Source organism: Phoxinus phoxinus (genome assembly GCF_949152265.1).
Source record: "Phoxinus phoxinus genome assembly, chromosome: 19".
Lineage (NCBI taxonomy): Eukaryota > Metazoa > Chordata > Actinopteri > Cypriniformes > Leuciscidae > Phoxinus > Phoxinus phoxinus.
In genome coordinates this window covers 29,333,655-29,475,866 of record NC_136894.1, presented here as the reverse complement: position 1 = coordinate 29,475,866, position 142,212 = coordinate 29,333,655, and the positions used below count along the sequence as shown (strand labels likewise).

Sequence of the window (142,212 nt, the reverse complement as noted above, 5' to 3'; positions counted from 1 at the left end):
CAGTCCGTCGTTTTTCTTCTTTGTCGCCATCTCTGTTCGAAATCTGCAATTGCAGTTATTCGCGGAATTATTAACTGTGCGTGGGTAGTAAATCGGCATGAAGCAGCGCGGATGAACACAATGTATTGAGGAGAACCTGTCGCGTCGCTGTGGATACTGTACTGTCATCAGCAATCTCAGAGTATACTTTTTCAAAGTGTATAACCAACATTAAAATTTTCATCGGAAAATGTCATGTGAACAAGTAAGTAACATTCACTTTTGTTCTGACCAAATTCGGGGGGTGGGGGGAAGCATTGCAGTAGGCTATATCATGCTGATTAAATCTAACGATTGCTTATATCACGTCAAAATGTGAAAAATATATTTTTTTCTGTAGCCACTCTGAAGTCCGAAGTCTTTGGGTTTTACAACTGGTGAATCTCCAGTTGTCACTGGTGATTGTCGCTTTAAACTTTCGGGATCCGCCATACCAAGTGCTAAGCTAAATCTCCACCTCCATCATCCACACAGGCTAGCCGGGACTCCTTCTCTATGTGTACAGAAGTGATGTAATGACGCAAAGACATGCTCGAAATTCCCGCGGAAATCCACCAGTACCACAGGAATTAAATTTATTATTACAAGCTTACCGTTTTGAATCAAGGTAAGGCAAGCAGATCGTTTTGAACACTGGCTGGTTACGTTTTTTTCACCCAAAAAAGTGCCGGACTGCAGCTTTAAGAATAAATTTTTTTTTATTGGCATGAAGACCCTTTAACATCCAGGGAATCTTTCCATTTCACAAAAGGTTCTTTATAGGGGAAAGATTATTTAGATATTAAAAATGTTCTTCACACTAAGAAGGGTTCTGATCACTGAAAGCTTCTTTAGGAAACAAAAAATGGTTATTCTATGGCATTGCTGTGAAAAAAACCCTTAATTTTTAAGAGTGATATTATGCTTGTTTTAACACTGTAAAAAGAAAGTTGCTCCCTCACATTTTTAAGTTCAATCAACTTGGAAGTTTAAGTAATTTCAACTTAAATTACATTAAACTGGCTTAAAAATTAGCTGAATCTTGTATAACCTATAATTTTTTTTTATAAATTGCTTATCTTATTTTGATGAGTTAAAGCAACGTAAAAACATATGTTGTCATAACTAAAATCATATAATCTTTTATATGGCAAGTCTGTCGCCTTATAGACTGGCTAAATTAGTATAGTTTATATTCTTTATCAATAATACACAAAATGGGTTACACTTTATTTCAGTGTTACAGTGTAATTATATATTTAAGTACTGTGTAATAATAATTAACTTTAATATGGGTTAGGGTGGGTTTGGTTGAGGGTTAGTTGCATGTAATTATGCATAAACATTACTATGGTAAATACATGTAACATATGTAACAAGGACACTGTAAAATAAAGTGTTACCACAAAATGCATACAAACGAAACATTCCGCAACATCACAGCATGTGAAGAATACACCTTTTTGCAAAGTTCCCACTTTTCCCTGGATATCATGGAAGTGCATTAAAGTACCTGGCTGTTGTGGCGGCGGTGGGCAGGTTGAGGTCATGTTGGGGCTTTTAGCACCTCTGCAGTTCTCTGGATCCGTTAAGCAAGGAGCTGCAGGAAAAATCCCAAACAGATGTCGTTCATAAAACATGCATTTTCAATTACTCGCCCCCCTCTGGAGCGCGCCGCATGCACACGGCTCTGAACGCAACCCAACACGGCCCTGCTAATGCTCAGGAAATATTACATCACTGAAAACTAAACTGGTGGGTGTAAATATATTTTTGTGAGCAGTTAACAAACTTAAGACTCCAAAATCCTCTCAGAATTCCCCGATTGACTAATGTCCACTCCGGTTCCCTTCCTGTTGGCCGGAAAAACAGCGGGAAATACCCAATATTACAAACAAAATACCTCACATCACATTAAATGTAATCTAATTCAGAGGTGACAAGCATGCAGGGTTATTATCGTTGACTAAAAATATTAAAAACATTTCTTTTAACTGAAATAGAGCTGCAATGAAATGCATGAAAGCTGTGAAAACCTTTTAAACGTCCCTCCAAACACTGAGGCCTGTTCACAGACCGGGCTTAGTTCAATCGACCCTTCGCAGGGAGTTTGATTGACAGACGATCTGACCAATCATAATCCGCCATTTTGTCCGACAAAGCAGTCAGGAGAGTTAGTAGATTAACATGGGAGGATTTGAGCTTGAGAAGCGGAGTGTACTGACGCCTTTCCGCGGTTAAAACAACATTCCTTCTGATGTTCATTCATGTTTATTTGATGCTATAAATGAACTAGAAGGAAGAGATGATCGGTTCACTGCGTGAGAAGATGGTGTGTGTGAGAGCGGTGTAGCTTGTCAGACATAGCAACAGTAACTAAAGGGGGCGGGTCTTTGCGAACGGTCAATTGACCCTTCGCTAAGCCACGCCCGAAAACCGCCACTGGCCAATCGTGGCTTAGCAACCGTAACTAGGTGCGGGAGGTCTGGCAAGCTTTCGAGCGAGGGAAACATGCCGAAGCGTTGTGCGTATGGATTGTGCAAATCTGATACCCGGCATCCTAAAAGTTTGGACGGGGGGTGGAATTTCTTCCCTTCCCGAAACCTAAAAGCCGAGGGGAGAAATGCTGGCGTGGATCCAGCAGTGTGGGACGCCCCATTCACAACTAAATGTCGACAGGATTAACAAGAACAACTATTGTTTGGAGATAATGACGGTTCTTTGTTCATAATGCATATATTTGAACATAAAATAAGACGATTAAAAGGCAAGACGGAGGCTCACTGACATACTTTAAAATATATTTCAGCATTTTGTTAATCGACGGCCTAACGTTACCCCTGGGTAACTTTACCCCAATCCGATCGCGGCTCTCCCGGTGTTAGTGTTACTCCACAAGATTTATGGATAAGCGGTTTGATTTATAAGCTGTTCCTCAATTTGTCTGTTTCCCATTTGAATGGTCAGCGTGTGAGGCGGCTGCTGCTTGCGCTGGGACTATAGGCTTTAGCTTTAATTTTTATGAAATTATTCTCTAATCGGTTTCATATCATGTCGTGGATATAGCCCTCGAATGCATGTTCGCCAAAAATGACTAATTATCCCATTGGGAATGTCTGACACTGTTGCATACACACTGTAATAGACGTGCCAGGCGCGAAAGCTTGTCAGGCGTAGCAACAGTAACTAAGGAGGGCGGGGCTTAGCGAAGGGTCAATTAGGACTTTTAAGTATCTTTTTTAAACATTATACATTCATTAATGGCAGCAACTCAAAAGTAGTTGTGCATGCTGATGAAATAACTTGAAATATAAGCTAGAAACTTATATTTCATAAACACCCTAACAACACCCAGGCAACCAGCCGCACCTTTTTACAAAACTCTCCGCCAAGCATGACTCATTTCTTAAAAAAAAAAAAAAAAAAGGAGAAAAAACTGTTTATTTACTACAAATGTTAGTGAAACATAAATCTTAAAGACTCTTATGGGAAAGACTTACAAAAATGCACCTGGACAACTTTTTTTCTCCAAATTAACACTCAAACGTCTTTGGCTTTCAATACACAACCGTAATGTAAAAGAGAAGGGAAAAAAGACACACAAACAAGTGCAGGACATCAACACCGCCTCTGGAGGACCTGGAGCTCAATGCTGAGATATTTACAAGGAGTTCATAACAAATCAAAGCGCTCTTCGTTTTATGTGTCGTTTTAAGTCTTTTGGCAAATCGACACACAGTTTGTTGAATCTCTCCCCAGATATCGTGCTGTTGGTTTGAGGCCCTGAGAGTTTGGCACGCCGCACGAACTGAGACGTCAAAGCGCTCTCCATCATCTCTGGAAAACCTCCGGGACTTTATTTAGAGGCCGAGAGCCCAGTTCCTTCTGAATGAGAGATGGCTGAGCCAGTCTTTGTTTTGTGAAGAGCAGAGAAAGAGCAGCAGAACATGACGAGGGAAACCAGGGACTCATATTTTGTAAAGATCTAAGAAAGACAACAATGCTGGATTTCCACTTTTCCCAGCTATTTAGCTTCACATCAGAGTCCATGTTGGCCGGATCCGTGCCAGTTTTGTCAGGCACTGGTGGCCGACAAGAACTGTTGTCTTTGGATTGATGCCTCGCCCTTCGAATACTCAACCTACGCCACACGTCTGCCAACATAAACCCCCAAAGCCACAGCCCTCACACTGCTGACGGGCAGAAATTAATCGTGGAGGCCGTACATGGGACTATTTATCAATGGCCGCTCTAAAGCGTGGGCTGTGGCGAGGAAGGCAGGGTGCATCATGGGAGCCGTGCCACTGGGAAAAGTGTGTTAGATATGAGAGAGAGAGAGAGAGAGAGAGAGAGAGAGAGAGAGAGAGAGAGAGAGAGAGAGAGAGAGAGAGAGAGAGAGAGACAGAGTAATTAGCTTTGGTTCTGGGTAAAAACACACTCATAAGCGAGGCATGGGAAACGCTACAAAAGATCGGTCTAGCAAACTCATAAATACCAGTAACTGATCTCACTGGCCATGTAAACTGCTGCCCGGAGCAATGTCCCAAGGAATAATCGCGTACAAAGATCAGTAAACAAACTAGGTTCTCAAGAATACGAAACACTACGTCCCTGCGGACTGAACACACACTGTCATGAAATGCTACAGCAGAAAGGCTCTCAGGAGGCGGACCAACTCCGCCCACTCAAATATGACTCCGCCCCTTCTGACATTCTCACCAGGGTTATTAGAGTATTAAATACAACTAAACCAATAAAAAACATTTTGTTATTTGAAATAAAATAACCGTTATTAAAATAAAAGAATAATATTTTTTTTAGTTATTTAGTTAAGTTAATAATTAATTAGTTAGTAATAATAAAATAAAATATTTTATTCCAGCTGACAAAGCAACATTTTTATTTAGTTTAACTTGATGTAGCCTACTTAAATAATTAAAACGAACCGTTTACATATGAAAAAAAATATATATATAAATACATAATTATATATTTTTAATTATAAATATATATAAAAAGATTCAATCATTTGTAAGATTTAAAACATTAAATTTGTTGTTAATTTGTAAAACAGCATTTTTTTTTAGGCATCACAATAAACTTGTGTTATATTCAACAACCTAATAACCGAACAAACTAAATATTGTCGCCATGGGTGCATTAAGCTGGGATATGGGGTAAAAACTAAAACATGTCACTGTTAACACTTAATTTCTGACTGATGTTCATGTTAAAAAAATAATAATGCACACTAGAGGTGCACCGGCCACAACGCGGTGCGATCAGCTACAGCAGAATAACACAAAAGCACGATGATCCTGTTGATACCTACATGCTATACCTATAGAAACTGTACCCAAAAGTCCTCCAAACAGACCGAGTCACAGTTCCCCACCACACGTCCGCCAGGAAACCAGCTCGGCTCTCCCACTCACCCACCACAACTTATTGAAATATTAAAATAAAATGTTGTGGTTTGAGGTGAGCTAGTGTGAGCGAGCGGCAGCCGACCGCAGACTGAGCCCAGAGATCTGCACAGCCAAACGGGCCGAGACCAACTCAAGCACCAGCATTTCCTCCAGTAAACTCAGGTGCTCACAAACTGGCCCTTTCCCAAGCTTTAAAAATGGGCCTCGTTAAATCAATTGTGGCCTGTATTAAATGCTTGGATATTTATAGGCATTTATTTTGTAGAGGCAAAACTCACTCTCTGCCATAATAGCACGATAGGAGTGACTTGTTTACCTTTTGGCTCTCCGGGTGGAAGTTTGGGTGTCACCTCATTAAAAACTTTATCACCTTACATTCTCGTGTTTTTATACGATACAAGCAAATGCTCTCATTAAAACTTTTTTTTTTCTTTCACTTGCGCATATAAATAAAAGCAGAAAAACGCCACGCTGTCTCTCCGTCTGGCACCTGAGGTGTGTTTCTGGCCCGTTTATTTGCTTGTAGTCGTGTTTGAAGTGAAACTCTCCGTCCCTTTTTTCGAAGCGTCCACTTTCTGTGCTGGAAATGGAAAACTGGGCGACTGGATTTTAACCGCCACGACTTCCTACACAGGTGTACGAAACCTGCCCGTGACCCTCATTTCTTCTGCTTTGAAAACACATAAAATGTCGGGCGTTTCAACGCCGCCAGAAACAGCCTTTGGAAAAAGGTCAAAAAAAGAAAAGAAAAAGGTATTAGAACTGCAGAGGAAAGTTTTTCCGTTGTAAATTTGAAGGGGGGCTGAGGCACGGCTCGGGCCAGAGCGTTTGACGACTGAGAGCGGTGGAGAAAGACTTCAGCTGTGTTTGGCTCAGGAACCTCAGAGGCCGACAGAGACAACCGTTAAAAGATGAAAGACAATTCAGGACTCCGAACCTATGAAAGGGATTTGTTGCTGTCTGTAGCTTCAGTGTTGGGCACAATGCTAAATATTTCTGCTGATAGCTAGCTCTACTAGCGAATAAATCCCCCAAAAACATGAAATAAAGAATCTGTGCACTTTTTTCAGCTTGTCTGTGATTTTTTTTCTGTGTAATTCTGTAGAATGGCTTTAAACATATATTAAATGTGTTAAACATTCGTATTGGTAGCTGAACATTCAAAAACACGCGAGGAATGGGGGTGTGTAGAACTTGTGTGATGTGTATTAATGACAGGCGATCAATTATTATGAAACACTTTTATAATGCGACATTTTTCAAGTGAATCAGGATTTTCATCAATTAAAAGATGTAGGTTGGGACCTCATTTTATACATTGTGAATTGATTTACAATTTTTTAGCTAATGGAAATGCTGCTCTTTCAAATATAACTATTGGAAAAGATTTTAAATGCTGCATCTACACAGTAGTCTAAGGGTGTGTTCACACTTGTAGTTCGGTTTGTTTGGTCTGGACCTAAAAAAAAAAAAAAAAAACTTTAGTCTTGGTCCGCTTAGCTTTCACATTGCATTTTTAACACCGAACCTAAAGATGCCGAACCTAAAGTCATAGGGATATGTTCACAACCTGATTGGTCGGCTTTTATTATGTATATTTTGTGAGTGAACTTGTCGAACATCCAAAGCAATGCTGTGTTCTGGGATAAATGCGCTCGTTGTATGTGCGTAGCCTACAGATGATGGTATTCTGACCAGCTGAGAACTCGTGAAGAGATTATAAAATGTGTAAAAGAATAAAAAAAGTGGCATAAATCTCTCCGTCTCTCACTCTCTCTCTCACACACACACACACACACACACACACACACACACACACACACACACACACACACACACACACACACACACACACACACACACACGCTTCAGCATTCTGTCCCTTTTAGGGTCCCATCTTGTGACATCATGTCCTGTTATTGGTTCGTTTACATGTCTCTGGTCCGTGTTGCGTTCATATATTTCGGTCGATCCGCACCAGAGTTTGTTTGGAAGCAGACCGAGACCCATCCCTCATCTTGTTTGGTGGCACCAGGGTTCAGACGGCAGCGTTCACACTTATTCAAATGAACCGCACTAACAGAGCAATCGCACCAGGGTTCGTTTTATGTGTGAACACATATCCTAAAAGTAGCCCTAGAATGTTCCGGGCATTATTTAGCATGATTCATTTGTGCCATGTAAAATAAAAAACGAAATAAAATAAAATATCAAACAAAACTAAATAATTTAAAAATAGATATATAAAAAAAGAATAAATAGATAACTCTCAATGTATGCCAATGGTAATGCTGTTTTTGTGTGTGTGTTTTTATCAAATTAGTTAAGTACAGGAAAAAAAAAACATTAAGATGCTGCATAACCTACAACAAGAATCTTCCTGGTCTTATTTTGCATGATTTGTGCATGTAAAATAAAAACATTTTTTATTTTATTTTAAAATAAAATAAAATAAAAACTATTATTTTAATAAATAAATGAATACAATTAATAAAAATAAAACAATATTTTACTAAAAAATGTAATCCCAGTTCTGATGAATAAAAACCACATCCTGCCCATGACTCTGAGATATGCCACATTACTGAAGTAAAATGGGTTGTGAATGCAGTTTATTTTGGCTAGAGAACATTCAGATTGGAAAGGCAGCATCACGGCACTAACAGACACACACTGTGATCGCTGGTGTGTGTGTGTGTGTGTGTGTGTGTGTGTGGTGATAATGCGGTAGATGGATGCGTTTGGGGTTACAGGGCGAGAGACGAGATGAAAATCAGGGTGGAGGGACTAATTTAACAGAGGCACAGGGCAAAGTCTGGAGAGGCTATTACCACACACTCACACACACACACACACACAGGACGGCAGACATCTGCACCTGCGGCTCTGACCCGTCTCTGAGCGTCTGCTTCTGTCATTATGGGTCCTGTGAGGTCAGGGAGTGTCTCGCTGCCAGCGTGCCAACCGTCAAATAATCACAGCCCATGTGCTCCGTCTCACTCGTCATGTGATATAATTATTCATAGAAAAACAACCGCAGCAGTATAAACAAGAAAAACCTGCAATATCTGACGGCACCACAAGAATCCAGAAAATCCTGTGCAATGCCACACGCAACCACAGCTAGAGAAACACAAATATTCAACACTTACGAACACAAAACACACCCCATACTGATCGCAACACTGACAAATCACACTTCTCAAGAAATACATCATAACATTACAGCTTTGTTTCTGTTTAAATGCATTGCAGAACAATGACATATTCTGACAGCTAACATGTGTTCCTCAGGCCAGCTGGGCGAATGTCGAGCCACCGGCACTGAACACGGCTTCACTCGGACTAACCGCCTGAGAGACGAGCAACTACAGTCTCAGCGTGAGGTCACGACCCCGCACAGGGCAGAGGAATTTTTGAATTTGAATCTCATTTCACATACACATTTCACATTCTACATACATTTTAGGGTTGCTATATGGTTTTCATATATCTTTTTTTTTTTTTTTGCATGTTGCTAGGTGGTTACTGGCCCAAGTCAAAGGAGTCCACCCTCAAGTCTCTGATATTCTGGTCTTGTAAACATACATCCAGTCAAACCTTAGTTAATTTATGTTGGTAGCACAAACAGTGCAGGGCAAAACAACACAACACACACACACACACACACACACACACACACACACACACAAAACAACAATTAAAGTAAAGTAAAGAAAAGAAAAGTAAAGACAAAACAAGCCAAAGATGGTTTGCTGGTCTATTTAAAGTAAAGTAAAGTAGAGTAAAGTAAAGTAAAGTAAAGTAAAGTAGAGTAGAGTAGAGTAGAGTAAAGTAGAGTAAAGTAGAGTAGAGTAGAGTAAAGTAAAGTAGAGTAAAGTAGAGTAAAGTAGAGTAAAGTAAAGTAGAGTAAAGTAGAGTAAAGTAGAGTAAAGTAAAGTAAAGTAAAGTAAAGTGAAGTAGAGTAGAGTAAAGTAAAGTAGAGTAAAGTAGAGTAGAGTAGAGTAAAGTAAAGTAGAGTAAAGTAGAGTAGAGTAAAGTGAAGTAGAGTAGAGTAGAGTAGAGTAAAGTAAAGTAGAGTAGAGTAAAGTAAAGTAGAGTAGAGTAGAGTAAAGTAAAGTAGAGTAAAGTAGAGTAGAGTAGAGTAAAGTGAAGTAGAGTAGAGTAGAGTAAAGTAAAGTAGAGTAGAGTAAAGTAAAGTAGAGTAAAGTAAAGTAAAGTAGAGTAGAGTAAAGTAAAGCAAAGTAGAGTAAAGTAAAGTAGAGTAAAGTAGAGTAAAGTAAAGTAGAGTAAAGTAAAGTAGAGTAGAGTAAAGTAAAGTAGAGTAAAGTAGAGTAAAGTAAAGTAGAGTAAAGTAAAGTAGAGTAAAGTAGAGTAAAGTAAAGTAGAGTAAAGTAGAGTAAAGTAAAGTAGAGTAAAGTAAAGTAGAGTAAAGTAGAGTAAAGTAAAGTAGAGTAAAGTAAAGTAGAGTAAAGTAGAGTAAAGTAAAGTAGAGTAAAGTAGAGTAAAGTAAAGTAGAGTAAAGTAGAGTAAAGTAAAGTAAAGTAGAGTAAAGTAAAGTAGAGTAAAGTAAAGTAGAGTAAAGTAGAGTAAAGTAAAGTAGAGTAAAGTAGAGTAAAGTAAAGTAAAGTAGAGTAAAGTAAAGTAGAGTAAAGTAAAGTAGAGTAAAGTAGAGTAAAGTAAAGACACAACAAGCCAAAGATGGGTTGCTGGTCTTTTTAAAATAAAAAAGTAAATTAAAGTAAAGTAAAGTAAAGTAAAGACACAACAAGCCAAAGATGGTTTGCTGGTCTTTTTAAAATAAAAAAGTAAGTAAAGTAAAAAAATAAATAAGCTTGCCTACACTCTTAGAAAAAAAAGGTACAACAGTTGTCTCTGTGGCAATACACCTTTGTGCCAAAAGAAAACAGTGCCTAAGTACCTCAAAGTACCAACGGGACTGATTATTCGTACTTAAATCAGATAAATGGTACATATTATAACCTTTTTAAAGGGTAGCTTCCTAGTGACAGCATTTTGTACCTTTTTTTCTGAGAGTGTAAGATGGTTTGCTGGTCTATTATTAAACAGTCCATTAAAAAAGTCTATTTAAAAAAAATATAAAAATCTAACAAAAGCTAAAACGGGTCTAGGATTGTTTGCTGGTCTGGATCTTCCTGCATGACCATCTGAAAAGTGTCCGAACCCCTTTTAAATCCAGTCAACATACCAGCCTTTATTTTTCTTTCTTTCTTTTTTAATTTATTTAATATTTCAGGTTAGGAGATTCAAATCTCTCTCCTCAATAAACAAATTGAGTTCATTTGAAACCTGAAGGTTGGTGATGGTAATAGTCGAATGGCTGCCGCTCTAAATCATTAGCGGAGGCTGAACCTCTGGTTTATTGGGCACCAGCGCGGGGCCGGTTCTCCCAGGAGCCTCGTTCTCAGTGTGACGTCTCCGTCTAGGGGCCCGTGGTGCAGGGCTGAGAGAGAAATGAAGAAAACAGAGGTGTGTTTGCAAAGCCTGTCAACCAAACAACTGACACACACATACCGGTACACATTGTGTTTATGCCATTTAACTCTCAAATGACTCAATAATGTTAAAGTTATGCTTCATGCAAGCATCAACCTTTTCTCAGATGTTGCTTCTTCTAAGGTCAAAAAAAAAGAAAAAAAAAAGAGTCATACAGTATGAGTCAAGTCAAGTCACCTTCATTTATATAGCGCTTTTAACAATATAGATTGTTTCAAAGCAGCTTTACAGCGATAATAGGAAATTAAAGTAACAGAGATTATTTTGGCTTTATAGCAGCTCTAGAATAAAGTTATTGTCCAGCTAAAGTTAGTTTGATTGATTCACTTCCTCGCAACGATCATTAGATATTAACTTCTAACTAGTCTCAGCCTCAGACTTCACGCCCACGGAACGTTGGCTAAACGTCTGATGCATATGGTACACTTAACTGGAAACACTTCAGGAATGTCGAAGTTGTCATCTGATTGGTTGAATTTTATCGGATTTCCGGGGGGCGCGAGTGTCGCGTTTATTTTCGGTCCGCCGGGAAACAAAGCGCAGACGTGTGATTGCGGAAGAAAAACTGTTGTGTTTACATGAGTGACAATGAGCATTTATCAAGATCAGCTAAACGTAGGATTCTCAAAAGTATGCGAGGTTCACGGCATAGACTCTTTAAGAGATGTCCAGGAGTTTTGTTTGAGGCACTTAGTGGAGACTTGTTGCACGCCGGTCTGTTGTTGTGGGGACATTTCCACGCCCCGAAACGTGACGCTGAACGAAACGAACTGTAATTGGTTGTTTGACATGTCGGTCAAACGGCCTTTTGGGCGGGCCTTGGCCAAAGAAAGCTGCTATGAATTCCAGAGCTTCAGCCGTCAGTCTGAAGGTCTGGCTACGCGAGACTAACTTCTAACAGAAAACCCTTAATGCAATCCGGCCGCACATTTGCACAAAACAGTGCCTGGTGTCTCGAGAACGCAAATCATGAAATAGGTTCCAATGTACAAGCCTTGAAAAATGTATAATACTGAATTTTTTTATTGCTTTCGCATAGCCATGTGAACTGGAATTATCCCGACAACGTTTTATCTGTACAGAGGTAAAGGGAAGGGAGGGAGGCGTTCACAGGGGAGAAACTAGTGACACTTCAGGATTGCGTTGTCGTCATGTCCAGGCGCAGGTCCATCATCAGATCCGGATACGGCCTGGATCCGGCGGACTGCGGTAAACCCCGGGATAAACAGAGAGACTAATATTAGCGGAGACGCCATCCTTCTTATGATGTAACAAGTACATCAGGGTTTATGGGAAGAGTATAAAGCTATAAAATGAATGAGGAGAGCATCTCAGATATTATTTATCGGTAAATCTGTGTACACTTTGATGCTTTGTAAAGACCTACTGTCTTTTTCTCAGGAGAAACATCTGAGAAGCAGCAAGTGTACATTTGCTCTCGATTTAATCTCATGGCAGGGAAACAAGCGAGTCAGATTTTCAAACACTGTGAATCCGTGTTTAAAATCTTAACATGAATCTACAAACTCACATTTGCATATGAATCGCATGTTAACATATGCTACACATGAAGCCCAGTGCGCTGCTCCTCCACGCCGGGTAACACAGAAGGAAACTTCCCAAGTGATTTGCACTGCCACAGTAAATCATCTCTAATGAATGAAAGGTTGAAGAACGGCGTATATCTCCACGAGAGGAGTGCCGTAGATCCCAGAGCCCCAGAAAGCTGAGGAATTCATATGTTCTCCTCCAGAGATAGCAGACAGCCTTCCCGAGCAGAACGGATAAATCATACACTCTTCCAGATCTGCTCGCGTTTTCGGTTCACCTCCAGAGAAAAACACACACAGATGCGGACAAGAGTGGAAAGAATGAGGGAAATGCTGTACATTCTCTAAATAGACTAATGCTGGCCATGCATATTTAAATAGGAGCAGTTTTACTGCATTTTTAATGCTAAAGGCAATAATCACTTTTATACTGTTCGTTTGATAAGTGTTTGGTTAGTTGCAAAAAAAATAATTTATATATATATATATATATGCATAGCAACACCTTGGCAACCGCCCTTGCATCATAGCTACCATATCACAGACACCTGAGACAACTTGAACATCTCAAGATTGATTGGAATCACTCAGTACCCCTTAATATCAACCATATAGCAACAACCTGGCAATCACTCTAGCATCATGGCAACCATATCATGGAGACTTTGCACCACTGGAACACATCACAATTTCTTGGAATCACTCAGAACATCTTAGCAACTGCATAGCAACACCCTGGCAACCACCCTTGCATTATAGCTACAATATCACAGACACATGGGGCAACTAAAACATATCAAGATTTCTTGGAATCACTCAGAACACCTTATCAACTGCATAGCAACACCCTGGCAACCACACTTGCATCATAGCTACCATATCACAGACAACTGGAACATCTCAAGATTATATTGCAATCATTCAGAATACCTTAGCAACTGCATAACAACACCATGGTGACCACACTAGCATCATAACAACAAGTTTTTCAAGGGAAAATCACTCATTATCTTTATAAATATGTAAAAATCTAGCTACCGCACTGTGCATCAGCGCTATATAGAGCTCTTGACACAATTAAGCTTTGTCTAGACGTCTTTAAAACCGTTGAATTCCTGCAGATTAGAAGGTCCAATTAATCTAGTAGAGTTGGCAGAGGTACAGGAGACCGAGACAGGCCGCTAAAACTGTGGTCGGGCTCTTTTGTGGAGAAAAAAAAAACATGCATTAAAACTACATTGGAAAAGGAGGGAAATGTCAACAAATGCAATACGGAAAAAAAAAGCCACCTTAAAACAAAACGTACCCCAGTCACGGCTCTCTCGGCTGTTTATTTGTGTCATCACTCAAGAGTGACTGTGGTAGGTACAGCGCAGGATGATATTGCTGTAACGTTATATGCAGGATTATTTTGAAATGACACACAGTGGTTTTCACACCAGTGGGACGTGTGTGAGAAGACTATGACACACACACACCGGGGTGGGCTGATGGCAGGAGAGTCAGACGCAGGTATTGTCCCGCATCACTGCGGCAGAAACCCCAGGAGGCGAGAGCTGGGCAGCGTCATGGAAACCAAACAAAACCATGGCAAACCTGAGAGTAGAAGAGCAGCGACGAGGCAGATAAAATGAGCACAGCAATCTCACTCTCATGTTGTTCCAAACCCACATGACTTTCTGTTCGGGACACACAAGGAGAAACTTTAAAGAATCTTTATGCTGCTCTTTTCTCTAGAAAAATAAAATAAAAATTAATTAGTCCAATTGACTCGTGTGGAACATATCAAATCTGCAAAAAAAAAATTTCAATATGCAGAAGTATGAAATAAATAAATAAACAAACAAATAAATAAATAGTTAGTTATTCTAATAAAAAAAGTCCAACTGATTCATGCAGTACCAGTCTCAATATGCAGAGGTGTGAATAAAATAAAATAATACAATAAAAATATATTCCACTTGACTCATGCAGTATATTTTCCAAGTCTTCTTGAAACCATGACATGCAAGTTTCAATATGCATAAGTGTAAATCAAATTAAATATATTGTAAATGGTCCAATAATAATTGTATGATTGATCCATGTCATATATTCCAAGTCTTCTTGAAACCATGACATGCCAGTTTCAATATGCAGAAATGTAAATAACATGAGAAGAACCATGTCAGAATCAGAACCCCCCCACCCCCTTAAATAAGTCATATTTACGAAATTTGCTTCTAAAAATAAAACTTTTGTGTATGTAACTATAGGACAGAGATGATAGAATAATCTTGTGCTCTGGCAATTGAACCTGAAAGTGCTAAAGACACTCAAGAATGAGTCTCTTAGACGTTCACATGTGTGTGTTACAGCACATTTACGCCCTCTTGTGAACTGCCATCAACACACACATTTCCTTTAGCAATGATTTCAGAGTTCAAATAGTGAAACTGCCCCAGTGAGGAACCAGATAAGATCTCCATGACTTACAGTGAGCTAAATGTCACTGTTAACTACTGTACATGAACATCTACAAGTGCTGACAGCAAACTTTTCTGAATAAAATAAGTGAGAAAAACAGCTGAAGAACACAAGTTTGACGGCACACCTCTCCTTAACAAGACACGAATTGAGGGAATTATTCATGATGGTTTCAACAAAAATATGAAGCAGCATAACTGTTTTCAACATTGATAATAATCATACATGTTTCTTGAGCAGCAAATCATCATGTTAGAATGATTTCTGAAGGATCATGTGATCAAAACTGGAGTAATAATGCTAAAAATTCAGCTTTGATCAAATGAATAAATTACATTTTAGAATATATTCACATAGAAAACAGTTTTTCTAAATTGTAATTACTGTTACTGTACTTTTGATCAAATAAACGTAGCCTTGGTGAGCATGAGAGACTTCTTTCAAAAACATTATAAATCGTAATTATTTTAAGCGGTAGTGTAAGTGAGGGTTACCTCAGCAAACCCCACTTACAAACAGCAGTTTTGAAATTATAGCCTGCATAAATGAGATGTTTGGTAAACAAAAGCATTTTGGACTCGTCTGGGGAAATCTAAGTGTCAAAGTATGCAAGTAAAAAAACAGAGGTGCCAACAGGCCAGTAAATTTCCCAGAAATGCCTTTGAAAAAGCCGTAAAAAGATTTCATGGATGTCAGTGACCCTTTGATATGATTCAATCCCACTATTTTAGCCAAGATACGGGCCCGTGTTGTGTGAGCGGGTCAGGCTGTTAGAACGCTTAACTGTTTTTTTTTCTTCTTCTGTCTTTTACTTTTACGACTTTCCAGTGCTGGGAGCTTGGAAAGCCGAAGCAGAACTGCTTACAAATCAGTAATTAGCGCGGGAGGCATGAGGTGTGGGTCCTGGGGGCCCGTGAGGGGTGTGGACCCGCACGTCAGAACCCACCACCAGTTCCCATAAATCCCTGCTGCTTTCATGTGTGTGGTTCAAAGCCTGTCCGCCTGGAAAGTTTGACACAGGATACGTAGGGAGAGCCAGAGCCAATCGGCGCGTTCATCCCCGCGGCATGGGTGCGGGACGCTCCACTAGAACCCGTCCGGGACGCCAACAACACAGCGGTCCAAACCAACAAATCCTCTCCGCCCATCTCAGCTCATCTCTGTCCTCGGCAGACGCACATAAATCTCAGGCCACTGTCTTATGTCACTGGTGTTGGCAGCCGTCTGTCTCTGAGATCCACCAGCCATAAAACTGAAGAACATCAAACGCTGAGGAGAATTCTCCAGATAAATGACGTGAGGCCAAGTGTTTCCGTGATTTTACCATGCTTAAAGGGAAACTTCAGGATTTAGCATTACGCTTTGTATCAGTAGAAAACCTGTAGTATTTTAAAATTACCGTGCTTCCCTCCCTCATATCCCCCTGAGACGAGAGATTTATGTTTTTTTGTCTGTAAAAAATCCTCTGATGACGCAAAAATCGTCATTTTGCGTCATCAGAGGCTTTTTTGGCCAGAGGCTCGAGACTACAGCCAGTAGGAGGCGCTAGATCCGCATGTTTTCGACCCGCCCATAGAGGGAGGATCTCACTCACAGAATGTACAAATAGTGTCTGCCATCTTTTATTTGGAAGCTAAGCTAACAGGCTCTTGTTCTGTGGAGAAAGCTGAGTAGTAGCGGTTACCATCCTCTTTTTCCCGGACATGTCCGGCCGTCGAGATCGTCCAAAATGTCCGGGATTCGGCTTTTGCTTTCTGCAGTCGCCATTCATTGTTTACATGCACACCTTTTGTTTCAATCTAACTGAATTCATTCCGATCGGTGAATCTGAATGTAGTGTTTACATGAACACTAAACAAGTGATGGGTTGATGTGCGTTTTAACATTGCTAAGAAAATTCCCGCTCCTCCGTGAGAGATACGAGACCGGTGCGTCTCACAGGCGCCGCTCATCAGTAATCACGCCACCGGCCTCGCGGATGGATGGATGGATGGATGGATGGATGGATGAGTGTATGGATGGATGAGTGTATGGATGGATGGATGGATGGATGGATGGATGGATGGATGGATGGATGGATGGATGGATGGATGGATGGATGGATGGAATCAATATCACTGCGTATAGATCTGTGTGTAGATCTACTGCAGCTGACAACAAATCGCTGAAACACCCAAATCTGGCACCAGAGTGTATTATGAGAGAATATGGAAAATCCCTCAGGCTCTTCACTCATTCACACACAGCTCAAACTGTTAGTAAGACTTTAAAATGTCCAAAGTAAACCAGACAAACATGCTCATAGTAGACTGGGTGGTGCGGGAGGGATTCTAACAAATGCGGTTCAGTCGAAACAAACAACCAATCAGCCGCTCGCGCCACAAATCAACAATCAAGCGGATTCTACCGTAACTCACTTCCTGTTCTCTCTCTGAGGACGGCCTCTATAAACCAACATCAGACGAGCGTACGGCATCCGAGTAAACCAAGAACTCTGTAGCCATTCGCTGATTGTTTTTGTTAGCATGTCTTTGAATTAAAAACCACACTCAAGTGGCACTAAACATGAGCCCATCCAAAACAGTGCCGTCTCCATGAGGACACAAGGGGGATGAGTGTCATCCCTGGGGAATTTGGCTAGTTAAATGCTGAAACCTCAGGCGTTTGGGAATACTCAGCGGGTTAGTTTAGTCTGAGCGCACTGCGATGAGTCAAGCCTTCCCGACAGGTACAGAATGACCTGGAGAGCCTGAACACTGAGCCTGATCTGGCAGACGGGAACGGGATGGGTTATTCCGGGACATTATCAGCTATACGGAGCGTTCAGGTGACGAGGCCGCACAGATTTATGACGGCTCGGCCTTTTTGCATCAATTAATTAAGAAAGCGAAGACGCGGGAAATGAGGATATCTGCCAGGAAATTAAAAACTGGAGACGATAGAAAGTAAAGAAGAATATCATGCACGTTTTGGCCGCACTACAGAAAGAGTCTGTGGGTTTATTTATGGTGCAAACGCAATCGCTGTAAAAATAAACACGGCTTAAAAATACACTCTTAAAAATAAAGGGGGTTTTCCACAGTTACGCCATAAAGAACCATTTTGGTTCCTCAAAGAACCTTTCAGTGATCAGTTCTTAAAAGAACTATTAGAGTGAAGAACATTTTTCAACTGTAAAGAACCTTTTGTGGAATGGAATGTTTCCATTGATGTTAAAGGTTCTTTACGGAACCATCAATGCAAATAAAGAACCTTTATTTTAAGGAGTTTGTGGTTTGGTTCCAAAACCTAGTGAGCTGCCTTGCGGTCTACTGTCTACATAGAGTCTTATTTCTATAGAAGTAAAACATTCTAACTGAAATTTAACCCTGATAAGTGTTAAGCACAACATGCACATGAAACGATTTCAAGAGTTCTTGAATTGATATTCAGTAATATTATCAGTTTAACTGCATTGGCACCATCAGACTGAGTTGAGCTGAATAATGATAGTTTTCTATAGAGCTGCTTTATCACTGAATTGAACTCATACCATAATTGATGAACTTTGCAACATCGACACAGTTATTGAACTGAATTGACACAACATTAAACTTAAAATCCCCCTGTGATGAAAATCAAGCTTATAATGTTGTTTATATGCCTGTGGTGTTTTTAATATGCTTTAAGACAAACCATGTGCAAATTCATAAGTATTTTCCAAACCAAAGACAGTCTCTGTTTCTCACGTCACAAACTACCTTGTAACCAATCAGATCAACGTGTGATTATCAACCAGTGGATCTCTGAGCTGCTGTGAGTGAGTGGAGGCGGGGCTTGTTTGCATATTAATAGAGCCGCGTATACTAAATGAGGCAAGGGTGTCGAGTTACACTTAAGCTATTTTAAGGCATGAAGAATTTTTTTCATGGAAAAAATGCTTAAATATGTCATTTGGGTGATGATCAAAGATGAGTTTTAGTGGATAAAATTATTGACTACAGGGGGACTTTAAGCTGAATAATGACACTCTTTCAATTTGAACAAATAGGGTCAGCTTAGGGTTAGGTCCTACCCTCGGTTTCTCATTGGTAGGACAAACACTGTATAATTTAAAAGAGTAAAAAGTGAAGCATGTTCTTTTCTTGCTTTCAGAGACACCGAATAGAAGACTCCGAATGAGCTTTGGTTTGTCTCACACCCCGTATAACCTCAAAAAGATATAATTCAGCGCATGAACGCGAGGGCCACTTATCAGAAGTGAAGGCCTAATAAAACCGACAAAATGTCACGTTCTCACCCCCACACCGAATCGCAGCACTCCCAGCCATGGAAAAACTAAGTGAGAACAATTCGAACTATGAGCCAGTCTGGCCCTGATCTGAGCCGACACCTCCCACAGAGCTCCCTGGATCCTTCAGGATGAGGGATCCTAACTCCCCTGAAGCCGTGAAATAGACTCACTTTGTCTAGTCAAACAAAAGGGGCAAAAGAAAAGCTAAATGTATCAGTCTGGACATAATCCCAACTGACTTGAAACTGAAACGTTTCCAGGTTCAGATCTTTCCCTCACACCCAGACGTGCCGCCGGACTCTGGCGTGATAAAAGAAGGGCCGCTCTGGCTGAAGATCTCAGAAACCTTCAGCTAAGGTCTCTGATTTACTGTACCGATGCTCATATGTTTTTCCCATGACACACACTTACTCACAGAGGAGAAGTTTCCCACAAACACCTTCACGGATTGGGAATGCAGGATCGAGCAGTCCAAAACATTACAGGAATCGAGCGGGAATCAAGCGTCTGAACCAGACATTCGTCAACTATTCAGCAATACCTGAGAATAAAAATGGGTCAAAGGGTCAGTGACAAATAAGCACGTCCGAGAAATCATCAAAAAATCTTTTTTTTTAAATGGCTATGGTTTGGAAAAAACAACATTTGCATCATTTTCAGGAAATGTTTCCATTCAGTCATGGAAATATCAAGTGGTGTAATCAGGTTAAAAAGTCATCTACTTTCTTTGCATCATGAATAAGCCAGTTTACACATCTTACACATCCAGTTTACACTATCGTTATTTTTAATACAGCTTCAAAAGCAAAACTTTGTACAGTTATATATTTTGACAAATATGAACTTGTTTTGATATCTGACAACTTAAATTAGTGTTTGCATTTCGTTAAATATTAAAGTATGTGCTATTTTTAATTGTACACTATGGCCCTCTAGTGTTTAAAAAACAAAACCTCATTCATTTTGCGGAAGGACATTGTTTTGGTTGTGCTTCGGCTCTGCGTGACTGTGCGGATGAATATGAGCCTTCGCAAAGATCATGCTTTAACTCTATTAGAAAGCTACATATGGGAATTTTTATGTTCAATAAAATACCTTAATCACCTGTTGAGCAATAAAAACACCATATTTGCATCGCTTTTATAACATTTCTAGGTTCTCACCATCTCCAAAAAGCCAAGTCAATATTGATCCTTGTTTTATAACGAGCTCTGTCTCGTTCTCTTTTTGCCAGCATACTCTCCTGTTCGGTGTTTGTTTAAAACGGGCGATTCCCCGAAGTTTGGAGATTTAGCTGCCCCATATCAACCTTTCTTGCTCGTTGTGACGAAAAACCTCTGCCGCTCCCACAGACACGTCATGAGCTGGAGCAACTTTTCTATTACGGATATGACGAGACAGCAGTGACTGACTGACGCAATTTCCCGCGAAAACCGTCCCCACAGGTCTAAAATAGAAACATTTATAATAGATGGACCGTGAATCTGGGTAAGACATAAACACGTTTTGGAAGAAGAATTGATGATGTATTGACTAATTATTTTTTTGTTTTTGTTTTGTTTCATGATTTGTCATGACAACAAAATGTCTTCCAGCAACTTTATTAAACAGTTTTAAACACACCCACAATGATTCCAATAAGAATACTGTACATTGAAAGAAGGAAAAAACACGATAAATACATTTTTCATATATTTTTTAATTAAATTAAAGGGGGTTATTCACTGTTTATTGCAATTAATTTAGAGCATTTTAAGGCACTCTATTTTCCAGTTGCTTTAAGGCTTAATATCAAATCCAAATCATTTATAAATGTCACAGAACTTCAACAAATCTAAACTACATTTTTTAAGAATAATAGAAGCCAAACCACTTTTCAAGCTTTCAATTATATTATGATCACAGATGCTATACAATTTTAGAAAGTTCTGACATAAGGATCCTCAAAATATATCAAAATTCATTTGAATTCTAAGGTTTAAGGCATGTAGAAGAGGTGTATTCATGTCATTAACATGTGTGAAATTTAAAACATGTGAGAAAATTAGCATGTCATTGTATAAATAAAACTCCTGCACAGATGACCTGGGGAAGAAAGTCAGAAAGTAACCAAATTGTATGTGGTCAAAAAAAAGTTCCTGAGTTTTGGATCAGCTTGTAGATCAGTCTTAGAAGAAAAGGTTTTATATAAGAGTTCCCATAATGGGATCATTTTATGGATTTATTTTTAAGATTAATTTGTAATATTAATTTTATGAATTAAGCAGCTCGTACACATACTTAATCACACACACAAAAAAATGTAATAAGCCCATTAAACATGAAAGTATTACGCAATAATGCAAGACATTTCTCCTTATAAAACCTTTTTGGCATTTAGAGGGTTCTTTAAAATGGAGTCAAAAACCCTAAAGTTCTCTACAGAACCCAATTGATCCTTTCTTTCTCTAAGAGTGATGCTGCCCTCTTCAGGTGGAAATGTAAAAATGCAAATACTCCAGAGGAAAAAGCATTTATTATATTCTGTAATTATAAATCTCACAAAGTTTTCGAGTTCATTAAATGCCCTGTGACAGAAATCACTTGTTCTTCTTCTTCATTTTAGCAGCAGGCATTAATCCAGAGGCGTCTTCTCTCTCCGCCGCTCTCTTTCTGCTGGTTCTATCGCTCAAATACCCGCTGGAGTCGCTCGCCGGGAGCTCAGAGGGCGAGACCTCATCCGACTCCTGTCGTTTGTCTTTTTTCTTCTTCTTTTTCTCTCTGTGATGTCCGTTTGAATTGGAGTCCACCTCCATTGTGTCCACAGTGGTTTGTGACGTTTGCTGCAGGCTGCTGACGTTCACAGGCTCCTTCTCACGCTTGTCTTTCTTCTTCTTCTTCTTGGGTTTGGGACTGACGGTCGTATCTTCCGTGGGTTCTGGTTCTGTAGAGGACTCTACAGTCGAGTCCTGTTGTTCGGTTTGGGCCGTGAGCTCTTGCACTCTAAAAGTCAACAACAAATTGTTGTTAGTAAATGAAACAAGCATCTATTAGCATAAAGTCTGGTCAAAATGTCACATTTTCAAGGAAGAAATGGACATTTGAAACGGTTAATATCATCTGACTGACATTTAATGTAGTGATGCACTGAATTTTTCGGTTTTCTTTTGACTGTGTCAGCGTCTAAACTACAAAGGTTAAACAGCGGTGTTGACAATTTCTCAATTTTAATTAAAGGGATAGTTAAGCCAAAATTTTTAATTCTGGCATCATTTACTCACCCTCAAGTTGACGATATTTTGAAGAATATGGGTAGCCAAACAGTTGTTGGACCTCATTGACTTCCATTGTATGAAAAAAAATAATACTATGTAGTCCAACAACTGTTTGATTAGCAACATTCTTCAAAATATCTTCTTGTGTTCAGCAGAAGAAAGAAAATCATACAGGTTTGCAGTAAATGACAGAATTTTCATTTTTGGGTGAACTCTCCCATTAAGCTCATTTTTTTATGAACCGAGATCATTTACTCTATGATGTTTTCAGTTGATGCGTCAACAAATTTTCACTAAGCATTATTTGTAGCGTCTCCCATCCAATAAATCACAATAAGCTTTGTGCTTTGATACTTCAGATATCAAACAAAGTCTCAGCTTTCAAATTCTGTAAATCTTATGAAAATCAATCAATAAATGCTGTTTTGGCTCTAGGGGTGTGCGATATATATCGTATACAATAATTGTAGTTTTAATGATATGCGATCTTACATTGAGTTTACCCCTCACTTTACAAAAACAAGAGAGCATAAGTGCATTTATAGTGCATGCTTTCACTGTGTGATTTAGTCTATTAAAATGCATTTATAATGCCCTAAATATTCAAGATAAGGGGAAAATACCCCAGTATATCTTTTGTATTTATATAATTTAATATAGTTAATATCACACAGTGACATTTTTCTTCAAATATCAGCACGATAACAAATGTGATATTGATTTTATACAATGGTTCAATAAACAAGAAGTTAATATTAACTGATTTTAGACACAATGTTGCCCGTTTTTGCACCATTTCGCCGACTCAAGAGTTCGTAACAAGCCACAGCACTGTTTTTGCGTCTCTGAGCCACACATTGCTGAATGAATCAACTTTTTGAATTAATGATTCAATGACTCACTCATTAATACAGTAAATGGCTTCGTTCCTGAATGAATCAGCTGTTCGAATTAATCGATTGAATCTCACTGACTCACTCTTTAACAGTGACTTGCTGCTACCTTCTGGTGGTTTTCATTTCATATTTAAAGCATCTTTTCATTTTTAAAATCAGTTTAAATATCAATTTTCAACATTTTATGTTTAAAACATCAGAACATAATTTATGCAAATGTGGTTTAAATACAGTCAAAAGCATTGGCAGTCAACAGCAGTCCTAAACCTGCCAACACACTCAGCAAAATATTGTCTAATTATAGTCATCGATAAAATTCCAGAAAATATCGAGATATCATTTGTCAACATCGTAGACCCCAATTCTCCGCTCTTTAATGTTGCGTGACAGATCACTGTAGTGCCTCACTTCAAGTGGCATGTGAATCAATCAACTCTTCTTTACAACTAACAAAGACTTTAGATATAAAAAGACGGTGCACGCATATTAATATGAATGGGAGAAAGTGCAACATGGCCTTCTAAATAAGAGCCTATCAGTAAAGTCATTGCAGCCACCCTTAAAGGATTATGATTTCACTTTTCTAACTTTAGTTGGTGTGTTATGTTGCTGTTTGAGCAGAAACAGCATCTGCAAAGTTACAACGCTCAAAGTTCAAAGCAAAGGGAGAAATTAGCTTTTAAAGAAATTGCTTTTTAAGGACTACAACAAACGGCTGGTAGGAACTACACAACATTCCTCCCGGCTTAGTGACATCATCAACCCTAGAATTTACATAAACCCCGCCCCCGGGAATGTGATTTAGAGATTATCATGACAGAATATGCTAATCAATGACTAGAAGATAACTACACATAAGCTACTATGTCTTGTTGCTTCTACATGTTGTCACTTCTTCTTGAGTCTCTACATCATTGTCTGACTCCGATTTGAACATAAAAGGCTAAAAGTTGTTGAAATTTTCAGTGTGTGTGAGTGTGTGAGGTAAAAGGAGTTATTGAAGCTCCGCCCCCTGTGCAGGGAAGCAGCAGCTCATTTGAATTTAAAGGGACAGACACAAAAACGGTGCATTTTTGCTCACCCTCAAAAAGTGACAATTTTAACATGCTATATAAAAATATCTGTGGGGTATTTTGAGCTAAAACTTCCCACACACACTCAGCATCAAATACTTATTTTACATCTTGTGAAAAGGGCATTATACCACCCCTTTAACAGTCTTGATCATCGTACCTGGATTTGTCCAGCCGTCCTTTGATCAGAAGAACACCAGCAGCTTCAGCGTCCAGCTTGAAGACCTCGAACTCCAGGCTCTGTCCAACACTCAGGCCAGAGTCCCTCCACCGCTCTGCGCTCATCAGATTGGGCTTCAGCACTGACGCGTTAAAGCAGCCGTGGACCAGACAGCCCACGTGACCCACTCCCATTTTATTAATCACACCCTGAGGGACATCAAACACACACCATTGAACATCTTCAGCCAGAGCAAATACAAGAACGCATTCACATACATGCACAGAACTCGATCTCTAGCTCATGAAGATCTTGTGAAACATACCACGAGCTTCGACCCGATCTGCGGTTTGAAGATCACGAACGACGCCTCGATGTTGAAGTGAATGAATCCTTGATCATCATAAATGTCTCCATGCTGTCCTACGATTTTAATGTTGTCATACGCCATAGGAACCCCATCCAAACTGCAAAACCAGAGAACAAATGCCTTAGTCTGATCCTATATTAATAAATGTTGTTCATATAGACATTTTGGCTGGGTGCAAGAGTTTTTACCAGCATTTCAAACTGAGGTTCGGGGACAAGGGAGTGCTACTAAGATTAAGCTAAGTAAATAAATTATTAAAATAAATAAAACATTTGATTAAAATAATAAATAAATTAGGGCTGTCAAAAGATTAATCGCATCCAAAATAAAAGTTTGTGTTTACATAATATAAATTATTTATATATATATAAAAATACACACAATCTTGTATATATTTAAGAAAAATTGGTTATATTTATATATAATATAAATTATATAAATGTATATACAGTATATAAATGCAATTATTCCTTAAATATATACATGAATGTGTGTGTATTTATACATAATCATTCTACACAGTATACACCAGTGGCGATTTCTTTAAGACTGCAAGGGAAGCTCGGCTTCCCCTATAATGTCAACAATTAATGGTCAAATATATGTACTATTTTGTTAACATTTTATTAACTAAAAATGCTTTAGAACACGTTCATCTCGAAGACGAGTTCGTTCAGAATCAGCAGCTGGTCAGCTGACTATTTCCTTCTCATTCATTCCCGTAGCGTCACAGTGCATTTTTCTGTTGAAGCCGAGCGTCCATTGACTTCAATGGGGCTGCTTTGAACAGTTTTTTTCAGTGCTCCGAAACTAGACGGTCATTGGATAAATGCTGCGATTATGTCCCGCCCACGGACGCTCAGCGTCTCTGGGGGGAATGGAGGAGTGGGCGGGCCCGGACTCCGGGCGTCTGCGTGGTGATTGGAGGGTCTGTCATCTCCTTTTGATTGACAGAATTTCTGTCCATAGCTGAAGCTATTCGAGCTCAGTGAAAAGTAAACCGAAAAACGCTTTTCTCACGCAAGGAAAAATCGCGAAGCAAAGAGGACACTGACAGACAACAAAGAGAAGGTTACTTTTGATAAGCAAATTCTCAGCTCTCCGATTCTGTAAATTGTATTACGAAATTCAAACAATAAATATCGCTTTAGCACTTGTAAATGTGACGTGACAGATCATCTCTCACTCTTTACAACTAACGTTAGTAAATAATAAATAAACACGAATCAGCATGTTGAAAGATCCAGTAAGTTACAACTTACCAAAATGTATATGCCTCATACTTAATATCGAGCAATCAGTGTTTTTCAACGCGAAAAGAGGTCAATAAAACAGCTGGAGAAAAATGTCACAACGTTTAGGTTTAACATACGTTACCTCAGGATCAAGAAAGCCATTTAATAACCATTGCACGTTAGTTGGCTAGAAAAAATAGCTACAGAGAGGAGTATTTTGCTAAATATGTGCACTGTATGACATATTTATATTATATTTAATTTGAGTTGTTATTTAACCTTTAATAATAATACCAACTGGCAGGGCTCTCTGTATGTTTACAGCATTACATGAGTTTTTTTTTTCTTGAAAAAAAAAAAAATGAATGTAAGTTAGGCTACCTAATATTTATCCAAATGAATCGATATTGAATCAAATCAAAAGAATAAAATTGAATTGAAATGAAATGCAATAATAAAATCAGTAGCCTACAGTCATTGTACCATGTAAACATTGTAACATGTTTTTACTAAACTTAATAAAATTCTGTTTAATTACCTAATGTTTTGACAATCACGATACACATATTTTGATGGAAGTTTTGGATAATTTTTATGATGTAGGCCGAAAATGAGCTTCCCCTCTTTGAAAGACCAGCAGTCGCCACTGGTATACACACATATATTATGTAAACACAAACTTTTATTTTGGATGTGATTAATCACGATTAATCTTTTGACAGCCCTAAAATAAATCTTACAGTCCAATACTACAGTGAGTAGAAAAAATAAATGTACAGCTAACTTGCTATTGCTAGCCGCTCAGAAATTGCCTACCCTACCTTTAATTGACAACTTTACAACAAAACAGTACCATGCTATTATGAAATCAAAAGTGGCAATGGATTTGGAGTAGCATATTAATATGAGTGACTTCCATCTATCAGCAGCACTGACACACTTACAAAAGAGTACTAGAGTGTTTTTAAAGGTATCTCGACAATAATATGGTTTTACTGACTCAACATTTGCAGTGAAAGCACTACAATCTTAAAGCACAATGATAATGTATAAATAGTGCTGTCACTCTGCCATGATGTATTAATACACCGCGGCATTGCCACCATTTTATATGACGTTTTCTTTCAAGCCTTTAGTTTTACCTGCCGGAGTATTTGAGCAGTTCTGCGTTGAGTTCCTCCTGAATGCCGAGCCTCTTCTTTCGCAGGTACACGGGCGGCAGCGCGATGTGTCTGCGGTGCGTGTCGAGCACCAGGCACGAGTAATGCGCGTTCAGCAGCTTCACCGCGCCCGCGAACGACGGAATGAGACACCGAACCACCGCAGAATGTCCCCCGGGTCTGGCCGTGACATCTCCGCTAGATATCTGCGCTATCGCTGACACATCCGAGGGCTTTGTGACGGGTTTCGCAGCACCGTCCTCCTGAGTCCAGTTCGCCATGCTGAATACATGTGGAGGAGCACGTGGTGCGTTTGCTCGTGTGTGTTTACTGTTTAGCGGCGAAATGCTCAGAGTGATGTGTGACCCCCAGCGGAGAGGAGAAGAACTACACACAAAAATAAATTATTATATAAATAAACTCTTGTGACTTTCTGTCGCTAATAGTAACTATTTAAAAATAAAAAAATAAAAGATAATTAGAATTAAATTTAAAATATAAGTAATTAATTGAAAAATTAAGAATATTACAGCACTTGGGTTAGTCTGCTGTATATAAACACACACGCACTCACACGCTGTCAAATCGATTCATCGTAATTAATCACATCTAATATAAAAGTGTGTGTGAAAAAAAACACATACTGTATATATATATATATATATAAACACACACACACGCTGTCAAATCAATTCATCGTAATTAATCACATCTAATATAAAATATAAATGTGTATATAATTATATAAACACACGACACACACACACACACACACACACATATATATATATATATAATATATATATATATATATATATATATATACACACATATGCATATATTATATAAACAAACTTTTATGTAATTAAATCTACATACAGTAGTCAACATTTGAAGTGGATCAAAAAGTGAATCAAAGTCGTCCTAAGACAAGAACAGGTATTGCTCAAAATTCATGTATAACTTTGATGAAAGGTTTTGATCCACTTCAAACATTGACTACTGTATTATATATTAAAGATTTCTTTAAAACAACAGAAATTGTGGTGTGTAAAGTAAAAGTGTTTTTGTGTGTTAATGTTTTAATCATCAGTCATTGTACCACAAATTACATTAGACCTCTTTATTTCATTTTCATATGAAGCCCCTATATAAAAATACTGTAAATTAATAAATATCTTTACAGGCATTTTACAGTGTGCATTTGATACGGTCAGGATAAAAGCATTCGGTATACCATACAATATCGGGATTACAATTTCAGATTCAACATTCCCTTTATCTAGATACAGGAAGAGAGAACGAGTTACAGAAAGAGAGAGAAGATCGTTTGCATGCTTGTTTCGTACTCAAATATCTGTTTTCTGTACGCTGGTTGTCAAGGTCTCCTGAGGTCATCAGGTAACTGGACACTGATTGGCTGTCTGTCTGCTCAATGCTGTTATCTGACGCTGCGTCTACAGTCTCTGCTTCTCCTGTCTGCTCGACTCAGCCAATCAGAGTGAAGAGCTGTCAGCCTGACTCAGCCAATCAGAGTGAAGAGCTGTCAGCCTGACTCAGCCAATCAGAGTGAAGAACTGTGCAGTCAAGAGTGTGTGGGCAGCGAGCCGTCATGGAGAAGCGCTCCGCCCGTTGAAGGAGATTTGAGAGATGGCATTGCTGGTGTTATCCAAAACCTCCTGCCAACAGACAAACACACGGCCGAGTTTCAGTACGAGACGCACACTCAAACAGACAACTTACATTTTTAGCTACTGTAGCCTATGTTTTTTACCAGTCCTGTGTGCCTGTGGAACAAATAGTGCAGGATAAGAAACACTGAAGTTTAATGCTTAGGGTTTGTTCAGATAACTAACCCTAAATACCAGCAATAGTAATTTGATGCAAGTGTGATACACGTATAGCCTGGGAAAACCCAGACCACTTCCGGCAAATTTAGATTTGCTCTGCAAGTGGGTCTGGCAAAGAGCCCATTGAAACCCATTTCCAATACGTCGAAATCGCGGCACCAATCAGAAACGTTGGGGCGGGCTTTACAAGATGACGACAGAACAGAGACGGTGACGCAGATTTTGTACATTACAAAGATGGATGCCGCCGTGGAACATCACAACATCACTCGTTCGAATCAGCTATCGCGTCTGTTTCAAGCGATTTAAAATGGTCATTTTCGTTACAGAGAATTGCTGAGAGTCTCGAGATGCTTCTCCGTCGCTCTGCATACGTCATGTCATTCATCGCTCTGATTGGTTTTAGATCTATCCGACGTCCGTTGGTGACGCCCCTGTGGAAATGAATTGTCTATGGAGCTTTGCCAGACCCTTACTCAGTTACAACTGAGAGTGGTCTGGGTTTTCCCAGGCTAATACACGTACACAAGACAGTACAAACTTGACACATTTAAGACTAGAATTACATATTTTAACTCGAACAAAATGTTTTACAGCCTATTGTCATAGAATAACATTTTTAAGTTCCATAAAGAACTACTATAAAATAAATCAATTATAAATTATGTGGCACTTTAAGGCAAAATGCATTTTTTTTCTCCAATTTTGATTCCATAATGTCTTCTTTCTATATAGAAAGAAAACTCCCGAAATACATAAATAAATTATGTACTGGCGCTTTAAGGCAAACCGCTGGTTTTTTTTTTTGCTTCCATAATGTCTTCTTATATAGACTATTGAAAAAAAAAATTGTTAATGTTTATTTATTTATTTTTACATTATCTATTTGTGTCTGTAGCGGACATATTATGTCTTTTTGCAGTCTTATTTTTTTTGGGGGGGGGACTGTATGAGAAGTTATTTTCATGCTTGAATCTTCATAAACACATTATTTTTCCCAAATTCTCCATTGTTGCAGCTCCTCTCTTCCCAGTCTGTCAGTAACGCTCTGTTTACTTCCTGTCTCTATGAAGCCCCTCCTTCTGAAAAGCACAATGTGCTCTGATTGGTCGGCTGGAGCAGTGTGTTGTGACTGATTGGTCAACGCCCCTTACCATAACCGCCAGTTTCAACACACTACTAACTAACTCAACCAGGCCACGCCCCTTTATTCTGTGTATAATTATTTAAATGAGGAATATTTTGACAAGTTCATTCCCGGAAGAAAACTCAAGACTACAATGGAGGTGTTTCAGGAGTTCAGAAACACTGACACTGATATAGAGAAGAACTCCCGCTGGAGGGACTTTGCAGAGCTTTTTCATGCTCAAACAGCAACATTACACATAAAGATGAACATGTTAAAAGCATAATAGGTCCTCTTTAAAGTTTACTCCTATTTTAGAGGTTTTGCCAGACCTTTTTGTACCTGACTTTATCCAATGTTGAGATTTCTGTTCTGGAAATATATGCAAATTAGTGCATATTTAATTAGATTAAATATGTGTCTGCATCTTTAAACATAACAATTCCAGAAAGCTTGTAATACAAAGTAAGGTTATGTCTATTAATTACATTTCAACCCTTTTCACCTGATCTGAAGCATCTTGACACATCAAGTCTCCACAAAGTCATATAGGAATTCAAAACCATGATAATAAAGTTGCCTATGTGGCCTACATGACATCAGCTGAAAAGGAAAATTGTTTTATATGTGGAACAAATGATTAAATTTTACTGGCATTTTTCATTTCTTTGGAATCATTCGCAATAAGAACTGGAACGTTTAGAAAGGCATTAGAAGTGAATGTTGCCTGTGAGCCGGTACACACAGACTGCACAAACATACCAGCTCCCGTCGTACCTTCTCTGCCATTTCGTGCGAGTGATGAAGTGAATGTTCTCTCTCCAGAAACATGCGCTGCTGTTCGCTGCTGGCCAGTCTGCAGGTCAACCACGTGGACAGCGTGCAGCTGCTGATGCCCAGACACGCGAGAGACATGACGGCCAGGTGCAGAGAGCGCATGGTGTCCGGACGCTTGACCAGTGCGCGGACAAACTGGAAGTTCAGGATTCCACCAATTAACCCACAAATGCAGCAGGAGGAAAATAGGATCATCTGAGAGAGAAACAGAAACATGCATTACGTTAGCTCAGCTGTTTGTGTCTATTGCATGCATTCACCATTAAAATAACGCATATTGCAGTACATTATTCAAATAATAACATATTGCATGCTCACAATATTAAAATAATAATTAACTACATTAGAGTAATGCATATTGCATACATGCATATATTATTAAAATAAAAACACATATTTCATGCATGCATCATTAAAAAGCATATTGCATGCACACATAATTAAAATAACAACAGATATTGCATGCATAATTAAAATAATAATGGATGTTGCATGCATACAATAGTAAAATAATAACACAGCATATTCACAATGTTAAAATAATAATGCATATTGCATGCTCACAATGTAAGAATAACACATATTGCATGCACACATAATTAAAATAACAACGCATATTGCATGCATTCAATAGTAAAATAATAACACATATTGCATTCATACAAATTAAAATAATAACATATATTTAATGCTCACAATATTAAAATAATAAGGCACATTGCATGCTCACAATATTAGAATAATAATAATGCATATTGCATGCATAAAATATAAAAATAAAAAACGCATATTTCAGGCATAAAATATAAAAATGCATGTTTTATGCATACATCGTTAAAATAATAACGCATATTGCATGCTCACAATATAAAAATAAATACACATATTGCATGCATACATCATTATGAATATTGCATACTCACAATATTAAAATAATAATGCATATTGAAAGCTCACAATATAAGAATATCACATAGTGCATGAACACTTATGAACACTATAATTGACTATAATTATTATATCAACACTATAATTATTATAACAATACATATTGCATGCATTCAATAGTAAAATAATAAGACATTTTGCATCCATACAATAAAATAATAATAATAGAAATTGCATGAATGCATTATTAAAATAATATTGCATATTACATGCATACTGTCACGGGTATGGTGCGGATGAAGACAGGCAGAGGCCCAAAGTTCCAATTCAAACTTTTACTATAATAAAACTTAAACAAAACTGGTACAGGCAAGGGTAACACTCTCCATACAACGTAACATAAACAAACACATTAACAATGTGACAGAACCCCCCCCTCCCCCCAGGCGCGTCCTCGCGCCGTAAAACATCCAAAGGGGTGGGAGGGTGGGCGCCCTGGAGGCTGATGAACAGGTGGCCGATCTGGAGCAGGAAGCCTCCAGGGCGGAGCAGGACGTGCAGGTGGCCAGGGCGGAGCAGGATGAGGGCGTGGCCATGGCGGAGCAGACGGACCCTCAGGCGTCCATGGTGGTGAGGACCCTTCGAGTGGCCACGGCGGAGACGACCCCTCGGGCGGCCATGGCGGTGAGGACCCTTCGGGCGGCCATGGCGGTGAGGACCCTTCGGGCGGCCATGGCGGTGAGGACCCTTCGGGCGACCATGGCGGTGAGGACCCTTCGGGCGGCCATGGCGGTGAGGACCCTTCGGGCGGCCATGGCGGTGAGGACCCTTCGGGCGGCCATGGCGGTGAGGACCCTTCGGGCGGCCATGGCGGTGAGGACCCTTCGGGCGGCCATGGCGGTGAGGACCCTTCGGGCGGCCATGGCGGTGAGGACCCTTCGGGCGGCCATGGCGGTGAGGACCCTTCGGGCGGCCATGGCGACCGTGTCGGAAGGGCCTCCACGATCCCCTCAGAGGACTTATTGCCCCCCCCCCAAAATTTTCTTGGGGAGGTCAGCACTGGACTGGACCAGCGGCGAAGAGGGCTCTGAGCTGACCGGGGCCAGCGGCGAAGGCGGTCCTGGGCTGGACGGGACCAGCGGCGAAGGCTCTGGGCTGGACGGGACCAGCGGCGAAGGCTCTGGGCTGGACGGGACCAGCGGCGAAGGCTCTGGGCTGGACGGGACCAGCGGTGCAGGAAGCTCTGGGCTGGACGGGACCAGCGGTGCAGGAAGCTCTGGGCTGGACGGGACCAGCGGTGCAGGAAGCTCTGGGCTGGACGGGACCAGCGGTGCAGGAAGCTCTGGGCTGGACGGGACCAGCGGTGCAGGAAGCTCTGGGCTGGACGGGACCAGCGGTGCAGGAAGCTCTGGGCTGGACGGGACCAGCGGTGCAGGAAGCTCTGGGCTGGACGGGACCAGCGGTGCAGGAAGCTCTGGGCTGGACGGGACCAGCGGTGCAGGAAGCTCTGGGCTGGACGGGACCAGCGGTGCAGGAAGCTCTGGGCTGGACGGGACCAGCGGTGCAGGAAGCTCTGGGCTGGACGGGACCAGCGGTGCAGGAAGCTCTGGGCTGGACGGGACCAGCGGTGCAGGAAGCTCTGGGCTGGACGGGACCAGCGGTGCAGGAAGCTCTGTGCTGGGCAGCGATAAGGGCTCTGTGCTGGGCAGCGATGAGGGCTCTGTGCTGGGCAGCGATGAGGGCTCAGTGCTGGGCAGCGATGAGGGCTCTGTGCTGGGCAGCGATGAGGGCTCTGTGCTGGGCAGCGATGAGGGCTCTGGCGCAGGGTCAGCGGGCTCAAGATCTGGCTGGACGCGAAGATCTGGCTGGACGCGAAGATCTGACTGGATGTCTCCCACAGTGAGTGAGGAACCACACACCCAAAGAGCTCTGTCCATAAACTCAATAAAAGGTCTATCTAAGTCCCTGAGCAGCAATATCTGGGCTAGTGGATCATCAAGTCCTCTCCAGAACCGTTGCTTCAAAAACTCCTCCTCCCAGTAAACATCCTGATGAAGATGAAGGTAAACTTCCACAAACTCCTCCAATGAACTCCCATTCTGATTAAACAGAAATGCCTCCATAGCGTTTTTGGTCGGTCAATCTGTCACGGGTATGGTGCGGATGAAGACAGGCAGAGGCCCAAAGTTCCAATTCAAACTTTTACTATAATAAAACTTAAACAAAACTGGTACAGGCAAGGGTAACACTCTCCATACAACGTAACATAAACAAACACATTAACAATGTGACACATACATTATATTGCAAACATACATTCTAAAAAAAATTATACATCATTACAAATGCGTTAAAAGCGTTTCTCCTTGACAAATTAAAATACCAATTTCATTTAATATTCCATTTAATTACTTTTGTAGTACTTAATTTAAGTATACTTTTGTTTAGTTACTTTTGTGGTGTTTGCCCATGCCACAGTAACAACCATAATGCCAGGTTTCCGGGGTGTTGCTATGCGGTGGCTAAGGTGTTGTTCAGAGTGATTTGGAAGCTCATAAAGGTCAAAGTACATTAACCTGCAGAGTACAGCACAGCAGAAATACTGTAAACGGAGGGTGAAGACGAAACCTGTGTACAGGGAGAATGGATTGTGCTGCTCAGTGTTTTTGTGATCGCTCAGACCACGTTCAGACAGTGACATTATCTGCCAGCTCAACACTTCAGGACAGATCTGACCTCAAATTACACGAGAAACTTCTGACGACAGCACATGGACACGTTGGATAACACACCCCCTTTTAGTGTGCTAGAAACCTCTGGTATTGTATTGTATACTCCTATTTTTGTCAACATGATTAAACTGCGTATACTTGTAGCATGTATGCAGTATGCAGTGCACTGAGTATGTCTATAAAAAGCTATTTATCAGCATTTCCATTCGTTTAAAAGGTTGCTCAGCTCATTCATGCCATCCTGGACGTTTGCAACCTGCATATCTTTGCTCATAAGCCAACGACGCTGAAAGAATACACCACTACTTTTAAATTGCCATCAGTGAAAAAGTGTGTATTGTTTAATGCATTGTTTAGGCGACATTTTTTTAAATACAAAATGCACTGTAACTATACTTCTAACTTTCACTGATTTAAAAATGCAATGTTTTGAGGTCATGTGACAGCAAATGTAGCATACTACAATTTGAAACATTTGTATCACACATATCATTTTAAATTATAGAAGGGAATAAGCATTTGATTTCAAAAGCAGCCATTCTGTCATTTCCCTAACTTATTGCATTATTGATTCTGCTAAAAGTGCGAACCGTCTCTAATATTATTTTACTGTAACAAAAATAGTACGCAAAACATACTCGTCAGCAAACTAGTATTCCATTCATACTGTAGCGCAGCTTATATCACATTACACACCGAAGAGAAACAGCCAAAACACACAGTATGTTCTGTTTAAGTGTCTAAACCCTGCTGAGATGAGGCTAAAAGTCTACATGATTTAGAGACACAATGCTTAAGTGTTCTTGAGTAGCTCCTGACGTTACTGTGAGGATTTCTGAATCATTACCGGCAGACGGGGAGGGTTTGCGTTCAGCCGTACAGTAGCATTACAGTCCCAGAGAAACTACATCAATCCGCAGGAGAGGAGAGAGATCAAATGAAAGAAGCGTGTTTGAGGACAAACCTGAAAGTGTGTACACAAGAAATCAGAGGAAAACAAGTAATGCTATGAAAAGAGACATGTGGAGAGTAGCATCAGAGAGACACGGAAGCTCTCAGACTGAGGTTTCACTTCACTATCGATTTGTGATTAACACTCTCCTCTGGGGCGGCTCACTCCACTCCAAGGTGGCTAATTCAATCTCGTCTCTCAGTGAAGTATCCTGGGATATTTACACACACACACACACACACACACACACACACACACACACACACACACACACTAGTCTCTGATGTGCATGTTTAGATTGACGTCCACAACAAACTCTTTCTATTCTAGATTTAGTTAGCATTGCTAAATTAAGAACACACAAATAATAGGGATGTGTGTGGTGAGACACGGTCTGTATTATGCTATTATTAGGGCCAACCTTTCATGTTTGTGAATGTAAAAAGTCTGCAAAGTTTCCAAGATCATGACAAATAAAGAAAAAAGAACCGATTCTGAACGAGTCTAGGGATGGGCAACGATTAATCGCGATTAATCGCATCAAAAATAAAAGTTTGTGTTTAAATAATATATGTATGTGTACTGTGTATAATTATTTTGTATATATAAATACACACATATGCATATATATATATATATATATATATTTAAGAACTATTTGCATGTATATATTTTTACATAATTTATATTATATATAAATATAAATGTTTTATACATAAATAACACATTTTTATTTTATTTTATTTCAAAACACAAACTTTTATTTTGGATTCGATTCATCGCGATTAATCGCTGCCCATCCCTAGTAGGTTTGTAGCAAATTTGCATAATGGCCCTCTATAGTTTTCATTGGCTGCTGGCGAACAATGTCTACTTTGCTCCGCCCTCAAACACTGTGGTTGTGTCTGAGACTGGAAGAGTTTGGTTTGAGAAGACGCTGTTTTCTGCTGCCAAAGCAAATCCACTTTGTTGCACTTCCGAAGGATGAGATTTGATAAAAAGAAAAACCGACGCCATTGTTCGTATCACTGTGTATCGAGTGCCGAGGAAGAGCTGAAATTCAGATATGGTAATGGTCGTTTGGTTTCTGACAGGCACTGTAAGCGGTTGACCAATCACAGCAGACTGGGCCATCTGACCAATCAGAGCAGAGCAGGCTCTCGGAAAGGCGGGGTTTAGAGAGACTGATTCCCTGATTGAACTGTTTCAGACACTGTGAGAAAATAATGTGTTTTTCGCTTGGATGCATGTAAACCGGAGACCTCAAAACAAAATTAGGAACCTTAAAAAAAAAAAATAGAATAGAATAGAATTCTACTGTTTATTTGTGTTCTACACGCTTAAAATGGTTCCAATTAGAACCCAAAACCATTTAAAGTTTAATTTAGAACCTTTTATTCTCTACAGCAACAATATATACTGGTGCTTTAAAGAACCCAGAAACCTAAATACTGATCTGAAGAACCTATAATAAAACTCCATCAACAATGTAGCCGGTGAGGTGGCAATTAATAGAGGGCGTGGCTAGGTAGGTAGAGGGTTTTTAAGCAGGCACCTGTAGGGAGGCCTAGAGAGGAGGTCCAATCTTTTGTGTGGAATTGTGCTGTTTGGTAGCCTTTCCTTGTGTGTTGGTGCACAGACGCGGTCTGGGTGAGCAGGTAGGCCAAGTGAATATTTACTTTTATTTTATATATTTACAAAGCCTGTTTCACTGAATTAGATGTTTTTAATGCAGACAGAAACATTGTGCTGTCCGGTGACATGTCCGTGTTGGTTTGTGCATGAGCGGTCTGGTGAGCAGGTAGGCTAAATAAATAGTGATTTGTTTTGTGTCATATTTATGAAGCCTTGTTTTACTACATTAGGTAATTGTTTTTAATGCAGACGCAAACATTGTGGATGTGTAGGCCGTTGGTCACGCCCGTTCCTATCTTGGAAGTTAGTCCAGGATTGGTGGCTGTGTGGCAGGTAGGCCTCATTTGAAGCTTTGGTATTTGTCATTGCTTTGATTTTAGTTTTATAATGAGAATAAAGTAACAAGTAAGCTTTGTGGTCGTTGTTAACTGTGTTTTTGTTTTTGTATTAGGTTTAGTTGATCGCTGTTCCTCTTGTGTTTATTTTGTTTTGATTTCCCCATCTAGCCAGTACCTGCATGTGCGCGCTGTATGCCTCCAGCGCAATGAGTGCATCGAGGTTGTGAATCGTACTGGCTAGTGGGGTATTTTCTTTTTTTTTGTATTTTTTGTTTGTTTGTATATCACTTCCCAGCCTCATGTTGTCAGCCAACCCTTGTACTCTCTGTACTAGTTTGAAGCTTTAAAACGCATGAACGATTTACTTAAGTTTGCAGTGGAATTGATTTCTTTGGTTGGGTTTGAGCGTGCTATAGTTTTATTTGATATGATTTTGGGGTTGTTTGTGTAATTTACTTTGTTTTATTTTGAATTGTTCTGTGTGACAAAGTCGGGATTGTACTGGGGTTTATAATGGGGTTGGCTGTTTATTAATATCTTTTGAGGGGAAATGAATTTTTGCTCTACAATGTATTTTCTTTTCTTTTCTTTGATAGATGTATTGTCCTATTGGTTTATTTGTCAATAAATCTGTTTTTTTGTATGAGTACGTTGTAGTTAAGTTTTTTTGACCTCACCCCCCCTTGCTTGAAGGAACAGTTACCTTGGTAACATGAAGAACCTATAATAAAACTCCATCAACAGCGCAATAAAGCAGTGTTTAACATTGAAGAATAAAAAAAAGTGTATGTGTTCTTGTATATGCTGGAAAGAAATGGTGTAGGATTTACTTTTTTCACTAAGGAATTTTACAAATGGCAAGCAACAGTGAATTTACCGTGAAAAGTATAAAGACTGGAATAGTATTTTGCTTGTAATACTCCAATAATCTTGGAGTAAAGCACGAAAAGCATGATCTGGGAGACTAATGTGAACTGGCTTGTTTACAGTGCGTGTTCAACAGTAGTGTACAGTAGAGGTCTAGTACAGTTGGATGTGTGCAGGAGAATACTAAAGTGCGTACTCACTATCAGTCCTGTCCTTTTCCGAGCACACAGCATGCCACACAGTCCGCAGATGAGGAACTAGCAGAGACAACACAGGATCGGTCATATTTGATCAGCTTAAATGAACCAAATGAAACTCATGACAAAATGATATTACTGGATTCAGATGACAGTAGTGTCCGTGCATATACTGGACACAAATGAAGTTATACGAGTTAATGATCTCACAACCTCACAAAACACCAGACTACGAGTCTATCTGACATTTCTAGAGCAAACCGAAACCGTATTTATCTGTGTTGTTTAAGAAAACAACTACCCAAGACAACTTTATGATGAATCGTTAAGTTATGACATCAGAAATTGTTCTCTATAGGTCAGATTACCATACTGTACCATGGCACATCACTGTATACTATACGATATTGTGGTACTATGGATGCCCAAAACATGTTACCTTTTGACTGACAACAAACAGCTCATTTATTGAAGCTGAATAAGACTAAAAAAAGTGAGACGTACACACACTCCGCTCCATACCGGAGAAGCGTCGCCCTGCTGGGTCTTGTGCTCGGCTTTCGCCCGGATGATGCCCACCGCGCCCAGGGCGATGCTGGACACCCCGAGCCCTATCTCCAGCGTCGACAGAACCAACAAACTCCAGATGATCTTCCGGCTGCTGCACATCTTCGCTCGGGCATCCTTCCTGACCGGTGCGCAAAACGCTTCACTCCATGTCTTCACAGATAAACACACATTAAATCCAGAAAAGTCTGCAGATGACATCAATTTAAGTGATTTCTCCCAAGCAGATCAGTGCGCAAAGGCGCTCTCCATGGTGCGTAACCGCCACCAGTTTAACTTTACCCTCCTCCTCACTCTGTTTACCATGCTTCTGGTCCTGCCCCATGTGATTTCCCTCAGTTTAGAGACGGAGTAAATGCTCCGCCCACAATCACCCCCGAAATTCTTTTACAGAGATGCAGCGGAGCGCTTCTAAAATAGTTGTATAATCGCTATTTAATTCCATATGTAACGAAGAAGAATTGTTACTAACGTTCTAAATCGATTCTGGCGGGAGAAGTTGCGAAGAGTGCAACACTGTCAAACAGCGAAGCAGGTGTCCAGACGTGCGCGCGCACAAACACACGGTTATGCGCAATGGTTCGTAAAAGCGCTGATTGTGGTAAATGTGCCCCGGCAGGACATTTTATTGCATAAAACACCCGAATTGAACACCTAACGGCACGTGTCACCACAGCATATTAAAACATTCAATTACATTTCATTAGAAAGGTTTTGAGTGGAGCGAATCCATATAGGCTAGTCCTCTTGGAGAGCTTCATATAGGAGACTAAAAAAATACGCGTGCTGTTTATGGGCACTTTTGTAGCCTTTTGATGCTCTGTGATTATATTTATGGAAGTTCCCACACATTACCAACGCGCAAGTGATGCCTAAAACATTTCTAGGGACTTTACAGAAGAAGAAAAAAGCAAAATGGACATTGATGTCTTACAATACTTCGTCATTACTTTGAAATTGTTGCTTATTGGCCAGGCAGGCGGTGATATGGATTCCTATAAAGCAGATTTATGCTCATTATAGAGTGATCTACTGCATTACTGTGCATTACCACAAGCATTTTGTTATCTCAGGTCACACTCACGTCACAATAAATGTTTGGTCATTTTTTGCATAATCCCTTACTCACTGGTTGGCCAGAAAGGAAAATTGCTGTCTTGAAACCAAATAATTTTATTTATCCAACTAAATGGCCTCTCTAAATAATTCATAACCAGGTTTCATATAGAGAATTAAACAAAACACTGCACACAGTTGCTCTGTGAATGTCTGTGACAGACTGTGACACTTCATCCGCTCATTAAAAGAACATCATAACAACACAACTGTAGAAGTCTGTCCTCATCTACAGTGTGTTTCTGCAGCATCCCAAACCCAAAGCAGCAACTTTCTGTTCCCGTTACCGTAACAACAGCAGTTATTGAACAGTTTCACAGTCATATTTTAGGTAGCCTATATTTTTTATCGATTTACATTATATTTGCATTTGACGTTCTTCACCAGTAAGTATTTCAACAAACAAACCAGGTCAGCAAAAAAGAAAAAAAAAGAAACCAATTAAACTAACAATGGAAAGGTTTGCCCATTTGATTTCCAATAAACAATCAATCAGAATTTTTTTAACATCCATCATTATTGAAAATAGTGGTTAATTGGGGGATTTTCTTTACTAACAGAATAATAATCAATGTACTTGAACTTATAAATACATTTGAAGATTAAATTACTTTAATAGTGATAGAACATTATGTACAGAATTCGGACAAAAATAAAATATAAAGGCAAAAATAAGTTAATTTGTCTTTTATAAGCAGCATTAATGCAGGTGCGCGCACACACACACACACACACACACACACACACACACACACACACACACACACACACACACACACACACACACACACACACACACACACACACACACACACACACACACACACACACACACACACAGTAAAAATTATATGACCAATACGCTGACAACATACATTTTTACATTGATTTAAACGCATCAAAATGAGTTATGCCATTTTTTACTTTTTTATAAAAGTTATACAAGATTCAACACATTTTTAAGTTAGTTTACAAGTTGATTGTACGTAAAAATGTAAGGCAGAATGTTTTTTACAGTGATATCAAAATTGTTCACAATGATTACCAAGTCACATCAAAATGTGTGTGTGTGTGTGTGTGTGTCAGGATTTCTGGATTCCTGTATAATGTGTCTGTTACTCTGCTTGGGAACATCAGCTGTCTGTAATCTCCCCATTGATTGGATAACAACACCCCCGTCTGCTGAGTCATCACTCCAGCGCTTCTCCACCTTCACCAGCGTGTCCTCCTCCCTCTCCCCCTCTTCTGCAGGGTTTGTGGGAATGTGAAATGATTGTCAGTTTCCAGACCCAGTTGTGACCGGTGATCTAGAAATAGCAGGATGGAAAGGCTGGAGATATTTTTAGATCCTGCGACCACGAGTAAAGAATAAGGGTGTATTGTTTGCTCTTCAGGTTCTGCTGTAATAACACATTTCTGAAAGATTGTTTGTGCTGCATATTCCTGCGAGGCCCAACAGTTTATCACTTGTTAGCGCCTTTTTAACCACAAAATGATGTAGTTACAACACCGACCAGCTAAACCAGACAAATTCATTCATATTCATACTTTCTGAAAAAGACAGCAGCTGCACCTAAACAAGGATGCACATTAATTCATAAAGAGATATTGACCCCTTACTTCTTCTGAACATAAAAGCATTATTTCTTGTAGGCTATTTATCATTCAGCTATGAATGATGGGAAATGTAGTTTTGCAATGCATGCCTCTTGCCTCATGGCTATATGAGTGATGTTTTCTGGAAAGTTTAATTATAGTTTATTTCATTAAAAATGCAAAAAATGTGTACAAAGTAAATACAGTCAACTAATTATTATGTGATTGATTTGCCACTTGACATAAAGGCTGGACTTGACGTTTCTCACTGGTAAACAGCATTGTGGTGGTGTTTACATGCAATCTCATAAATATGATCATTCCAGCACGATTGATCTTGAAAAGAACAGACGATTCCCTTAAAATGCTGAAGATGGGAATATTTGATGCGAGCGAGTAATTCCCGACCCGTGGCGGCTCTGTCCTGTCGTTTGTCTTCCTGTGTCTCAGTATTACCTTGCATTAGCATCACTGCAGCAGGACAGAAGAGCTGCTTACACGCTCTCACATCCTCCGTCTATTTATAACCACCGCAGTCTGTTTGTGTCTGTTCATCCTCCTCCTTTCTCTTCCTCTTTCTCCATGTAAATCACCATGTTCCTGTCCACTTGTAATCTCGGCTCTTTTCCAAAGCGGTGATCTGCAGTTTACTGCCTACATAGACGGCTACTAGGGATGCTTGACATTTTTAACCAATACCAGACATTTGGACACTCATGGGGGAATAGAAAATGGCTGTTCCCAAACTGTTCCAAACTGTTCCAAGTCCAAAGTCTCGGTATGCTGAAGCATTAATATTTCCTTCACTGGAAGTAAGGGGCCAAGCCCTGAAAAACAACCCCACGCCATCATCCCCCCTCCACCAAACTCTACAGGTAACGTTCTCCCGGCATCCGCCAAACCAAGACTCGTTCATCAGACTGCCGAACCAAACCAGAGATCATATCACTCCTACCCTCATTGGGCTGGTTACCATACAATCTAGGGTTCATTACAAGATTTTACTATATATTTTTAAAGCAGTTTATTGTATGGTACTCTACAGATGAAGCGTTGTGGGAAAATTCGGTTTGCGTACCTACCCTGAAGTGATAAAATAAAATAAAATTCTGTATCAAAATTTATAAGCAAGACAAGTAGTTTGTTAAGGCTTGGTTTGTAGGGAATTACAAACCTGCGCACATATATTCAAATGCACATAACTATAGAATCAATTCTTTCTTCATTTCGACGGAAGTGAATTAATCAAAACTAACTTTAGCGGGAAAAAATATCTTTATTCAAGAACCGCTATAAAGCCAAAACAATCTGTTACCTTAAATTATACGTTTATCTCTGTAAAGCAGCTTTGAAACAATCTACATTGTTAAAAGCGCTATATAAACGAAGATGACTTGACTTGAATATGGCTCCAGAATACTTGGTGGAGCTCATTATGCCTTATAAGCCAAATATATCACTAAGATCCTCAAATAAGTTCCTGTTAAAAGAACACTCCACTTTTTTTGGAAATAGGCTCATTGTCCAACTCCTCTAGAGTTAAACAGTTTTACCGTTTTCGAATCCCTTCAGTCGATCTCCGGGTCTGGCGGTAGCACTTTTAGCATAGCTTAGCATAGATCATTGAATCTGATTAGACCGTTAGCATCTCTCTCAAAAAAATTACCAAAGAGTTTCAATATTTTTCCTACTCTTTTTTGTTAGATCTTCCCCAACATTACATATTTTCAGGTTTCGTCTAAAGTCTCACTTATTCTCTCTTGCATTTTAAGTCACTCTTTTAATGTGTTGTACCTTTTTATTGTTTATCTTGTTGTTTTGTTCTTGATCACTTGTCATGAGCTGTTTTGATTTATATCAATGTACAGAACTTTGGAGCTACAGTGTAGCCTGGAAGGTGCTTTATAAATAAATACAATACAATACAATACAATACAAAAAGAAAAGCGTGATTCGTCACTCCACAAAACAGGTGGTCCCACTTTATATTAAGTGGCTTTAAGTACTATGTACTTACATCGAAGAATAAGTACAATGTACTTATTGTGTTCATGTTGTATTGTAAAACACTTTTGCTGCTATTGCGGTGTGATACGGGTAAGGTTAGGGACAGGTGTGCTGGTATGGGTAAGTTTAAGGGTGGGTAAAAGTATAAGGAAAGGGTCAACAATGTAATTACATACATTAATTACAGCTGTAATTACATGCAGGTATTTAAAAAATATAAGTACAATGTAAAAACATGTATGTACACAATAAGTCCATTGTATCAAATTATTAATTTCAAGGTAAGTACATAGTACTTAAAGCCACTTAATATAATATTAATGGCAGTGGAAGTTTTGCATTGGCGACTTATACACACCATGCGCCTCAGCACTCGGTCATCCCGCTCATCGACTTTTCGTGTAATCCTGTTCTAAATGCTTCCACTTTTCAATAACGCCACTTAGTTGACCGTGACAAGGATGACATTTTTACAAACTGATTTATTGCAAAGGTGGTGTTTGTAAATGCAGACTGCATTGAGATGCTGGGTTTTTTACACCTGTGGTTGGGAAAAAACTGGGGCTGCACGATTAATCGCAATTTATATGTAATCGCACTTAAATCGAGATGGCTTATCACGATTTTGAAATCGCAAAGGCAGCGATTATCTTTTATGCGCAGCTCGTCATCGATGTACGGCTCTGCAAACGCTGCTCACTCTGAAAGCACTGTGAGTTTGAGTCTCTTAAACATCTTTCCAAACATGAGAAGCATTTATGAACCTCTTGTCCAACAAAAGACAACACTTAATAACATGCATTTACTCCAAACTCACTTCATAACGACAGAGGAGCATAATTTGTGAGATGATGTGGCAGAATAAAGCAGTTGTGTATTTATAAGTCATGTTTAATCAATCAAAGCATTTCAATCTTCTGTTTATTCAGCTCTATGATTCAGCAACAGCCATAGATATACATAATAAAGACTAGATGTCTCATCCGCGCTGCTGGCCAAATGGAGGTCGACGTCCGCACCTGGCGGCCATCTTGCCACAGTCAGCTCGCTAACTCGTAACATTGTGTTTTAATGGTGCATGTACTTTTTAAATAACCATAACTTGCTCTATTTTCGATTTTCAAACGGTTTGGTTTGTTAAACCCTCAGAGATGTAGTTATGACACTGCATACTTATGAATAATTATAACCATACACGACAACTGTGTCTTTGGTGCCTGAAATGCAAACTTCTGAAAACGTGCTTCCATATTTAGTAGTTTTCACGGATTCGTGTGAATGGGGATCGTTTCGACAATGGTGTCGTACGCACAAAACTCAAAGGACAAACTTCTCCCTTTTAAGCATATCGTTGTCGTATAAACGTACCCTTAAACCCGTTTTCAAAAGTTTACGTTTTCAGGCACCCAAAACGCCGTTGTCGTGTAAATGAACGGCCAAAACGCATAAAAAGTTGTACGTTTTTTATTTGAAAACGGTGTCGTGTAAACAGCCCCTCAATTGATCATCAATCATTTGTTTGCATGTGTCACATTGATTTTATGTTGTATCATCTAGTAGTGCAATGACATCCAATATATATTTGAATGTGGTTTAAGTGTCGGGATACTTTCGTGGGGCCCCCGTCACATTATTCGACTTTAACCCCATGATGTTTTGACGGCATCATTATACAAGAGCTCATTTTCCCTGCGATAACTATGTCAGTTTTGTCACACTGTAAATGTGCCCATGTCACGGATCGCCCTGGAGGCTTGTTTAATGGTCCACAAGGGAGTGCTTGAATCTGAAGGGGTCCTGCCAGCATGCTGGTTTATTGGCACATAGCGAGAACATCACCGCCTGTGAACGCGTGGGACCCGGTTATAATGACACGGCCGCTGCTAACAACCAGGCTCAGTTAAGTTTAGAGTTTCAGTGTTTTTGTGTGTTCCTCTTGTAATCCATTATTGTCAGAGCCTTGTTATTACGTGATGCTATTTGCTAAGTCAGTGACCAACCCCGTACTTGAGTTAAAGTGCAGATATATCACTCCAGTAATATATTTAAAATGTCTGCTTCCCTTCTTTCTGCTGCTAGAAAGAAATGAGACAATTGCCTTAAAATGCTAAACATCATATGAGATAATCTGACAGCCAAACTTGACTTTTGCACAGATTAAACCAGATAATGCGAATGTTTGGAAAAATCATTCTGAACATATTTGTATAGTGCAACAATGATGCAAACAAGCTTGGGAGAGCAGTGTTTTTATAATGAAAAAATATTGAGTGCAGCTATTAATCTCTGTGCCAGCTGTACATGGTTAGTTCAGGTTTGGCTCAACTTTATTGTCAGCATTAGCAAAATAAGCTAAAACTTCTTACATTTGCGGATTCTGACAGAAAATCCCTGTTGGCCATTGACAGTTCCCACATTTAATGCAGTGTGTGTGGGGGGGGGGGGGGGGGACTCTTCAACACACACAGCCTGAGCCATCATGACAAAAAGTAGAAAAGGATGAAAAGCATAAATGCAGTAACGGTCCTGGAAAAAAACCTGTGTGTGTGTGAAAAAGTAGAAAAGCATAAAAGTATGAACATATGTAGTATATGCATATATTATACAATATTATATTGTATAATATATTATACAAATGAATCAGTTTGCATATAGGCCTATAATGTAATGGCAATGAAAAATATTTGCAAATTTACACATATATTTGACACACACACACACACACACACACACACACACACACACACACACACACACACACACACACACACACACACACACACACACACACACACACACACACACACTGCAACAATTTTGATGTGACTTGGTAATTGTGAACAATTTTGATATCACTGTAAAAAAAAAAAAATTTAAACTTGGTTGTGATGTTTATTATAAATTAAATTAAACCGACTTAAAAATGTGTTGAATCTTGTATAACTTTTATAAAAAGTTGAAAATGGCAATGTAAAAATGTATGTTGTCAACTTATTGGTTGACTTATTTTTTACAGTATATATAAATATGTGTGTGTGTGTGTGTGTGTGTGTGTGTGTGTGTGTGTGTGTGTGTGTGTGTGTGTGTGTGTGTGTGTGTGTGTGTGTGTGTGTGTGTGTGTGTGTGTGTGTGTGTGTGTGTGTGTGTAAATTCACCAAAACATGTTTTTTGCATGTATCTCAACATGGAAATTCACAACTTTCACTTTTTAAAGAAACTTTTAGTTGTAAAAAATCATCATGGTTAAAATGCCCAAGGACGTTCTGCAATGGTCAGGAAACAAGGACTCGGGGGTCGTTCTTGTATCCCTGAAGAAGATAAAGAGAAAAACAGCCAGTGGCGACTCTGCTTGAGAGAGCAGTGTTTTAACCGCGGGAAGATCGCTGCATTGTATGCTAATTGTTTGAAAGCACCATTTTTCTTCACACTAGCCGGCATTGGACACTTCAATATGCTGATGTTGTAGGTTTCGTGCAGGAAATTAATGCACACAGCCGAAATACTGCAAAAGATGTTGCACACAGTAGTAAAAAAGTGTGAATATGCACGCTGACAGAATCAAGCCTGTTCAAATAACTACATCATTCTTTCATAATAATGATTTCTGAACACTCTAAAAAATGCTGGGTTGTTTCAACCCAATCTTGGGTAAAATATGGACAAACCCAAACGTTGGGTTAAAAATGTAATGTAAAAATTTAACCCAACGGCTGGGTTTGTCCATATTTGACCCAAAATTGGGTTGAAACAACCCAGCATTTTTCAGAGTGAAGGATCATGTGACACTGAAGACTGGAGTAATGATGCTGAAAATTCATTCAGGGAATAAATGACACTTTAACTGTATATTTACTGTATAATTTAATCAAATAAATGTAGCCCCAGCTAATACAAATATGTTTTAGAAACATATACGCGTTTATCCAAGTTCTGGAAATGTTATTGCTGAAGGTTTTCTGAACATTCAAACCGTCCGTTTTTAAATGTTTTATTTTTTGTTGCACTGTATAAAATGATATGATCAATAATGTGATTTAACATTACTTTAACTCATCGAAACAACTTTTTTAGTTGTTTTATACAAGATTCAACTCATTTTAAGTCGGTTTTATATAATTATGTTGAAATGACTTACAGCCAATTTGATTGTGCTTAACAATTTAAGGCAGCAACTGTTTTCTCAATGCGTGTCACATAATTCACGTTAGTTTTTGCACTCGTTATGTTTTGTATTCACCGCCTTCATCACTCATCTGTTGTCATGGACACTAATTACATTCAGCTGTGCACTCCTCATCACCATCATTAACACCTGTACATGTTCAGTTCTGTTCAGTTCAGTGCCCGTTATTGTCTATGTTAAGTGTGTGTTGCTCTCTGTTCGCCTTTCTGTTGGATCTTTGAAGAATAAACCTTCGAATCGTATACTTTTTCCTCATCTGTCTGCCAGCAACCACCCGTGACAGTGTGGTTATTAGGAAAACATTCCATTTGATAATTTTGCAAACATTTTGACTCGAGAATATTACTTATGAATATTCTCTGAACATTCTGAGACAAGCAGTAACATTTAAAAAGCGATGAACGTCCAGCTTCAAATGTTTCAGCGAAATACATTTCAGGAATGATGTATAAAAAATGTGTGCACAACGGTCAAGCTGTGATAAAAATATAAACCTTAAAGCTACACTGTGTCATTTTTTAAGTTGATTCTTAGCAAAAAACACTTTGTTCTTTCAAAATTATATGTGCTCATTCATGTCTAATTACTTCTACTAACTAATCAAGTATTCTCGTAAGCGTAGAATATGCCATTTATAACATACGGGTGAGCTGCTCATAACCTACATGTTAACTGACTAAATAACTAAATGCAATTTGTTATAGTTTTCTAAAGTAACCTCATCACTTGAAGGAACACTCATGGACGAAGTCGAACTGGAAGCCGTGTTAATCTTGGAATAATACGTTCACCGTAGGAGTTAAAACGCCCTCGGAATGGGAGGGGCTAAAGTAATATTCATAGTTTTATAGTCATATGCAATTTCACCGCTAGATGGGAGAAAATCTTACACAGTGTAGCTTTAAGAGAACATTCCCACTGATCATTATGGGAATGTTACTTTTGAATGTTTTCTGAACATTCTAAAGCAAGTAACATTTAAAAAAAAACAATAAAAAAAACATGAAATTGACCGTTCGCAAAGACCCACCCCCTTAGTTACTGTCGCTATGTCTGACAAGCTACGCCGCTCTCACACACACCATGTTCTTATGCAGTGAAAAACACATCGTGGAGCAGAGAGGAGACTGACAACACACTGACAGACACAGACCAGGTTACTTTTCGGTTACTTTTGATATTAAACAAAGTCTCACCTTTCACATTTGGTCATTTTTTAAAAGAAATGTAAACAATAAATACCGTTTTGTGGCTCTTTAATGTGTCTGTCAGATCGCTGTAGAGCCTCAGTTAAAGCTGCTCGTGAACCGATCATCTCTTCCTTCTAGTTCATTTATAGCATCAAATAAACATGAATGAACATCAGAAGGAATGTTGTTTTAACCGCGGAAAGACGTCAGTACACTCCGCTTCTCAAGCTCAAATTCACCCATGTTAATCTACTAACTCTCCTGACTGCTTTGTCGGACAAAATGGCGGATGGCGAAGTATGATTGGTCAGATCACCTGTCAATCAAGCTCCATGCGAAGGGTCAATTACAACTAAAATGTTTCAGGAAAATGTTCCATGAACAATGAATAAATAGCATTTATGTGTTTTCAGAACATTATTAAACACAGGGCAACTTTGAGTGTACGTTCTATTAACGTTTGTTCATAACTTTGAGAGAACCTTGCCAGAATGTTCTGAGAATGTTTCCAGTTAGCTGGTGCCCTGGTGAGCATTAGATAATTATTTTCAAAAACATTAAAAAAACTTAAAATGTTGACTGCTAGTGAATTAAAGTAAGAAGGATCACTTTTGGGAATGTTTTGGAGAACCTTATGGCGTTTCCATCTGATGTAACACAATTGATCGGCTTCTTCCTGAACCGCACACAAAAATCCCAGAAGGATTGACTTCAGCGAGTCAGATGGACTGAAGGGGAGGAAGAGGAGGAAGAGGAGAAGTGTCGAGTTGCAGAAGCCTCAGTGTTTGATGACTTGGAGAAAGTCACTTAACCTGAGAAGAGCCGCTGCAGCTGCAAAGACACCGAGATCAATGAGTCAGGTCCTCTGTGGAGATCAAACCCCAGCTCGAGTTTAAACACACTCCGACTGCTTCAACACCCGCGCTGTCTCGCATGTTTCTCCTGAAAGTCCTTTGGAGGCAGAAATGTGTCAATAGTTGTCATACAGTGCGAGTATAGAGCTATAAAATGAACGTGGAGAAGCTCAGATCCTCTGATTAGAAACATTTTAACTGCTGACTTCAGTATCTTGGCAAATCTGAGCACAACTTCTGAAACTCCAGATAAGACACATTTGAGATTACTGGAATCTTTTTCTCACACTGTAAAAATTATTATTATTTTATTTTATAAGATTATTGGCTGATTTGGGCCCTTACGTAAACCACCTTTTGCTCCTCTAGCGACGGCCCTGATTGTATTCATAATGTACATTATATTGTCTTTTCATAAATAATTGTTTTTATAATATTTGCAGATTCCTTGCAACATCTGAAATCGATTGTTTGTCACGTGTTTTTAATGAATTATGCTTTCTAAAGGTGTGACAATGAAGTATTATAATGTATTTGATTACAATTATTCATGATATCATACAACACATTATAAGATGTATTACAAGGCATAATTAATGCATTAAAACACGTTTATAATGCGTTATGTATAAAAGCGTTACCGGAAATACTATTTCAGTCTTCCTACTTAAAATGTCCACATTTAATTTCATAGTTGCCGATTCTTTGGAATTATTTGTGTTATTTAATTGCAATTTCTCAAAGTAAATCCTAAGCCTTTTATTTCAGTGCAGAGAACAATTGTTATATTTAAAAGATCTCATTGGTGTTTTTTCTTCACTGTCTGACCTCGGTTTTTACACTTTTCAAAAATCTGTTGGCAGTGAAATAGCAGTCTAAGAAAGAGACCTGACAGCCTGTCAACCGACGTCCAGACGTGTCCGATCCTCTCAGCGGGACGGCGCTCAGACTCTGACAGCGCAGTGAGAGTGATGCCATGTGAAGGACTGAATTAGGAGAGCGCTTTACCGATCTACACAACAGGGCCCAAAGCTCTTCATGAACGGTGGAACTTCTCTCAGATGCTCAACAACATGCAGTATATGGTGAATAATCAACATATTAGTTTCACAACTCAAGCATGCAACATATTTTCACATGTTCATATAATACTTGAGTGAGAATGTTGAAAATGAAAGTTTGAGAGAAACATGTTCTTCCTGTCAATCACCCCAGCGAACAGGGAACATTCTCAGAACTTTTGCTAACGTTCTCTCAAAGTTACAAACGGTCTTCCAGTAACGTTAATAGAACGTTAGTTCAAAGTTATCTGGTCTTTAATAGTGTTATCAAACATGATACATCATTCATGAAACGTTTTTCTGAAACATTTTAGTTGGATATAGTCTAATGTTTTTTTTAAAGGGATGGTTGATTTATGATTTCACTTTTCTAACTTTAGTTAGTGTGTAATGTTGCTGTTTGAACAGAAACAACATCTGTAAAGTTACAATACTCAAAATTCAAAGCAAAGGGAGATATTTGCTTTTAAAGAAATTGCTTTTAAAGGACTACAACAAACGGCTGATTCCTCCCGGGTTAGTGACATCACAAACCCTAGAATTTGCATAAACCCCGCCCCCTGAACGCGATTTAGAGATTATCATGACAGAATATGCTAATCAATGACTAGAAGATAACTACACATAAGCTTCATAAATTCATGAACTAACCATTCAGAAATGTCCTGTTCTTCTACATGTTGTCACTTCTTCTTGAGTCTCTCCATCATTGTCTGACTCCGGTTTGAACATAAAAGGCTAAAAGTTTTTGAAATGTTCAGTGCATGTGTGTGTGTGTGTGAGGTAAAAGGCCACAAGCTGTTGAAGCTCCGCCCCCTGTGCCGGGAGCAGCAGCTCATTTGCATTTAAAGGGACAGACACAAAACGGTGCGTTTTTGCTCACCCTCAAAAAGTGACAACTTTAACAAAAATATCTGTGGGGTATTTTGAGCTAAAACTTCCCACACACTCTGGGGACATCAGAGACTTATTTTACATCGTGTGAAAAGGGCATTATACCACCCCTTTAAACATTACTACTTTCTGCTTCGTTCAGATGGTTCAGAGAACATTCAAAGTAATGTTCCCATAATACTTGCATAATCATAAAACATTCCCTTAAAAAAATGACATTTTGTATATTCTCAGAAATAAACTTAATAGCAACGATAGCAAAACGTAGAACTTTTTTTTTTTTTTTGCGGGAACGGCAAGCTTATTTTCCTTATACATTCACATATATTTTATAGTAAAATCTTGAGCAAATCATCATATTATACCGATTTCTGGAGGATCCTGTGACACTGAAGACTGGAGTAATGATGCTGAAAATGCAGCTTTGATCACAGGAATAAATTACATTTTACAACATATTCATAAGTAAACAGTTATTTTAAATTTGACTGTTTTTACTACATTTCTGATCAAACAAATGCATCATTGGTGAGCATTAGAGACTTAAAAAAAATGTTTTTTTAAACATCATACCATCCCCAAACCTGTAAAATATGATACAAATAACACATGTGGCCAAACATTTTGCTGTTCAGGATTTACTTGCCCATGCACAGATTGACTGTACACTTTAGAATGACCTTGTTTTTCTTTCTGATATTGTCCATCTTATATAACTGTGGGAAGCATTAAACACAACCTGACATGGTGAGAACATGATCCGTGTCACGTAGCGAGCAGAAGTGCTGAGGCAAACGTGCAGCTCGCTCAAGACTTGCTCTGTGAAGGACAACACGATGCCATGCCTGTGCCGCTGGGCTGTTAGCATGAGACACTCTGTCTCCAGAAGAGCATGACATCCTCGGCCTCGCTTCCTTTCAAAGCTGCCTTGGAAAGTCAATGAGAAAAACACTAACAGGAACGTTCTGCCAAGGTTCTCTCAAAGTTATGAACAAACCCTCTTCCAGTAAACTTTCGTTCAAAGTTATCTGGTCTTTAATGTTCTGAAAACACATAAATGTTATTTATACGTTGTTCATGGAACTTTTACCTGAAGCATTTTATTTGGAATTTCATCGAATGTTTTTTTTTTTTAAACGTTACTTGCTTTAGAATGTTCAGAAAACATTCTAAAGTAACATTCCCATAATGATCAGTTGGAATGTTCTCTTAACATTTATATTTTTATCACAGCAAGGACTTTTTTAATGGAAGGTTTTGTTAGTGGACATTTGGGCTTGGAGATATTCAATGAGACAGATGCATTATGGGAACACACTGTATGCTTTATTTAGGTCAGCTTTATTTAGTGTGGGATCTCGATTCTGACAAACGTTTAAAAATAAAATAGGCATAAATTATTATCCAGAACATCACAGTTTGATGAGAGCATGTTTAAAATGGCCTTCCTCTGTGAAAAACAATGACCAGAGAGTATGAAAGCTGGTCTAAGAGGAAACTATTAATCTCTCATGCATTATTGAAGTATACTAGCTTTGTCTCTGATGTTTCTCCTTAAGGAGTTATAATTTAAAAAGACACAAAATAATCAATAATTGACCTACAGGAAATGTATAGTGAAAATTAATGTGGACAACATTTTGTCCTGGAGAATTTTTATGAGAAATATTAGAGTTTAGACTATGATCTGATAATTTTGATAAAACTGTAAATTTACTGCCAAGAAAATACATACATGCATATATAAGCATTTATATTTGATTATATATATTTAAATTAATGAAAAAGTACATAAATGCGTAAATGCAAAAATAAATGCGTAAGTGCCAAAAATGATTGAAAAAATAAATGCATAAAAAAAAAACATAAATGTAAGCAATAAATGCATGATTGCAAGAAATGAGTGCAAAATAAATGCCTAAACAATAAGTGTACAAAATAAATCCATCAATGCAAAAATAATTAGATAAGTGCACAAAATTTTAGCAAAAATAAATGCATAAGTGCAAACATTTTTGAAAAAATGAATGCATACGTGCAAAAAATGTGCCAAATAAATGCATAAACAAGTGCAAATTTAAATGCATAAATGCTAAAAATAAGTGCAAAAATGAATGCATAAATAAATATTTCCATCCATCCATAAAGAGTATATCCACCTCAAAATGAACACGAACAAAACTCTATTATTACTCCAATTAAGTAACATGCAATGTTTGGCTTCTAGAAGGTTTAGGAGTTTGAATCAATAGCATCTGTTCTGATAGCTTCCTTATTGATTTGTGCAAAATGTTGGTGGCCTTTTGGAGAAAATGATGTCCTAATTTGCTCAGTGGGAGTCGGGAGAGATGGAGGTTGTGACTTGAGCTGTCGGATGTGGTTGTTGTTGGCGTCTGTGAGGCCCTTAGTGGATGTTTGATTCACTGCGGCCCTTTACGAAACTGTGACTGTTACCCAGATGCGAGATAAGATTTAGACTTGATTAGGTCTCTGGTGCCTATACAAAGATTTTAGGTCATGGATGAGAGATGACAGTATGTGTTCTCACAAACATTTCAGATTAAACAATGAGACGTGACAAAGGATTTCACTGCATGCAGTGTGGAAAATGTTCCATCAATTTGTGTTGTAATGTTACATAAAATAAAATAAAATACTTTTTAAAACATATTATACTCCAAACAGTAAAACTATGAAAACCTCATGAACGGTCTCTCGTGAGACTGTAAAAACTGATATGAACAAAGAAATTCAGCTTGAAAGCTCAGAGACAATTATTTTTAAGTCGTTGTTACAATTCCTGTCTCGTTTTCCCTGTTTTGTGTTTAAGGACTCTTATTTTGAAATGCATTTTCTGTTCCTATTGTTTTACTGTTTCACTTCCTGTTTACCTTGTTTCCATAGCTGCCTTGTTTGTTAACATAGTTACCCTTGTTAGTCTCCATAGTGATTGATTATGCTCACCTCATTATGGCTGCTTTGCAGCTTTATTTGTATTTTGATATTACTTTTAATAAACTGCATTTGGATCAATCTCTCCATTGTCTCTGAGTCTCCAAGGTTACAGAAGTTGCCTTTTTAATAATTTAAATATTTAATAATGGCTTCATTATGCACATCCATTTCTGAATTGCTCTTCTTGCAAGCCACGTGACTGAGGCATCAGTAGAAAACGTAGCATGCCATTCATTTAAAAAAGGGTTTCAATAACCAAACCCAAAGTATGAGCAACAGTGATGCTGGCTTTCTGTGACTTTTGAGAATGCTTAAAAACATCCACCGATGAATAAAACGCATCTCAGATATTCCCTCAGCCGTTACGGGACTGCTGACATGCCAACTCTAAATGCTACAGATTTGTGCTGGCATCACACTTTCACACAATCCCAGACTAAGCAAAGCGCCGCTCTCACGCTGAGGCGCTCACACTGTGTCCGTGAAGGTGGAGTGGCACCGCTCAGCGGGAGATGAACTGTAATTGCGAGGCTCAAGCTGGTCCGTTGGGCTTGTGCACCTGCCGGGCGTCTCTACGGGACTGCTTTAGCCCCACTGAGACTCACTAATAGCCCTAAAGCTGCCTGCAACACTTCAAATGATCCCTTTATAGCGGTGATTCATTAGGAGACAGGTAGTTAAATGCGTGGATTGAAGGTGATCCTCCAGAGATTAACGACTAATGACTTCAGCATTTCCTTACGCTGCCCTCAGGTCAGCGTATAATGCTAACATACTGCCTACTTTTTCTAAACCGTATTGATAAACATTTCAAACTGCAGACAGTATACATGGTTGTCACATGCATGTAAAAATCTGCAAGTGGCTTGTAGTTCATTTTCTAAATTAAAGGCAGGGTAGGTGATTTGTTCCAGAAATAGTTTTTGTTATGCTGGTTGAAAGGCTCTTCACATCCTGATTGAAAGGTTAAGCGGCGCCCCCTTTTTTTTAATAGACATGAACATGCACATTCCGAACTTAAATGGTTGTAATTCAAGAATGCTTTGGAATATAGATGTAACTAGATTGGTCTTGTTTTAAAGAAGACATTTGGCAGATTTTTGTAGAAGTTAAATAAATTAATAAAGTTAAACAGAAAAAAAGTTATAGAAGTTTGAGTTTATGAAAATGTACAATGTTAAAAATGTAATTATTCATATTTTATATAAAATATATATTTTCAAAACCTGGAGGACTCTAAAAAAAATAAAAAATATAATTAAAGCCAAAAATCTGAAAAAGTTGTGTTTCAAATTTTAGGTTTATATCTCAAAAAATAAGCTTCCAGTGAGATTTAGTTTGGGCGCAGTACCACACTTCTCCACTAGTGGACATTACTGCACAAATAAGGGCGCCTCCATTTCCATATGTTGTTTGAATGATCTGAACCATTATTTTTACAATTTTCATACAATTTATGAAGTAGACATCCTATTCAGAAGTAGTGTTGGAAGTTTGGCAGATTTTGAAATGAATTCAACCTCTAAGAAACACAAAAGATCACGTATGTGCATTATAGCTCGCTGCCACATCACAAATGCTGAATCTATACATTTTTCTTTATATTTAAAACATTTTCAGACCTTTTTTTCTAAAATAATTGAATGGATGCTATCTTTTGAACTCTTGGCATGAAAACAAACTGAGGTTTCTACCATTCTTTCATGAGTTTTCATGTTCATCACTATTTCAAAATAAAGGTCTGAACACGCCTTAGGAGTATGAACATATTCTTGTTGCAAATTGATAAATTACGGCTCCTCTGTAATTTATTTTGAAAATCAGTCACTAAATATGTAAACTAGAGATTGTAAGCTTTCAAATGATATATAGTTTGTCAAGATTAGTTTAGGTTCAGTATAGGATATTACTATTTTAAATATGTAATGGCTGTGCCAATTTAAGGGGTTAAGTAGATAGTTAAGTGGTCTAAATGTATTTATATGTATATAGTTAGGACACTGGACCGAATGCAATGATTGGACGAACATTTTATGGTCGTACACCTTCCACAGACGATATATATATAAATGTACTACCTGCCCGTCAAGGCGTCAACATATGTATTTCCATAACTCTGCGCATATCTCATGCTATGTTCGACAGACGTCAGTCACAGAGCACCGCAACAGAAAAAGCAGCTGCCTTTTATAGTTCCTCCTGAACAAAGCTTAAAAATATAACTACTGTAATTTGGAAGAGATGGAAACCTGTGATGTTATTCTCGGAGCGGTTTGTGACTTGAATTCATGCGTTTCAATGGCAACACCATCAACACCGAAATTAATCTGCAGCAGTGGTACAGGTCAGTGCCCTTAAAGTTATGTTCATTATTATTGTAATGTTATGTGCTTTACAACATGAGGGAGTTTAACCCCGTCTCTCGTGACGCTTTTGTTTGCTCCCCGCTGTACATGTTCATGTGTTTTGAAGGAGGCGTGGCTTTGGAGACGCTCTGCAGGGAGGGTGGGATCTCATGCTTTCAAAGCTAACTCGCTATTGCTAGCCTCTCCGAAAATTGCCTACCTTTAAGTATTTTTTCCAGTATTGTTAACTACAGGTACGTTTACTTGACAATGACGTACTAAAAACATAATTTTTTTTTTGCCGTTTTTAAAAAGTTTCACGTACAGACAACAACGTTGTCAAAATAATCCCTGTTCACATGGATCCGCGAAAACAACTAAAACCGCTGTAGAATTCATGCCAGGCCAATAGTTGGCGATGTCACTTTGTAAAGAAATGACGTCACCGTTTTTACCGTGTACTTTGAAACACTTTTTCAAAAGTTTACACTTTCAGGCCTCCAAAATGCCACTGTTGTGTAAATGAACGGATTAAAAAACGCATAAAAAATGTATATAAAACGCATAAAATGTTTTTATGCTTTTAGTTGAAAATGGTGTCGTGTAAACAGCCCCTAAGACAGGTAACCATTTTAACCTTTAACCCCAACATTTTAAATAAAACCGGCACAAAACATGTTTTAATTGTATTATTTTTTCCCCCAATTTGTGCAATTTATGACAAAATGTAGTGATCCCACTTAAATTTACTTTTCAAAGTTGCAAATAAAACACTTTACAAGAAAATACTATTTGCGTCTTTGAGTTGAAATGTTAATGTGCACAGATAAATCATGTATATAAAAAAAAATCTACATTTATGATAATATGAAAAGTTAATATTCACTGAAAAAAAAAGATCTTGACAAAATATTGATGCATCAATTTTTGGTGAAGATCTTGTATTGTCAATGCAAGAGTCCAGCACTCTGTAAAGTCTCCTCCAGCACATCACACACACTCTCAGTGAATTTAAAGGAGAACTCCGGTCAATTTTAACATTGAGCTCATTTTTTGTAAATTTGGAGTGCTGTCAATATAGAGAACAATGACAAAAATCGGTGTTGCCTACACTGTGTTATCCTCTTTTTAAAATGTGCACCCTGTTGACTTCAATGGGGCAAGTTGTTATAAACCTGCTTTTAGCCTCTTAACATCTTTGATGGGTCATTACAAGTGCCCAGCCATGTTAGATGATTCCTTCAGAGTGAACACGAGTGAATCTGACTGCAGTAGATGTGAAGGATATATTTACATCCTGTTTTCGGTCGAAGTCCAAAGTAGTCGATTGTCGAGTTCACGCGCATAGGTTTAGTTACCTATGATCACGCGCTTGAACTCGACAATCGACTACTTTGGACTTCGACCGAAAACAGGATGTAAATACAGGTATGTGCGCTGGCTGATATAACATCATTTTTATTCATATCCGTCACATCTACTGCAGTCAGATTCACTCGTGTTCACTGAAGGAATCATCTAACATGGCTGGGCACTTGTAATGACACATCAAGGATGATAAGAGGCTAAAAGCAGGTTTATAACGTGCCCCACTGAAGTCAACAGGGTGCACATTTTAAAAAGAGGATAACACAGTGTAGGCAACACCGATTTTTGTCGTTGTTCTCTGTATTGACAGCACTCCAAATTTACAAAAAAATGAGCTCAATGTTAAAATTGACCGGAGTTCTCCTTTATGATCTGGACTCGGAGGTAAAAAAAAAAGGATTCTTCATGTTCCTCACAACCATTCTTTCACAATTTGTCTATTTACATTTTTTTTTTTTTTTTTTTGCTTTTGCCCGGGCAGTGTATATTATATCTATAAAAAAAATTATCAAATATTTTTTTCTCTCTCTCTCTCTCTCTCTCTCTCTCTCTCTCTCTCTCTCTTTCCCTTTCAGGGACTGTGATTATGCGAACGGGCGCTGCAGTCATAAACTTCCGGCTCTGACACAAACACGCTGCAAAGCAACCAAACACACAAATTATTGTACAATCAATATTGCTTTCTGGAGAGAGGCCTTCGCTATGAAAGCCTGCACAACACGCTTTAACTCACTTTTATCGCCACCTTGTCGCTATTTGCTTATCAATAGGACATTAGACACGATTAACCTTCCAGCGGCGAGATTACACTCGCTCTCCAGATGCTTTCTGCTTACTTTAGCACGGCTTCTGAATATGGGATTATAAATAGCACTGACATTTTAATATTCTATTAAATAGAAATGCATCGCCTGGAAGAGGTAAAAGCGATTGAAGTCTCAAGAGGCCCAGAGAAAAATGTTATTGCTCTGGAGACTTTCCCACTCGTGAGAGAGACATGTACGAGATCTCAGGAGAAACATCTCAGATTTCTCTTTTATAATCTCAGTGCTTTCTAGGAGAAATCATTGACACAATATCATTTAATATTAGTAATATGAACTAACAATGGTTAGGTTTAGGGTATAAAAATAGAACTATCTATCCATCCATCCATCCATCCATCCATCTATATATCTATCTATCTATCTATCTCTCCATCTATCTATTAATCCATCCATATATCTATCCATCCATCCATCCATCCATCTCTCCATCTATCTATCATCCATCCATCCATCCATCCATCCATCCATCTATCTATCTATCTATCTATCTATTATATATCTATCTATTATCTATCTATCTATCTATCTCTCCATCTATCATCCATCCATCCATCCATCCATCCATCCATCCATCCATCTATCTATCTATCTATCTATCTCTCCATCCATCCATCCATCCATCCATCTATCTATCTATCTATCTATCTATCTATCTATCTATCTATCTATCTATCTATCTATCTATCTATCCATCTCTCCATCCATCCATCCATCTATCTATCCATCTCTCCATCCATCTATCTATCTATCTATCTATCTATCTATCTATCTCTCCATCCATCTCTCCATCCATCCATCCATCCATCCATCCATCCATCCATCCATCCATCTATCTATCTATGATAACATTAATCAATGCACTGTAAACTAACATTAACAAACAATGAACTGATAAATGATCAATGCTTTACAAATATATTGCTCACTGTTAGTTTATTCACTAACCTTAACACATGAGAGCTTATATTGTAAAGTGTTACCGAGATGTGATTTGTGTTTTCTCTTTCTGTTCTGGCTGCTCAGCGGAAATATCTTCTGCACATGATGAATACAAGTCTCCAGTTTTGTTGGGATTTGAAGGCATTTACCCAGAGGCAGGACTTTCCCGAAGGCAATCTATTGTGTTCCTCAACTAACTGTAAGCCTCAGAGATTGCACATCCATTAGTGACATTTGTGTGTTTGTGAGGGTTTAATGATTTCAGCAAGAGGTGGATGTTTAATGAATGAACTCCTCGTTAATAATTGAAGGGCCTGGAATTGGCATCCAAACTCTTCCAGAGGGAAACGGGATGTGTTTCACTTTCACTGACCTCAGGCAAACGTGTGTGTGTGTGTGTGTGTGTGTGTGTGTGTGTGTGTGTTTGCTTGCTTGCGTACTCGATAGGATCAAACAATTCAGTCATCTCATCATGTCTGTTACTCTGTGCTGAGCCTTCATTTGTATTCTCTGCAATGCAGCAGCAACTCTATCTATCTATCTATCTATCTATCTATCTATCTATCTATCTATCTATCTATCTATCTATCTATCTATCTATCTTTCTATCTATCTATCTATCTATCTATCTATCTATCTATCTATCTATCTATTTATCCATCCATACGCCTATCTATCTATCCATCTATATCCATCCATCCATCCATCCATCCATATCTATCTATCTATTCTATCTATCTATCGGTCTGTCTATATATATATATCTATCTATCCATCCATCCATCCATCCATCCATCCATCCATCCATCCATCCATTCATCCATATATTCTATCTATTAATCGGTCTGTCTATATATCTATCTATCCATCCATCCGTCCATCTATCTATCTATCTATCTATCTATCTATCTATCTATCTATCTATCTATCTATCTATCTATCTATCTATCTATCTATCTATCTATCTATCTATCTATCTATCTATCTATCTATCTATACAGTAAAAAAAGATTGGTTTAACTTAAAAAAGCAAGTTACCTTGTTGCCTTAAAATGTTGAGTTCATTGTAATTAAAAATTTGAGTTAATACAATGAAGAAGAATGGTTTAATAAACAGAAACTCAAAATAGTGTTATCTTCACACATTAGTTATCGAAGTTGATTTGACAAAAGATAAAAAGTTGTGATAACAAATCATGAAAAAATTTTTTTACAGTATATTTATCTAGTCCATGTAAAAAAGTCCCCACTATGATCGAAAAACAAACGTGAGTGTGTGTGTGTGTGTGTGTGGTTGTCTTGTCTTATCTCAGGTGACATCTGCTGTGTCAGTGTCCATTCTCCCAAGTAAACAAGGCCCTCATTAACTATTAATTCTCCCACACAAGAGAAGAGTGGCCCACGCGTCTCCAGAGACCACAGGAAGTGTCCACTAAGGCGGTTTGGGTGAAATCGTGATGAACAGAACTCGGTGGCTTAACCGAGGAGTGTCTGAGGTAGTGGTTTATATTTCACTGAAGTGTAAGCGAGAAGTTTGTGGCCTATTTAACTGCGCAGAAACTCTGATGACACAAGTGGAACAAAATAGAGGCCAGTTAAAGAAAAGACACGCTGAAGTGTGTCTGAGTGCTTTTAATAGGCTAAAGACCACCACATATTTTTTTGGTAATACATAATATTAAAAATGTAAATACATAATAACCTCTTAGATATTACCTAAAAATACTTTTTCACTTGAGACAGTAGGTCCACCTATCAACCACTCAGAACACTAGCATCAACACAATGTGTTTTGCATCTCTCTCTCTCTCTCTCTCTCTCTCTCTCTCTCTCTCTCTCTCTCTCTCTCTCTCTCTCTCTCTCTCTCTCTCTCTCTCTCTATGAACTGTGAGCCACTGTGTACAGTAGCAAACAGACAGATGCAATTAAATATATAATTATTTTTTATATATTATCCAGTAGTAGGCTATCTACTACATGCATGATGTTTCAATGTGGAAGGCTACAATTAGGCTACTGGTGACCGGGGGCTAGTTGTCACAAGTGCTGTACCTCAATAACTATAAAGTTGTGCAGTAAATGGTAGTTCAAACTCTAATATTGTTGTGATGTTGCGGCAAAAAAAGTGAAGACAGTAAAACTAGTAGTCAAGACTTGGTTTCTCATATTATAGCTACCTTGCAAATATTCACTGGAGTAAAAAGAGAGGCAACTATTCCAGGACGTGCCTCATTTAAACTAACTAACTAACTAACTAACTAACTAACTAACTAACTAACTAAGTAGCTACTAACTAACTAACTAAATAACTAAAGCATCAAATGTTTTCGCGGCTTAGCCACATGATGGCGCTCATAAAACTCTTCATCGATTATGCATTTTTTCCTCAGAAATAATATCCAGCTGTATATTAAATATATATATTTATATTTAGCCTATACATATTTTATACAGTTCCTTATAAAATATTTATTGTTCCTGTAATAAATAAATCAATATAGCCTACTATAGTAGGCTATGTAGCCTATATCAACCATATATTGAGAACCGTGTGATGTAGGGAAAATTTGCTGGAATTTGTTGGAAGTTATTTTACGCACAGACATCTGACAGACATTTGACTGGTTAATGTTATTAGCGTTAAAGTTCATGAAATGCCAGGACTGCCCTGTCACTCACTTCACTGTTGACTGGTGCTGTGATTCCCCTTGCTTTAGACTCGTCATTGTGAAAGACATCTAGTGGTCATTCAGCGCTCTTCACGCTCCAGCGCTCGCTCCTGAAACATTCACAGGTGTCCAGGAAATGTGGGAGCATTACAGGACAGGTGCAGGACAGGGATCATCTCCTACGTGCGTTTCTTTTTCTCTTTCAGAGGAAAGTCCCTCACACACTCCTGCATGCGCGTGCTGGCACAGAAAACCCCTCAGTAAAACACACGGCGATCCTGACACAACAAAACGTGTAATTCTTCCTCGGAACTTCGGTGAGCTCAAAGCTGAAGGAAAACATGTCCATTTCCAGATAGAAGGTGACTGAATGTTTTATTTCTCCGAAGGTATCATCATAATCCATCTTTTTTTGCAACGCGGAAGTAGATGTTTTCTGTGATGTGCGAGACTTCCGATTCATCAGCATCAATAGTTGAATGAATGGCTAACTGTAAGAATAACTATAATCAGCAGTAAACTGGAAAACTATTTCCGCTTCAAACCAATGTGTAGGTAGGCCTATATAATTACGACTTTTAAAATATGAACAAATATCAGTTTGCAATATCAAGCAGTAGCCAATAAGGAAGCCACATTAAAAAATCATGTTTGGTCAATAATTCATAGTTATGACACACACAAAAAACATGTCATAATTATAAAACGATAAAGTTAAAATAATTTCCACTTTATCTCATAAATATGACTTAGTAGCCTATTTCATAATTAAGACTATTTAAGTTATTATTTTTACATTTAATCTCATTCATCTCCCTTATGTGGTGGAAATGGGCTTCCATTGCATATTGTTTTATGTTTTGTACAGCTAAAACTGGAAGCCTCGCACATTCACATTCACTCATTTTCTTTAAGAATAAGACGGTTAAATGGTATCACTAGGTTCATGTTTAAGAAATTATACTATTCCCATGGTTTTTTTCTAGATAGATGAATGCCTGTGATTTATACAGCAGCAGATTATGTTGCTCATTTAAATCCTTTTGGACTCTGAATGAGTTTAATGCTTTTACCTTGGGTGTGTTCCTCAAAGAAATCAATATTTATATCTGAATTGTGACCACAGGCTCTGTAATCCTATGCCAGCAGAATGTCTTCCGCCTCACTGTGGTGACTGTAAATTCCCAGTTTTGACTCAAAGTCTCTGGTTTCCTCCTATGAGAAAGGTACACATTACTGCAATCCCAGCTCGGCCCACCCACCTCAGTTCTGTTTTCAGAGGTCAGTAGAGGAAACTTTAGAAAATTCAAGACTGACATGTACATCTGATAATACAGTACATACTGTAATATATGATATGCAAATGTGCAGAAAATGTACCTTTAGGGGTACAGCAGCTTGTCACCGGGACATTGCCCTTAAAGGGATATTTTTGTATTTACCAATAAAAGTTCATAGTAGCCTACCTTAAGGCTACATATTACTCTAAGGTACTAAAATGCACTTTTTAGGGGTAGATAAAGTATAAAGATATATGTATAAAGATATATAAGATAAAGGTATTGCCCTAGTGAAAAGCTGGCCTAGGGTAAATTTTTTGACAGTGTACTGTTTATGATTCAAAATAGTTTTCACTTCATTATTTGCTTTTAGACAAAAGCTCACACACAAAGACTTGGCATTAACTCGGCAACTATTTAAAGGCGCAGCCAGTGCGTCATTTCTACACCATAAGTGGCAAGAGCTAGAATAGAAAATGTACCTTGATTTTTGAAGACATTTTTTGTATAAATGTTTTTAAGTCTCTTCTGCTCACCAAGGCATCAAAATACAGTAAAAACAGTAATATTATAAAATATTATTACAGTTTAAAATTGCTGTTTTCTATTTTAACATATTGTAGAATGAAGTAATTTATTCCTGTGATCAAAGCTGAATTTTCAGCATCATTACTCCAGTCTTCAGTGTCACATGATCCTTCAAAAATAATTCTAATATTTGATTTGCTGCTCAAGAAATATTTTTGATTATTATCAATGTTGAAAACAGTTGCTGGTTCTTCATATTTTTGTGGAAACCATGATACATTTTTTAGATTTTTTGCTGAATATAAAGTTCAAAAGAACAGCATTTTATTTGAAATAGAAATCTTAAATGTCTTCACTGTCACTTTTGATCAAAATGATTAATTTCTTTAAAAAAAATCAAACCATGTGACTCGAGCCAATAACAGCAACAGCAGCAGCAATAGCAGCAGCAGAAGCAATAACAGCAGCAATAACAGCAGCAGCAATAACAACAACAGAAGCAATAACAGCAGCAGCAATAACAGCAGCAGAAGCAATAACAGCAGCAGTAGCAATAGCAGCAGCAGAAGCAATAACAGCAGCAGCAGCAATAACAGCAGCAATAACAACAGCAGAAGCAATAACAGCAGCAGCAATAACATCAGCAGCAGCAATAACAGCAGCAATAACAACAGCAGAAGCAATAACAGCAGCAGAAGCAATAACAGCAGCAGCAGCAACAATAACATCAGCAGCAGAAGCAATAACAGCAGCAGCAGCAATAACAGCAGCAGAAGCAATAACAACAGCAGCAGCAATAACAGCAGCAGAAGCAATAACAGCAGCAGCAGCAATAGCAGCAGCAGAAGCAATAACAGCAGCAGCAATAACAGCAGCAGAAGCAATAACAGCAGCAGCAGCAGCAATAACAACAGCAGCAATAACAGCAGCAGAAGCAATAACAGCAGCAGCAGAAGCAATAACAGCAGCAATAACAGCAGCAGCAGCAATAATAGCAGAAGCAATAACAACAGCAGAAGCAATAACAGCAGCAGAAGCAATAACAGCAGCAGCAGCAATAACATCAGCAGCAGCAATAACAGCAGCAGCAGCAGCAATAACATCACCAGCAGCAATAACAACAGCAGCAGCAATAACAGCAGCAGCAATAACAGCAGCAATAACAGCAGCAGCAGCAATAACAGCAGCAGCAATAACAGCAGCAGCAATAACAACAGAAGCAATAACAGCAGCAGCAGCAATAACAGCAGAAGCAATAACAGCAGCCGCAATAACAACAGCAGCCGCAATAACAGCAGCAGCAGCAATAACAACAGCAGCCGCAATAACAGCAGCAGCAGCAATAACAGCAGCAGCAGCAATAACAGCAGCAGCAATAACAACAGAAGCAATTACAGCAGCAGCAGCAATAACAGCAGCCGCAATAACAGCAGCAATAACAGCAGCAGCAGCAATAACAGCAGCAGCAGCAATAACAGCAGCAGCAATAACAGCAGCAGCAATAACAACAGAAGCAATAACAGCAGCAGCAGCAATAACAGCAGAAGCAATAACAGCAGCCGCAATAACAGCAGCAGCAGCAATAACAACAGCAGCCGCAATAACAGCAGCAGCAGCAATAACAACAGCAGCCGCAATAACAGCAGCAGCAGCAATAACAGCAGCAGCAGCAATAACAGCAGCAGCAATAACAACAGAAGCAATAACAGCAGCAGAAGCAACAGCAGCAGCAGCAATAACAGCAGCAGCAATAACAGCAGCAATAACAGCAGCAGCAGCAATAACAGCAGCAGCAGCAATAACAGCAGCAGCAATAACAGCAGCAGCAATAACAACAGAAGCAATAACAGCAGCAGCAGCAATAACAGCAGAAGCAATAACAGCAGCCGCAATAACAGCAGCAGCAGCAATAACAACAGCAGCCGCAATAACAGCAGCAGCAGCAATAACAACAGCAGCCGCAATAACAGCAGCAGCAGCAATAACAGCAGCAGCAGCAATAACAACAGCAGCCGCAATAACAGCAGCAGCAGCAATAACAGCAGCAGCAATAACAACAGCAGCAATAACAGCAGCAGCAGCAATAACAACAGCAGCAATAACAGCTGCCGCAATAACAGCAGTAGCAGCAATAACAACAGCAGCAGCAATAACAGCAGCAGCAATAACAGCAGCAGCAGCAATAACAACAGCAGCAATAACAACAGCAGCAATAACAACAGCAGCAATAACAGCAGCAGCAGCAATAACAACAGCAGCAATAACAGCAACAGCAGCAATAACAGCAACAGCAGCAGCAATAACAACAGCAGCAATAACAGCAGCAGCAGCAATAACAGCAGCAGCCGCAATAACAGCAGCAGCAGCAATAACAGCAGCAGCCGCAATAACAGCAGCAGCAGCAATAACAGCAGCAGCAGCAATAACAGCAGCAGCCGCAATAACAGCAGTTTATTTGAAATAGAAATCTTAAATGTCTTCACTGTCACTTTTGATCAAAATTATTAATTTCTTTAAAAAAAATCAAGCCATGTGACTCGAGCCAATAACAGCAACAGCAGCAGCAATAGCAGCAGCAGAAGCAATAACAGCAGCAGCAATAACAACAGCAGAAGCAATAACAGCAGCAGCAGCAGCAATAACAGCAGCAGCAGCAATAACAGCAGCAGCAGCAATTACAGCAGCAGCAGCAATAACAGCAGCAGCAATAACAACAGCAGCAATAACAGCAGCAGCAATAACAGCAGCAGCAGCAATAACAGCAGCAGCAATAACAGCAGCAGCAATAACAGCAGCAGCAATAACAGCAGCAGCAGCAATAACAACAGCAGCAATAACAGCAGCAGCAGCAACAGCAGCAGAAGCAATAACAGCAGCAGCAATAACATCAGCAGCAGCAATAACATCAGCAGCAGCAATAACATCAGCAGCAGAAGCAATAACAGCAATAACAGCAGCAGCAGAAGCAATAGCAGCAGCAGCAATAACAGCAGCAGCAGCAATAACAGCAGCAGCCGAAGCAATAACAGCAGCAGCAATAACAGCGTAGCATATGTATTCCGCCAAGACCAAACATATCAACATTGTCATATCCATTACTCCCTCACACACTCAGAGAGTTGTCATGACAGAATTATGCTGTGCGACACACATGATCAGAATGGTCAGTTCATCAAACAGGCTGATGTAACCCTATCAGGAAACATTCTCAAAACGTTCCGCCATGGACAAACGTTCTCCCAGTAACGTTAATATAACATTCGTTCAAAGTTATCTGGTCTTTAATAATGTTCTAAAAAACATTATTTATACATTGTTCGCGGAAAAACATTTTAGTTCATCAAATGTTTTTTTTTCTTAATGTTACTACTTGTTTCATAACTTTCAAAGAATGTTTGGAGGAAATTGATCAAATTGAATGAAACCTTACCGTTAGTATAACCAATAAAAAACTTAACGGGAAAGTTAGCAAAATGTTCTTATAACATATTTTTGTTAGAAAGAACATTAAAAAATCCACACAGTCTGACCGCACAGGACTCATACTGTACAATCGGACAATCAGAAATGACAGGAAAAAAAAATCATGTGCACTGAGCTTAAGGTCTTAGCCTGTGTCTTAAACTCTCTGCTGCCTGTCCTGCTGTTTGCAATCTGGTAAGAAACATCAAGGAAATAAACGTAAATGTCACAGATTGTTCATTATGGATCAGCATTATTTGCCTCAGACAGTGTTTAATTAGTTTAGGGGAATTCAGTCAATGAAAGCCTACGCGTCTGACTCAGTTCACTTGTTGTTCTTCCGTCGTGTGGTCAGTCTGAAGCTCTGAGGACTCACAACCTGTTCTGAGCCGTCACATCTCTCTGTGGTTCACAAGATTATACACCATACTTGGCTACATCAGCACAAATCCTTCAACCTCTGGAAGATGAGACCAAACCTAAAGCTTAACCCACTAATTTTACGTCACAGTGTGGCAACCGTGTTCCACAATTATGAAGAAATGACAGCGATTCCACATAGCGTAGAGTGGTTGACCGCTCACAGCCCACGCTGGTGATGTGACGGTATGCACTTGTGAAGACCATACACGTAAAAGCGAGTGGGAGCGGAAGGAGATTGTTTGTTTCTGTTGGCCTGTTGGTGAAGTCCATGTGGTTAACTCTGACTGCTAGCTAGGCTAAGCATGCTAAATCCCTCACCACAACACTTGTGCAACGGATACAGTGGGGATTTTGTGTGACATTAGATAGATTAAAATGATAAAGACACAGAGAATATGAAAAACAACCTAAAGATGTATTCATAGACTGTAAAAAAAAAAAAATTGGATCAGTAAGTCATTGCAACTTGTTTTTACATTTATCTAATCAAATTAATTTTCAACTTAGCTATATGAGATCAAACTAAATTTTTCAAATACAAGTAATACAAGTAAAAAATGACTTGTACAAGCAAGTTGATTGGTGGAATGTTAAGACCAGACAGACAGACAGACAAACTGACAGATAGATAGACAGACAGATAGAGAGATAGACAGACAGACAGATAGACAGACAGACAGGTAGATTGACAGATAGATAAACAGACAGACAGACAGACAGACAGATAGATAGATTGACAGACAGAGAGATAGACAGACAGACAGAAAGAGATAGACAGACAGACAGAAAGAGATAGACAGACAGACAGCCAAACTGACAGATAGATAGACAGACAGACAGGTAGATTGACAGATAGATAAACAGACAGACAGACAAACTGACAGATAGATAGACAGACAGATAGAGAGATAGACAGACAGATAGAGAGATAGACAGACAGATAGAGAGATAGATAGACAGACAGACAGGTAGATTGACAGATAGATAAACAGACAGATAGATAGATAGATTGACAGACAGAGAGATAGACAGACAGACAGAAAGAGATAGACAGACAGACAAACTGACAGATAGATAAACAGACAGACATATAGATAGATAGATAGATAGATAGATAGATAGATAGATAGATAGATAGATAGATAGATAGATAGATAGATAGATAGATATATTGACAGACAGAGAGATAGACAGACAGAGATATATATAGACAGACAGACAGACAGAGAGATAGACAGACAGACAGAGAGATAGATTGAAAAACATGCTTAATAATTGTCATGAAAACAATGATACAATACAGAAAGAAAAATCTTAGTGGTACTCAAAACAGGCTCAGTTTGCTCTATGCAAAATAAAATAGGCTTTAGGGGTGAAATGTGAGATTCACTCCTCTGTTGCTCTGTGTCTATATGCAGTGTTGTTTAGATCATGTGACGATGCATTAATCAATCAGTAATGCAGAATCAGTGCGTGGGTGTTTCCATTTTCAGATCTATAAATATGTCGGGGTTTAGTTGGTTTCACAGTGTGATAAACACAGAACAATCTAGAGGGGGAATTCGGTGCATGTTCCCCTTTCAAAAGGTTTGTGGAAAGGTTTACGAATGGCATTTAACATTTAAGGCCACATATACATATAGCTCAAAATGTCACAAAGACTCAGTTTGTGCAGAGTATTTCAGATCTACTGATGAATGGCTGATTCTTTGTGATGTGTGCAATGGTTTTCAATTCAGATCCTGGAATTACAAAACAAACATGTATAATGTATATCTATAAAGTGCATTTATATAAATATTAAGTTATAATACATTTTTGTAATACAAATTGCCATATTATGAACATGATAAATTGACTAATAAATGTATGTTGCTATGTTTAATGTGCAAATAAAAGTAATTTGATTGTATTGATAAAATACACATCTGATATAAACAAATTACATTTATTTTCATATTGAACATTGCAACAGACATTTGTCACTCACTTTTCGTTTAAATCAGATGTTTTTATCATATAAAAAGCCCATCCAAATTATGTTTATTTTCATATTAAACATCGCAACCTGCATTCATCGCTCAGTTTAGCCATTTTAAATATGACAATTAATATGAACTAAATAATAATAACTTAATATTTATATAAATACATAGTTCTGTCATATAACTCTAGATGGCGCAGATCGGCCCTTACTGTAACTCAATCTGCTTGCAATCACATCGTTATCTATAGGACTCAGCTGATTGGTTGCTGGTGTATCAGTAGCCAATGAGCTCGCTGCTCAACCTTCAACTTGGTCAGCATTTGCATCAGCACTTTCAGAAACCCTCCACCTCCCCCAGCTCCACCTGTATAGATCTGCTACGGGTAACTCATGTACAGCTGCAGCTTATACTTGTGTGTCATGTATGTATTGGCAGTAGCAAGTACAGGACCGGTTTGTACTTTTTTGAAAGTCTCATCTGAGTAAGATAAGTCAACATTGAACCACTTTAAAGTTTATTTTATCTTTACGTTTGTATCATTAGATATTCGAGCTAATTGAAACCCGATACTTACATTAAAAGTGTAATCCTGCATTTTCTCTAAAAAAGAAAATCCAGTCATTGGCGTCCAGCTGGGGTTCGTGAAATCAAGGGAAAAATTGGTTTAAAAAAAAAGACTAAGATTGTATTTGTCTTTAACATCATAATATCGTCTGGATTTGTTGAGCGAGGTTGTAGCATGTGCTATGTTGTTTTCGTTATTTTTTTATTATTTTAATCAGTATTTTTTTGGTGTTTTTCTTGTTCTTTTATGTGTATTTATATATGATATATTTGGGTGTAATTGTGATTGTAATTGGTTGGTTTTGTATGTATTGTTTGGACCCCAGGAAGATAGCTGTCGTCTTGGCGTCAGCTAATGGGGATCCTTTTAAATAAACAAATAAACAAATAAATGAATGTTGGGAATTGGGATATAGGCTGCGAAGGATCCACTCTTCGTGGCCCATGAAAGAAAGGACACATTGGAAGGAGCCTTTGAATTGGGACAGCTTTGACCCATTCAGCCTGTGAATCCAGCTTTCTAAGGATGCAGCAAATGAATTGGGACGCAGCTTAAAAACTTCAGAACATTGTGGCTCGTGCACTTTTTGCTTAAAGACAGAGAAAGCTCTCAAACTGTGCGAAATTACGAGAAGCCTGCGTCATCTGCTGGTTCTTTTTAGAAGCAAGCAAGTGTTTATGTGTTAACCTGCAGCGGTTTCCCTTTGACCCGCTCTGTGCAGAACGAACCCTGATTGATGACTGCAGGAGCCGGAACCCGCGGATTAGAGCCGTCACTGCCGTGACCTCTGATGGGTCCGCCATGTGAGGTATGGCTGGTGACCTTTGACCTTTGAACATTTTTACTTCGTCCCAAAACTCAGCAAGCCACTGAGTATTGCACCTTAGCATGTTGATAATACTCTAATAAGCACAAAAATGCATAAATATCAGGTAAAATAGTCTATATTTAGCAATAGTTTTCTGTACTAAATGAAGTACATTTGTAATTTAGCATTGCTTTAGAATTCTGAATTTAAATTCTAAATGCTTTTGCATTCTAAAACCCTCTAGCATTCTAGAATTTGTTCAAATCACAGTATCTGTTGTGATGCCTATAATGCTGTCTAGGTAGGCAGCTCGCTAGGTTTGGGAACAGAGCGTGTGCAAGGTGATTTATGGAAATCATCATGCCAAAGAGCGTTTTACAGCATGCAAAGCAAGTGAAATATTGAAGTTGTCACTGGCCTTTTAAGGGTTTAACCAAAACATGTCACGGCAGAGAAAATAACCATGATGCTGTCCAGAGGCCCGCTCGTTTGGGAGTTTGACAAAAAGCCCCGTTGGGTCAGCGGGCAGCCGGAGCGGAGAGACCCATGGTCAGAGCAGGGGGATGTGATATATTGTGGCAGGAAGATTAAACCAGACCAGCATGGCCTCAAGCCCAACCGACCAGCAAGACAAACAAAGGCCAGGGAAGAACATGCCATGGGGGAGGATGAGAAACACACCGAAATCACAATCACATCCAGTGCACTGCCAGCCGTTCCTCATTGCTGTCCGTATTTATGGAAGTCATCGAAAGTAGTTTTGAACTACAAACCTATAACGGTCAAGCATTTAAGTGTAGCTTTTATATCGAAAAGAAGTCGTTCACCCAAAAATGTATTTTCATTATTATTTATTTGCCTGCATGTTGATTTAAACCCAAATGAAAAAAAAATTCAGTGGAAGAGCAGATTCATTGATGCCAATGTCACAATGCTGCATTTTTTAACAAAAAATAGATTATAAATGGCATCAAAGACTTGAAATATGTTTATATACAATACCGTTCAAAAGTTACAAAAATAATAATAATAATACTCTTATTCAGCAAGAATGCATTAAATTGATCAAAAGTGACATTGATCAAAATATGTAATTATAATGTAATAAATACTGTTCTTTTGAACTTTTTATTCATCAAAAATCATGAAAAATCAAATCATCATATTATAATGATTTCTGAAGGATCATGTGACACTGAAGACTGGAGTAATGATGCTGAAAATTCAGCTTTGATCACAGCAATAAATTACATTTTCCAACATATATTTGACAACTGTATATTGACTGTTATTTTTAACTGTAATGCATTATTAATGTTTTTATGTATTTTTGATTAAATTAATGCAGAAAAGACTTCTTGTTTGAACGGTAGTGTATATTTTTAAAAAATATTTTGATATTTATTCATTAAAATATGTATAATATATATTTAATGGTGCAGTCAAAGTGTTTTAACTGTATTGAGCTTGACCACCGGCTGTTACACACACACACACACACACACACACACAAAACATGTGGGCGACATGTGGGAGTTTTTTTGTTTTTTTTTTGGAGGTGATATAGCAACGGGATTATGAAAAACATGACTGTTACCGTATATCTCCCCATGTGTTTGGGAAAAGTTTAACACAAAACCTAATTAAAGTTTATGAAGTGTCACCTTTTCCCAGTAAAAGTCACAGGAACAACTCCAACTCTTTTCTTAGCATCAGTCTCATGACCTACATTACAGCATCACGGTGGAGTCAGATCACACGCTGATTTACCGTCCTTTCACTTTCTGTGTGTGACAGTCGCTCCGTCCCGTAACCTGCCTCCACTGAGCTGTTATCTGGGGAATAGGAGACACCATTGTCCTCCTCAGTTTGGCCTGGAGAGACGGGCTGTTGTTGTGCCAATTTTTCACAGTGTGTTGTGTATAACTGAACTACACAGTCGTGGTTGTGCTCAATGAATGTCTGAAAATTAAGTGTGATCCATTTGTCAAAAAATTCATGAATATGTTTTAATCACAGTCTTACTGACACATCTCATTTGAAGTGTATGTGTTGCTCTTAATACAATGCGACGTGCTTCCGGAGATACATCAACAAAAAGCCTAGGAATCATGAAAATGTCAATCATTTACCTGTATGTCATTCCAAAAAACATATGATTTGTTCTGTTTTTATTCATACTGAAAGTGAACGAGGAAAGAAAATGTCAAACTCAAATAGCGCGACAAAATGCTCCATAAATGTTTGTGCACTACGCCTTTAAAACACATCTGATAGTTTGCATGATGAACAGACCCAGATTTAAATCAATATTTAATGAAAATTTTAGAAAAAAACACAAATGTTCAAAAGTTTGGAGCTAGACATATTTATAGAATGAAATGAACACTTTTATTAAACAAGAAAAGACATTAACATTATAATGTTAGAAAATATTTCTGTTTAAAAATGACTGCTGTTCTTTTGAACTTTCTGTTTTCAAAATTGATAATATTCATAAATGTTTCTTGAGCAACAAATCATCATATTATAATGATTTCTGAAGGGTCATGTGACACTGAAGACTGGAGTAATGATGCTGAAAATTCAGCTTTGATCACAGATAAATTACATCTTAAAATATATCCAAAGAGAAAACGATTATTATGGATCTCAATAATATTTACAATATTACTGCTAAAACGAAACTTTTTGATCAAATAAATGCAGCTTTTGTGAGCAGAAGACTCTTTCAAATACATTAGCAAATATTACTTTTGAAAGAATAATGGCAAATCAAAATTAATTTGACATAATATGTCCACGTGTGTTATTGTTAATGTCAAACTGTAATGTCTATTTTTGTCATTATTGAAGCTTGAAAACTCCCGCTGCAATTCACTTTCACAAGAGCTGTGTGTCACGGTTTGAAATAGCATGAGGGAGAATATTAAATGACAGAATGTTAATTTCTGGGAGAACAATCCCTTTCCTTTCTATGTGCCATGTACTCAACATTGCTTAAATTCCCCACTGACGGGAAGACATTAAACCCAAGCCCCAGTTTAACTGCCCCTGCCAGGGTTTTCTCAACAGCCTCTCATTCGTATACAGAAGAAAAGTCCAAGTGGAGGGAACATTGACATTCCTGCTCCTCCTCTGGTACAGTAGCCTGATCTCAGATCAGTGTGTCGTTACCATAGCGCTGTGCCCGATTCAGTGAGGAGGGCGTTCATCTCCACTTTCAAAATCACGGCAATGAACAACAATGCATGCGGTTTCTTGCGTCGCCGAACACCTTTAAGGAATGACGCGCGGACGATGACCTTTGCCCGTCGACACAAGAAGACTCCGCAGATGCCAGACGCGGGGCGAGCGTCACCTGCGCGGCTGATGCGTGTCCGATGCGTAAAAGCGCACAATGACAACAACCCGCGCGCTCTGCGGTCCCGCCGCGCTTAATCTGGATCTGGAAATGTGAAAGGCTCGGGATTAGGAGGTTGTCGGGTGATGCGAATCGCCCTCCTTTGTTCGCGCAGATGAGGGTCTGACGTGTTCCCGGGGGATTTTCAGTCGCGGTTCAAACCTTGAGACGCTGGCGAGTCGGTCACACACACATAACACACACACACACACTCTCACTCAATGCTGCTATGACTTCCTGCATGCGTCCGTACTGTGATCTGTTTGCTCTTCGCATGCTGCTGCTCATCTCGGTGCTGATACTGCTCGCGAGCTCCGCTTCGGGTGAGTTTGCTGTGGCTCGTAACACTTTCACTGGACGTTCAGTGTGTTTCATTGTCTTTACCCTGTCATGGACTAGTCAGATGCATCTTGAGATCATGAACTCAATGAATGGGAATGTCAGTGTTTACACATGGGGCAAGTTGTCACGCGGTTCTCAGCTCAGTAACTTGAGTCACAACTGTGTGTGTTCATTTTAAAGTGTCTTTATTTAAAACATTTCTTTGTTACTGTAATTATCTACATTCTTATATCATTTTAGGTCGTTTGTTTGGTAGCAAGAGGTCAAAAAACACACACTTGTAGGATGTACATTCAGGCATGAGTCAAGTGTATAGGGTACTGGAGGACATTGCTACAGAAATAAGTTTATTATGATGATATTGTTGTTGCTTCTTCCATTCATGCTTCACATATACTGTTGCACTATAGTCTATAATACATTTTAAATTCAGATATAATGTGGAAAATATTTGCGTTATATAGCATTTCATATTTTAAACACAGGTATTATACTCATAAACCAGCTAACAGTGAATGTTCCCTAACATTCTGGCAAAGTTATGAACAAACACTCTTCCAGTACACTGTAAAAAAATTATTGTTGGTTTAACTTAAAAAGGTAAGTTACCTGGTTGCCCTAAAAAATGGAGTTCATTGAAATTAAACAAATGAGTTAATGCAATGGAGGAGATTGGTTTAATCAATAGAAACTCACAATATTAAGTTATCTAAACTACGATCATTATCTAAGCTGATGTGACAAAAGATAGAAAGTTGTGATTACAAATAAAAAAATTTTTTTTACAGATGTCTGGTCTTTAATAATGTTCTCAAAATGTTAGCACTTAAACATTATCTATACGTCTTTCATGGAATATTTTGGTAACACTTTATTTTAAGATGACGTAGTTACACGTTACATGTAATTACTATAGGCTAATAACAGTAACTTATGCATAATTACAAGTAACTAACCCTACACCAAACCCTTAAGTATATGTATTATTTAATAAGTATAATGTAGTTCATTAATATTACTCAGTACTTATTTGAGTAACTATGTAACTACGTCACCTTAAAATAAAGTGTAACCGATGTTTTTTTCTGAAATGTTTCAGTTGGACATCCGTCTAACACTTTTTAAACGTTTCTACTTGTTTCGGAGAACATTCAAATGTAACGTTCCCATAATGTTTGCAGAATTTAATGTTCCGTGACATTCACACAACCAACGTTCATATCTTATCGGTAACTTTAGCATAATGTCCTTAAAACATATTTTTGTTCCGACTGTAACATCTTGTGTGATAGGAAGCACTAGAAGGTCATATACAGAATGGTTGTGCACATGAATACACAGTTTCTCTGCTAACAGTGTTCTGACAGGGTGTGTGTTTGACACAAAGGCCCGCTGAAGATCTGAACTCTTGCTCATTCATGTGTAAATGTCTCTGTGTTCAGCAGATAACCGGTGCCGGTCTGCCCTCGCCTCCACATGTGAAGACTGCCTGAGACGCGGCCCTGAATGTGCATGGTGCTCTCAGGAGGTGTGTGTGTGTGTGTGTGTGTGTGTGTGTGAGCTGCTATTGTTGTATCTCGGCACACTGCTCGAGTTTTAAGTGTGTGAAGCGCTTGTCTGTTAGTGATAAAACACTGGAGCCCTAATACCCAGAATGCTTCGGGAGCTTAGGTGATCGTGGGAACCCATAAAACAGAAATGCAGAAACCGCTGATGCATGAATGTATCGATATGGCAATGATTGGTTACAAGGTAGTGTGTGACGTCAGAAACACCAGCGATTTCAAACCGTGTTTTTGAGACTGGTTCACTGCAGTTTTAAGCAGAAAATACTCAGCTATGCTGTCGACTTATGAATTTACTTAAAGCATATTAAAAACACCACATAGACAACATTAAAAACTTGATTTTTCAGTCACCACGGGGATTTTAAGTGAAATAAAAAAGTTTAATTTGAAGTAGTACAATTACTAAAACCAAAATAAATGAAAGCTATACATAAAATTACAAAAAAATGAAATATAAATAAAGTACTAAAAACTGAAATAAATATAAATGAAATGAAAGCTTAATATATCTGACAAAATCTTAAAAAAAGCACATAAAAAGAATTACTAAAATGTAAAGTAAAATGATAATATAAAAAATGTAAAGGTATAGTGTAAAATATTAATAAATACTATAATAGTTTATGTATACTAAAATAACACTGTTTTTGCTTTATATATATATATATATATATATATATATATATATATATATATATCAAAATGAACAAATTAATGAATACAATAAATGAAAATAAATCAAATGATATGTACAATTTTGAAAAAATTGTAATAATAAAAAAGAATTAATTAATTAATAAAATAGTGCGGTCAAATCTGTTAATTGCATCTAACATAAAAGCTTGTAAATATATATATATATGTGTGTGTGTGTGTGTGTGTGTGTACTGTATAGATATACATTTACACACACACATATTATTTATGTTAGATGCAATTAATCTCGATTAATTGATTTGAAGGCCCTCAAATAAACGTAAAAATGTATAATCAGAGGAAAACAAATGAAAACTTATCAACAGAACCATTCAAAAAAATTATTATATTGTTTGGAGAATCTCCCATCTTTTAATAAACAGAAAGATTTGAGAAGCGAGTCTACCTCAATCAAAAGAAATCTATTGAAGTATTGTGCTTTAGTTAGTCAGTTTATAGAGCTTTAAGCTCATGTTTATTGTCTTGGGACAAACGCTTAATTCTTTGTAAAGAAGAAAGCATGTTGTGGTTATGAAAATAAGTTGATTAAGCGTCTGCGCGCGCCCGGCACCAGTCAGAATAATCCCCGACCCGCGTCTCAACAACAGTCTCTGAGCCGAAGAGCTTTCTCACGCTCGTGTGCTCCAGCAGCGCCACACGTGCCCTGTCTCTTCAGGCAGTGACCCTTGACCTTTCTGATGGCTTGTTTACCCCGACAGAGGTTTCTGGACGGAGCGCATGTAAGCCAGCGATGCGGATCTGTGTCCGACCTGCGAGTCAGGGGCTGTGAGGAGGACTTTATCGAGAACCCGAATGTGAAAGTGGAAGTGAACGCCACTGTCAGCGGTTCACAGGTGTCACCGCGAGAGATTAACATCCACCTGCGACCAGGTAAACCAGAACAAACCACTACACGGATACACACACGCCATAGAAAACACAATTCCCACAATACTGGGAAAAACTGACATTGCAATATTATATATTGCAATATGAAAAAATACAAGGAGTTTCATCAGATGACTTGAATGAATCATATAGAAGGATTGCAGTGATTTTTGGGGAGAACAACTGCATAGAACATATTTAATTAATAAAAAATAAAAAAAAGAGCTGAAAAATGACTCTTTGCTCTGAATACCCCAAAATGAAAACGATCCTTTTTGGGGTGAACTGTCCCTTTAAGTGTTAAATCCTTTCAGGGCTGCACAATGTTGGAAAATACTTGAAAAACTCTTTACAATAATTCAAATCAAACCATAACGTGAACATGAACATAAAAAAAATAAAAATTTCAATGGCCCACATTTACCACACTGACCAATTCTATAAAATATGACTATAAAACAACATTCAAAAATAAAATAAAAATGACTATAATAATTATGATTTTTTTATTGTGATTATTAGTAAATATATTACAATAAGAAATATGTACTGTAAAATAAAAAAAATTAGTAATATAATAAATGTTAATTTACTGTAAAATTACAATACTAATATTAAAGTCTTGATGTCTTCCTTTTTAAAAGGTATACCAATACGTTTTTATTTTGACGGGTTGCTGGCAAATAAATGAATGCGCCGCCGGTTTCAGAGTGAACTTACACGCATGCAGCTCACAGTAAATCAACCAATCCGTTCGGAGAACTACACGTGTAAACCGATAGCACGTATATTTATACTTTTTTAGATCGCAGCTTGTGCGTTTTGACAGCCGTACTGAGCAAATATCAATTTTAATTCCATATACACTAAAAAATGCTGGGTTGTTTCAACCCAATTTTGGGTCAAATATAGACAAATTTAGAAATTACATTTTTAACCCAACGTTTGGGGTTTGTCCATATTTGACCCAAAATTGGGTTGAAACAACCCAGCATTTTTTACCAAGAGCACCCTAGCAAACCTAAAACTGCGTAGAAACCATATAACAACATAAATGCAGAAACCCACAGCAAACCACCCAGAGTTTCCTCATGACATGTTCAATAGTGATGATGATGATGATGATGTCATTTCCTGTCTTAGGCAGCGAGGCCAGCTTTGTGATTGAGGTGCGCCAGTTGGAGCGGTACCCTGTGGATCTGTACTATCTAGTGGACGTCTCGGCGTCCATGCAGGACAACCTGGACCGACTGAAGACGGTGGGTCTGGCTCTGTCCCACCAGATGAAGGAGCACTCCAGCGACTTCAGAGTCGGCTTCGGCTCCTTCGTGGATAAACCGGTGTCTCCGTACATCGACGTGCACCCCTCCAAACTCCTGAACCCCTGCAGGTGAGCAGCACACAGCAGAGAGCTCTCATAATCATGACAACATATTTTTCTAATTGGTTTTAATAATTACATTTATTTAAACAGATTTGAACATCTTTTTAATTAATTAAAAAATATATTATATAGTTAAAAATAGTTCAGCCATTTCTCCTAGTCAGCAGGGAGATCAAGTCAGATCTCAAAATATTTCTCTCAACTAATGATATGATGATCTGAGCTGCGATATATATAAATAAATATATATATATATATACACACATACTGTAGGTCAATGTTCATGTGCGTCTAATTATTATTATTTTTAAAGGGATTTTAGGATAAACATGTTTGAGTCCTTGAGATTTTGTAAATATTATTGCTCGGTTTTTTATATAAAAAATATTATTTTGTACAGATTGTAAATCTTGTGAAACCTTTTTGTTGCCTTTTTATGAAGGACCTTTTCTTGACCTTGATAATGACTTCATAAAATGGCACTGCAAACAGAAAGATCCAAAATATTCAAACAATATATCTGATTTTCTTTTCTTTCTTTTTTGTAAACTGAGCAAAATATGCATACTTGAGCTTCAGTTTACTTTGGAGTATTTTACTTTTTGTTTGAAAATGAAATAAAAACTGACACAAATGTGTATGTTGATAAATTGATGAGAAATGTTTGAGCTCAGTTGATCTCAGTGTTATTTTAGTATTATTTGTGTATTATTATAATATTTATTCATATTTTGAATTGCTTCATTTTGCATTTTTTTATATAAAATTGTTTTAATAATATTAATTTAACTATTTAGGTTTTTTTAAAGTAATTTGGGCTTTTGTCATTTTTATTAGTTTTTGTTTTTAAAAAAATATTTCTATATTTCTTTAATTTATTTGTAGGATTTATGTGTATTTTAGTTTTAGAAAGTTTAGAACTTAATATTATTATTATTTACTTTTATTTATTATATATATTTTTTTGTGTGTGTGTTTTAACTAAATATTAAAAAAAAATCTATATACCTTAAATTTATATTTATTTTAGTATTTTGTTTTAGTGTTTATAATAATTTTTTTGTAATTTTATGTGCTTTATTTTTCTGTACAGCTTTAATTAATTTTTATTTCAGTTAATTCCCAAGGCAAAATTTCCTTTTAATTTACGTTTAGTTTAAGTTTTTCCATCTAATATATTTGATTTGATTTCAATGACTGAAAATGATTTTTAGTTATGAATAACCACCCTGATGGATCTCTTCTGAAACACTAGAGGAGATGCACATCGGAGTTCTTTAGCCGAGTAAAAGCCTCGGTTTCAACAACTGAGATATTAATGAGATCTGATCTGTGATTTGTCTTTCCTATGGGAAGCTCCAGAGGTCTCTGTCTCTTAGCGTATCCCAGGAGTCTAACTCCAGCCGGGTGTCCCGGACCGCATCCCGTAGTGATCTCATCCTGACTAGTGTGGGAATATGGTGTGTATGACATGTAATCTCTCTCTCGTAGTGATTATGAGGTGCACTGCAGGCCCGCTCACGGATTCATCCACGTCCTCCCCGTCACGGAGAACATGACGGAGTTCACGCGGGTCATTAAGGAGCAGCGGATCTCTGGGAACATGGACACACCCGAGGGCGGCTTTGATGCCATGCTGCAGGCCACAGTTTGCCAGGTAAACACACCTGAGACACCAGTGCAAAGATGTGTCCCAAATGGCGCTCTATACACGATGCACTCAACTGTGTTGTGCGTGAATTTTATACGTTTTTCGTCATTAAACATCAGAGTCGAATAGCCCCTCCCCCTCCGCAACGGTCCGCTGGAAACAAAGATGGCGTGATGCCAAACCCCCTCATGGAAGAAGAAACCCGTCGTGTTTACCACTGTGGCAATGAGCACTTATCAGGGTCTACTTTAAGTGTTAGATGGCTGCGAGACATTGCCAGTTGCTTCGGTCTATGAGGGTTTGCAGCATTTTGCCAAAGTGGGTGTTTTCTGTGGTTGCTAGGGTGTTCTGGATGGTTGCTAAGTGGTTCCTTACTTGCTCAAGTCAAAAGTTCCCCCTCAAATCTATTGTGAGCAAGTGTGTCGCACAAGTCCTGGGACGTGAGGCCAAAGCATTTGGATCGCCCCCTGCTGGCAGGCTCAGTATAGGTCATAAACCCCGCCCTCTCCACGTAATCGAATGGGACGTGAGCCGAACTAAAAAATCCAATTATACTTCAAATTATTTTTTTCCAAAGATGGTTTCTGTAATTTTAGGTAGTGCTCATCACGCACACGTACTGTATGTTCAAGTGTTTGGTTTCCCAATACGTTTGGTTTTAGTTCCGTTATTTGATGCTATAGAAACGGGGCGTAACGCCATGATTGACAGCTGTGCTAGCGAATGAGTCTGCTGCAGCGGGAGTGTGGGCGTGACTTGAGACTCCGCCTCCTCAGCATCACGACTGCGCAGACTCCATGTGTATGTATGTATTTATTTATTTATCATTTTGTCCTTATTTATTATTCCTTTATTTTTAAAAAAAAATTTTTTTTTAAAGATTGTGATGATTTTTGTTATTTATTTATTTACAAATTTTTTGTATTTAAAGTTTTTTTTATTTTATTTTTTTAATAATATATTAGCATTTGTTGTTGTTGTTGTTGTTGTTGTTAATGGTGACTATTTGGTGTTTTCTTACTGGCTCAAGTCAAAAGAGTCCTTATGATATTATACTGTAACTTGTTTATTTATTTATTTTATTTTTAATAATATATCTGTAATTCTTTTAATGTGCTGGTTGATAGGTGGTTCCTTACCTTAGTCCACCATCAAATATATTATATTATATTATATTATATTAAAATATGTTATATTATATAACCTTACATTATATATTTATTTATTTTTTACTATTAATTTGTTTTATTTGAGTATTTATTTATTAGTACTATTATTAGCATGTTTTATTATCCTCCAAGTGAATTTATAAATCATCAAAGTAACATGACTCGTTCCTCAAGACATGATTAGAGAAATGATTACCGTCGCGCGGGGCGATGTACACGTTTGTCACAGTTTGTTCACGTCACTGCATGCCTTAGCAGAGAGACTCCAGTAATGATTTAACCAGAGTGCTCGCTTCCCTTCTGTGTGTGTGTGTGAGTGTATGTGTGTGTGTGTGTGTGTGTGTGTGTGTGTGTGTGTGTGTGTGTGTGTGTGTGTATGATCTCTGTTGTAAAGCCTTAAAAACGTGTCCCCAGAACATATTTTCTCCTGTGGTTGCTCTGGAGACTGCATGTCTCAGGTCCTTACGCCTGGCTTTGCCTGGGAACGGGAACAATGCCCGAGGAGTGTATAGAGTTACGCAGCGTGCGCTCCTGAATCTGCCACATCTCTGTCTCCTCGGCCTGTGTGCAGAGATGATGTCAGTGAAGCCGTGGACGGTCAACAAAGCCTCCAACTGTTGGGGTCTTCCCCGTGAATTTGCTCTGGAAAATGACCTTGAATGGGTTTCAGTCTTCACGATGTCCGTGCCTCCCGATTCCCGAAAGCCAGAAACTGAAACCGGCCCGCATGAAAGACATGTTGTGTTTGGCACGGGCAGCTCTGGCCTTGAAACCGACGGGTCTCAGGTGCAATATTCTGAGTGTTGTTTTGCATGAGTTACACAGACTTCTCACTGTTCAGTAACTAGCGGTTGTAACTTTAAAAAGTAGTTCCTGTTGGCATCTCAGCGTGTGTGTTTTTAGCCAAACATTACTCATCCTGGCAGCTGAACCTCAACTGGTGCTATTTGCAACACGGCTCAAGTCTAACAAGTTAGCACAAGAATAGTGCTTATCAAGAATAGCACAAGAGTGATGTTATAGTTGATTTATTTAGTTTTAGTTTTGTCCTTATTTATTAGTATTAATTATTTAATTTATTTTTGTTTGTTTGTTTGTTTGTTTGTTTGTTTTATTAGTATTCTATTATTATTTTTACTGTTTATTTATTTTTAGTATTTATTTTTTATTTGTATTAATTCGATTTTTAAAGTTTATTTATTTATTTATTTTAATTGTTTGTTTGTTTTATTAGTATTCTATTATTATTTTTACTGTTTATTTATTTTTTATTTGTATTAATTTGATTTTTAAAGTTTATTTATTTTAATTTTTTGTTTTATTTTTTATTTATTTTATTTATTTATTTTTAAATACTATTTAAATATATTTATATATATATTATTTGATTTATTTTTTAATTAACTATTTTATTATTCTATTGATAGTATTTATTTATTGCATATTTTATCATCTAGGCTACTATTTATTTATTATTATTTTTTATTTAGTATTTAATTGTATTTTTTTAATTTTTTTTGTATTTATTTATTTATTTGTGTTTTTAGTTTTTTAATTTATTTAATTTATTTGATTTTATTTGTTTTTAGTTTTGCTTGATTTGTTTTTAATATTCATTTTTTATTTGTGTATTGTTGTTTTATTTATTTTTATTGTTTATTTATTTATTTGCATGTTTTATCATCTCCCGAGCAAAATAATAAATCAGCAAAGTGACTGTTCTCCTGTGATTTAAGGGATGATTAATTGGAGCATTACTCCCGCTGGCAGCTCAACGCTCCACTGATGCAGTTTGTCTTGTATTAGTAACCGGGCAGATGGATGATATGATGTCATCCTCTGAGTGTACTTTATACCAAACACACACTCAAGCAGATTTGTAAACCTTGATTCATTTCTGCAGAAAGACATCGGGTGGCGACCTGAAGCGAAGCATCTGCTGCTGGTTATGACGGACCAGCCTTCTCATCTGGCTTTGGACAGCAAACTGGCCGGTATCGTGGTTCCTCATGATGGCCGCTGCCACCTAGAGGATAATATCTACTCTCAAACCACTAGCATGGTGAGAAAAACGACAGCACTTGACACACACAAAACACCAGATGCAAAGTTGGTGCTTATACAGATGATGCAGGTTCAGTTCTGGCCTGTGACGTGTCCAAAACCAGTTCCATCTCTGCATTTCCTCAAAAAATTCATTTATTTTTACGGTATCTGTCCATAAAAGAGCTACAGGTGAAACTCGAAAAAAATTTATATCGTCCAAAGGTTCATTTATTTCAGTAATTCAACTTAAAAGGTGAAACTAATATATTATATAGACTCATTACATGCAAAGTGAGATATTTCAAGCCTTTGTTTGTTATAATTTTGATGATTATGGCTTACAGATTATGAAAAACTTGAATTTGGGGGTTTCATAAGCTGTAAGCCATAATCATCAAAATTATAACAAATAAACTAGGCTTGAAATATCTCAACTGTAAAAACAAATACATCAAAACAGAAAAGCTATGTGGCTATACCACTGTACAGTGATGTTATCAAATGGTAATACCAAGACACTTATGTTTGTATGTATGTAAGATGATAAGACATATTTCTTGAGCAGCAAATCATCATATTATACTGATTTCTGAAGGATCATGTGACACAGAAGACTGGAGTAATGATGCTGAAATTTCAGCTTTGATCACAGGAATAAATTACAGTTTACAATAAATGCACATAGAAAACATGTCTTTTAAATTGTAATAATATTTCACAATATTAGTGTTTTTACTGTATTTTTGATCAAATAAATGTAGCCTTTTTGACCAGAAGAGACTTTACAAACCTTTTGAGCATTGCATTATCACAGTACCGTCCAAAAAACGTTTAAATATTTTAGTTGATATACTATGATTGTCATATTCATATACAGTGATATGGTTTTTTAAAGAAAAAAAAAATTTGTAATTGTTTTGGCCTGTTTACATTTGTATGTTTTTCATGATGATTTATTAATGGAAAAAGTCACCACTGATGTATTTTCTGAAATTGCACACGGCCTCTATCTGCACCAGAATCTGTGATTTCTCAACGAGCAATGGCAGATTTGTGTTGCTGTCGTTGTGTTTTTAGGAGCACCCAACAATCGGTCAGCTGGCCGAGAAACTCCTGGAGAACAACGTTTACTCCATCTTTGCGGTGGACCAGGTGCAATATCAGTGGTATGAGGTAATTTCTCTCCCACACCACGAGTTTGGGTGTTGCCTTTTACAGAAATCAATCCATTTGGAGATAGAGATTTCTAGAATGCAGACACTGATTTATAGGAACACACACAGTGACTTTCTGTTCAATCGGTGATTATAGTGCTTTAACAAATCTAGTTTAAGGGTTAGTTCACCCAAAAAGGAAACTTCTGTCAGTAATTACTCTCCAACTTTCCTTCATCTTCTGAACACAAATGAAGATATTTGTGATTAAATCTGAGCGCTGTCTCACTCCTCCATAGGCTTCTATTGTAATTGAAACTTGCCGGCCCAGAAAGTTATTAAAGACAATGTTTAAAACAGTCCAAGTGACTACAGTGACTCAACCTTAAAGGTCCTGTTTTTCCTGTGTTTTTGAAGCTTTGATTGTGTTTACAGTGTGCAATATAACATGTGTTCATGTTTCGCGTGTAAAAAAACTGTATTTTTCACAAAATGTACTTGTCTGTGTACCGCTGTTTTCACTGTCCTAAAAACGGGCTGATTACTTCCTTGTTCTATGAAGTCCCTCCTTCAGAAATGCGTAACGAGTTCTGATTGTGCCAGCGGTTCCTGTGTTGTGATTGGACAGCAGATTAGCGCACGTTGTCCGGAAAGGTCACGCCTCTTACCGTAACGTGGAGATGCATGCGCTCAGTGTTATTGTAAACACGGCCAAACAAAGGTGATTTGAATAACAGCGTCTCGACGACATCACGACACACACACTCTACAAACGCAACTCTTCCTCTTCTCTGTAGGAGCGCAACAAGACCACGCCCCCTTTTCTTGTGTATTCCTGTGTGCGGAGGTTAGTCAAAAACTGTTCTAGTGACGTCATTAAAGCAGGAAGTAGAGGATGTAGTCCGAACCGGCCGTTCGCTGTAGGCTTTGAAAGGGGACTTCTGTTAAATCAAATATCTCACTTGGCATTGAACTTTGAGCTTTATAATTTTACAGGTATTATTTCTGCTCTAACAGCAACATTACACACTAGCTAAAGTAAAAAAAATGGGATCACGAAGAACAGGACCTTTAAGTTTATCAAGCGACGAGAATACTTTTTGTGTGCAAAAAAAACTAAAAACTTTATTCAACTATTGATTTTCTTCAGTGTGTGTCTCTGAGTGAGTTCACGTTGTGTATCAGCGCAGCGCTTCTGGGTTGTACGTCAGAACGCAGGCTCACTATTGGCACTATCGTGTGTGTGATGCTGGCCAATAGTGAGCCTCCGTTCTGACGTACAACCCAGAAGCGATGTCTTTAATAACATTCTGGGCCGGCAAGTTTCAATTTCAATAGAAGCCTATGGAGGAGTGACACCGCTCTCAGATTTAATCACAAATATCTTCATTTGTGTTCTGAAGATGAACGAAAGTCTTACGGGGTTGAACAACATGAGGGAGAGAGTGATTACTGACAGAGTTTACATTTTTGGGTGGACTATCCCTTTAACAAATTGGTAACACTTTTCAATAGGGCTGTAACGATTAATCGCGATTAATCGCGATTAATCAAAATTCAAAATAAAAGTTTGTGTTTACATAATATATGTGTGTGTATTGTGTATAATTATTTTGTATATATAAATACATACACATGCATGTATATATTTGAGAAATATTTGCATTTATATACTGCATATATATTTTTATATGATTTATATTATATATAAATAGAACTATTTTATATATAAATAACACATTTTTATTAAATATATACATGCATTTGTGTGTATTTATATATACAAAATAATTATACACAATACACACACATTTATTATGTAAACACAAACTTTTATTTTGAATTTTGATTAATCGCGATTAATCGTTACAGCCCTACTTTTCAATAAGTGTTCAAACACATTTGATTGGCCATTGCGTTCAAGAAAACTATGGATGCACCGATATGAACATTTTGGTCTATACTGATAACCAATAATTATTTAAATTTGAAAGCCGATATATTGGCCGATAAATCTAAATCCAATTTTTTAGTTGTTGTTGAGAGCCTCGTAAAAAAAAACCATAAGTCTCACGATTAAAAGCCATGTTCCAAACTATGTTGTCATTACAATTTTATGTAGCCGATATGACTAACTTGCGCTGCACATGTTGCACTTTACTGTATTTTCCTTTTTTGAAGTGATTCCACTCATATTTCAAGCAATTTAAAACCATTATGACGAGCCGCGAGCATCTGAAGAGTCTCAGCTGAAGGAAATAATACATTATTTATCAGCTTTAATTTCAGCCAAATGTTCTTATCGGGCCGATATCGATAACATTCAAAGTGATCATATATATCGGCCGATACCGATATGGTGGCCGATATATGGTGCGTCCCTAAAGTCAACAGATATGATGGTAATCGGCTACATCTCTCAACGCTTGTAAAAACACGCTGTGAATAGAAACCTTTCACATCTGAACGGGAGCCTGTGAAAGCAGCGTCTCCTCTGTGCTTTCGACAACCCTGCCGAGGAACGAGTCTGCATTATTTTTCTGTAGCGTTGCATTTCAAACCGACCTAATCTTTGTCCTCTGAACAGGATCTGCTGGACCTGATTCCTGGAAGTTATGTGGGCCGACTGTTTCCCAAAGCATCTAATCTCAAAGACTTAGTAGTTCATGCCTACAAGGTAAACAACATCACTTTCTCTTTCACTTGATACGCTCTTTACTCTCTCCATCCACTCAAGGACAATCAGATGATAAGTGCAAAAAGTTCCCGAACATTTCCAAACGCTCACAGTGGGGCTTTCAGTTTATACACCAGTACAGTTTCAGTTCAACACCGGCCAGAATCTGCTCCGGCATGCGTCTAAAGACTTTTAACGCACAACAATGCATTGTCCTTCGAAAAATCCACTGATCCCAGTGAACAGAAGCCTGCTTTATAAACGCCTCTGGTTACTGGGCCAAAAATGCGGCGAGCTCCAATCAGAGAGCGGCTCAAAGCTGCTATTATTAGCCTGTCCTTTTCCCCGTGAACCTGCTTATACAAGACCGATCATACACTCTTAAAAAAGCTGCTTTATTGGCATCGACGGTTCCATTAAGATCCTTTAACATTCATGGAATCTTTCCATTCCACAAAAGGTTCTTTGTAGTGGAAGAAAGTTCTTCACACTTAGAAAAATTGGTTCTTTTAGAAACTGTTCTTTGGGGAACCAATAATGGTTCTTCACTAGTGAATAAAAACTACACCAAAATGTATTTAAAATGAATTTATTTCATGCTAAGTATACTACAAATCCATTAACTGACTGACATATGTGACCCTGGACCACAAAGCCAGTCACATGGGTACATTTTCTGAAATTGAGATTTATACATAATCGGAGAGCTGAATAAATAAGCTTTCCATTGATGTATTTGTTAGGATAGGACAATATTTGGCTGAGACACAAATATTGAAAATCTGGAATCTGAGGGAGCAAAAAAATCTAAACATTGAGAAAATCTGCTTTAAAGTTGTGCATTTATGTTCACGATTGTGTTTTATATATTTACGGTAGGAAATTTACAAAATATCTTCATGGAACATGATCTTTACTTAATATCCTCATGATTTTTGGCATAAAATAAAAACCGATAATTTTGACCCATATAATGTATGAGACTGGTTTTGTGATCCAGGGTCACATATCGCTTGAGAGTTACTGATATAAATATTATAATTAATCTTTATTTGGAGTTCTTTTTTATTGCACAATGCACATTTCTTAATATTAAGCCTAAAATGTGTTTTAATATCACTATTAGGAAGGATCGTGTGATCTCTGTATAATATAAGTTTTTAAATGCAAGATATTGAAAGTGTACCTAAAGTATTCTTGCAATAGTTCCTTTACTTTAGCACAATCAAATATACTGAAGTTTATCTTTAGTTGGACCTCAGCCCTATTTCTGGATAACTGAAATATATTCAAATTAGCTGTTCCAATTTAGCAGACTTTAATATATCAATTTAGTATACCAACAGTACAATGACAGGATATTTATATTAAGTACATAAATATGTAAATGTATTTGTAGTATACTTAGCATAAAATAAATGTATTTTAAATACATTTTAGTATATTTATTTTTCACTAGGGATCCGTGGCGTCAGTGTGAACCGAACCCCTAGTTTTGAAAGCTTTATTGTGAGTGTTGTTTGAGCCGATGAGGTCTTTCTGAGCTTCTCTCCTGCTCTCCTCTCCTCTTGTCCTGCAGAAGCTGCTGTCCGATGTGGAAGTGCAGATCGGGGTGGAGGACGGCCAAGCTCACCGGTTCTGGGTGAACGTCACGACCTTTTGCCCCGACGGATCCTCTGTTTCTGGAAACACTAAATGTCCCAGCGTTCAGCCTAAACAAACAGTACGAAAGCCTTTAATGTAGATACATCTGTGTTCAGCACAGGGAACAGAGATGCTGCGTTCGATAGCAGAAATGCTCGAATTCCAGGAATAGTTCAGCCAAAAATATTATTTACACACCCTCGTTTTGCTCAAAACCAGGATTTAATTTTTTTTCTTTAAATATATATTTTCATGCAAAACCATACAAGTAGTATATACTACTGTATACACACTACAGTGTAAAAAAAAAAGAAGTTAATACGTTTATTTTAGACAAATTGATCAAAAGTGACACTAAAACATTTTATATTGTTACAAAAGATTCTATTTCAAATAAATGCTGTTCTTTGGAACTTTCTATTCATTAAAGAACCCCGAAAAACTAAACGTATCACTGTTTCCACAGACAAAACAACAGCACAGCTGTTTTCAACACTGATAATAATCAGAAATGTTTCTTGAGCTGCAAATCATCATATAATAGTTATTTCTGGAGGATCATGTGACACTGAAGAAAATTCAGCTTTGATCACAGGAATAAATTACATTTGAACATATATTCACATAGAAAACGAGTTATTTTAAACTGTAATAATATTTCACAATATATGTATGGTGTTGTTTAGAATAGCACACTCATTGCCTTAAGTTTCAGAATGAGATATTTTATAAACAAAGTCCTGTTGTTCTGCTGTTATCTATGCGTCAGTAGTTTTGTCTGTTCTTGTCCAGGTTTCCTTCAAGGTGACGGTGGGGATGAGCTCCTGCCCGGCGTCCGGTGGCGATCAGGAGGTTCTGGTGTCCGTGAAGCCTGTGGGATTCAACGAGTCCGTGACCGTACGGGTCCGTCAGGTCTGTGGCTGTGGCTGCACCGAGAGGAACCGTTGTCATGACGACCCGAATCCCTCGCCCTGTCCCGCAGAGACCGGCGCTTGTAGAGAGGAGGGGACCAAACCCGTCTGCAGCGGGAGAGGAACTTGTAAATGTGGGACGTGTGTGTGCGATTCCAGCAGATTCGGAAACATCTACGGAAAGTTCTGTGAGATGGACGACTTCTCATGTACATACGAGAGAGGCCTGGTGTGTGGAGGTGAGCGCTGAGATATATGGCAAATATATAGATGGATATCAAATTTGGAATATGAAAATTACTCTCTTAACTACGGGTGATCAGAATCTTATATGATATTATTTTGGATTTACACACACACACATCTATATACAATGATAATAAATCAGCATATTAGAATGATTTCTGAAGGATCATGTGACACTGTAGACTGGAGTAATGATGCTAAAAAAAATTATTAATTATATTTTAAAGTATAATTTTTTTTTATAAAGAAGAAAAAATTATACTCTCCTCCACTCATCTCCAAAACATGTTATAAATTGTTTTGGATAAAATATATATTTTATTATATTATAACTGTTATAATATATATATATAGCAATTATAATATAATATAAAACTGTTATATTATAAATAATATATTATATAATAGTTATATTATAAAAATGTAATTACCAAATGATTAATTAACATATATATATATATATATATATATATATATATATATATATATATATATATAATTCCAAACATTATATTATATAACATGTTTTGGAGGCGAGTATAATTTTTTACTACTTTATAAAAAATTATATATATTATAAAATATGAAATTTTTCCTTTTAAATCTGATTTTTAAAAAAGTGTATTTTTACATTATATTACTATTGTTTTATGTTTTAAAGATTTGTAGATATATTGCAATTTTTTTAACAAAATATATAAAATATTAATTTGGTTATTCATTTTTTGAGTTAAATATGACATTTTATATCTAATAAAAACAAGTTTTACAATTTTATATATAATATTGTAAAATGTCATTTTGAGGTTTAATAAAAGGTGAATATATTAAATAATCAATTGGCAATGCCATAATTTTTGTATAATGTTATAAAATAAAATCGTACAAATGGTAAAGTGCTCATTATCTAGTTTTATTTATCATAAAAATGTATATTGTTTTAAATAACAAATAAAAATCTCTTGAATGGACACATGGTAAATATTGTGAAATGTGTTTTACTCTCCTCTATTCAGGGCAGGGCCGGTGTGTTTCGGGCGAATGCGTCTGTCTCTCTGGCTGGACGGGTGAGACCTGCGCCTGTCCCGTCTCCACAGAGTCCTGCGTGTCAGACGATGGCTTGATTTGCAGCGGACGGGGAAAGTGTGTGTGTGGCAAGTGTGTATGTGACGACTCGCGGCGATCTGGAGCGTTCTGTGAGAAGTGTCCCATCTGCTACAGCTCCTGTCAATCTCACTGGTAACCACTGCGTCTCTTTTGTTGAAGAACACCGTCACTGATTGGTTAAAACACCTGTCAATCACATCATTAATCACTCGCTAAAGATCTATGGCTTTATTTACCCGGTTTAAAGGGTCTTTGCGTTCTATTCACTTTCATTCACGCGCATGTAAAAGCAGGAATCTAAGCACATGTATAGAAGTCTTGTCTTCCGCTGCATGCAAAAGCTGAACTCAGACCTGTGAATTTTAAAGCAAAACGATGTTTAACCAATAGGGGATGTAATTGTCACAAGATTTAAAGGAACACTCCACCGTTTTTTCATATTAAACTATGTTATTCCTTTAACTAAGATGAGTTGATACATACCTCTCTCGTCTCAGTGCGTGCACTTAATCGCTCTGGCGCGCGGCGACACTTTGATAGCACTTAGCTTAGCCCAGTTCATTCATCAGGATCCAAACAGAGATGAAGTTAGAAGCGACCTAGTCTCAGCCTCAGACTTCACGCCCACGGAACGTTGGCTAAACGTCTGATGCATATGGTACACTTAACTGGAAACACTTCAGGAATGTCGAAGTCGTCATCTGATTGGTTGAATTTTATCGGATTTCCGGGGGGCGCGAGTGTCGCGTTTACTTTCGGTCCGCCGGGAAACAAAGCGCAGACGTGATTGCGGAAGAACAACTGTTGTGTTTACATGAGTGACAATGAGCATTTATCAAGATCAGCTAAACGTAGGATTCTCAAAAGTATGCGAGGTTCACGGCATAGACTCTTTAAGAGATGTCCAGGAGTTTTGTTTGAGGCACTTAGTGGAGACTTGTTGCACGCCGGTCTGTTGTTGTGGGGACATTTCCACGCCCCGAAACGTGACGCTGAACGAAACGAACTGTAATTGGTTGTTTGAGATGTCGGTCAAACTGCCTTATGGGCGGGCCTTGGCCAAAGAAAGCTGCTATGAATTCCAGACCTTCAGCCGTCAGTCTGAAGGTCTGGCTACGTGAGACTAGAAGTGACCAAACACCTCCACTTTTTCCCTATTTAAATACAGTTACACGAGTAGTTACACGACCAAGTATGGTGACACAAAATGAAACATGGCGCTTTTCTAAGCAGGTATAATGGATAACTATAATGTATGGCGGAATAGCACTGGGAGCACTTTGACTCGGCGCAGTAATATCATCACTCCTGATAATATATCACTCCTCACGAGTCGAAGGAACTACTCGTGTAACTGTATTTAAATAGGGAAAACGTGGAGGTGTTTGGTCGCTTCTAACTTCATCTCTGTTTGGATCCTGATGAATGAACTGGGCTAAGCTAAGTGCTATCAAAGCGTCACCGCGCGCCAGAGCAATTAAGTGCACGCACTGAGATGAGAGAGGTATGTATCAACTCATCTTAGTTAAGGGAATAACATAGTTTAATGTGAAAAACGGTGGAGTGTCCCTTTAACTCGTAGCTCAAGACAGCAGGTGCTACATTTGAATCTGAATTTACTTTGCGACCGTTAAAAAAGTATGTTCTATATAGTAAGAATGTGTGTAGTATGAATGAAATTCAGACGTACTACATCCGCCATGTTGTTATTATCATGTGATCTACCAGCGTCATTTGCGTCGCTTCACTGTCATTCATAAATCCTCTCCTGTGGCCTCATGGGATAGTAAAGTGTCCATCGTATGCATACTTCAGAATCCCACCGGAAGAAGTATGTCATCCGGAGACTTTTCGTCACTGTTTTTCAAAATATTATGTATTCGGACATACTATCCTTTTGGCGTACTGTTTTTCGCATACTAAGTACTCGATTTCGGACACAGCGAAACTTTAAATCATGCTATACTAAGTATGCAGTACCAAGTATGCAATAAGTATGCAATACTAAGTATGCAATAAGTATGCAATACTAAGTGTGCAATAAGTATGCAAAATTATATCAGAACTGAAATTGCACATGCAATGTGAAGAGGTTGTGTAGCATACTTTATTATCGCTTTATTGTTGAATACTGCATTCTGTTGTTTCACATACAACTCTTCAAAATAGTATACAGTATATGTAGTATGCTGTACAGTTTTATGCCATTTCTGAACATAGCCAGATAGTTGATCATGCTGAACTTTAAGTATGCAAAATAATGGTCTATATTCAGAATACTGTATACTTGTTTTAAGAGTTGTTAGTGAAACAGAATGCCGTATTCAACAATAAAGTAGTATGCTACACAACCTCTTCACTTTGCATGTGCAATTTCAGTTCTGATATCATTTTGCATACTTATAGCATACTTAGTATTGCATACACTGTGTCCGAAATCGAGTACTTTCCTACTATATAGTATGCGAAAAACAGTACGCCAAAGGGATAGTATGTCCAAATACATAGTATTTTGAAAAACAGTAGACATTGTTTCACAATGCATGTGATTTTTTTTTTTTTTGCATACTTAAAAGTTTAGCATGATGACCTATTTGGCTATATTAAGAATGGAAGATGAGTGTACTGCATATTGTACAGCATATATATACTGTATAGTATTTTTTAAAAGTGCATGTTAAATGTCTCAACTCTTTGTACTGCAATCAAATAATGAGTCAAGATATTGCATTATAATTTCTTGCAATACAAATGGAAGGTCAAATCGAGCGCATTGCATTGTGGGATGCAGCGTGCTCAGGTTGTAAAATGCACATTGGCAAATGTATTAGAAATAATGTGATAAGCATGTCTCTTAATTTATTATTAATTTTTATTTTGAAAAACAAAACAAAAAGGGACAATACATATTAATGAACATTTTCACAAATGTAAATATGTCAGATTATAGCCTTAGGTTAATTTCCATCTGCAGACCCCCTGGCAGGTTGGTGTTACACACAAATGAATACATACATACAAATACACTATATACAAACTATGTACAGAGAGATAACGACAAGAACAGTGATCACATCATGTTAAAACAAACAATAACAACAAGAGTGGTCTTAAAACAACAATAACAACTATCTGTTATTCTTAAGATTTAAGAAACGTACTTGTTTCTCTTTCACAGCCAATAACACACAGTCTTGTGGCTTGATGAACACATGCAGCCTATCATGATGAATCTCTCTCTCTCTCTCTCTCTCTCTCTCTCTCTCTCTCTCTCTCTCTCTCTCTCTCTCTCTCTCAGGAGCTGTGTGAACTGTCACCTGTCTAATGGCCTTGGATCCGAGGGTTTCCAGGTGTGTAATGACAGCTGCGCTCCATCGATCGACTACGTGGACGACATCACAGGTAGATCCACACAAGTGAAACGTCACAGATCACTGCGCAGTCGAAGCTCAAGCGCAGAGAGAGAGAGAGAGAGAGAGAGAGAGAGAGAGAGAGAGAGAGTTTTGACGTGAACTTCGTGTTGTAAATGGCCCGTTGTGTGTCTGAATGAACGGTGTTGTTCTTCAGAGCTGGTCCGAGGGAAATACTGCCTGTATCCCAGCAGTGATAAGTGTCAGTACCGCTTTCTCGTGGACTTGGCATCAGATCGACCTCAGCTGCACATTAGTCGACATCCTGGTGAGGAAATGAATTCTTCTCTTCATCTTCTCTTCCTCCTCCTCCTCCTCCTCCGCCTTTCCCTTCTCCACCTCTGTTTGACAGTCCTGGAAAATGACAAATTACATTTTGCTTACAGAATATGAAGCCCATTTTAGCACCATTTGTGACACATTTTCAGCACATTTCCCCCACAAATTCTCATTACTGTAATGTGTACAGATAGTTTTAGTTTTTGTACTTACCATTGCTGATTCTCTTTCGATTCTTATATATATACACACATATTCACACACACACACACACACACACACACACACACACACACACACACACACACACACACACACACACACACACACACACACATACCTATTATTTAGCCTATTTTTTGGCTAAAAAAATTGTGTGGAGGTGAGTATAATGTTTACATTTTTATACATTTTAGTATAATTACACTTTACATATTAATATTAAATTTGTAAATGTCATAATAATATAAAAAAATTAAGTTTGATATATTAAATATTGTGTCCAGGTGTTTTAGTTATGAGGTTTTTTTTTTAATTCTTATTACTGTAATATAATAATACATTATAGTGATTTTTAATTGTGGTGAATTGTAAGTTATGTATTTTATTTAATATTTAATTTATTTTATTTTTATTCTCCGGAAGGACAGTTTATTGCTCGTTTCTCTTTCATCGCTCAGGAGACTTAAAGAGAGTTACTTTTCTTTGAAGTCTAAACTTTGTCTCAGATGTTCCTCCTTAAATTCCTTTGACTCATATTCCTGAACATATTGTTATTTCGACAGAGGAGAGCAGCTCCTCGGGTCATTTGATCATTTGAAATGTTTCATATCGAGATCTGATTTGGTTACAGACGTTGTGATCTTCACAAATCAGAGAAGTGTTTGAGATCTTCTGAAACTCTAGATGAGGCGAGTGTGAGATTACTGGCCTTTCTTTCAGGAGAAACACTTCCGATCTCATTGGAAAAATGACTGAATTGTTAAACAGATGCATTTCAAATCCATGATTACTTTAAAGGGGTGATATACCGTATAATGCTCTTTTCACAAGATGTAAAATAAGTCTCTGATATCCCCAGAGTGTGTGTGTGAAGTTTTAGCTCAAAATACTCCACAGATATTTTTATATAGCATGTTATAGTTGTCACTTTTTGAGGGTGAGCAAAAACACACCGTTTTGTGTCTGTCCCTTTAAATGCAAATGAGCTGCTGCTCCCGGCACAGGGGGCGGAGGTTCAAGAGCTTGTGTCCTTTTACCTCACACACACACACACACATGCACTGAACATTTCAAAAACTTTTAGCCTTTTATGTTCAAACCGGAGTCAGACAATGATGGAGAGACTCAAGAAGAAGTGACAACATGTAGAAGAACAGGACATTTCTGAATGGTTAGTTGATGAATTTATGAAGCTTATGAGTAATTATCTTCTAGTCATTGATTAGCATATTCTGTCATGATAATCTATAAATCGTGTTCAGGGGGCGGGGTTTATGCAAATTCTAGGGTTGGTGATGTCACTAACCCGGGAGGAATGTCATGTAGTTCCTACCAGCCGTTTGTTGTAGTCCTTAAAAAACTATTTCTTTAAAAGCAAATATCTCCCTTTGCTTTAAACTTTGAGCGTTGTAACTTTGCAGATGTTGTTTATGATCAAACCACAACATTACACACTAACTAAAGTTAGACAAGTGAAATCATAATCAACCACCCCTTTAAAAAATATTAATTGCATTGAAATACTTGCATTGAAATTGTGTCAAGCGGATAAAGAGATTCGGGGAAAGGGTTTGTTTAGGAATCCAGAAGAATCCAGTAATTCATTCATAAGCTAAACATCAGCCAGATGTGCAGTTACAACATCAACAACAGCTGGAAAAGAAGCTCCCTCAGGCCTCACACTGATCACTGAACCAGCTGGACCGGCAGGGCTTTACACACAGCCGATATATGGATCCCGTCTTCCGCTTCTCCGCGTGATCGCGGTTGAGAAATCCAGTAGGTTTGGCTCGGATCCAGTCCGGCACAAACACAAAGGAGATAAAGTAGCATATTGACATTTTTGCAGGTTTCCATGGAGATCTGGAAGCAGAGCTCAATGCAGGTCCACACACACACACACACAATGGCTCATGCTGTTTCCAAGAAACAGTGAGGGGGCGTGGGGTGTGTCCCAAACGCCATTGCAGCGAGTGACTTTATAAGAGAGAATGTGCTCTGTCAGGAGACCAAAACAACCCGCCGGAGCGGAAAACACAATCCACATCGCTTTAATATCTCTATTGGCTTGCCTAGACAATAATCATGAAATTAAGCCTCCTATTTAGGCCTGTCAAAGTGGCTGAATAGCTCAATTTTAACTTTATACTTTATACTAATATTCAATTATTTTAAAAGGCATAATTTCAGTTGGATTAAAGCTTTTGGCTTGTCTCCTGAGGCCACCAGAGGGCGCAATCATAACTCATAACGCATAACGTTTAAACTAATGTTTTTAAATCAAATATAATTTAGTAAATTGCATAAACAATTATGAACAAAACAGTATCATGTATTTATAATACAAAGAGCCGAAGCGCCGGTCACACCGTACAGTTTTGACCAGGAAGCGTTACCTACATTTTTATTTTTTTTAATCTGTAGTTTTTAGTATGGGAAAAAAAACTTTTAAATTTATTTTTTAAAATTAGTTTTTAAGAGATATAACTATTTAAATTGAATTTGTACACCTTTTGGGGACAGTTTTGACACAGAAGTGAACTGTGGCTTTACACATAGGCTATAATTATGCCGATTTTTTCAATTATTGTTTTTATACATCTATTACCGGTAGTTAGATTTGTCTCAAATGACGTCTGTAAAATACATTTAGCCTCATTCCCATATCTCACACACACTTTTAGGAAAAAAGGAACCATATCATTTTGAGAACGACTTTTTGCAGCTGACAAACGATAAAATAAAATAAAAACATTGACAGCCAATCAGAATCCATCCTGCTATAAAGAGATCTATCATTTAAAGCGACAGGCGACAAACCTGCAGTTACACTTACAGTAAACAATAAACAACGTTTATATTGATGTTTCCGCTGTTGTTGGCTACTATAGACTAGTTATCGTTGTAGTTATCGTATTGGTCTTTAGTATTATGCTTCTCAGATATGTCTTCTAAGAAAAAGACTCCAGATGTCAATTAAACAGTTCTCAGATTTGCCAAAACTTTTTAAAGTGTGTGTGACTCAAAAGTTTGAAAAGCTCTATACCGCTACTGTGTGTCTAACTGTTGACTGACGACACATGTGAGCAATATCAGTTCCTGCGGGATCCGTGATCAGAGAAATCCAGTCCTGTGAAGACTGCTGTTTATAGATCCGTGTCTCTCGTCTAACAGTGTGTGTTTGGAGTCGCCGGTACTTCAAGACCTTCCTCAGCGCCTTCCTACTGACCGTCACGCTGGGACTCGGCATGATGGCTGCGGTCCGACAGCTCCTGAGAGCCAGAGACCACTGGGGCCAGTCCAACCCTGAACAACCGTTCGACGACGGCCATAAGGTACTGTGTGTGTGTGTGTGTGTGTGTGTGTGTGTGTGTGTGTGTGTGTGTGTGTGTGTGTGTGTGTGTGATGCGCTGGTTTAGGGGTCGGGTTTGTGTGTGTGTGTGTGTGTGTGTGTGTGCGTATGTGCGGCTGTAAACGATTAATCGCATCCAAAATAAATGTTTGTTTACATAATACATGTGTGTGTGCAGTGTAGATAATTATTTTGTATATATAAATACACACTCGTTCATGTATATATTTAAGAAAAAATTGTTATTTATATATAAAATGTTTATATTTATATATATACACATTTATTATGTAAACAAACTTTTATTTTGGATGCGATTAATCGTTTAACAGCCCTAGTGCGGTGTGGTGTGTATGATGGATGGGTGTGTGTGTGTGTGTGTGTGTGTGTGTGTGTGAGATGGATGGGTGGGTGGGTGGGTTTAGGGAGTGTGTGTGTGTGTGTGTGTGTTGGGCAGGTTTAGGGATAGTGGCAGTGTGTGCGTGTGTGTGTGAGATGGATGGGTGGGTGGGTGGGTTTAGGGAGTGTGTGTGTGTGTGTGTGTGTGTGTGTGTGTGTGTGTTGGGCAGGTTTAGGGATAGTGGCAGTGTGTGCGTGTGTGTGTGTGTGTGTGTGTGTGTGTGTGTGTGTGATGGATGGGTGGGTGGGTGGGTTTAGGGAGTGTGTGTGTGTGTGTGTGTGTGTGTGTGTGTGTGTGTGTGTGTGTGTGTGTGTGTATGATGGATGGGTGGGTGGGTTTAGAGAGTGTGTGTGTGTGTGTGTGTGTGTGTGTGTGTGTGTGTGTGTGTGTGTGTGTGTGTGTGTGTGTGTGTGTGTGATGGGCAGGTTTAGGGATAGGGGCAGTGTGTGCGTGTGTGCGTGTGTGTGTGTGTGTGTGTGTGTGTGTGTGTGTGTGTGTGTAGTTTGTACAGTATAAAAACCATTACGTCTATGGAAAGTCCTTATACAACATGAGAACACAACATTTAGATATCGTTTAGATATTATTAACATTAAATTAGCTTTTAATGTTATAATTTCACCTTTCATTCAATTTTAGTTTGTTTTTGTTATGATTTTCTCATTTGTATTTTAAATGTTTTTGAAAAAAAAAAGTCTCTTCTGCTCACCAAGGTTGCATTTATTTGATCAAAAATACAGTAAAAACTGTGAAATATTATTACAATTTAAAGTAACTGTTTTCTATGTGAAAATATTTTAAATGTCATTTATTCCTGTGATCAAAGCTGAATTTTCAGCATCATTACTCCAGTCTTCAGAGTCACATGATCCTTCAGAAATCACTATAATATGATGATTTGATGCTCAAGAAACATTTATGATTATGATCAGTGTTGAAAACAGTTGCTCCATATTTTTGAGTAATCCGTGATAAATGTTTGTGTTTCATGATTCTTTGATGAATAGAAAGTAAAAAAAAAAAAAAAAGTTTATTTGGAAGAATCTTTTGTTACATCTTTAATGTCTTTACTGTAACTTTTGACCAATTTAATGCATCCTTGCTGAATAAACGTATTAATCTCTTTCAAAAAAACTTCTGAATGCGAGTGTGTGACTGGCAATATCAAAGTGATCTGGTGTTGTTCCAGGATCCATCATTCGTCCCCTCGACCAATGAGAAGACGATAAGCTACAGGAGGGACCGCCTGCCGAACCACCCAGTGGAGATGCACTCGCACCTTCCCAAGATGCCCCTGAGCGGCACCTGGCAGTGACCGGGGTCAAAGGTCACGCGTCCAACCAAGCACTACCTGAAGGAAAACGCAATCTTTCTCTCTAAGCACTTACTTCACAAGAGCAATATCCCGAGTGTGGGTTTCCCGAGGGTGTTTTTTCCCGTTTCATTCCGTTTGTAATTTATTAAGTTGAATGGCATTAGCTTTCTCTCGTCCTGAAGCCACACGGGATAGACGAGACGGTACGTAAAAATGCCTGATGTGGTTCACCTCAATAGACTCGGCCAGTTACGTGTGTGTGTGTGTGTGTGTGTGTGCGTGTGTGTGTGCGTGTGTGTGTGTGTGTGTGTGTGTGTGTGATATTTGTGTCAATACACTACATTTCCAGTAGCCCTGTCCTGCTGACTGGGATTAGACTGCCACCTAGTGTTCAGATTACGCATAACCATTTCTAACAATTTTGTGAGTAGCTGTGGGATTTTTCTTATTTTTTTATTTTTTATTTTGTAGATTGTGAACATTATATTCAGGTTTATTGTGTTAATATTTAAGCAGAGATCTCAGAACAGTAAATTATTTTTCTGCACTATTCCCAGCTCAAGTGATGCTGTGTAATTCCCTGGTACGACTGGATTGGAGGACGTTTCTTCTTCCTACACTAGTTACTGTATTGTGTTAATGATTTACCTGCTGGTGGGTATTCATAGTGTCTGTCGTCGTGTACTACTGAGGCTCCTGAACGAACCCAAAATGCAGACCCATAATGCAGTGCGTTCACCATAGCATTCCTGTGGCTCTAATAAATTCAGTTTTAACACAGTGTTTACATTGAGAGAATTAAGCAGATATTTATTTGTAGTTGGTACTCTTTTTTTCTTTGTTTTTTTGATAGAAATAAATGCTTTGTTGGATTGTTTTGTATAGTGTGAACAGATCCTGGTACAGCAATACAGTGTGTAAGTGTGAAACTGCTAGATCAAACCTCACACCACCTCTCTGGTTATGCTTTGTAGTTGGTTTCATAAAAAAAAATCAATAAAAATCATAACAAAGTTCTTCAGTTAAATTGTGTCATAATTAATTAAAGTATTTATATTTAGAACATTTAGATTAAATGTAAATTATGAATATTATACAGACGGGATAATTATAACGGTACATCAAATCAAATTAAACTAAATGTATTCAGTTTAGTTGGCATGTTATTGTAACATAAATACTATTGTGGGGTTTTTGTTTAGGTTTTTAATCCTGTTGCTGTTTTTCTCTGTTGTGCGGGAATAGGCAAGATAAGATTAATAAAGTCTCATAATATTGTTCCTAACATTTTTCATTTGTGTTCTGGTAACTGGTATGGCAAGCCGTTTTAACTTTTATTCATTCACATGAGAGGAATTTTTGATATCAACAATTCAATTTTCAGATTTCAGAAATTAGATTTCTATACTAGTAAAAATGTGAATTCTTGATATCAGCAATAACGTCAACACTCGCAGAAATAAGAACTCTTCATATCGAGAATTACATTTCAACTAGTAAAAGCTTCAATTCTTGATATCTGTGATTATATTTTCACTAGTTAAATGTCACAGTTTTCTGCTATTCTCAGTTGTTGATATCAAGAATTGGTTTCTTAGTTAAAATCCCAAATTCTATTCTTATAGTACAAATCATAATTTTTCATATCAATAATTACATGGTTACACGCGCAAATATAAATTCCTGAAAATGTATTCTGATACCAATATAATTTCAGATATAGGCTATCTAAGATGGCTTTCTTATAGTTACATTAACACTGTCAGCAATCAAATTATTGATATAAAAAATGAAAATTTTTACTAGCAGTTCAATTGTTAATATCAAGAACAGAAATGTGCACTAGTAAACAACAACCAACACTCTTAGAAGAAAAGGTTCTATAGGCGCTTCCTATTTGGAACCCCTAAAAGGTTCTACACTCTTAGAAAAAAAGGGTTCATTGGGGTTCTATATAGAACTCTTTCTTTCTTTACTCAACAACTCCAAATAACCTTTTATACTAAGAACCCTTTTGGCACAAAGGTTCTTTAGGCTATTATTTGACAAAACAAAATGAATGAATGAACCCCTAAATGAACCCCTTTTGATTGAACCCTTAAAAAGGGTTATACAGGGCAAATACGAAGCGCCTATAGAACCTTTTAAGGTTCTATATAGAACCTTTTCTTCTAAGAGTGAACAATTATAAGAATTGGAAAAAAATGGAATTTCAACTAGTAAGAAATCAATTCTTTACAGCAACAACTGAGTTTGAATAGCAGCCTATGGTGGACGGAAGGCCGAAACGGACAGAAAAAGATGCGTTTTCAAACGAAAACATCTTAGTGTGGACAGGTGACTAACTATAGTGAAAAGACATTAAGAATTATACTCAAGTTGAAATTTGATTCTTCATACCAATAATTCGTATTTCTGCGAGAATTAATAATTCACATAGTGAAAATGTTACTAGTAGAAATCTATGTAAAATAATGTAATTGATGGTATCAATAATTTATTTCCTGGGATTAAATAAAAGCAAATCCGGCTTGCCATAGAGCGTGCGCGCTGCGTGTTTGAGCTGCAGTTCCTTCAGTGAACACTGAGCGGCGCCAGAGTCTCGCGTCACCGCACCGGAAACCAGCGATTTACAAGTCAAACTTTGATATTTGGCATTATTTACATGTGTGATTCTGATTTTATTATGTTGTGACCTTAGAGAGAATATATTGTGAGAAAGTCACTTCCAAATACACAGTTTGCGTCAACCTCATTCAAAATCACGATTGTTTAGCCTAATAAGAAATGCGTCATAAAAAATTAATAGGCTAGGCTAGGCTAATTGAAAAAATATTATTATTTTTTGCCTATGTTTATTTGTTCTTAAAAACGCAACGCACATCAGTCATTATGAGTGTCTAATCAAAACCAACTGATGAGACGTGATTATATTTTACGCAGGCAACTCTTAAGTTCATTTAGCCTATAGGCCTATGTTTATTTTGGATTATTAAATTACCAGATTCTTACTCAGCAAGTTTAATAGTGTTGATATGTGCGCATGTCAAAACGCTTACATAAAAAGACGTGTGGTTTGTTTTGTTTGTTAGCCAATGTTTTTCTAAAACTATTATTATAGCTATTATAGGCTATCAATGTTAGTGTTATTATCAACACTTCCCTCAGAAACAGTCCATATGCAAGTCAAATGTGACTTTATTACCTCAAAGTAAACGGTCAGTAGATACAAACACATGCTCAATTAAATAATAACACAACAAAAGAGAAACAAACCGATCGAGTTGATTCGATCCTGAAATTATAAATATAGATTCAAAAGTGCGACTCTGATAGACTTCAAAGCACAAATCAAACTCGATGATAAATAGAGTTTCAAGACAATCCTATGTACAATTTCACTTTGCATTGAGAAGAGTCCAGATTCACTGATCAACTGCACGAGGAAAATAAGACCAATGAACAAATCTCCGAATTATGCGTGCATTTCAAAATCAAGGAGCACAAAATGAAACTGGCAAATACAGAGTAATAAGACAATTGTGCGGCTGTTGACAAATAAAGTCCTTGATTTTCTTATTTAGCTAATAAAGTGCCTCAATAGACATGGAGAATCTGTATAGCAAAGTTCAGCAGTGTATCACGAGGGTATTTTCATCACTGTATCCATAAAGAACACCTGAGAGAGACCTTCTGCTGATTTACAGTCACATGATCAAAGTTAACACAGATCGATTAACCCACCGGCCTTCTGCGTGATGCAGTCCATTGCGCGTGCACGTGTGACACTCTGGTTCTCTGAAGACATTGTAGTTCACCAAAAATACGCAATAAGAAGAACCACTTCTGCAGGTTTCTTGAGTTTACTCTAATAAAATAAAGGTTCTGGTGGTTCCATGTCCTCCTGCGACCCAGGAATAGACTTTTGTCCTTTAGTGAATTTCTCTGACAGAGTTTTAAGTCTGGACGTCCTGTAAAGAGCATTCAGGGCTTTACAGAGATATTAATGTTTGAAGGTCTGACATTAATTCAGGGATCAAATGTAGCACTTGTTTGTCATAAATCAACATCTCAGGAAAATGTCATGGGGTTTCTAATCAAAATATGACTTTCTGTTACACACACGTCCACTGTAGAGACACCACTCGTTATCGGGCATTCTGGGAGACACAACAAGTGAATAAGGAAGTCATATAATATTCCTGTAAAATATAGATATGATTATGAAAATGTTGCTTAATGGTATTACGTTTCTTTTTTCATTACATGTTGCCCCAAGAATACATTAAAATGCAAATTATATAGATAAAGTGTGTTAAATGGGACTCTATGGCCATTTTACCCACATATTGCATAGAGCAAAATGGTGTATCAATTTATTCCATTATATTTTTCATAATGTAGGTGACAATCATCTTTATACAAAGTTTGGTTCAAAAAATCCTACAAAAATTGATTGGTGAATTAATAAAAAATCTCATTGTTTTTTACCTATATGTCATTTCATGTCTTGCCACTACAGAGGACATAGCATAAAATAAGAATAATATATATTTTTTAATTTGTTTCTTATGCTCTAAAGTAAACAATGTAATGACTTTGATTCAAATTATTCAAACAACTTTTTCTGGGTCTCAGGAGGACGAGGAACCTTTAAAATCCATGGAACCAGTGGAAATATTTTCTGTTGTAGTTTAAAATTGGCTCTTTTAAGAAGAACCTTTTGGAACCTTTTTTTTTTTTTAAGAATGATATTGTTCTTTGGGTGTCATTTCTTCAGGTCAGTGTTTCGGGGTTTTTAATCACCAATATACCGATTTCGAAGGAATTTGACAGTATCTAGTTTTTTTTTTTTTAAACACGTTTGGCTCTAATTGGCACCTTTATCTTTAAGAACGCGCGTGTGTGTGTGTGTGGTTGTTTTCAGAGGCCGTTCTGTACGGGTTCTGTGGTGTGGATGATTTCCGGGGACTGGCAGGCTGGGCTGCCCGGTACACTCTGTTCGCTGTCGGTATCGCTGCCCTTTTTAACCCCGGTTGACCCGGGCTCGCAGGCGCTGTGCGTTTTCACGTGTTTACTGAGATGGTCGCTGCGCATGAAGCGCTTGTTGCACACCGGACAGGCGAATCTCTTTTCCCCGGTGTGTGTGCGTAAATGCCGCTGGAGCTCGTCGGACCTGGTGAAGCGCTTCCCACAGAACAGCCAGTTACAGACGAACGGCCTCTCGCCGGTGTGCCAGCGCAAATGCGCTTTGAGGTGAGAAGTCTTTCCGTATACTTTCCCGCAGCCCGGGATGTGGCAACTGTGGAGGCCCTTCCTGCGCAGACTGGCCCCCGCGGGCCCTAACCTCTCCGCCTCGTGGCAGTTCGGACAGTCGCAGGTGGCTCTGCCCGAGTAGCGCCTGGTGGATGAGCGTGGTGACCCGGCAAGCGGTAACACCGGGGACCCGGATAAAACTGCGCTTGTGCCACCGGGACTGGTTTCTGGGTAGGTAGCGGATAACACCGGTTTGAATCCGTCCATCAGGTGCTGCCCACCAGTAAGAAGATGCGGAGATGGACTGGTACTGAATGCGGAGTGAGTTATGGAGGAATAGTCTGAGTTGTACCCGCTCAGGGGCGAATGTAAAGAGGTCTGGAGCGCGGCGCCGTTCGCGCTTTGAACATCAATCCAGCCGGTGCCCATATCCCACCAGGAGGACCCGCTACCGGTGCCCACGTCCCCGGCGGAGATGCCACCATGCGCGGATTTGAACCAAGTCTCATACGGGTGCGCGACGCTCATCCTCGGGTAAATCCCCTGCAGAGTGTCCACTTTCGAGATGAACACCGACTGCGCGCTCGGGTCCGGGGAACTGTTCGCGACTGAAGTCTGAAACACGGGATAATCGTTTCCAAACGGACTGGTGGATGTGTTAGAGCCCGTCAGGGAGAACGAGCTGTTGGCGCTGAATGTGTCGTTCCGTTGCGCGCCGAACGGGGAGAGAGAACAGCTGCTGGGCGCCGCGCGCTTCCACGGGTGAAAACCTCCTTTTCCAAACGAGCCGCTGTCCGAGGAGGGACTCGAGCTCCCGATTTTGTTACAGGTTGCTGCTAACATGGCCAGTGGAGTGGATCCAACCCTCGGTTCCTCCTGCGACCATTAAAAAACACATGCGTTACGAGACAAATCAAGAACATTGCCACATGCAAAATATGATCAATTTACAGCATAATATATAGTCTGAAATTTGTCTAAAAACAGAGTTACAATGCAGCCCACATTGATGCAATAAACTTTTCAGAGTACGATAATAATAATATTTTTTTTTGCTTTAAATGCTTGTGATAATTTTCTTCGAAAGCAAAGAGCTGCAATACTTTATAAATAGCACAATATTCTTGCATTAACCTTTTCAGAATCTGATATTCTTTTCATTCAATTAAAGGAGAACTTTTTTTTTATTCAGTTTGAGTTCATTCAAAAAACCCGATGACCCAGAAACAAAAACAGCAATCTGAAGAGCATATCCCGAAACATCAAGAACTGTTCAATCTCCGGAAATGATTTTTTTGTTGCTTATCTTGTAAACAGTGCGGTCTTTAAAGTAGTATCAAGCAAATATTCGTTTCAATAAGCAGTTTAAGAACTTTACGCTATAGCGCAATCCGAATGTAACTTTCATTACGCAAGATTACGCACAAGATTACTAATGTATCCGTACATCAAATAAACTTTATATAATCTTAAATTGCTCTCATTTCAGTTGAAAATCCCAGACACTCTAAATATTGAAGGACACGAGAGATGTAGCCACACTCACCCCAAGAAGTGAAGTTGCCATCACCTGTGAAAGGTCTTCACATTTATAAGTCTCTCGGCTGTTTTGGAGACTTTTACCGCCCACCGCTGCACAAATGCGATCGGCTCGAGCTTTGAAGATCCACCAGATCACGCTCGACCAATCAGATCAGCGGAAACTCTTGGGAATGCTGCGTTCGGTGATGATGTCATCGCCGGAGCTCTCGGTGACGTGTTGCGCTGGGAATTGTTTACGAGGCGGGCGGGTGAACCTTTCGTGGACCTTTTTTTTAGGCTAATTGTTGGGGATACCCATCTAAGGATAACTAATATTTTATGCTAATGAGATGCATGTGGGTGTTTCTTCATATTTTATTTCGCTGCGCAAAATTCAACACTAATATGGAATGTGTATTAAACAGTGCAGGATTCATTCGTGTCTCTCTAAGATGTGTGTTTTTATGAGGGCGTGGCGGGGTTGAAGTGGGAGTTGCGCGTGCGGGAGCAGCAGCTTCACACACAAGAGGAGATGAACTTCATGCACGAGCTCAATCCTCTTTCATCTCATTCACTGCAGAGATTCACGCGCGCTCGATCCACAGGCATTCCTGCGCACTGCTTGCTTCTGATCTCACTCACTCCTGCTTATGGGAATCACCGTTTAAAATGATCTACAGTGCATTTAATCACAAGTGTTGCAACATAGGCCTATTTAAACTGCATCGGATGCAAAAAGTCGAAGATTACCAGTTGGCTAATGCGTCTATTTTGTACGCTATTCTTTTCTAAAGCATTCATTGCAAATGATACAATTTGAGTGCGAAGAAATTAATGAGAATTTGGTTTGCTTTACTTTGTTCACTGCATGATTTTAGATCATAAAGAGCATTTTGAGTTTCAATGGAAGCAAGAAAACCAAAGCAGTTGGTCACAGAATTTCTTAATATGATTAGTTGTCTAGAAAAAAAAATTGTTAAAACTTTTATTTGCTTTAACTTTCAAGTTTTATTTTATATTTACATTTTTTTAAATTAGATTTTGAATCCCAGATATGCAGTGGACAAGAAACGAAAAGCGCAAACGTATAACAGTAACAGTGTTTCACGCGCGCGCTCGGAGGGAAACACATCATCATGCAGTGCACGTGCGCATCATGCGTTTAATTTGACTTTCAAATTTAATAAAGAGGTGAGCTTTAATCACGCGTGATTTTATTTGTTTGATATTAATGTTCGATCATTACAGGGCAGCGGGGGAAAGTTAATTAATACAAATCATGCGCGGGATCAATTCAGTTTTCAGGTCAGAATTAGAATAACTCATTTGGTTTTGTATAGGCTAATATAATCACACATATAGCTACTATTTTAGTATAGGTTTCTCAATTTGCTCATCTTTGTTTATACACTTCTAATTGATTGTTTGATTTTCTCTACAGTTTTTAATTTCTGGAAATCGACCTATAAATTGATATAAATAAATTCATATGGAAAATGTGCTTTAGTGTACACTTGTATTTTAAGTAGTCTGGATAAATGGCCGACTTTAGTGAAAGACTGAAACAAACGTCTAATTGTTTTTTCTTCTTATACAAAATAGCCTACAGCAAAATCGAGCGAACACACATTAGTCGTTTAAATGTCACGCCCTTTGCAAAAATGTTTTTAATTAAATTAAATGAAATAAAATCATTGTGGTAACTTCGAAGTTAACCGGAGTTCAGAGGTCATGATACAGTAGACCTGTGTGTGTGTTGAACAGATGTCTCTCTCTCTCTCTCTCTCTCTCTCTCTCTCTCTCTCTCTCTCTCTCTCTCTCTCTCTCCGCATTCTTTCCCACACGTATATGTGCAGAAATCCCGTGAAGAACCTGTTCTCATAATAAGCGCGTTAACACGGACTATCGAGCACCGACAAAACGCACCGACCGAGAGAGAGAGGGAAGAAGAGGGGGGGGGCTTTAATTGTTTGCTTGTTGGTTGTTGAGAGAACATAAAATATCTCTTCAGAAATGCACAGAGAACCCTTTTAATATCCTGCAATTACATACATTAGGCCAATCATGAGAAATCAACGTCCATTTTGCATTTCGGGATCAGCAGATAGCACTTCTCACTGGAATTTGCGTTGAGATTTTATTTTCAGGCATGGTTTTGCCTCTAAGATTGTTTTCTTTTTTATTCTAGTAAATGAAGAAATAAACTCCCCTTTAAAATAAAATCCACTTTTTTTATGATACAACATTTCTCTGTTTCCTGAGCTTTTTAACAAAGCGACATTGTCGATGTTATTGCGATATTTTGGACCTATGCTTTAATGACACTTTGTATCAACAGCACCTGTCTGTCAGTCAGTCAGTCAGTGTGTGTGTGTGTGTGTGTGTGTGTGTGTGTGTGTGTGTGTTGTTAAACAGGTTAGCCAGCTGTGTGAAGGCTGTAGGAGTTTACACAACATGAGTTTATGCTGTAGTCAAACTTTGGATACAAATTTGTTTCCAGCAAAAGCTTAAATCTCTCTGTCAAGTATTTTTAATGATGTCTCTCTTTTGGGGGGAAAATTAAACAAAAACATTTAAATTGTTTGTTTTTTTTCTTGTTTTTTTTTTCTTAAATGTTTAAGTTTGATCTAAGGTTTAATAGTTTAGGAGTTGGTCTGTATTGTTCATGAATCACTTTATGTGAAAATAATAGGAAGTAGCAGTATGTCTTTAATTAGAAGCCATGTAAATGTGTGTCCGTATATTTGTGTGTATGTGTGTGTTTATCTGAGCAGGATTGACAGTTTCCTCTTATTATCCTCTGAAGAGGGAGTGTTTCGTCCCGAGGACATGCTGGCGGAAGTTATTCGCTGTCTGTCATCATGGGAGTGTGTGAGAAGTTTGTGAGATGACAGAAAAGAGTTAGTTTCACGAAACTCTCTGATCGTATGTATAATGCAAATATAACATGACTTTAAATGTCCAAAAGGAGACATTAGGCAGAATATATATGCTGCTCTTTTCCATACACTCTTAAAATGAAAGGTTCCACGGGTTTTCACATCAATACCAATAACCAGAACATTCAGTGATCAGTATACATACTGTAAAAGAAAAATGAGTGTGAAGAACATCTTAATAATGGATGTTAAAGGCTCATATGCCATGCAAGAATCTTTATTTTTAAGAGTGTAAGATAAATATTTGAGGATATGAGACACAAATGAGATTCATGGGGAAGATTTCATGAATAATGTCGTGCATTGGGTCTGTTCCAGCACACACACACACACACACACACACACACACACACACACACACACACACACACACACACACACACACACACACACACACACACACACACACACACAAAGCCATTTTATTACTTTGGAAGTCTTTGTTGATGGGCTTTTTGGAGCTTGATAGTGTCTGTCCTCTTTCAGTCTTTGTTTGGAAAAGAGCAGATGCCGGAAATTTCCTTCTGGTTTTCAGACAACACGAGGGTGAGAAATCGAATTTGATTTCTCTGGTTAAACTAACACTTTAAGTACAGTGTATTTTAGTATCATTGAGATATTAGTTTTTATACATATTTGAATAAATGTTTATTTGTACATTTGACAGTCTGTTTTTGGCAAATATAGATGAAATATAATAAAGTTTCATTTTTAATAAAGTTAAAGTTTATTTTATTTCAAGTAACAAAAAAGTATTTTTTGGTTTTAGTTTTCTACACTGTAAAAAAAAGTTGGTTTAACTTAAAAAAGCAAGTTACCTTGTTGCCTTAAAATTTTTAGTTTTTTGTAATAAAACATTTGAGTTAATACAATGAAGAAGAATGGTTTAATAACCAGAAACTCAAAATAGTATGTTATCTTCACGCATTAGTTATCAAAGTTGATTTGACAAAAGATAAAAAGTTGTGATAACAAATCATGAAAATATTTTTTTACAGTGTACATTTAAAAAAAATGCATTTAATTTTTCTTTTGCAACACTGTAAACCCGAATAAGTTGGCAGAACTCAAAACATTTAAGGCAAATTTTTTAAGTTCTGAAATTCAAAGTTTAAGTAAGCAGAACTAGCAGATTTGTATTTTGTACTTAAACATTTCAAGTTAAGAACAATTCAAATGTATGAGTAGTACACTAATTCATAAAATTAACTTAAAGCTTTCATGTAATCTCATTGTGAACACTTTTATTAGTATAAACTTAATTAGCTTTAATAAGATAATCCACTAACATACTAATTTGCTAACATATTAGCAATAGTATGTTAATCGCAGAAGCACTTGCTGTGTGAGTGCAACAATATAAAAGTATTATTTGCTCTCAAATCAAGCTCATGCACCACTTGTCACCATGATGGTATAAACCCAACATTAACAGAAATTCTTCTAAATTAGCATCACTACAAAATCTCCCACTTAACATTAGTCTGGCACAAAAAGAAAACATTATATCACACTTAATTTTAGCATTTACTCTCCCTTTCGAGTGCCATCGGCAAAGCATGCTGGGAAATAGACATCTTAATGACAACAGACATTAAGTTTGTCTAAATTAAAATAAATAATTTCATAAAAATCAGAACAATTAATCAGTTAACTTAAAATACATCAGTTCTGTGAACTTGAAAGAAAAAGAAAGTGCTAAATACTCATAAAAGTTCATTTGACTCAACTAATTAGTTTAATTTAAGTTTGTCCTACTCAAACCAATGAATTATTTTGAGCGTTAGGGTTTACAGTGAAGTTTTTGCACGCACATTTGTTACGTAATTTCACACATGGAAATGAGTCAAATCTACTTAACTAAGAAAAGTAAAATTCACAAAGATAATAAGTCTAGAATTGGCTTTGTTGTTCTTTTTTAATTCTTGCCTGAACTAACTTATTCAGGTAGATTACATTTGTTTGTTTTCTGTAGTATACTTCACCAAATATTTTTTTTGTTGATCAGTGTATAGTAGCCCTGTACATTAGATGAGATGAGAAGTGCGTGTCTCGCTCTGATCATCCACTAGAAGGCCTGAGACGATTCTTCATTAGAGCTCAGACCTGCAGATTTCCCAGAGGAATCCGTCTCTCTCTCTATTAGGTTGATTTGTCGTACGCTAAACACACTCTGCATTGTTTTTAATCAACCTCTTGTCCATCAGCAGACGTGATAATTTATGGCAAATCGACAGAAAAGACGGAGACGGATTTTGCGAGCATTCCGGAGTCCTCGAGGTCGCAGAGGTCAGGCGTCATCATCGTGTGTCTTCCTGAGTGAATTCTGGGTAATGTAATTAGTGGCGATGAGGTCTAGACTCTAAAGTTCATTAATATACATATGTACATTTACATGATGATATTGCATGATTATAACGAGGAAAATGGTTTTGTCTGATATATATGTGCCTATATTATTATATTTCTGCTGACTTAGCAGAAATCATTTGAATTTCATTTGTGATTTTTCTTTCCATAGTTCCTGTCCTTTTTTTTTTTTTGCATTTTTACAGTAGTTTTTGGTAAAACGGTAAACAGCGCCCAAGTCTCTGAATAGTAGCCGGTTGTAGGGCCCGATCCTGAGTGAATCCAAGAGAGAAAAAGACAGATCCCCAGGGAATCACAGAGATGACAGGTTGAATTATGGGTCAGCCGAGACAATCACATCCCCCATCATAACATGATCATCTAAATCAGAAGCCCTGATAGCACTTTGAGTCAACAACTGCCTGCGTCCTTCCACGACGCTAAAGTATGTGTGATCAAAAGGCTTGTGGAAGTTTATTATTATAGGTTTGTGTGTGATTTTGTACATGAGGCTGTAGTGTATCATATGTGCTCTGGTTTAATCAAAGCTCTCTCGCACCAGCCTCTTATTGACAATCATTCTGTGGGTGTTGTAAGCAGTTGCTGTCCAAGGTTAAATGAAATTGCAGTACGTCAGATTTTCTTTGTGAACTGAGCAAAAGTGAAAGATGGATAGATGGGTAGAGAGAGAGAGAGAGAGAGAGAGAATGGCAATAGATAGAGAAAGTGAATCTTCCTCTAGCCAGTGATGGATGTGAACGCTGATCAACACAAGAGCGCCATTAAGTCGTTCATCAAAGGCATAATTTAAACGGTCACCAACATTTGCAGTTTGCAAACATAGAGTGCACATGTATGTTTGTTAGTGTGTGTGTGTTGTGTGTAATAAGGAGCAATCAATACAATTTCAGGTCCATTGTAGCATTGGATATAAATAGCCAGAATGATGTAGGCTAACAGGATTATGCATATTATGGATGCTTTGGCAACAGTCTGCAATATTTCTGAACACATCAGTAAATGAGAGAGTTGTAGTGGTTTAATGTACAAGGATAGGCTACTAAATATTATTAAGCACCCAATTTTGCAAGTTTAATCCAGTGTATAACTTCACATTTGTCTACGAGAAAGTTGCTCCAAAACATTGAACTTTCCGTAAGTTTAAACGTGTTAAGCAAAGTTGTGTTTGCGTGATTAACATTATAGGCAACTATTATAAAATAAGGTCAGGTACATGTTTTGAGTTTTCACGCTATGAACTGTTGAGTTTTGGCACCTCTAGCACATTCCACAAACACCACAACGTTTAAAACCAAACAGGCGTTTCTGTTTTTTAACTGAGTCACGTAAATAAAGTAATACATAATGAAAGTAGCCTAGTTGTTTTTGTGGCTGTTGCGTTCGCTAACGAGCGGAAAGCGCTCGAGAGGTCTGTTGTTGCTATGGATACCCTACGCGATTTCTTATCGTGACTTTTTTTTTTTTTGTGCCAGCAAACGCTCTGAAAATCTAGTAAACTTTTATGAAACGTTGAATACGTTAGAATATGCTGTTTAAATATTCTGTAATAATAAGTAGAGATACGTTGTTCTGCGAAATTTCAAGTCACATAGGCCTACGTCACAGGAATTTGCGCGTGCCAACGAAAGATTTCCCCTCACAGATTTCGCCCGGGGTTCAGTTATTCACGCGAATTTGCTACTTTGACCAATAGAAAGCTGCTTGAAAGTTAATTGTTTGAGCTGACTGAGATTTATACATCGTGACACGATTGACCATAGCCCGAAATTCGCCGAAATTTCGCTCGTGAACGCCTAATATAGAATCAGTGATCAGCCAGGTAAGACTGCTCTTAAAACAAACAACTTATATACACAAGTAAGATAAGACTGACAAGATAAGAATCTGTTTTTGTCTCACAGACTTCCTGATGGAGCAGATATTCTGTGTGGATGCAGGAAATTAAGTCATCAAATCTATTTGCTGCAGTTAAGTAACATTTATTGTTTAATATTAATGAACAGTTCACAATACTGTAGGAAGGTGACAAAATGCAGAAGTTAATGAGAACACTTTTACAGATGTCAGAATCCATCACACATTTATATAACTGATCTCAGTCAGAACAGTTATTTATGTAGAAGGTGCATCAAAATACCATAAATGCCAAACAGATCTCAGCTTCGTTGACAGTGTTATGTACATATCAATAAGCTGTTATCTCATTGTCACATCAAAAACACTTTCAGATTCATGGCGGTTAGCCCTTTTGTTTTCTCACAATCTTAACTAAAGGTAATCGAGAGGATTAGATGCATTGAGTCTTATTGATTTGATGCAAGCTTCCTTCAGAGCTGATTGTAGACAGTTGCAGTTTGGTATTTATTCTCGTTTGGATGGATGGTCTGACTGATGGAAGGATGGATTAATAGGCTGATTGAAACAGTTTTTCCTGTCACATTCATCACCTCGTTTTACAGTAACATCAATGGGTTGTTCATGCGTACTGTAGCTAGACACGTCCTTCTGTCACGTTCCCTCACCAATAAATTCCACCTGAGGTCAGCAGACGAGGTCGCGGGGGAAGACTTAAACACGTCTAAATTAGCTGAAGCCTTTTATGTCTCTTTATTTGTCCTCAGGGATGTGCGGTCTGGTTAGGACAGTGTTTAGGACAGTAGTGGACAGTAAGTGGACGACGGTCCCTGTGGGATCTTTTCACCCATTAATACAACCTCTCATCTCCTCCTTTACCCCAGTGACCTCTAGGTAATAAAACAATAATATCTGTCAGCAGAATCAAGGAGGGGGGGGGGCAATTAGCGGCTTTTGTCCCAATGTCGTGTTTAGAGACGAACCCTGAGAGGTTAAAGTCTCTGATTAAAGACCCAAATGAAGAAGACTCTGTCCTGTTCGCTAGCTGGTGGTCACATGCGGGTTTTAACGTCCGCTTGTTTATACCACCCGGCTGTGTTTATCAGGAGGGGTTAAATGACATAAGTAGGTTAATCCATGAAAGCCCTGTGCTTTTTCACATATGTTCTTTGTCGGCGTGGCCTGTGAAGACCTCGGTATTAGCCGCATTCAGCTCACAACGGTGAAAGGAAATGCTCATGAATAGAAGCGATTCTCACACTAAGGAAGAGAATGCGCCATCTGAAACCCTGATATTAGCTGCTTTTGTGGTTAATCCTCTCTAAGTGTGCGAGAGAGAAAACCACAGCTTCTCAGGTGAATGTTCCGGCACAGGTTGACAGCTTTGTTTCTCGCATTTCATTTCGTTCTGTTGTTGATGCATGTGGAAACTTCGTTTTTTCTACTCTTTAGGCCCGTTCTTCTCACCAAGAATAAAAACTATAACGATAACTTATTAATTATATAAGCACACACACCACCAGTGTGTCCATACCGACGCACAATATTTTTCTGTTTATTTTAAGCTTGCGCTGCAGTTTTGTCTGTCTATCTATCTATCTATCTATCTATCTATCTATCTATCTATCTATCTATCTATCTATCTATCTATCTATCTATCTATCTATCTATCTATCTATCTATCCGTTTATCTTTCCGTCTGTCTGTCTATCTTTCCGTCTGTCTGTCTATCTCTCCACCTATCTATCTCTCTTTCTCTATCTATCTCTCTTTCTCTATCTATCTATCTATCTATCTATCTATCTATCTATCTATCTATCTATCTATCTATCTATCTATCTATCCGCCTGTCTGTCTATCTTTCCGTCTGTCTGTCTGTCTATCTATCTATCTATCTATCTATCTATCTATCTATCTATCTATCTATCCACCCGCCTGTCTATCTGTCTGTCTATCTATCTATCTATCTATCTATCTATCTATCTATCTATCTATCTATCTATCTATCTATCTATCTATCTATCTATCTATCTATCTATCTATCTATCTATCTATCTATCTATCCATCCACCTGTCTATCTTTCCGTCTGTCTGTCTGTCTATCTATCTATCTATTTTTCTATCTATCTATCTATCTATCTATCTATCTATCTATCTATCTATCTATCTATCTATCTATCTATCTATCTATCTATCTATCTATCTATCTATCTATCTATCTATCTATCTATCTATCTATCTATCTATCTATCTATCTATCTATCCACCCGCCTGTCTATCTGTCTGTCTATCTATCTATCTATCTATCTATCTATCTATCTATCTATCTATCTATCTATCTATCTATCTATCTATCTATCTATCTATCTATCTATCTATCTATCTATCTATCTATCTATCCATCCACCTGTCTATCTTTCCGTCTGTCTGTCTGTCTATCTATCTATCTATTTTTCCACCTGTCTGTCTGTCTATCTATCTATCTATCTATCTATCTATCTATCTATCTATCTATCTATCTATCTATCTATCTATCTATCTATCTATCTATCTATCTATCTATCTATCTATCTATCTATCTATCTATGAGATCAGTTTCGTCATTAACATGCACCGAATGGTAATTAATTGCTTGTGTTAGACTTATATTTGGCGCGTTTACTTCAGATAACTGAGACATTTGTATAGTTAGCCTGAAGTAACATCCCAGTTTATGTGTGTGTGTGTGTGTGTGTGTGTGTGTGAACTGTTTTATAGGCTTTTGTGTTTGTCTGTCTGCCAGGAAGATGAAGAGATAGAAAAGCAGAGATGAGAGATAAGGTGAAAAGACTGAGTGTCTCCATTGTTACCTTGGATTGAGGAGGATTAGATAGTGTTGTGAATGTAAATCTTGTCAGTCAGAAGTTGTTGTAGCATTGAGTGTGTGTGTGTGTGTGTGTGTGTGTGTGTGTTTGTGATGGAGATCTGGCTTGATAAAGACTCTCTCCTGCTCACCAATGCCTTTCATAAATAAAGAAGTGGACAGCAGCACTTTTGTTAACATGTGCCACACTGGCGCCCTTGACTTCCACTTCAGAAAATTGTTGGCCCATCAGACTGCAGGCAGAGAAAGCTGACAGGTAATGGTTAACGTGATAACTGCTCCGATTTCATCAACTGTCTGCTCTATCTCTGTCTCGCCATCTCATTGTGGGTGTGCTGTTTGGAGGGAAACTCTCAGAAAGATTACTCGCAGCGCAAGAAATCAGATGAAAACCGCGCTCGCTTCTCTGATGGAGGAGAAAAAGAGAGATATTTAGACATCACCCATCACAGAACGAAAGATGAAACGATGCCGTCCAATCTGGCAAAGCAATCGCACTCGCCGCGCCGTTCTCATATTTTTAGTAGTGTAGTAAAATAGATAGCATCAAACCACTGTATTTAGCCATGATTTATGGTACTGGTCAAAATCTGTGTGCATGTCAAGTTTACCAGCACAAGTGTGAGTGACAGCTGCTCCATCGCCATGGCAGCAGAATCTCCTGGTGCTGATGCTGGGCTGTTGTCATGGCACCTGGAGGAACACTCAACTTTTCAAGCAGGAATGCTAAAATTGAAAGGTGTCTAAACTGTTATTATGTGCTATTTGGTGGTTTAACGTGTGCATCAAAGCGTGAAGAGAGAAAAAAACACGGGGGGGGGGAAAGCAGATAGCATGTGACGGATCACCCTCAAGCCTTTCAGCCATGCTAAAACCATCACGCCATATACAATAATGATATTAAAATGATACAATTTGGCAGTGTTCATGAGTTATGATTATTGTTTTGATTGTTGTAATCTTTCTGAAAGAGCCCTGACCAAATGCATGGTGAATTTTTTTTTACAAGAAAAAATAGCTATGAAAAAAAAAAGTATCACGTTTCCACAAAAATATGAAGCCGCACGACTGTTTTCAAACATTGATAATAATCATAAATGCTTCTTGAGCATCAAATCATCATATTTACTGATTTCTGAAGGATCACGTGACACTGAAGACTGGAGTAATGATGCTTTGATCACAGGAATAAATTACAATTTAACATAAATTCACATAGAAAGCAACTATTTTAGATTGTAATAATATTTCAGATGTTTTTACCGTATTTTTAATCAAATAAACGCAGCTTTGGTGAGCAGAAGAGACTTCTTTCAAACACTGTTCTCTACTCTTAATCCCTTTATCCTGTAAATTGTACGTTCCAAACTATGTTGAAGGTTGAATAAATTATAGACGGTTGAAGAAATCTGTGATGATTTTAAGCATGTGATGTTCGGCGAAAGAGACACTTCGATTTCCTCTCCGGGAGAAAAGCACTTTGGCAGATTCATGACAGATTCCACACAGTGATTATTGCATTAGAAACACTCTGATAGAATCACATAAAACATGTCATTTTAAGAACATGCAGAAAAATGTCAAGAGGGTAAAAGAGACGCTGAATGAGTGTGTGTGTGTGTGTGTTTTCAGGGAAAACAGCTGTGGGAACCTTATAACGCGTTAAGTATTTCCGAGCGTTCAGATGGTGAAATTGGGCGTATAATCTCTCTGGCACACTTTTTATTTCACCGGCGTGTGGATTGGACTCATCACAGAACATCTGGTCTGGCTCGATTAACACTCGCTCGCTTCCAAACGGCTGATCAGATTCGACCTACCAAAGGTTTGTTGGACACAGTCATAATCGGTTTCACCATATCGCTGACATTTGTTTTTGCCATGCACATGTTTATAAGTAAATGGCCTCTGTTATGGGTTAGCTAACACTTGTAGGCTTTTAAAATCTTTTTAATCTCAGATTAAAGCCACTTTAAAACTGTGGGACAAGCTTAATTTAGAAAATGAGCAGCTTTTAACCTACAAAGTGCTCCATACTAAATACATACAAGGGTAAAATATGAAGAGAATGATTAATATAGCTCAAAAAATTAAGTGTGAAAAGCCCATTATTGTTATGAATATGATCTTCAAATCTCATATGCATATTTAAAGTGCTGCACCTGACATGCTGAATTTGAATATGCGCATATGCAGATGAGTATGAGGAAAGAAATTCAGTGACAAAACTTGGAAGTCGAATTTGTGCGACTTCGGAAAACTCGCTAAATTAAAAGTGTGTGAAGTTGAATGAAGAGAATTTACATTTTTCGTTGCACTTTTTGTGAACGTATTGGCCGACTGAAGGGTTAAAGCAGAACACAGAGAGAAAAGTTGAGCGTAGAAGAGGGACAGAGAAACTTCTGATCATGGTCATTTTGCTTTTTTGAGTGACGTCAAAACTACAAACTCTTGAAAATGTCAGAGCAATTGCCATACATTCAGCACCAGAGGTATTCTGGGTAATTTCAGTGGTTGCTCCATGTCCATATCCATACATACATCCATTTGCACAGATCCAGAGGCCTTTCTCCATCTCTTTCTTCCCCATCGGCTGTTGACTTTTTCCCTGTGACATTTGAGGGCCTTGTGTGTCTAGAAGTCTGATATTTTCAACTCTGTGTCATTTGTTCTCCACGTGGGTCTAAAAGCACACAAATTGCATCAAAAATTGCACACAAATTGCATCAGATTGCCAACATGTTGAAAAGGTAAATTGCTTGCAAATCTTTTGAGAGCGCTGACCAGCTCCCCGGTGTGGTGGAAGTTCTGGTCTAATTGGTCACCAGCTCTGCGTTGAGTGTGTGTGCGTGTGTGTGTGTGTGTGTGTGTGTGTGTGCGCGCGCGTGTGTGTGTGTGTGTGTGCGTGTGTGTGTGTGTGTGTGTGTGTGTGTGTGTGTCTGTGTGTGTGTGTGTGTGTGTGTGTGTGTGTGTGCCCGTAATGAGAGCAAGAGAGCACTTACTGGACTGGACACTTATGCCATTGTCCAGTAGATTTAATCTTTTCATATCTGGATGTTATTTCTTTCTTGGGTGAGAGTTTCTTTTCATGCGGTGGAAGCATTTACTGTACGTCTGACTGGTGGCAGCCAGAGGTCATTATGATTATATGCACATATCTGATCTATCTATCTATCTATCTATCTATCTATCTATCTATCTATCTATCTATCTATCTATCTATCTATCTATCTACCTATCTATGTCCGTCCGTCTGTCTGTCTATCTATCTATCTATCTATCTATCTATCTATCTATCTATCTATCTATCTATCTATCTATCTATCTATCTATCTATCTATCTATCTATCTATCTATCTCTGTCCGTCCGTCCGTCTGTTTGTAAATTGTAATTTATTCCTGTGAATTTTCAGCATCATTACTCCAGTCTTCAGTGTCTCATGATCCTTCAGAAATCATTCTGATATGATTTGCTGCTCAAGAAACATTTCTGATTATTAACAGTGTGGTGCTGCTTCATATTTTTGTGATTTAAAAGAACATCATTTATTTGAAATATGATTTTTTTACAGTGTAAAAGCATTCACTGTCAATTTGATCAATTTAATGCATCCTGAATCATCCAGACATCTCAATTTGATTCTGAATGGCACACAATCATAGACTATACCACATTTTACTTTTATACCGTTGTATTTGTTTTCCACCTGTTCAGCATCTATCCGTATTTCTTCTTATTACCTCACTGTGACGAAGCGTGTCGGTTTCTGATGACTCAACAGGCGTCAATGATTGATGTGTTATTCAGTTTTATGGCAACAGTTTGCGGAGGGCTTTTCTTCTCATGTGCACAAAGAGACATTCCTAAAAGAGACGATTTCAAAGTTGTGTGTGATTTCAAATGTGACTTTACTTTTTATTTCTCATCTCGAGGAGACGAATTCACCCTCTTCTCATGAACACTCAGATCACATCTGATGTGTTTCGTGTTTAAACACACAGAACTGTCTGTGTGTGTGTGTGTGTGTGTGTGTGTGTGTGTGTGTGTGTGTGTGTGTGTGTGTGCGTGTGTCTGTGTGTGTGTGTTGTTGAGGCTGAATTGATGGTTTAAAGCAGCTCAGAGTAATCTAACCTCAGAACAGGTCGTTTTTATCTGTCTGTCACCATGTGACTTCATCACAGCACAGCTCAGACACGTGTGTGTGTGTGTGTGTGTGTGTGTGTGTGTGTGTGTGTGTGTGTGTGTGTGTGTGTGTGTGTGTGTGTGTGTGTGTGTGTGTGTTCTCTGTGAATCCCAGTTAATCCATTTATCTTTGCCATACTTAAGTTTTCTGCCAGAATCTGAAGTTGTTCTGCATCATTAGTGAGACACGCATGTCCCTCGAGAAGTGTGTCTCACTCTCGCTCACCACAGACTGATGACATTACATATACAGGTCAAGAGGTCACAACACAAAATCAGTGATATTGCGTTTTAGAGATCATTTCTCACCTTTATAAGCATGTGCCACTGTCAGTTATGAATGAAATAATCAGCATAAACTGCCCACTTAGATGCAGAATGCAACAGAAATGAAAGCTGAACTTGTTCCTGTCAGGTTGTTGTCTTTATTTCGGAGCATAAGGCCTTGTTGTTCCAGGTTGTGGTCAGTAGTTTGGTTTCTGAAGGGATAAAGAGACCCCAGGGCAGAGCAATTCAAAGGCCACTTGAAGCACTGAATCAAATGAAAGCGGAGAGACAGCGGTTCTGGAGCGGCGGTCCACTCGCAGATCTCGGGCTCTCTGGGAGGGCGGGCCGGCAGGTGGCTGTCATGTCTCTAATTGGCCTCTGTGGTGTGAAATTGTGTTCATTATGTGCAGGAGGACTGCACAAGAACCCCTGGGAGCACCGAGAGAAAGAGAGCGAGAGAGCATTCATGAGAGAGCGTGTTTGAGGAACTGATTCAAAGCAAGTGTACGTTAGATTGCCAGTCACACAATTGAAGGAGAAAGGAAACGTGAAGCATGCATATGTGAAACTGTTTAGCTCACCATTGAGAATTATTACCTTCACTTCTAAAACATAGGAGAATATATATTTAGTAAATCATTTTATTAATTTTATCTTTATTTTTCAATTACTTTAGCTATTTTCATCAAGTGCTTCATTAGTAAGCCGCTTTGAGGCACTTGTAAATGTAAACATGTTTGATCAAAAATACAGTAAAAATATTACTGTAATATTATCATTTTGAAAGGACGCTTTTCTATTGTAATATTTTGTAAAATGTAATTTATTCCTGTGATCAAAGATGAATTTTCAGCATCATTACTCCAGTCTTCAGTGTCACATGATCCTTCAGAAATCATTTCTAATATGATGATTTGCTGCTCAAGGAACATTTATTAATATTATCAATGTTGAAATCAGTTGCTTCATATTTTTGTAGAATCTGTGACACCCTTTTTCAGGATTTGATGATTAGGAAGTTTAATAGAGAGCTTTTGTAAGTTTTATGGTACACTTTATTTCGATGGTCACTTAGTACTTAAGTAACTTTGCAACTATGTTAATTACTCTCAGATCTAGACAGATTAGTCTGCTTATTAATATCTGCTAACATGTTATTTTGATGCTCCTCCAACAGACATAAGTAACTTTGCAACTACATGTCAACTACTTCTACTAACCCAAACCCTAACCTAACAGTTTACTACAGTCTAGTAATATTTTACCAAGAGTTGAAAAGTTAGTTAGTTAGTTAGTTAGTTAGTTAGTTAGTTAGAGTGTTTAAAGTGGAAAATACTTTTGAACTACTGAATGTATCCTTACTGAATATAAGTTTCTCATCAGTAAGTTGCTTTGGATAAACATCTGCTAAATGACCAAATAAACATGATGTGAGGGTGTTTATTTCAACATCTTTTATGATATTTAATTATATTGCTTTATAATTTCAGAGCTTTTGACTTGCTTGGACACACCAGAATGAGTGAGGGAAGCGGCTGAGAAATAAGAGGACTCGATGACTTCAGCTGATAAAGAAAAGTAGTTTTGCACAATACAGATCATTTCATTTGAGGGATTCACACAAAACTATTAAGGTGAAAACATTCACTAATTAGGATCATATATTGTCCATTTATCACTGCCCTTCAGAAGCTACATGAGATGTTTCCCTGAAGACAAAATAAGTACAATTTACCCCGATCATCCAATCCTACATATGACTACACCCCTGGCTTTCGATGCATATTTTGCAAGCGATGTGTAATGCTGCGTTCAGTGTGTCTACCGTAGTCTCGAGATGACAACACGTGACGTTCTATCCAGAGCTGGTCACGTGCTTTTAGTTTTATGTTGACTTAGTAAATGCAGTTGTAAGCGATACAACGTCTGCTAACGTTCCATGTTCAGAACGTTGAATGTTCCATTCAGAACATTTCAAAATTCCAAATATCAAGGTGTTCCATTGTTCAGAAGATGATGTATATGTTAATACTGTTAAATCTGCAGGTGTTTGATTGGCAATAAAAAAAAAGTTGTCACTGGATAAATAACGCTGTGCTATGCAACATGTGTTCTGCAGGTGTACGGTAGATAGACAGCTGTGATGTCTTATTCGCTAGTTTGCATGTGGTACTCCAGAAAGATCTACAGCAGCTTTCATTGATGCACAGTTTGTGTTCTGTACTGATTGCATGTTGAGCTGCAATTAAAGCGGCATCCAAATGAAATCAAGACATGTGCAAAAGTATTTATGCATTAGCCTTATATTAATAATATTTGTATTAATATTTATTTTATAAGTATTGTTTTATATATACAGGGCTTGACATTTTCAGCAGTGGCGTGAACCAGATTGAATTTTATATACAGTATAATATATATATATATTTAAATCAAAGTCTTTTAAAAAAGGCACCTAAAATAATAAACTAAGTACAATGTAGTGTTGTCAAAAATATAGATTTTTCAAATCATATCAATAATGAAATATCTGAAACGGTTTCCATACTCATTGTCCGCAGAATAGATGTTGAATGTTGATAGATGCGCTTTCTCTCTCTCATTATCTCTCCGACAGTGAGTGACACACAAACCCGCCTCCACTCACTCACTCGTTTCATTTGCTCTGGATGAATAACACTGGTGTTACAAGCTTGTATTTCGGCGTGGGATTGCACATAATTTGACTCATTCTTCCAGATTTTGTGCTCACACTCAAAGTGCGGCACATAAAGTCGAGTTATTTTTCGGTGATTATTGCACTTAAACAGTCAATGCACACACAAAATACACACAAAATACACACAAAATAATGTCAAAATGCCACTTTTGGCGAGTATTCACGTCAGTCATGTTTTAAGTGAACGTAAACGGTTGAGAAAGAAAACGCATGTGTAACAGTGTAATGGATCTATCTATCTATCTATCTATCTATCTATCTATCTATCTATCTATCTATCTATCATCTATCTATCTATCTATATACAGGTGAACCTCGAAAAATTGTGCAAAAGTTCATTTATTTCAGTAATTCAACTTAAAAGGTGAAACTAATATATTATATAGAGTAGACTCATTACATGCAAAGCTATGTGTGATTATGTGATTATGGCTTGCAGCTTATAAAAACTTATATTCTAATATTCTACAATATTCAATATTCTAATTTTGAATTTGGGGTTTTCATAAGCTGTAAGCCATAATCATCAAAATTATAACAAATAAAGGCTTGAAATATCTCACTTTGCATGTAAAGAGTCTATATAATATATTAGTTTCACATTTTAAGTTGAATTACTGAAATAAATGAACTTTTGCACAATATTATTTTTATTTCTGAATATATATATTATTTCATCCGAATATATATATTTATTTATTTTCCACTTTAAGTGTTTTGCTTAAAGTGTACTTTGATGTAATTTTTTTATATATATAATGCATTGACGTTCATTCGGGTTTAAATACTTTTTCCGTGGCCTCTGAATAATGTTTCTGAATGCTTTGGCATAGTGAAGGTCCTAGCCTGGTGAGAGAGAAGCAGAGCGCGCACGGAGAGGGAAGCGTGACGGTTAAATGTTCCACATCACTGCAGTTTCCATGGCTCGTGGGTCAGGCTGCTGGGGCACTTGCGGCCAATAACTTGAGACACTTGTTATTGAGTGAGTTTTGCTCTCTGGGCCTTACGATTCTTCAGTTTGAATGGTTCTTGCCTTAAATGACTACCTAACTCCATTGGTGGACTCCAGAAGTCACCTCCTCTCTCTCGAGTTCACTTTTTATCCGTCTTTTTCATCCGTCTGTGGGGATATCAGAGGCTCTCTGTGATGCTTGCCAGGGTTGGAGAGGTTTCTGCCACCCCCGGGCGGCGCTGGACAGGAAGTGATGCGCCGACGGATTATATGGAAAAGAGAGAGAGAAGGAAATGGACACAAAGAAATCTGGGAGGGACTGTGAAGGATTAGCACGTTGTTTTGATGCTTCGCCATTTATGTAGAGACTGGATGGATGGAGGAGTGAAGGCAAAGCTCTCTGGCCGGGCTCATAGGGTGCAGCCTGAATGAGCCGAGCCGCTCGTAATGGGCACAAATTGTCCCTGTGCTGTGTGACTAAACGGTGGAGTTTAGAGCCGTATGGAGGGCTTTTGTTCGGGGGCGGTAATGAGTCAAAAGCCCTCAGGGGGTCAATAAAAAGAAGGAGGGGGTTGTTGTAAAAGAAGCCAGGGAAGAGAATTTATCAATCACTCTTCTCTCTTCTTCTCCTGCATGGGATGAATGAAAATCTGTTGCTGAAGTCCTTAGAGTCCTTAGTGTCGAGTGCGTCCATTCATCACCTGCGACGGGGGTGAGGGGCTTCATTTCCAAGGGGTGAAACAGGCATCCGCTGAACCGCCGAATCCGATTATCACTAAAACTCAGCACTTAGTGTTTGTTAATTAAAGATACTTGACACCGAGCCGTGTAGTGCGCTTCAGTGAATACAACGGGAGTTATAATAGCGCCATATACTCTGTAAGATGGTCGGACAAAATTGCACATTCACTATTTGGATTTTTTTCCTTCAAATCTCATTTTAGTTATTCATCTGATCAATCACGAATAGGTCATGTTTATGCTGGTTATGTAAATGTGAAATGTTTTATGTAAATGTTTTATAATTCAAACCCATTCACCGACAATGTCAAACATGAAGTGAAACTGTATCTTGGTAACACTTTTGCATATCGTCACCTTCCTAAAATAATTGCCTAATAGTCAATTGAAAATTAAAATGACTTGGGCTATTATTTTAGGAAGGTGACAATATTAAAATTAAACTTACTATGTGACCTTGGGAACATGGTTTAGTGAAACGCCACCTACTGGTCAAAAATTGCGAATTATTATATTGCAATAAAAATCTCAGAAAAAAACTATTGGGCGATCATTTAAAAAAATTGAAAATTATGTGACACTGAAGATTGGATAAATTATGCTGAAAATTCAGCTTTGATCACAGGAATAAATGACAATTTACAACATATTCACATAGACAACAGTCGTTTTAAATTGAAATAATATTTCACAATATTACAGTTTTTATCAAATAAATGCAGCCTTGGTAAGCAGAAATATAAAAAAATCATACAAATCACAAGCCTTTGAATGTATGTAGATTAGATAGATAGATAGATAGATAGATAGACAGACAGACAGACAGACAGACAGATACACAACCATTCAAAAGTTTGGGATCTATATATGTGACCCTGGACCACAAAAGTCACATGGGTCCATTTTTAGACATTGAGATGTATACACCACAAGCTGAATAAATAAGCTTTCCATTGATGTGTGGTTTGTTAGGATATGACAATATTTGGCTGAGATAATATTAGATTAGAAGAAGATTAGAGATTAGAAAATCTGCAATCTGAGGGTGCAAAAAAATCTAAACATTGAGAAAATCTCCTTTAAAGTTGTGCATTTATGTTCTCGATTGTGCAGCATTCACTCACAAAAATACATGTTGTATATATTTACGGTAGGAAATCCTAATGATGTTTGTCACAAAAGAAAAATTTATAATTTTGACCCTATTGCCACAAATATACCAGTGCGACTTATGTCCAGGGTCACATATACAGTATTGTTAATCTGCTGAGAAAGTCCTCTTCTTTACTAGATAACTATATCTATAGTTACCATGGTAAATGTGAGTAAGGGTCTGCACACATGTGAATGGAGCGTTATCTCTGGATGAAGAGCTCCTGTTGTCCCGCACGGAGAGATCCCAGAGCTCCTCTGAGGGACAGCTGTTTAGAGCCCGGCCGACTGTTCATATGGATATGTATGTTAATGAACAGCAGAGAGAGAATGAATCTGCTTCACTGCTGCTCAACAAAGGGACGCGGCCAGGCCAGTCCCGAAGACAGGGGGTTCCCAGCAGACGTATTACTGTCTCCTTATTAGCCAAACACAGTTAACGTGTCCAAATCTGCTAGTTCATGTTGATTCTTACGCGAGGTTTGTCTCTAGAGGTTTAGATTGTGTCTAATTCAATTAGCCGACGGTGTTGAGTAATCCAGGTCTCTATTTAGCTTAAGTGTCTCCTGAGATTTTCTAGTGATATTTTGTCCCATGAGGAATCACAGCATTTATGTCTCTTAAACACCAAAGATTAAACACATCAGATTCAAAATAAAAGCAAAATCGCCCTTAAAAACATCAAACGACGCTGAGATTTTATTTTCAGGGATTGTTGCAAACCATGCATGCGCTTTTCATCCGACGAAGCCTATTTTCGATTAGATTCGAGCTAATAGATGCCTCAGTAAATTTGTTAAATGGAGCAGAAAAATGCTACAGCGATTTTATGCTAATTAGAAGTCGGCTAATTGTTAATAGATTGCAAAAAGCATCAAGTAAGGATGAATGTTTTTCTCAGCGGTTTTCAGGTGAAATGAATTTTAGATTGATTCTCTTCTTTTTGTACTTACACTGGACTTTATGAATACATGTGCTTGTAAACAATGCACTAAACGGTGGGTTTGCTTATAATTATGCATTTAGCATTAGCAACAGGCAGCGTGCGAAGCCGGATAATTGTTAATAGATTGCACAAAGTATAAGAATGCTAATTTTTTCTCTACGGTTTTCAGGTGAAATTAATTTTTGATTGATTCATTTTAAATGAACTTAAACTGATCCCTACATGCATTAAGCATATATGTGCACGTGAACAATGCACCAAACGGTGGTTTGTTTGTTTGTTAGCAACAGGTTATGAGATCTGCGTATACGAGAGGAAGATGTATGTGGTTCCTGGAGAAATTAGCTTCATGGTTGCTCTAGGACTCAGATGCCAGCATGGGGCACAGGACACGATTGCCTTTCCTCTGTCAGCAGCGCTCCAACACAATGGTGTAGATTTGTGTGGCTGTGTGCCCTCCTCACACGGAGACAGCGGCCCCCCGTGAGGCCAGCTGTGAGGGGTTAATGACAGCTGATCCGCCCCACTGGGGGCCCGGGGCCTTTGTGTGTCTGAATCCACAGTTCACTCCCAGGAAGGAAGCCAAGCAGGAGAAATGGAAGATGAACAGTGTTTGGGTTTTGCTGCTCAAAGTGCTGCATTCTGTGTCTCCGAACAATCATATTAATCACGAGTAATCATATTTAAAGGTGCACTTGTAGCGTTTTAAGATTCAAATAGCAATAAATAACTTTATTTAAGCAGAATGGGAGAAACACAAGGAAACAGTGTGCAAGGAACGAACAACACCGGACAATGAACACGGAGAACTGAAGGTGTTAAATGCACAAGATAACAAACTCGATGAGAAACAGGTGTGCTCTATAATCAAAAAAATTACTCTTTGAATGAACATAAAAAAATCATGGAAAGGATTTCCACATGATTAACTTGCTTTATTTCAGCATTATGCAATTCTGTTATTCCAATTTAAAGTACTTACGTTGGGTCAACTTAATTTATTAAGGTTGATTTAATTTATTTACTATGGTTTGGCACAGCTTAATTTAATAGCGTCAGCCCAACTAATTTTAAGGTTTTTTGACATGATTTAAGTGTTTTTTATATTCAATCATTCATTATTATTTCATTTCTTTTAGTGACACATAATTAAATCAATAGACTATAGCTATTTATTTGCTAGCAGTAGCATTTATTAGCAAATGCTAAGATTTGCATGCTCCTTCAATCAAAGCTGTTGTACGTAACTGAATCAGTCCACAGCCAAACAAAATGCTCCACTCTTCTCCACAATGGTAACCCACTGTAATTTAAATGGTTCTAATAATTCCAATGTAATTGAACATTAAACACAATTACAGAGTCTTCCCCTTTTCTAATTTTCTCAAAAAAACATAAAATAACACTTAATTTGAACATTTATTCTCTCTCAATTTAACCATATGCAAAGCATGCTGGGAACTAACAAGCACCGCCCAGTTTCAGTTAATGCAACACAAATCATTCATGTAATCCAACACAAACGGATTAAGTAAACTTAAATTTTACATTTAAGCAGATTGAACACAATCAAATTAAGTTAGGGCAAAATGGCAGCTGGCGTCGCACTATACCTCTAGATGTAAGAGTTTTTTACTTAACATAAATGGTTTGTGTTTAGACAACGCGTCAGGATTTTGTACTGTTAAGATGAGACATAATTACGTGGACTTTAAAAGAAAAAAACATTTCAAGTCAACAAACACAATTATTTTAAGTAAACTAAATATAAATATATTATGTAAAGTGCACAACCTTCCTAGTTCATTTTTTTGAGTGTATAATCAATTACATAACAAATAATATACAAGCGGGAAACAAAGAGAAGCAAACTAAAACAGGCAAAACGTGACAGTCCGCTGTTCAAAAGATTGTAAAGACATTTATAATGTCACAACAAATAAATGCACTTTTATATTCATCAAAAAATACAGATTTTTTTTAGCATGCTTTAAAAATATGAAGCAGCAGCACGACTGTTTTCATCATTGATAATAATCAGAAATGTTTATTGAGCAGCAAATCAGCAAATCACAATTAGAATGATTTCTGAAGGATCACGTGACACTGAAGACTGGAGTAAAGATGCTGAGATATAGAAAAATGTTATCATATTTCACAATATTACTGTTTCTACTGTATTTTTAATCTGATAAATGCAGCTTTGGTGAGGATCAGAAATTAAAACTTTGTTGTTTTTAACTTTTTTTACAGGAGTGTATATGTGTAAACAAAGAATACCGATAAAGACTGTGAGAGAAACTTGATGTCAGAAAAATCTAAATATTATTTAAAAAAGAAAGGAAGTGTCACAGCATTACGGCTTGAATAGAATATACAAAGACAACAGGGATAAAGCATTTTATTAAACAAATAAGTAAAAATCAGTAAAAGCAGAACGTTAGCAGAATTATATTGGGAAAAAAATCTATATTACACATTAGGTTTCTTTCAAATTCATTCATATTGCTTATGGATTGTATAAAGTGTTATTTTAAACATCACGCACAATGCAAGAACATTTAAGCTCTAATGTACCGCATTGTCACATTATTTACAGTAATAATAAATTCAGCATCCAGATCTCACCTCAGAAATATATATGGTTATTATAAATCTTAACTTTTGTCCATCTGACCAAATAACGATCCATGATCCAAAATCCATGATGGCACTGATTGTGGCTGATATTACTTTTGGTTTGTTTTGAGTTGGGAGCATTGCATTGTGGGATACAGTTTTGAACGCAATGAGCTCTGCATGTTTTTGTAATATGTTGCGAGTCATCCAGGAATTCATGTGCAAACAGGAAAGTTGTTTGCTGCATGTAATATTTTCATCAAAATTCATCAAGAACTATTCATTTAAAAGTGGAACTTGTGGAAGTCGAAAAATACCTCATATTTAAAGGGATATCTATCTTATTTTTTAAGGGATGTGGGAAAAGACTTTATGTCCTGTCTTAAATCAAGCTATTACTTTTTAAATGAAGTTAGTTTCATGCTTTAAATCGCCGTTGAGTGTGATTTGAATAGTTCCAACTAATATTGGTGTAAAAAGGTGAAGTTTGATCAATTCTCAAACTATTTCTCATTTTGCTATCAACGACAGCTCACACACTCTCATCAAACACCCCATCCGCTCTCTCTCTCTCTCCTTTCTCTCTCTCTCTCTCTCTCTCTCTCTCTCTCTCTCTCTCTCTCTCTCTCTCTCTCTCTCTCTCTCTCAGGGAAGTTATGGTTTCTGCTGTGGCTCGGTGTCGGGGAGGTTATTGATGGCAGAATGAATGGAAGAGTCGCTGGCGACCTGCATGTATAGATGTGGATTTATCGCTCCGGATCCCTCCAACAATTTCATCAAAAGCCCATTGGCCTGTAGCGTTTCTCCCGTGATAAATCAGCCCGGGGCGCGGAGCGGATGAGAGACAGATGAGCGACTGGAGCAAAGGTCACGGTCCATCCCTCACGCCAACACAAATGCAACTCACACTCAGATTTATGAAGAGAATCAAACCTCTTCACATGTTACTGGAGACCACTGACACACTTACAGCTAAATTACTACAGATATTATTACTTCTGTAAAAGCAGAGGGTTAAAAGCCAAGTTAATATGGCGTCACCTGTGAACTGTGTAAGAAACGGTTAGACTGGATTAATGACTATTTATATTGTAATAATATGTTACAATTTTCACTGTATTTTTGATAAAAAAAAAAAAAAAATGTTCATAAGAGACTTATTTCAGAAATCCTAAAAAAAATCTTGCCAACCCCAAACTAAACTTTTATTTTATTTTATTTATTTATTTTTTTAAAGTGAAATTGCAGTGCAATGTGCGCCATTCAGAAATGAATTGAGATGCCTTTAAAATTCCACTATAATTCGTTTAATTAAAAAAAAATTCTGACAGGATGTAGAATTGCAATTGTAACTGAAATGAAAGCACAAAAATTGTCAAAAGAAACCTGAAATTTTAGCTTGACAAAGTTTTGAAGAAAAAAAATACTTTCGTTATAGAATAAATCGATATATGTTTGAAATGCCACCTGAAAAAGTTACATTTTTCATCATAATTGAAAAAAATAGGACTTTTTTGGAGTAGGTTAAAAGAATATTTAATTTCCCAGAATGCACTGTGGGTGTGGCCAATTCGATTTTGTTCCGTTCAAATTCACACTCATGAACTGAAAGGGAGGCAGATTCTTCAGTTCTGAACGTTGAGCAATATTTTGCACATGTTTTGTCCCATATGTGGCCTCATTGTCATTCATCTTATCAAACGTGTTGTTTCCCAGGATTTTCTGTCTTAAGGGTGTGTTCACACTTGTAGTTCGGTTCTCTTGGTTCTTTTATTCCCAACCAAAAAAGAAAATTATCCTGGTTTTCCATTTTTAACACCGAACCTAAAGGTACAAAACAAAACAAAACTTTTATGACATATATTTTGCGACAGAACTTACCAAATATCCGAAAGAATGCTTTGAACTAAATGCGCTTGTTTTATGTGCGTACTTATGACAGTATTTTTACCAGCTGAGAACTCGTGAAAAGCTTATAAAATGTGTAAAGAAGTCAAAACAGCCGCAGGAATTCCTCCATTACACAAACACAGATCTAGTGTACAAGGAGACGCGTTTCTGACGTCTCCGAACTGTGATCATCAACATATTGCGTTCATATTTTAGTCGATCCACACCAGAATTCGGTCTGAAACCAGGTCCGCTTTTTGGGGTTCAGAAAGCAGAGTTCACACTTATTGAAATGAGCCACACACCAGAGTTCGTTTTAATCCAACCAAACCTGCCAAGTGTGAACACACCCTGAGAAACTGGACTGAACTGGAGAGAGAGAGAGAGAGAGAGAGAGACAGAGAGAGAGAGAGCGCGGATGGGGTGTTTGATGAGAGTGTGTGAGCTGTCGTTGATTTACTGTCTGTGTGTGTGTGTGTGTGTGTGTGTGTGTGTGTGTGTGTTTGAAGTGGTGGGCTGTAATCGGCCCCTGGGTTTCTCCCTGTGATCAGAGCGAACTCAAGAGATGGTAAACACACGCCTGGAGTAATCACACATCAAATATTGACATAACTACTCTACACACACACTTCATCTCAAAACACCAGCCGTTCACAGACTGACCAACAACAGAAAAGCTGCAAATGAAGTCTTTCACTTTAGTCTCTTGCTTCTCTGATGCCTCTCCTAAAGTCTCACTTGTGGGTTTAATAGGAGATCTCAGCAATGTCTCAAACTGTGCTCAGTTTACCAAGCAAATTTCAGAGATCTCAGTATAAACTCAAACATTTCTCATCAAATTCTTCCAATAGCAAATGATAAAAAGTGATCCAATTGAAAAAATTAAGTTATGTGAATTTGACAATTCCACATTCCAACTTAATTTTTTCAGTTATGCATGAAGTTTATTAATAACTTTAAGGCAACAGGTTTTCTCACTTTTTTTTAATTGTCAACTGATCACTTTTTACAGTGTATGATATCCATCCACATTATTGTTGTTATAGCATGATGTGTCAATCATTTTATTCTTTTTTTTCTCCCGATTTTTGAGAGAAAGAGACAAAGTTGAGACAAAGTTTTAGCTTGGTTTTTGTCATCATGCACTGCAAAAAAAGACTAAAAATGTATTCTTAAAAGTATTTTTTAATGCAAATATCTACATAAATGTTTTCTGCGAATATATCTTGAATATGAGTTTCATCTAACTTAAAATACAAGATTTTCTCTTATTTTAATATAAAAATGCTTATTAAGTTAAGAATAAACAAGTGGAAAAACTCAGTAAAAATACAACACACTTATATTAATGAAAACAAATCTTAATATCTTATGCAATGATCTTAAAGTAAATTGGTCTTGTTTTAAGGATTTAAAAAAATCAGTCATAAAACTATTTAAAAACTCATATTTTGCCGTGCATGGAAGAAGCTTCATGTTGTTGTGACTAGATCGACTAGTCGTCCAACAGTATAGAAGTTGATTAGTTTTACATTTTTATCTTATTTATACATTTTTGATCATTTTAGTCACATCTGCTGTTCTACTGGTGAAACTGGAAAAATGAGAATATGGTGCAAAAGTTCATTTATTTCTGTAATTTAACTTAAAAGGTGAAACTAATATATTATATAGACTCATTACATGCAAAGTGAGATATTTCAAGCCTTTATTTGTTATAATTTAGATGATTATGGCTTACAGCTTATGAAAACCCCAAATTCAAAATTAGAATATTGTGAAAAGGTTTGCATAAGCCGTAAGCCATAAGCATCACAATTATAACAAATAAAGGCTTGAAATATCTCACTTTGCATGTAATGAGTCTATATAATATATTAGTTTCACCTTTTAAGTTGAATTACTGAAATAAATGAACTTTTCCAGTTGCACCTGTTGCATTCCTGACCCAATCGCTGCGGTTGCACGCAGAACTTTGCAGTAAAATCTCACATGAGTGAATTACATTTGCGCTTGTTCAGTTACGTAAATGCTACTGAACAAAGTCAAGACATTCTCAGACATAAACGGACCTCAAAGGTGCAGACGAAACTCTCAGTAATGCACACACACACACACACAGGTCGAGCGCTGCCCTCAAAGTCAACCGGAGCTGGACTCTGTATGACTGCAGAAGAATGCCTGCGTTTGAAGTGTGTTTTATGTGGGCCGGGGCTGTTTGTGCGAGAGATGAAACGCGTCCGGCACTGAGGTTAGTGCCTGTGGCCACTGCAGACAGACTGCAGAAGAGCTGGCGTCAGGACGCTTGTACTCAACCACCGTCGGGCAAGCCAATTCCTGTACGCCACTTAACACAGGAGGAGGGGTTTTCCTCTTTCCTTCTCTCGCCGTCTCACGCTGCCTTTATCTCAGAGGAGATCTTTATTATATGCACTGCACCTACCACTTACTGCTCCTGTAAAATCTCTTTCCTGTGCTGTCCTTCTCTCAAACACACACACACACACACACACACACACACACACGCTCCCTTAGTGAAGTAGGACAGAGTCATAGGCCCGGTCCCAAACTCGTGCACTTGTGAACTTATAATAGTGTGTCCTAAGTCCACAATAGTCACTGTAAAAAAAAATCTGTGAAATTTACGGTAAAATACCGGCAGCTGTGGTTGCCAGAAATGTACCGTATAAAATACGTTAACAACATTTTAGGTTTTACACACTTCACTTAAAATTTACAGTAATAAACCGTATTTCATTATCTGATATAATGTTAATTTACAGACGTGTTGAAGTATTAATATCTGATTTATACCATTGTAATACACTGACAACCAATAATCACAGCAGTGATGAGTGTCACATGATCAATCAAAGCTCATCCACAAGACAGTTAATACTAATATATAGAAGCTGCACTGATTCACACAAACATTAAACACACCATCATGGTAACACATGACATTTAAAAAATGCAATAAACATTCATTTAACAACATTACATGTAACATAAAACCCTAATATACATAACAGATTAGAAAAAACTATGAAGAAACTGTTATTTCAACAAAAATACATCAAATGTGAAGTGTCACGCAGGGAATTGTGGGAATGTCAATTTACGTTTTTTCACTGTAAATTATACAATGAGTTGTTCTTTTTCACTTTCAAAAACTGTAAATTTAACAGTATTTTACTGTAAAATTGCATTAGATGTACCATTAGATCTATCACAGTTACTTTAGCTACTATATATAGTAAGGAAACTTTCTGTTAACCAATTAACAGTTTTTCCACTGTAGTATTTTTACAGTCTTTTACCGTTTTGTCACGTTTCAGAAGTGTGCTTGTAAGCGATCGATATTTGCCACTTCTGCCGAACGCGCACTGAAGCGAACTCTGCAGCAGACATTTGTGGACTTCATTTAACATATAGTTAAATACATTGTATAGTTAAATAATATATAGTAGTTGTTCGTGTAGGCTATTCAAACTCAGGGGTTTATTTTGTTGTTATTTTAAGTGTGTTGTGTTTTTATGGTTGTCTTTGTGTTTTAGATATTGTTCAGCACTTTGTTCAATGGCCAGTTTAATAAAAGATAATCAAAACATGTGTAAAATTATAGGGACGATATATTTTCCTTAAAAAAAAATCACAGTGATGTGATTGAAGAAAAATGTTTGGTTCCCCAAATAATCATACAGTGATTTTTTTTTTTTTTAAGAGCCTTTTGTGGTGGAGTGTGGAGGCGTTTCTATTCAGGTTTCTACTTTATGTCAGAGATTTGACTGACTTTAATCAACTTTGTTCAGTATGATCCTTTTCAAAATGTTGCTTGAGCATGCCAGTAGTTCTCCTGAGAGAGAAACATGACTGTAGAAGAAGAAGTTTAAGACTAATGCCTACTTTAGCGCTCCTTGAGGCCACAATGAGAATGCAACATCCATGCATAATGCATAATCACAAGACAAAACTAAACTTATTGATTTTTTAATATCTCAGTTGCCTATTAAAGTTCATACCACAATGATTTGCTCACAGTGTCTCGAGTAAAATGTGTCACTTTGATTCAGGGTTATTATAGTTCATTAAAACTAAAACTAAACAAAAAAAGCTTTTACTTCAAAGTCAAAGTTAACTTAAGTATAATAAATGATTAAAAAACTTATTGTATTTTTAGCTAGATGCCAAAGCAATATTTCTCCTTGTAATTTAGTTTAACTTACTTATTACAAAAGTCACTTAAACTAAAACTGAAATGAAAATTATTAAAAACTTTTTTTTTTTTTTTTTAAACACTAACCACCAATAAAAATAACAAAAACACACAAAAAAATCTGAAACATTAACTGAAACAGAAAATACTAAAATATAACACTGCTTTGAATGATCCGGTCAAACATAGATACATATTTAGTCCTAAATGTAGGATTTATGTATTTGAATTGCATATCAAATTTCCATCCATTTGGATTACACAGTTTTGTCATAAACAAACTAATAAACTTAATGTGATGCATATTTGTCAGTTATAAAAATGATCTGCATAAAAAAAAACATGGCATTTATTATTATCTATTAATAAAATCTATTTGATTTTAGTTAAATAATCATATTTTCAAAATATATTTATTCAGAACCAGCATAAATCCGTTCATTATTAAAACAATTCAATGTATTCATTTTTATCGGTTAAGATATGCCAAACTTCAAGTATAAATAAGGTTGAAATTATTGTTGATAAATATATAAGATTATTGTGTATTTAAAACACATTCAGTTTGTTAAAGAAAAATCGTACATACACTCTAAAAAATGCTGGGTTGTTTCAACCCAATTTCGGGTCAAATATGGACAAACCCAGCCGTTGGGTTAAATTTTTAAATTACATTTTTAACCCAACGTTTGGGTTTGTCCATATTTGACCCAAAATTGGGTTGAAACAACCCAGCATTTTTTAGAGTGTACCCATTTGATTTATGTATGATTGACAAATATGCATCACATTAAGTTTATTAGTTTGTTTTTTAATCCAGATGCATGGACATTTATATGCAGTTCAAATGCATAAATCTCATATTTTTCGAGTGCAGTTAATAAATCTTTGAGATCAAAGATGGACTGTAGTCATGTGTTCATTTCTGACTGTTGTCTTGTGAGAAGTCTTCAGGGCAGCGAGTGACCCCGGCTTGACCTCTCGTCTGCTGTAATCTGTGCTTGATCTCAGGACGAACCGTCTGAGAGGTCAGATCCCGCTCAGGCCTTCAGGGAAGAAAACCACCTGAGATATATCCCCGTCTCTACTGTCCCAGACCAGGTGACCCCTCGTTCTCTGCGCATGCTAATGTGTTTCCCGCAGAGGATCGCTGGTTTATGTTCACATCATTTTATCCAAAGAATCTTAAAGTTAGTTGAGTTGGTAAACTGGTGATTTATTGTCATTTCTAGCTTGGATGGTCAATCACATTTCACCCCAAAAAATGAAAAGAAGGAAAATAATAATAATGATAATATGTTTATTTTATATAGAGCCTTTCAAGAACCCAAGGTCGCTTCACAAAATAATACAAACGGTTGACAGACAAAGAGACATGCAATCTGCTTATTATAACAATCAAACAAGCAGAAAAGCAGACGGAGACAACCCATAACTACACATAATTAACATGAGAAGTTACAGAATCAAAGAAAACATACATTTCGATAAAGTAAACATGTAACATAAAAAATGTAAAAGTGGAAGGAAAAAAATAAGAAGTGTATTTAACACTTTAGTTTAGGGTCCAATTCTCACTATTAACTATTGTTTATTAGCATGCGTATTAATAGGATATTGGCTGTTTATTAGTGCTTATAAAGCACATATTAATGCATTATTCTGCATGACCATATTTTACATCTCTAAATCACACAATACCTAAACTTAACAACTACTAACTATTAATAAGCACTTATTAGGTTTATTGAGGCAAAAGTCATAGTTAATAGTGAATATGTGTTCCCCAAACTAAAGTGTGACCAGATTATTTATTTATTTTGCATTGTGACACTATACTTTTATAACAAAACATTAGATGTTTTATTCAGACTTTACTATATATGTATAATATATAATGTAATATAATAATATTTTGTATGATGGAAATTGGAAGGACCTTTTAAGATTATTATTATTTATTTATTTAGCATTGTAACATTATTCTCATTGGGACAGTTTTCAGTGGTTATACTTACTAGATTTTAATCAATCAATTAATTAATAATACGATTTACTAAGAAATTATTTACATTCAATATGATTTAATAATATTATTAAAATATTTGTATTATATAAAAAATGTATTAAATTTTTTTTTTGTTAAAATAAAACAACAAATAATATATAGGCTACAGTATACATACTTTTACTGTCACTTTTAATGTAAGTTTAATAGTTATAGATATAATTTGGTTTTAATATATATATATATATACAGTCGAAACTCAAAAAATGAGAATATGGTGCAAAAGTTATTTTTAGTAATTCAACTTAAAAGGTGAAACTAATATATTATATAGACTCATTACATGCAAAGTGAGATATTTCAAGCCTTTATTTGTTATAATTTTGATGATTATGGCTTACGGCTTATGAAAACCCCAATTCAAAATTAGAATATTGTGAAAAGGTTTCATAAGCTGTAAGCCATAATCATCAAAATTATAACAAATAAAGGCTTGAAATATCTCACTCTGCATGTAATGAGTCTATATAATATATTAGTTTCACATTTTAAGTTGAATGACTAAAAATAAATGAACTTTTGCACAATATTAAAATGTTTAGAGTTTCACCTGTACATATATATACACACAATAAATGTAATTATTATGATATCTGGGTGAAACTGAAACATGTTCTCGACAGATTCACCCTTGGCACATTTTTCCACCTGATTCCTCCTTGAGAGTCCGGAAGAGTCCGGCGTCCTCTGATGAAGGTTAAACGTAAAGCACGAGGGTCAGGTTGATCGAGAGTGCGGCCGGTGTACGTCTGAACACACGCTGATGCCGTGACGTACGAGGGATCACTGTCCGTCTGTCTGAGAAGCGAGGCGCTTTAATGCAGCGCTGAGAGAGTTACTCGGCACTTTTCTGTTGACGTGAACGCAAGCACATTATAAGATCACAGAGAAGTCTGGCACTCTCTTCCTCTCCGTGTCTTTTGAAGTGGGTTGGGTTCAAATTACCGCATGAGTTTGACGGGCCCGTCCCGTCCGTCAGGCCGAGCAGCAGAAGGTGTCTGATGAAGAGCATGTAATTAGTCAATGCTTTTCTAGCCTTTAGCCTCACAATGGGCACTTAGCTTCTGAAAGGAGCTCATTGTTTTGGGATTGCACACTTGGCCAGATCTCTCCCACACCAGATTGGCTCTCATTGTAAGGAGACACCGAGAGTGGAAACGTACATTACAGGGCCGAGTCCTGTGGCTCTCAGGGGCCGTTCACACGACAGCGCTTTCATTAAAAATGATTAACTTTTTATGTGTTTTGGCCGTTCATTTACACGACAACAGTGTTTTTGGGGGCCTGGAAACGCAAACTTTTGAAAGCGGGTTTCTGAGTGCACGTTTTTGAAAATTATACCGT

The 142,212-nt window shown here is 37.7% G+C and overlaps 4 protein-coding genes and 1 long non-coding RNA gene across 16 annotated transcripts; 2 read left to right on the top strand and 3 right to left on the bottom strand.

Moving 5' to 3' along the window:
* Positions 1 to 20,839: 20,839 nt before the first annotated feature.
* Positions 20,840 to 27,772, bottom strand: polr1f (RNA polymerase I subunit F). The gene is made up of 4 exons (XM_079591157.1): positions 27,384 to 27,772; positions 24,962 to 25,103; positions 24,637 to 24,845; positions 20,840 to 22,235 (listed from the first exon to the last, which is right to left on the bottom strand). Exons 1-4 carry the CDS (start codon positions 27,680 to 27,682, stop codon positions 21,833 to 21,835), a joined length of 1,053 nt encoding a protein of 350 aa, XP_079447283.1. The 5' UTR covers positions 27,683 to 27,772; the 3' UTR covers positions 20,840 to 21,832.
* A 739-nt stretch (positions 27,773 to 28,511) lies between these two features.
* On the bottom strand, positions 28,512 to 63,843 carry tmem196 (transmembrane protein 196). Of its 9 annotated transcripts, none has more exons than XM_079591167.1 (5): positions 63,405 to 63,843; positions 39,346 to 39,543; positions 38,827 to 38,883; positions 31,155 to 31,409; positions 28,512 to 29,080 (listed from the first exon to the last, which is right to left on the bottom strand). In XM_079591167.1, exons 2-5 carry the CDS (start codon positions 39,490 to 39,492, stop codon positions 29,012 to 29,014), a joined length of 528 nt encoding a protein of 175 aa, XP_079447293.1. In that variant the 5' UTR covers positions 39,493 to 39,543; positions 63,405 to 63,843; the 3' UTR covers positions 28,512 to 29,011. The 9 variants fall into 9 exon arrangements, with proteins under 9 accessions (XP_079447293.1, XP_079447289.1, XP_079447290.1 ...); XM_079591163.1 differs by lacking the exon at positions 63,405 to 63,843 and adding an exon at positions 39,694 to 39,746 and having other exon boundaries at positions 31,140 to 31,409; XM_079591164.1 differs by lacking the exon at positions 63,405 to 63,843 and adding an exon at positions 39,694 to 39,711.
* Positions 37,304 to 38,010, top strand: LOC306987132. Its single transcript, XR_013795098.1, has 4 exons — positions 37,304 to 37,444; positions 37,526 to 37,587; positions 37,671 to 37,754; positions 37,873 to 38,010. It is a non-coding gene; the product is annotated as an uncharacterized lncRNA (long non-coding RNA).
* Positions 63,488 to 103,595, top strand: itgb8 (integrin, beta 8). 3 transcript variants are annotated; one of them, XM_079591129.1, is made up of 15 exons: positions 63,488 to 63,756; positions 77,636 to 77,721; positions 79,177 to 79,348; positions 80,489 to 80,735; positions 82,221 to 82,386; positions 85,453 to 85,611; positions 86,673 to 86,768; positions 89,337 to 89,426; positions 91,006 to 91,149; positions 91,863 to 92,220; positions 93,244 to 93,466; positions 96,633 to 96,736; positions 96,902 to 97,012; positions 100,420 to 100,580; positions 102,187 to 103,595. In XM_079591129.1, exons 1-15 carry the CDS (start codon positions 63,531 to 63,533, stop codon positions 102,310 to 102,312), a joined length of 2,469 nt encoding a protein of 822 aa, XP_079447255.1. In that variant the 5' UTR covers positions 63,488 to 63,530; the 3' UTR covers positions 102,313 to 103,595. The 3 variants fall into 3 exon arrangements, with proteins under 3 accessions (XP_079447255.1, XP_079447256.1, XP_079447257.1); XM_079591130.1 differs by lacking the exon at positions 63,488 to 63,756 and adding an exon at positions 75,624 to 76,174; XM_079591131.1 differs by lacking the exon at positions 63,488 to 63,756 and adding an exon at positions 75,635 to 76,174 and having other exon boundaries at positions 77,639 to 77,721.
* A 1,898-nt stretch (positions 103,596 to 105,493) lies between these two features.
* sp8a (sp8 transcription factor a) lies at positions 105,494 to 109,213 on the bottom strand. Of its 2 annotated transcripts, none has more exons than XM_079591153.1 (2): positions 109,115 to 109,213; positions 105,494 to 108,444 (listed from the first exon to the last, which is right to left on the bottom strand). In XM_079591153.1, exons 1-2 carry the CDS (start codon positions 109,133 to 109,135, stop codon positions 107,236 to 107,238), a joined length of 1,230 nt encoding a protein of 409 aa, XP_079447279.1. In that variant the 5' UTR covers positions 109,136 to 109,213; the 3' UTR covers positions 105,494 to 107,235. The 2 variants fall into 2 exon arrangements, with proteins under 2 accessions (XP_079447279.1, XP_079447280.1); XM_079591154.1 differs by having other exon boundaries at positions 105,500 to 108,444; positions 109,139 to 109,145.
* Positions 109,214 to 142,212: the final 32,999 nt, after the last annotated feature.

What these genes read in the sequence shown, in the direction of transcription:
- tmem196 (XM_079591159.1), bottom strand. Translation starts at nt 39,591, where the DNA reads ATGTCATCTGCAGACTTTTCTGGATTTAATGTGTGTTTATCTGTGAAG. An exon ending in CGGTATGGAGCGGAGTGTGT is followed by an intron (nt 38,884 to 39,327) that starts GTACGTCTCACT and finishes TGTCTCTGCTAG; the next exon opens with TTCCTCATCTGCGGACTGTG. An exon ending in GGAAAAGGACAGGACTGATA is followed by an intron (nt 31,410 to 38,826) that starts GTGAGTACGCAC and finishes TTTCTCTCTCAG; the next exon opens with ATGATCCTATTTTCCTCCTG.
- sp8a (XM_079591153.1), bottom strand. Translation starts at nt 109,135, where the DNA reads ATGGCAACTTCACTTCTTGGG. An exon ending in TGGCAACTTCACTTCTTGGG is followed by an intron (nt 108,445 to 109,114) that starts GTGAGTGTGGCT and finishes TAATGGTCGCAG; the next exon opens with GAGGAACCGAGGGTTGGATC.
- itgb8 (XM_079591129.1), top strand. Translation starts at nt 63,531, where the DNA reads ATGTGGGAGCATTACAGGACAGGTGCAGGACAGGGATCATCTCCTACG. An exon ending in GTGCATGGTGCTCTCAGGAG is followed by an intron (nt 77,722 to 79,176) that starts GTGTGTGTGTGT and finishes TTACCCCGACAG; the next exon opens with AGGTTTCTGGACGGAGCGCA. An exon ending in GCGTTCAGCCTAAACAAACA is followed by an intron (nt 91,150 to 91,862) that starts GTACGAAAGCCT and finishes GTTCTTGTCCAG; the next exon opens with GTTTCCTTCAAGGTGACGGT.
- polr1f (XM_079591157.1), bottom strand. Translation starts at nt 27,682, where the DNA reads ATGGCGAACTGGACTCAGGAGGACGGTGCTGCGAAACCCGTCACAAAG. An exon ending in CTGCTCAAATACTCCGGCAG is followed by an intron (nt 25,104 to 27,383) that starts GTAAAACTAAAG and finishes CTGGTTTTGCAG; the next exon opens with TTTGGATGGGGTTCCTATGG. An exon ending in GGACGGCTGGACAAATCCAG is followed by an intron (nt 22,236 to 24,636) that starts GTACGATGATCA and finishes GTTGACTTTTAG; the next exon opens with AGTGCAAGAGCTCACGGCCC.